Genomic DNA, 137,516 nt, shown 5'->3' with positions numbered 1-137,516 from the left:
GTGCCCTGCAACAATGCCTCTGAACCCCATTGATCAGCTGTCAATCACAAAGAGACTACTAAAGAAGATAGTGGCCTGATGCTCTGCCTGCAGCAAAGTCCAGATCCAAGAACAGGCGTTAAAGGATCAAAACTGGGAGACTGCCAGTATAATGGCCTTAGGAGTAGCCATAAGCCAAATCTGTTGGTTGACATAGTGGTTCTACATGCACCACCATAACACCTTGCTTATGTTCTACAATATCACATATCTTGTCTACACAATGAGTGTGGCCATTTTGCTGAAAGAACCTCTTAGGTATCTCAAAAGTATGAAATAAATACAGTGCCAACAATAGTACCAGTAGTAGTACGCACAGTAGCATCGGCCAGCTTTACCTCACTGAATCACAAGGCATTTTTGTAGCAGAAGAAATCTTACTGATTGCTTATTCAGTGACCCCATGCAATAGGGGCGTTTGGGTCGGCAGCCCCGGGCCCATTGACTCTATGGGGCCCATCGCGGCCCGAAACGCCCCTTATTGGTTTGCAGTCACACAGTATAAAGCGCAGCACTGCCATGAGCCGCAGTGCCGCGCCGTGCTAACAACTTACAGCTAGGCCCAGAGTGGATAACGTCCTGACACTTGAGTCAGGATGTTCTGTGTGGGACTTAAAGACAGCACCACCTCCTGGCCAGCTGAAAGAGCAGGAGCATTGCGGCAAGAAGAGAAGACGGAGGTGGCGGGTCACAGCTTCTTTGAGGGTGAACACAATGTTCAGAGCACCACACAGAACACAGAGCACTTGTGGGCAACTTTAGCAGTCAGGCACTGCCCTAACACAGTACTGCTTCAAGCCTTCAGTTCATCAGTGCTGGCTGCAGCTTCAAGTGTGAGCTGTGTAGTATGGGGCAATGTGGGGCTGGGAGTTACAGACTGGGAGGGACATTTTGAATGCCAGTCAGCCATATGTGTAATTCTGCAGTTATATTTACCATATGTAGACTGAGTATATATAAAATTTAACTTTTACTATGATTTCACTTAAAATACGTTGGTGGTAGCAGTGAGACAAAAACAATAGACTTACATACATATAAACACTTACTATGCCACCTAATAAGACCACGATATGATAGTACTAGGTGGGTCTTACCCCGTCCTGTAGATACACGGTCAGGGTTAGTAGGTGGCGGTAGAGCTCCAGTGTGGTCGCAGGCACTGGTGTCCAGTTGTTAGAAACAATATGGCAGTCTGGAAACTTCTGTTATGCCCTGGTCTAGAGCCCTCCCTATATAGATGGTCAGGGGCTATCCTCATAGACCTGCCTCAACGACACGGAGCACTCGCCCCGACAGGGGCGACCCCATACGGAACCTGTCCCTATCTGGGACCTATTCCCTAAATGGTCCCTTACTGAATGGCCCTACATGCCATGTTTCGTTCCATAAAATGGAGCTCATCAGGGGCTCATTGAAATCAGAAGGTTTCTACAAAATACACAAAGAGAGATATGCATGGCGTAGTTACTACCAAGCGTCTATTATAATACAAATTTAAACAGCATTAGGTATATGGTCTCCAACTTACTGTTTCAGTAGAGAATTGCTTGTAAATACAAGATGGTAAGAACGATCGATAGTACACGTCCCTGCCGGGGTATGGAGAAGTGTCCCCAATAATACCCACTGGAGTGGGTATTATTGGGGACACTTCTCCATACCCCGGCAGGGACGTGTACTATCGATCGTTCTTACCATCTTGTATTTACAAGCAATTCTCTACTGAAACAGTAAGTTGGAGACCATATACCTAATGCTGTTTAAATTTGTATTATAATAGACGCTTGGTAGTAACTACGCCATGCATATCTCTCTTTGTGTATTTTGTAGAAACCTTCTGATTTCAATGAGCCCCTGATGAGCTCCATTTTATGGAACGAAACATGGCATGTAGGGCCATTCAGTAAGGGACCATTTAGGGAATAGGTCCCAGATAGGGACAGGTTCCGTATGGGGTCGCCCCTGTCGGGGCGAGTGCTCCGTGTCGTTGAGGCAGGTCTATGAGGATAGCCCCTGACCATCTATATAGGGAGGGCTCTAGACCAGGGCATAACAGGAGTTTCCAGACTGCCATATTGTTTCTAACAACTGGACACCAGTGCCTGCGACCACACTGGAGCTCTACCGCCACCTACTAACCCTGACCGTGTATCTACAGGACGGGGTAAGACCCACCTAGTACTATCATATCGTGGTCTTATTAGGTGGCATAGTAAGTGTTTATATGTATGTAAGTCTATTGTTTTTGTCTCACTGCTACCACCAACGTATTTTAAGTGAAATCATAGTAAAAGTTAAATTTTATATATACTCAGTCTACATATGGTAAATATATTTATAGGAGGTACGACATATCTCTGCACACACACACCTGGTGCATTGAGGTATAATATTTTTGTACATAAGTAATTCTGCAGTTACATAACCACTGAATTTAGTGACCTTTTAAGAAACAGCTTGGCCAAAGGGCTCTTCTGATCTTCTCTCATGTTAGTCATGCAGTTTCTTGGGGGGCAGATAAGTGGCCATGCAAAATGGCCACGAAATTCACTGTTTATGTAATAGCAGAAAAATGGTGGATTGGCGTGCAAAATTGTCTCCAAATGATAATGACACTGCTGCACTTGTATGTGAAGATGCTGCAGAATAAAAAGATACCTTTATGTGCAGTATTATACATGTATACCCCTGTTTAATCATCTTCCCAATAGTAACCCTTAATTAGCATGATTATCCACCACCCTACCACCACACGACTCTGTATGCCAGCGATATAGTCTTTAAAAACAGCAGACACCCCACTAATATGCGTTTTTTAATGTCTTTTCATCTGCCTAAAAAAATGAATAAAAATGTCATACACAGCAAATTGGTAACAAATGCGGTGTCGCTATAATCGGACTGACCTGGAGAATGATAGTAACAGGTCATTTTTACCACACAGGGAAGGCTGTACAAACAAAACCCATGCAACCTATGCAACCCATGCAACCAGTGGCGTAGGGATCGCCATAGCAGCCATAGCAATGGCTATGGGGCCCTACGCCACTGGGGGCCCGCCGCCGATGGAGGATTAAAAAAAATAATAATAATTCATGTGGCGAGTGGGTAGAGCCCGGGCGTGGCGCTGTGATGGGGGGCGGTCGGACTTGGAGCCGGAGGCAGAGAGGCAGTCTGGGCGGCGGTTCGCAGGAAGTGGAGGAGGCGGAAGTGGCACGTACAAGGAAGCTACGAGACGAGCTGCTGGAGTGTGGGTGGCTGGCTTGGCGGCGCGCGCAGTACAGTATGGTTCGGCTTCACCGTGTCGATCGGTTCCAGTGGCTGAGGTGAGGGCTGGCTGGGGAGTGGGACTGAGTCTGTCCCTGTTGTGATGTGTGTCCGACCGAAGCGGCAGGCGGCAGCGTCAGTCAGTGAGTGGAGTCAGACGTGGAGTACTGTAACTGGAGACTAGAGTGGACAAGTATTACAGATCCCTCAGATAGGATTAGGTGGCTGTGTCTTCGCCAAAATGCCATTAACCATTACCACACCACAGACCACACTATTAAATAATGCAGCTGCGCCTGCCAGGCTTGAGCAGGTATATGTGTGAATAGGGAAGATGCTGAGATCCGGCTGTACCTCACTGTGAGCACAGCATCTTCCCTAATCCCTATTCACACATATACCTGCTCAAGCCTGGCAGGCGCAGCTGCATTATTTAATAGTGTGGTCTGTGGTGTGGTAATGGTTAATGGAATTTTGGCGAAGACACAGCCACCTAATCCTATCTGAGAGGTCTGTAACACAAGAAGGTGAAAGAACATATCGTGGGGTGTGTATGTGTAAGCCGTGTACCGGGGTGGGCTCCCCAGGATACAGCGAAGTCACAGACAAGGAAGGCGACACTGACACCAGCAAAATATGCAAGAACAGAAACTTTACTTATGCAAAAAGTAATATCACAAACATAACCAAAACAATGCAAACATGCATAGAAAAATGCTATATCCCGGACTCACAGTCAATGTCCCTGCCCACTGTACAGGCCTAGCCGATGGCGGACACAGCAGAGCCTGCAAGTCGTGCTGTGCCGCTACAGAGGACTGACCTAGTCGATGGCGGACACAGCAGAGCCTGCAACGTCAATACTGCGCCGCAGAACAGTCCCGAACAACCTGGCAATAACACAACCCTAACTAGCTATCTAGTTTCAGGCCTAGGCTTAGTCTCTGTTTTTCAGGCCCCACTAGTGTAAAGCATGGAGTAAACGGGTGTACTGACCTTCGTCCGTTCTGGGCCCTAGGATGCCGCTTACCCGGGATGGCCACCAAGCTCTCAGCAACCGTGCGGCCTTGCTTGATGATGAGGCTTTCTGTCCACACACTGAAACTGGTCTTCCTGGGACAACCTCTCTTTCAAAGAGCTGGATTCAGTAAGGAGACGACAGCTACTCTCCTTCCTTTGAGTGTCCATTCACTTCCGGACATCTGCAAGCCAGGATGGAATCGGATTCAGTCCCTCACAGCACACCAAGTCAGATCATCACTTCCTGGTTCACTCACAAGCAGCATGAGTCATCACCTACTTTACATATGCAAATCCCAGAGCGTGCTGGTTGTAGCTGCAAAACAGTGGCCTCTACTACCCAGAATGCCAAATGACAGTTTAAGTACACTTTAAACTTAAACTTAAACTTAAACCTTATACAGGCAGAGCTTATTCACAATCTCACATGCCACCCCACTAGAAGTTGTCATCCTCGGCAACTCTCCCCATACAAACTCATCCTGGGCATAGCGCTGTGGAGGCACACCCGCATTAGGCCTCGCTGACCTTCTCAGATTGGGGGTTTCAGAAACACTGGGGACATCAGGCATATTTGACAAGAGAGGAGCTGTTGATTGCTCAGCATTGCATCTGGGTGGCAAACCTGCCACGCCCGGAACCTCTGTGGACACTTGGGCAGGGACGACCCACCATTCCTCCTCTTTCTCATCTGAGGGACTTTCCTCCATACCCTGAGCGTGAGGAGGCACCCCCTCTACGCACACTGGTTCATCAAAATTGCAACGTCTCAACATATTACGGTGTAAGTTCCGTGAGGGTCCCTACTGGCTCTAACTCATAGACCGGAATAGTGGGGTCTACACTTCTCTTCACCGTGTATGGAACTGCCTCCCACCGTCCATCCAACTTCCCTGACGGCTGTTTGGCTTTGACCATCACCCGATCACCAGGGACATACCCATTTTTCTGCACTGGTCTTGCGTTAGGGTGTACCACCTGTCCCAGGCGCTCCCCCACAACCTTGTGGACCGCTCTCAGCCGGCGGCGGTGCTCCTGCACCCAAGCGGTGGTACTTCTCGGTGGGGGCTCCATCGGGTTAGGCATGTGGAGATCTTCAATCTCCCGTCCGGCTCGTCCAAACATGAGCATGTGTGGAGAGTATCCGGTGGTACTGTGTACTCTGTTGTTATAGGTCCACATCAACTCAGGTAGGTACACGGGCCACTGGGCTTTCTGACTGTCTTCCAGAGTCCGCAGCATCTGAAGCAAGGTGCGATTGAAGCGTTCACATGCCCCGTTTTCTTGTGGGTGATATGGAGTGGTTCGGGAGCGTTCAATCCCATACAGTTGGTACAGTTCATTCATTAGAGTACCCTGAAAGCATGCTCCCTGGTCAGAATGTATCCTCCGTGGACACCCGAACACCTGTATAAAGTGTTTACAGACAGCTTCGGCAGCCGACTCTGCGGTTTGGTCTCTGGTGGGCACAGCCACCGCATACTTGGTAAAGTGATCTGTCATGACTAGACAGTATGAGTGTCCCGAGGTAGAATATCCAATCTGTACATAATCGATCATCAGAAGTTCTAGGGGCGCTGAGGTGCGGATGGTCTGCACAGGAGCCCGCTGCTCAGTACTTTTACTCAACCCACAGGATCGACACTTAAGACATGCCGCGGCCACCATGTCGGCCAGATCTGGACAGTATACCAGCCGTTGGAGCCACTTGAACATTTTGTCGCTCCCAAAATGAGCTCTGTTGTCGGTACTGCAGCTCTGACTGTAAGTATATGATCCGGCACAGGAGGCCCTGGGCAATTGTCAGCTTGTCCCACTGCCTTAACAACTTTTGACCCTCTGGGGTCAGAAGGGCTCGTTCTTCTGGCCGAGGCCAGATCTTGCTCCGAACCCATTCTTTCACTTTTCACAAATCTTGGCAGCTATCCTGGACTCTCTCCCAATCAGTCAACGTTTTCCCCAGCACCAGCGTCATTCCAGACGCCACCCCACTTGAATGTGCCACATCCGGGAACAGAGGTAAGCGACCAAGGTCAGAAGTTTCAGTATCCTCTAACTCCTCATCGGCTCTCTGAGTCGACTGTCCTACTGGAACGCGAGAGAGTGCATCGGCGTTGCCGTTCTCCCTGCCGGACCGGAACTTGATGCGGTATTGGTACTTAGAGAGGCGGGCCAACCATCTTTGCTCGAGTGCGCCGAGCTTAGCATTCTCCAGGTGTGCCAATGGGTTGTTGTCCGTCATCATGGTCACTTCTGCACCAGTCAGGTATTCTGCAAACCTTTCGGTCATGGCCCACACCAGTGCCAGTAGTTCCAGTTTAAAGGAGCTATAGTTATCAGGGTTGCGTTCTGACTCTCTTAGGGACCGGCTCCCATAGGCGATGACTCTCTCCCGTCCATCCTGGACTTGGGACAATACGGCCCCCAGACCATGTAGGCTTCCATCAGTATACAGCAGGAATGGGGTATCAAACCGTGCGTAAGCCAAGATCGGGGCATTGGTCAGCGCCTCTTTCACCGCTTCAAAGGCCTCTTGTTGCCGGGGCCCCCAGTTGACGGGGCGTTTCTTCGGGCCCCCAGCAGTGCTTCTTAGCAACTCGTTTAATGGGCCCACCAGATGAGCGAATTTGGGTATAAACCTTCTGCAGTAGCCGGCCAGCCCCACAAACGCCCGTACCTCCCGTAGCGTACTTGGCCGGGGCCACTTCTGAACGGCCTCCACCTTGCTGGGGGGTGGTTTTACCCCCTTCTGGGTGACCACATGTCCGAAGTACTCTATCTGCTGTCGGAACAGCTGGCCTTTTTTTGGCTTGATCTTAAGCCCATGGTCTCGTAGCTGTCCCAAGACTTGTCGCAGCTTTTGGAGGTGATCTTCAAATGAAGCCCCGAACACTACTATGTCATCCAGGTATATCAATACTGATTCGAAGTTGAGGTCCCCCAGACAGTGTTCCATCAATCGCTGGAATGTCCCCGGAGCATTGGAGAGGCCGAAGGGCATCCGGTTGAACTCGTAGAGTCCTATAGGTAGAATGAAGGCCGTCTTGGCTTTGTCCTTCTTGGCCACCGGCACCTGCCAGTACCCACTAGCCAGGTCAAGAGTTGAGAAGAACTTTGCTTGACTTAGGGCTGATAATGACTCCTCAATCCGCTGAAGGGGGTAGGCATCCCGGACGGTCTGAGCATTCAGCTTCCGATAATCCACGCAGAACCGGAGACTCCCGTCTTTCTTCCGCACCAAGACTACCGGAGCAGCCCACGGACTTTGACTCTCCTGGATCACCCGGTTCTCCAACATACTGGGCACCATATCTTTCACCTCCTGATACATCTTAGGTGGGATCTGCCGGTAGCGTTCCCTGATCGGCGCAGCATCGCCGGTTGGGATTTCATGTTCGATGGCAGTAGCACACCCAAAGTCCTCATCATGTCTTGAGAAGGCCTCCGGAAATTCCCAGAGGGTGTCTTCCAGCAGCTTTTGTTCCCCCGGGGTCAGGGTTCTGCAGTCCACTCCCATACGGGCCATGATCACTCGACCATTCCACTCCGCTGTCGGGGTTTCCCTTGAATGGATCTCCACAGCATAGGTCCAGGCTGATCTCCTATCCGGCTGCAGCATGAAGCCCCTTCCTCGAGCGATACCCCCTTCGGACACATAAACTTTGGCCAGCAGGGTGTTTGCGGGGACGGTTAACTCGCAATCCTCAACAATACAGCAGCGTATAGGCACACATCCGTCCTTCACAATGGCGAGGGCCCGGGCAACCAGTGGGCGAACCTGCGTTTCTTCTTGATAAGCATGTTCAACTAGGACCTCCAGTCCATTCAATCGTCGTCCAGCCCTCACTGGCAGCATCAATATTCGCTCTTGTCGAGGTGGGATCTTCAGCGGGGTCCTCCGGAGCACCCTCACATCTCCAATGGCCCGACCGGACAGGTTACTCTTTTGCAGGCTACAGCTCCTCACCATCTGTTGTAAGACCTTCTGGGTAGGCCGGTGTGCGGTGGCCCGTTGCCAGTACTTCGGCCCTTCCTTGGCATAGAGTTGATGGTCTAGGTCTCTCAGTATATTCATGCCCAGGGTCACGTCCATTCCTTTCCGGGAAGAATGGTCCACCAGCACGACCCCTTTCTTGCCGATGTCTTGCCCAAACAGTCGGACCCGCATCCAGACTATCCCTCGGACATCCATCTCTCTATTATCGACAGCCGTCAGCCTGATGACGCTCCCGTCCCCGGGCTCCATCATATGCCCGAAGTGCCTCTCGAAGAACTCCAGAGGCATTAGGATACACTCTGACCCTGTATCAACTAGGCAACAGACCTTTCGGCCTTCCAACTCGGCTCCTAATACGGGGCTGCTGGCATACAAGTCACGTTCTTCACGCAGAGGGCATAACTTCGGGTGCACCGCCGCAGGACGCCCGGCTACTGCAGCGGTCGGAAGTTTAACGTCGGCTCAGACGCTACCTGTTCTGGGCACTCTCTGGCCATATGGCCGTACTTTCGGCAAACCCAACAGAGGGGCCCTCTTCTGCCCGGCCCCCTCACCGGGGTTGTTCTGGGTGGAGTGGCACGAGGTGCAGGAACAGGTTCCGGAGGCCGGGACGGTTCTGCCTTCATCTGGGACACTTCCAGCCGAAGCTCTTTCAATTCCGCCCGCAGGGCCTGGACCACATCCTTTAAAGGGAACCTGTCACCAGTTTTATGGTGTCCTAACTAAGGGCAACATAAATAAGTGATTGATTCTCTTAGCACAATGCTGGGTCACTTTCTTTAATTGACCCAGTCAATCTGCCAACATCTTGTATTGAAAAGCTCCAGCTGATAATGATGAGTCATAAATATTCATGAGCTCCTGACTCTCCCCGCCCACCTGCTGCTGAATGACAGTTTGTTTCCATATGAACCAGCAGCAGGTGGGCAGGGGAGTGGCTATGGCTCTGAATTAAATATACGCAGGACTCAATGACATCACGCTGGACTCCAATCAGCTCATTAGCATGCGGCATGCGGCATCTTTGTGTGTATATTATGAGATAACCATCTGTCACACCAGTAAGTGAATACATCTAAGGTACTTTTTAGTAGTTAATGATTGTATATAATTAGTTAGATTATAATCAAATATCCACATGACAGGTTCCCTTTAAGGACTCTGATTCTTCAGATCCGGACCGGTCCCTTGTCACATGCGTGCTATTCACCAGTCTCGTTGCCGTAGGTATGGGCTCTTCCTCTCTCTCTACGGCGGCTAAGTAAACGCTGTAGAATGTCATATCGGCCATTGTTCGGGTCATCTCTTGTAATTTATCTTGTAGGAATTTATTGGAGAGCCCCACTATGAACTGATCTCGTAGAAGCCGGTCCACCTCCCGGAAGGTACCCATAGACTCAGGGTCTCGTCGTTGTATCTCATTCAGTGTCTCCTGTAGAGCATTGGAATATTGCATCAGGGTCTCGCCCTCTCGCTGGGGTCGGTTAAAGAAGTGACTCCGTAACTGTACCACTTTGGTCCGTCCCCCTTGGGCTCTCTCTAGCAGGGAGAATATCTTCTCTAGGGTATCTCTCTCAGAGTCAGGTCTTACCATCACTGTCCGCCTGACGTCACCCTCTAGGGCTCCCAATGCAACCTCGGCGGAGTTCCGGGGTCAGGTTACACATTTTAACCGCACTTTGCACCCTTTCAGTCCAGTCCTGCAATGTCATGTTGTTGCTGTCATACTTTGGCAGATGACGCAGCAGTGCCCCTACAGGGATGTATCCTACTGGGTTAGCCATATTGTTGGGGGCAAGCTGGACTTGCGCCTGTGCACCCTGAGCTGGGTCCTGATCCGGCACCACTAGCGCCAGGGGACGATTTCCAGCCACGTTCCCGTCCATAACGGTCGCTGTATCCTGTTGACTACGCCAAGTTGTAAGCCGTGTACCGGGGTGGGCTCCCCAGGATACAGCAAAGTCACAAACAAGGAAGGTGACACTGACACCAGCAAAATATGCAAGAACAGAAACTTTACTTATGCAAAAAGTAATATCACAAACATAACCAAAACAATGCAAACATGCATAGAAAAACGCTATATCCCGGACCCACAGTCAATGTCCCTGCCCACTGGACAGGCCTAGCCGATGGCGGACACAGCAGAGCCTGCAAGTCGTGCTGTGCCGCTACAGAGGACTGACCTAGCCGATGGCGGACACAGCAGAGCCTGCAACGTCAATACTGCGCCGCAGAACAGTCCCGAACAACCTGGCAATAACACAACCCTAACTAGCTATCTAGTTTCAGGCCTAGGCTTAGTCTCTGTTTTTCAGGCCCCACTAGTGTAAAGCATGGAGTAAACGCATGTACTGACCTTCGTCCGTTCTGGGCCCTAGGATGCCGCTTACCCGGGATGGCCACCAAGCTCTCAGCAACCGTGCGGCCTTGCTTGATGATGAGGCTTTCTGTCCACACACTGAAACTGGTCTTCCTGGGACAACCTCTCTTTCAAAGAGCTGGATTCAGTAAGGAGACGACAGCTACTCTCCTTCCTTTGAGTGTCCATTCACTTCCGGACATCTGCAAGCCAGGATGGAATGGGATTCAGTCCCTCACAGCACAATCCTTCCACCAAGTCAGATCAACACTTCCTGGTTCACTCACAAGCAGCATGTGTCATCACCTACTTTACATATGCAAATCCCAGAGCGTGCTGGTTGTAGCTGCAAAACAGTGGCCTCTAGTGCCCGGAATGCCAAATGACAGTTTAAAAGGGTTATCCGAGTTAATAAAAAAAAAAAAAAAAAACTCTTAAAACCCATCTGGATATACATATAATTTGGTTAAGCTAGATTTCACCAAGTTAAAACCCATATTTACACCTTTTCATGGTTCTGTCATTGTTTGTTTACATGCTGAAGTACACAGACAGATCATTCTGTCACATTGCAGAAACACAGGCTCTATGTATCTAAGCTCTATGGCAGCTCTGTGTATCTAAACTCTATGGCAGCTATGTGTATCTAAGCTCTATGTATCTAATCTATATGGCAGCTTTATGTATCTAAGCTATATGGCAGCTCTGTGTATCTAAGCTCCATGGCAGCTCTGTGTATCTAAGCTCTATGGCAGCTCTGTGTATCTAAGCTCTATGGCAGCTTTGTGTATCTAAGCTCTATGGCAGCTCTGTGTATCTAAGCTCTATGGCAGCTCTGTGTATCTAAACTCTATGGCAGCTCTGTGTATCTAAGCTCTATGGCAGCTCTGTGTATCTAAGCTCTATGGCAGCTCTGTGTATCTAAGCTCCATGGCAGCTCTGTGTATCTAAGCTCTATGGCAGCTCTGTGTATCTAAGCTCTATGGCAGCTCTGTGTATCTAAGCTCTATGGCAGCTCTGTGTATCTAAGCTCTATGGCAGCTATGTGTATCTAAGCTCTATGTATCTAATCTATATGGCAGCTCTATGTATCTAAGCTATATGGCAGTTCTGTGTATCTAAGCTCTATGTATCTAAGCTCTATGGCAGCTCTGTGTATCTAAGCTCCATGGCAGCTCTGTATATCTAAGCTCTATGTATCTAATCTATATGGCAGCTCTATGTATCTAAGTTATATGGCAGTTCTGTGTATCTAAGCTCTATGGCAGCTCTGTGTATCTAAGCTCTATGGCAGCTCTGTGTATCTAAGCTCTATGGCAGCTCTGTGTATCTAAACTCTATGGCAGCTCTGTGTATCTAAGCTCTATGGCAGCTCTGTGTATCTAAGCTCTGAGGCAGCTTTGTGTATCTAAGCTCTGAGGCAGCTCTATGTATCTAAGCTCTTAGGCAGCTCTGTGTATCTAAGCTGTATGTATCTAATATAGCTTAGATAGATATAGGTGTCATATATGACACCTATATCTATCTAAGCTATATTACAGCCATATCTATGTTGACTATATACTATGTAGTCACTGTCCCCCCTCCCCCCATACACAATGCAGTGTCCCCCACCCCTCCATACACACAATATACACAATGCAGTGTCCCGCACCCCTCTATACACACACAATATACACAATGCAGTGTCCCCCACCCCTCCATACACACAATGCAGTGTCCCGCACCCCTCTATACACACAATGCAGTGTCCCCCACCCCTCCATACACACAATACACACAATGCAGTGTCCCCCTCCCCCACCCCATACACACAATGCAGTGTCCCCCACCCCTCCATACACACGATATACACAATGCAGTGTCCCCCTCCCCCACCCCATACACACAATGCAGTGTCCCCCACCCCTCCATACACACAATGCAGTGTCCCCCACCCCTCCATACACACAATGCAGTGTCCCCCACCCCTCCATACACACAATACACACAATGCAGTGTCCCCCTCCCCCACCCCATACACACAACGCAGTGTCCCCCACCCCTCCATACACACAATACACACAATGCAGTGTCCCCCACCCCTCCATACACACAATGCAGTGTGCCCCACCTTCCTCTCCCCTGGAAACCTCAGAGCCCAGGCAGAAGCACATGTCTTTACTCTCCAGTGTAAACAGCAGGGAGGGCGGGTCTTTCATCTGATTGGCTGTCCTGACTTGCCTTCTCCCTTTTATTGGCTGAGCTGCTTGTCCTTCATTCCTGCTCCTGGATCACAGCAATACAGCGACTGGCAGCACCTGGGTAACCCTTTCCTAATCAGAGCTCCCCTGTACACTCTTTCAGTGCAACACAGGAGCTTCTGTTTTGCACAGTACTATTAGCCTTGTGTATGGTAATGCCAGCCCTGCTGCTCTATTGATATGCTAATGAGATCGCGTCAGCCAGGGAGAGAGGGGGCGGGCACCAAAGGCTCTGACGTCTCGTTTACAGAGCTGGGCCACTCCCTCAAGCAGGGAGAAGCTTGTAAACGAGACGTCAGCACCAGAGAAGGGTTGATGACGTCGGGGGTCACATGACCCAAATCAGCAGTGTGGAAACAGCGCAAAATCAATAAAGTGAGTACATTAGAAATGTATCTTTAATGATGTATAAAGCAGCCCTAACACATATTTTTTTAAGTCGGATAACCCCTAAACACTTTAAACTTAAACCTTATACAGGCAGAGCTTATTCACAATCTCACATATGTGTATTAGACAGAAGGTAGGGATATGTATCTTGTGTAGTTTGGGTATTAGGGAGAGTAAGGGGTATATATCTAGTGCTGATACACGTGTAGGTGAAAAGCGGCTCTGTATCAGCACTAGATATATACCCCTTACTCTCCCTAATACCCAAACTACACAAGATACATATCCCTACCTTCTGTCTAATACACATACAGTTGCAAGAAAAAGTATGTGAACCCTTTGGAATGATATGGATTTCTGCACAAATTGGTCATAAAATGTGATCAGATCTTCATCTAAGTCACAACAATAGACAATCACAGTCTTACTTAAACTAATAACACACAAAGAATTAAATGTTACCATGTTTTTATTGAACACACCATGTAAACATTCGCAGTGCAGGTGGAAAAAGTATGTGAACCCTTGGATTTAATAACTGGTTGAACCTCCTTTGGAAGCAATAACTTCTACCAATCGTTTCCTGTAGTTGCAGATCAGACGTGCACAACGGTCAGGAGTAATTCTTGACCATTCCTCTTTACAGAACTGTTTCAGTTCAGCAATATTCTTGGGATGTCTGGTGTGAATCGCTTTCTTGAGGTCATGCCACAGCATCTCAATCGGGTAGAGGTCAGGACTCTGACTGGGCCACTCTAGAAGGCGTATTTTCGTATGTTTAAGCCATTTTGTTGTTGATTTACTTCTATGCTTTGGGTCGTTGTCCTGTTGCAACACCCATCTTCTGTTGAGCTTCCACTGGTGGACAGATGGCCTTAAGTTCTCCTGCAAAATGTCTTGATAAACTTGGGAATTCATTTTTTCTTTGAATATAGCAATCCGTCCAGTCCCTGATGCAGCAAAGCAGCCCCAAACCATGATGCCCCCACCACCATACTTCACAGTTGGGATGAGGTTTTCATGTTGGTGTGCTATGTCTCTTTTTATCCACACATAGTGTTGTGCGTTTCTTCCAAACAGCTCAACTTGAGTTTCATCTGTCCACAGAGGATTTTGCCAGTACTGCTGTGGAACATCCAGGTGCTCTTGTGCAAACTGTAAACGTGCAGCAATGGTTTTTTTTGGACAGCAGTGGCTTCCTCTGTGGTATCCTCCCATGAAATCCATTCTGGTTTAGTGTTTTACGTATCGTAGATTCGCTAACAGGGATGTTAGCATATGCCAGAGACTTTTGAAAGTCTTTAGCTGGCACTCTAGGATTCTTCTTCACCTCTTTGAGCAGTCTGCGCTGTGCTCTTGCAGTCATCTTTACAGGACGGCAACTCCTAGGGAGGGTAGGAGCAGTGCTGAACTTTCTCCATTTATAGACAATTTGTCTTACCGTGGACTGATGAACAGCAAGGCTTTTGGAGATACTTTTATAACCCTTTCCAGCTTTATGCAAGTCAACAATTCTTAATCGCAGGTCTTCTGAGAGCTCTTTTGTGCGAGGCATCATTCACATCAGGCAATGCTTCTGGTGAAAAGCAAACCCAGAACTGGTGTGTGTTTTTTATAGTGCAGGGCAGCTGCAACCAACACCTCCAATCTCATCTCATTGATTAGACTCCAGTTGGCTAACACTTCACTCCAATTAGCTCTTGGAGATGTCATTAGTCTAGGGGTTCACATAGTTTTTCCACCTGCACTGTGAATGTTTACATGGTGTGTTCAATAAAAACATGGTAACATTTAATTCTTTGTGTGTTATTAGTTTAAGCAGACTGTGATTGTATATTGTTGTGACTTAGATGAAGATCAGATCACATTTTATGACCAATTTGTGCAGAAATCAATATCATTCCAAAGGGTTCACATACTTTTTCTTGCAACTGTACACACCCCACGATATGTACTTTCACCTTCTTGTGTTACAGACCCCTGTACAATTTAACAATCTTCTGTAATACACAGACATTTAGATTCATACATTTCCTACACTGGCACAAATGCGTTGCCGGTGACCAACTGTCTGTGCTCAGTCCTACGCGTAACCGTCGCAAGTGCATGAGGATCTGCGGATGTGGGGGTGGGAGATCCGGGGGGAGCCCATAATTTTTTTTTGCTATGGGGCCCAGTCATTTCTAGCTACGCCCCTGCATGCAACTAAGGCACAATTGCGTTTTTTTCACATTCTCGTCCCATTTGCAAGCTTTTTCCAGTTTTCACCTAAATTGTATGCCATATTAAATAGTGCCATTAGAAAGTTCAATTTATCCCGCAACAAACAAGTTATTGTTATGTGAACGGGGAAATAGGCACTATTGGGGAACATCTAACTACTGGGAGCACATACCTAGTGGAGGAGCTATAGGGGGTAGTGTAACCACTGGGGTTGCTATAGGGGGCATTATAACTTCTGAGAGTACTTTAGGGGGTAAATGATAATAACTGAGGAAAGTAAGATGTTTTAAACTCTGCACAGACCAGACATGGCTAAGGCTACTGTCACACTCGTGTTTGGTGCGGATACATGGATCTGCACAGACGGATCCGCACCGATAATACAACCGCATGCATCCGTTCAGAACGGATCCTTATGTATTATCTTTAACATAGCCAAAACTGATCCGTTTTCTATTGTGCCATATTGTGTCCGTGAAAACGGATCCGTCACAATTGACTTACATTGTGTGTCAGGACGGATCCATTTGCCTCTGCATCGTCAGGTGGACACCAAAACGCTGCAAGCAGCATTTTGGTGTCCACCTCCAGAGCGGAACGGAGGCAAACTGATGTATTCTGAGCGGATCCTTATCCATTCAGAATGCATTAGGGCAAAACTGATCCGTTTTGGACCGCTTGTGGGAGCCCTGAATGGATCTCACAAACGGAAAGCCAAAACGCCAGTGTGAAAGTAGCGTAAAATAACATGGCGTTCTGCTTCCAGTGAAGAAGATGAAGAAAGAAAACATCTACATCAGAGGAGACACCATAATAACATCAATGACCACAAGGGTGGCCCTCACTGGACAGATGGTAAAAGCCAGGAACAGCGAACCGCCAGCATACACCAAGGCTGGAGGAACACAGAGCTTCAGGCATCCAGCAGAGGCTAAATAGCCCAAGCAGCCACACCCACACAAACATAAACCCAGTGTTCACAAAACACTAGGAAGGGAGTTAACCCTTCCAACACCAGACAGAGGAAGGAAGCCACTTAAAGGGGAAGTGCACACACAAGCATACCAAACAACACGTTACCACCGGCAACAGCATGCGTGACAACCAAGTCACGGCAATCACCCAGAAGGCCAAGACACTGCCACAGCATGCTCTCACAGCAACACGTTGCCGCGGGCAACCGCAAGTGTGGCAACAGTGTCACAGCACAGACCAAAGGCCGTGACAGGTACCTTGCTCAGATACCTCCCGGTCCGCCTTGACCAGCTGCCTTATGTGCCAATCCTCCTCAAGAGGTAGCGACCTGGTGTTCCCCTCGGGAAAGTCTATCCCCACCTTCAGGTGTACTGTGAAGATCGAGGGGTTCACTTAGACAATGCCGTTAGAGAGGGTAGGACACAGTGGGTTCACACCCGCTGGTTTGTGACATAATAGGGGTTGCTAAATGTCAAATCTAGCTCAATAAAACCCCATTCTCACTCCAAAGTTGTGTGTCATATTTTCCCATATTTTACTTTCTGGATCCCTGGACAGCTGGGTAATTGTCACGGTCCCTCAGGTGACTGATGTCAGGAAATGAAGATGATTGGCTGAGCGTGGAGGAATCTAACAGCCTCCTTGATTTCTCTTGATTCAGTGTTGATAGGGTTAATGACCACTTCCCTTTTCTCAGCTGTTGCTCAGTGGTCATCACTTCTACCCTTTATAGTCTGACCCCACCCTTCTGACTATGCGGTAGATAGCTTCATTTGGGTTTGGCTGAGCTGGTGTGAGGTCATCTCTGGTGTTCCTGTTCTTTCATCTCTACAGAAGTTAAGTGTCGCGTTTGTTTGTATTTGTTATATTCCCTGTTGTTGTATCTGGGCCTGAGACAGAGACTTCCATTCGTCCATCTGGGGAGGAATGGGTTGTCTCTGGTCATAAACCTATTCCAGGGCCTCATAGGGAAATCAGGGCCTAGATATACTGCATATGAATATTCCTACCTTCAAGGTCTATTCATATTGATAGGTACTGTAGTCAGGGCCCGGATTAGGGTTGTCTAGGAGGTGACCTGTTTCTTCCCTAGTTTCCCCTTCCCTCCTGTGTTCAGTGTAGAGTTTCCCCCCACACTGATCGTGACATTATCTACCAACATAAAAACCGCCATTTCGTTCAGGTCAGTGCAGCTATGGATCCTATGTCTGTACTGGTCGAACAGCTGCAGGGACTGTCTTTGGAGGTAGCTGACCTCCGCGCAACAGTCTTACGGATTCAGAGACCACAGGCAGACCACTGGTTCTGATGGTGGGTACCAGGCCTGCCCTGAACCTAAGGTTGCCCTCCCGGACAGATTTTCTGGGAGTAGTGACAATTTCATTCGGTTCAGGGGGATCATGTAAATTGTACTTTAAGCTGCGTCCATACTCTTCTGGGGATCAACGTTTGTCAACGTGTGGGTATGATCATTTCTATGCTTAAGGATGATCTTGGGATTTTTCTCTGACGACCAGATCACCATCCCTCCAGTCGGTAAATTCATTTTTTAGCGCCTTGGGTATTATTTATGATGACCCGGATCGGATCTCTCAGGCTGAGACCAAGTTACGTGGTTTATGGCAGCGAGAACGCTCAACGGAAATCTATTGCTCTTAATTTAGGAGATGGGCTACGGATACGGAGTGGAATGATCCTGCTCTCCGTAGCCAGTTCTGTCAGGGTCTATCAGAGAGGCTGCAGGACATGTTGGCCTTTCAAGAAAAACCTGAGTCATTGGAAGCAGCTATGTACCTTGCTGTATGTCTTGATACATGCCTGTGGGGGAGATCTAAGGGTTCTCACCCTCAGGACATACTGTCAAATAAGGTGGCGGCTTCCTTTGACACTTATAGTAAAGAGACACCCGTGGTTACGCCTTGCGAGAAGCCTATGCAGTTGGAGGGAGCTACTCCTGGGACTGCTGGTAAGAGCTCCTGTCATATGAAGGGAGTCTGTTTTTGTTATGGGAAGAAGGGACATTTTGTGAATATTTGTCCGTACATTCAGCGTCAAGGTGTGAACAAAACAAAAAAAAACGCTTAATCCCCAAACTACTATTGGTGGTGTGGGTGGGGAGCAAGAAAACTTACTTTTGTCATTTACTGGTAGTACCCGATTTCTGCCGAGGTGGCGCTAGAGTCCAAAACTGTGGAAATCAAGGTATTTATCGACAGAGGGGCTGGGGTTAACCTGATTGATGGGCAGTTTGTTCGTATTCATGGGTTGACTACTAGTGCACTAGAGAAAAGCATTTCTGTCGTTGCAATTGATTCTGCACCTCTTACCCCAAAATGCCTGTCGCAGGTGGTAAATGACATCCATTTAAAAGTGGGTGATTTCCATCAGGAATCTGTCTTGTGTTATGTGTTGGAGGGTCTGCCTGCTCCGATGGTTTTGGGCTTACCATGGTTAAGCAGACATAACCCTACCATTGACTGACAGGCGTCTTAATGCGTCTTTCTCTGTGGTCACCACTAAAACTGTTCCCTCATTCATTTCCAAATTTTCTGATGTGTTTTATGAGAGTGGTAACCAGGAGTTACCCCCTCATCGGGAGTATGATTGTCCCGTCAATCTTATTCCTGGAGCTAAACTGCCCAAATCTCGGTTGTATAATCTTTCGGAGCTCGAAAGAAAGGCTATGCGAGAGTATATCACCAAGAGCTTGGTAAAGGGTCATATCAGACCATCCAAATCCCCAGTGGCTGCTGGGTTTTTCTTTGTAAAAAAAAAGGATGGTACCTATAGACCATGTCTGGACTTCCGTGAGCTCAACTGTATTTCCATCCGTGATCCTTACCCCCTTCCTTTGATTCCGGATTGGTTTAGTCAGATTGTCGGTGCCAAGATATTCTCTAAATTGGATCTGAGGGGGCATATTATCTGGTAAGGGTCAGGGAGGGGGATGAGTGGAAGACCGCATTTAATTCCCCTGAGGGTCATTTTGAAAACCTGGTTATGCCCTTTGGGTTAAACAACGCTACAGCGGTTTTTCAACACTTTATCAATGACATCTTTCATCATCTGGTGGGGAGATTTATTTTTGTATATTTGGATGACATACTAATTTATTCTCCAGATATGGAGACTCATAAGGATCATGTGAGACAGATGTTACAGATCCTAAGAGAAAATAAATTGTATGCAAAGATGTAAAAATGTGTTTTTGCTGTTCAGGAAGTGCAATTCCTGGGTTACCTGCTCTCATCCTCAGGTTTTCATATGGATCCCGAGAAAGTCTGTGCGGTGTTGGACTGGGATCGACCCGAAAATCTGAAAGAGCTTATGTGGTGTGGGGATTTGCTCTGGTAGACAGGCTTGCGGACACAGTACAGAGGCAATGACAATGTCTTTAACTTAAACAGTGCAGTGTTTTATTCACACATACGTAAAGTGACAAAAAAAACTGTTTCAAGGAAAAACAGTCACCTTGAGTCTGGTGTTTGTTCACACCAGGCTGCAGCACATAAGTCCTTGGATGAAGAAGTAGTCCACGTGCTTTTCCCCCAAACAATATAGCAGGCCTAGTACCGGCCCAAACGCTCAGGCTCCAACACCGAGACTGACAGAGCTCCACTAACAGATGGAGGATAATCCACACAGCTGAGAATGCTGGCTGGGTTTTTATCCCAAACCAAAACCCGGCCTGGAACCATGGGGAACAGCCACCCACCCTGCTCTTTGCCTGCTCTCAATAAGAACCGGCCCGGATCAGCTTTAAAGCCATACTTACAGCTGAAGTGTCAGCCTGCAACTGAAAAACTGACACTTCAGGGAAAAAATCCGGTTCTTACCTCACCGAGGCCAGGAACCTCAGTGACACGTATCTTTCGTCAATTATGGCTCCTTGTTCCTTCCTACATACCTCCCCCTTTGTTCAACCCTGAGGGGGTGAACACTTGCCAGACAGTGGACCCGGGACAGGGCATCCTCGTTTCCCTGTAACCTGCCTGCCCTATGTTCCACGGAAAACGTAAAGTTTTGCAAAGATAAGAACCATCTAGTGACCCGAGCATTCCTCTCTTTGGCCTGGCTCATCCATTTGAGAGGGGAGTGGTCAGTCACCAGACGGAACCTTCTCCCCAAAAGATAATAGCGGAGAGACACGAGGGCCCACTTGATGGCCAGGCACTCTCTCTCCACTATACTGTACCTAGTCTCGACTGGGGTGAGCTTCCGGCTGAGGAAGACAACGGGATGCTCCTCCCCATCAACATCTTGAGACAGTACAGCACTGAGACCTACCTCGGAGGCATCAGTCTGCACTATAAACTCCCTTTTGAAGTCGGGCATCACCAAATTCGGGGACCCACACAGGGCCAACTTCAAAGCGGAGAATGCCTTTTCCGACTGCTCATTCCAGTGGACCGTTACTGACTTGCGTCCCTTCAAAAGGCCTGTCAATGGTGCGGCAACTGTAGCAAAATTGGGGACAAACCTCATATAGTACCCCACCATACCCAGGAACGACTTTACTTGCCGAGTAGTGACAGGTCGGGGCCAATTACTAATTGCCTCAACTTTGTTCACCTGAGGTTTGATCATTCCGCGCCCAATTACATACCCCAGGTACTTGGTCTCTTCTAACCCTATCACGCACTTTTTTGGCTTAGTGGTTAAGCCAGCCTTCCTAAGGGAGTCCACTACAGCCTGTACTTTAGGTACAGTAGGTGACTTTCCCAGTCGGTGCGTATCGACGATGTGGACGGAGTACAATATCCATTAGCCTTTGAAACGTGGCGGGAGCGCCAAGTAGACCAAAGGGTAATACCTTGTACTGATACAGCCCCTCTGGCGTGACGAAATCCGTTTTTTCATTAGCAGCCTCCGTCAAGGGTACCTGCCAGTACCCGTGAGGTCCAACACAGAAAAATACCGGGCTTGTCCCAACTTTTCAATAAGCTCATCTAGTCGGAGCATGGGATACACGTCAAACTTGGACACCTCTTTAAGTTTGCAGAAGTCATTACAGAATCGCAATGTCCCGTCTGGCTTGGGTATTAATACTATCGGACTGGCCCACTCACTTTTTGACTCCTCGATGACACCCAGCTGGAGCATTAGCCTCGGGTGCCTGGTACGGTTTTAACCGGACTTTTGCCTAAGGCTCAGTGATAATGTCATGCCGGATTATGGACGTGCGTCCAAGGAGGTCTGAGAACACATCAGTGTTCCGACTAATGAACTCCCTGGCTTCCTGAGCCTATTTAGAGGAGAGGCTGTCAGCAATTTTCACTGTGGCAGCGCTTCCCCTGCTTCAGACCGAGGGGCCGAAACCGCTTCCCCTAGGAACCCTGGTCATGGGCTGTCTTCCGTACAGGTTTCCCTTTCCTTCCATGGCTTCAGCAGATTCACATGGTACACCTGCTGCGGCTTTCGCCTCCCTGGCTGGTGTACTTTGTAATTTACCTCTCCAATTTTTTCAAGTACTTCGTAGGGCCCCTGCCACCTAGCTAGGAACTTACTGTCTACAGTCGGTACCAGAACCAACACCCGATCACCCGGGTTAAAGTTTCGGACCCAGGCCTGCCGATTATAGACCCTACTCTGGGCTCGGTGCGCTGCCTCCATATGCTCCCCAACCAGAGGTAACACTGTTTCTATCCGTCCCTGCATCTGGGTGACATACTCAACAACACTTTTGTGCGGTGTGGTTTGTTGTTCCCACGCCTCTTTGGCGACGTCCAATAAACCGTGAGGGTGTCTGTCGTATAGCAGTTCGAAGGGCGAGAACCCGGTAGAGGCCTGGGGCACTTCTCGCACTGCGAACATGAGATAGGGCAGAAGAAGGTCCCAGTCCCTCCTTTCCTTAGACACCACTCTTTTCAACATATTTTTTAATGTCTGGTTAAACCTTTCTACCAGGCCATCCATTTGCGGATGATGCACGGATGTCCGTAACTGTTTTATGTGGAGCAACTTACAGAGTTCCCTCATGACCTTGGACATAAACGGGGTCCCTTGGTCAGTTAGAACCTCCTTAGGCAGACCCACTCTAGAAAACATCTCCATTAACTTCTTAGCTATGAGTTTGGCTGACGTATGACGCAGTGGAACCGCCTCCGGGTACCGAGTGGCGTAGTCAAGGATGACCAGGATGTGCTGGTGCCCTCTAGCTGACTTCGGTACTGGGCCTATGAGATCCATAGCGATCCGCTAGAATGAAACCTCAATAATCGGGAGAGGGACCAGAGGACTACGGAAATGTGGCTGGCGGCTGGATATCTGGCAGGTTGGGCAAGTCTTGCAATACTCTTCTACCTCTCTGAACACACTGGGCCAGTAGAACCGCTGTAAAATCTGGTCCTGCGTTTTCTGCTGGCCCAGGCGTCCCCCAAGAACATGTTGGTGGGCTAACTCCAACACGAGCTTGCGATATATGCCTTGGGCACCACCAGTTGTTCAATATGCTCACCCCATAGTTTATTTACCCGATACAGCATCTCCTGTTGAACCACAAAACGGGGGAACATAGACTCGGCCCCCGGTTGTTGCGGCTCACCCTCAACTACTACCACATTCTCCCAGGCTCGGGATAGAGTCGGATCCTGGTGTTGTGCTGTACCAAAATTATCCCCAGAGACATTGAGGTCTGCCAGCTCAGGACCCGGCGACAAGTCCTCCACGTCTCCCACCATCACACTTAGCAGGTTTGTCTCCCCCTCTTCCACCGAAGTGGCGGTCACCCCTACTGCTGGCCCTTCTGACTCAGGTTCCCAAGGTTCTGCCCCCCCCCCTGAGCCAGGCCACTCTGCTAGGGTTACATCTGTCACCCGAGTATTGGTAAGTTTCGTATCCGGCCAGAGTGCCGAAGTCTCTCCCAATTATCAATTCATACGGTAACTTTGTGGCGACGGTCACCTCATGCATACACCTGCCGGCAACCATTGACAGAGAGACCAGGGCGGTGGGATACTCCTTTAAGTCCCCATGAATGCAGATAACGCCGACTCTTCGGCCAGTATATTCGGCCGGCCGCACCAGGGCAGCTCTTACCAGGGACACCAGGCTCCCTGAATCCAACAGTGACACCGCTAGAGTGTCCCCCACTTCCACCTGGCACAGGTGACTATTGTCTACAGTCTCGGAGGTACCTGTGGCACATAGCTTCCTGGCATACAATGAGTGACGGTAGCCATAGTTGGTATCCATGGGTTCACCCTGATGGGGACAGTCAGCTCTTATATGTCCAGGTTCGTGACATTGCCAGCAGATCACCGGGGCTGGGTCTGCAGGGGGTACGTCCCGGGCGGGTTTGGCTGGCACCAGCCGCTGGGTTTGGAGTGGAGATTTACAGGGTTTAACTGGCCAGATAGGTCTCGACCTCATCTGAGGGGGTCATCTTCGGAATCGCCGCGCGGACAGCCTTCCAGGCATCGTGGACATTCTGGGACGCTCCTGCCGCCTGCAACGCCATTACATGTTGCAATAGCAGCTGGTTAGTCGCTTGTTGCTGCTTGTTAGCCTCCCACTGCTGCAAGCTAGCCTCCATGAGGGCCTTCCCGACCGCCTCCATTTTGTCAGGGGATACGGGTCGTAACCTTGCCGGCTTAATATAGGACATGCACTTGTGCCGGGGAAAAACTAAAACTTTTCGGCCTCACTGCGTTTGCCCACATCCGACACCAATTGTGGGGATTTGCTCTGGTAGACAGGCTTGCGGACGCAGTACAGAGGCAATTACAACATCTTTAGCTTAAACAGTGCAGTGTTTTATTCACACATATGTAAAGTGACAAAAAAAACTGTTTCAATGAAAAACAGTCACCTTGAGTCTGGTGTTTGTTCACACCAGGCTGCAGCACATAAGTCCTTGGATGCAGCAGTAGTCCACGTGCTTTTTCCCCAAACAATATAGCAGGCCTAGTACTGGCCCAAATGCTCAGGCTCCAACACCGAGACTGACAGAGCTCCATTAACAGATGGAGGATAATCCACACAGCTGAGACTGCTGGCTGGGTTTTTATCCCAAACCAAAACCCGATGTAACGTTACATTACCCTACTTCGTGAGATTTCCCTACCTCGTAACTCCCGGTCGCACCGGAAATGACGTGAGGAGACGTGCTGGAGTTGTGCCGATCTGGCATGCGCAAAACGACGGTTTAGTAAAATCTCACAGCGGAGTTCAGCTGGACACCGGGACACTGCGCATGCACCGGAGAGCCTCACCAGCCTTAGAGTAGGGACAAATTACGGCCCAGTGCGCAAGCGCGGCTAACTACAGAACATCCATCCGATCTCCGCGACTGGCGCAGTGTGGGGGTAGGGAGATCTGATGGCCATTTTTTCTGTTAAATAAATATATAAGGGGGGCACTGTCACGGTCCCTCAGGTAACTGATGTCAGGAAATCAGGAAATCAAGTAGATTGGCTGAGCATGGAGGAATCTAACAGCCTCCTTGATTTCTCTTGATTCAGTGTTGATAGGGTTAATGACCACTTCCCTTTTCTCAGCTGTTGCTCAGTGGTCATCACTTCTACCCTTTATAGTCTGACCCCACCCTTCTGACTATGCGGTAGATAGCTTCATTTGAGTTTGGCTGAGCTGGTGTGAGGTCGTCTCTGGTGTTCCTGTTCTTTCATCTCTACAGAAGTTAAGTGTCGCGTTTGTTGTATTTGTTATATTCCCTGTTGTTGTATCTGGGCCTGAGACAGAGACTTCTATTCGTCCATCTGGGGAGGAATGGGTTGTCTCTGGTCCTAAACCTATTCCAGGGCCTTCAAGGTCTATTCATATTGATAGGTAGTCAGGGCCTGGATTAGGGTTGTCTAGGAGGTGACCTGTTTCTTCCCTAGTTTCCAGGCCCAGTTACTGTTCCCCTTCCCTCCTGTGTTCAGTGTGGAGTCCCCCCTTCCCCCCACACTGATTGTGACAGTAATATGGCATGTGGAACTGTAATGGGGACTGGTGGATTTTAAATATACCTAACTAAATCCCCAATTTTTGGTCCCAAAATAAATTCCTTTCAGGATCCTGAGAAAGCTGGGTGACATATTAACCAAAGCTGAATTAGGGACTGTGAATGTGCTAAATGTGCCTAAATAAATCCCCATTTATGCTCCCATATTATGCAATATTTGCCTTTCAGGATCCCAAGAAGGTTGGGTAGCATGACTTAATGTACCTAAATAAATCCACCTTCTAGCTGCCAAATTTTGACACAGCTAGTCATATTTGCCCATCAGGATCTTGAAAAAGCTGGGTAAGTTGCACAAAGTAAAGGTAATACTATTGGAGCATGCCACTGCAATGCAGCAGTACACTACAAAAAGGTTCAAATGCAATATTATATGGTAAATTAATTTCCTGTACTTTTGTATGCGAGGTTTTAATAGGCTGTTGTCACCCTCTCTATATGGAGAGGAGGAAGGAGTTAGACCACTCTAGTTTTTAAGTGAGTCTAAGTGTAGATAAAGGACTAAGCACATGCCAAGTGTGAGAGCTGAGAGAAAAGTCTGCCCTGGATTAGGTACCGACCAAAACAAGGCCAGAAGAGAGCTTTGTATACTTGGAAAAGCATGCCAGATGTAAAGAGGGGTTGTAGAGAGATATTCTGTGGAGAATTGCTGTCTAAACAGGGACATTTTTTATATGTGTATTTAATTGTTTTATGTTTAGAGGTTTAATGTCTCTTTAAACACAATTCCAGTATACCATACATGTTTACAAAAAAAGTTCCACTGCAGGATGCAGGAGGCACTGGTATACGCTCAAAGGTCACAGTGCCAACTAAACTGTTTCTATAGTTGTTTGTTCACTTTATTTCATCATGCATCATCTCACTAACCCTGTAGACGCCTGTTATGTTCCTGTAAATATTCAATTACATTCCTCAATAGGACTGGCGCATTTCTACATGTAGGCACTTAGAAAGAAAGGAGACATTTGTGGGACTGTACACAAAGACATGGGACTGCTCATCTTTCAGCTTTCAGCAAAACATAGGAAATCCAGGGACGAACAGGGCTGCCTGTGGCGCTGCAGGGATGGAGAACTCAGAAGTAGCATACCAGGAGCTAGTAAACAACACTTAGTTTGAATAGAAATATTGACTTATCTGTAAATCTAGGTACATCATTTATTTAGTCGAGTGTGCATGTCGTCTACAATACGTTTGCTGCACCACGCAGAAACTACACGACAGGCTGAACCAAAATTTGCACAATATAAGGTAAAGATTTTCGAAACACAGCCTTTTTAAAAATTTCACTGACTATCCCAATGGAAATTCAAATTGAACACATATTGATTAAATACTGGAAGGAAATGTGAAATCTTCTGGATTTACAAGCTGCGAACGATCTGTCCATATGGCCCAAATTAAATCACAGAAAATATTTTATAATATATTCGCTCCTTAATTACATCCTGGATGGAAAAGTTTTTCAGTATATTAGGACAGCTGGTTCAGTTTCTTATTTTGTTCTATATAATTAATGTATTCCTCTCTTTATAGGTAGTCTCTACTGCCCTCTAGTGGCCACAGTCTCAAATCCCACTCCTGAGCTGATTATTTACTAAAAATAGTCTGGTCTAGTAAGTAAAAATATAAATATTTTTTAGGTCAATTAATTACTAATTAGAAAATCCCCACTAACAGCTCATCATGTTTTTATTAACTTTATAATTTCTATTAATACAGTCTTAAAAACTATCTGTTACCACTTTAAATCTATCCTTACCTTAATCCCATATTTGTTCAGCCTTACTGTCTGTGCATGGATTATTATCATTATCAGTATTATTATTAGTAGTAGTATTAATTTCATTAATTTGTCTGTTACATTGTCGGGTGAAATTCACAAATTTTTGGCTGTGATATACCCCTGCTCTACCTAATGGACAGGGAAATACATTTCACTAATTCGTCTGTTACATTGTTGGGTGACATATCCCAAATTTTGGGCTGTGATGTACCCCTGCTCTACATAGTTGACAGGGTAATACATTTCACTAAGTTGTCTGTTACATTGTCGGGTGAAATTCACCAATTTTTGGCTGTGATATACCCCTGCTTTACCTAGTGGACAGGGAAATACATTTCACTAATTCGTCTGTTACATTGTTGGGTGACAAATGCTCATCTTTTGCGCTAGAAAGTACATTTGTGGCCTACACTGCATTTTGGACAGTACGAATGGTGAAGCCAGTACAGACTATAGTAGATTGGGGGCTGACAGTGCCTACAGTTCCTTTGCATTGTCTCCCACCCAGTCCCCTGCTGAAAGATCAGAGTTGGCACCTACAGCCCATGGCCATCTGTCTTTTAGCTCACCCCCTTGCAAATCAGGCAAGCAGTCTGAGCCCCAAGTCATGCAGCAGTCTGTTATGCTTTTTGATGACTCTGCTGGCAGGGTTTCCGTGAGCCACCCACATAGCCCTGCACCAGAAGTGGAAGAGATGATGCAAGTGCCTAACCACTTATGTTTCAGGATGAGGACATGGGAAGACCACCGCAGCACGTCTCTGATGATGACAAAACACAGGTGCCAACTGCTGCGGCTTTCTGCAGTCTGCAGACCGACAAGGAGGGCAGGGGTAAAGAGTGGGTGGAAGATGATGTGGAGGATGATGAGATACTAGACCCCACATGGAATCAAGGTCATGCGAGTGACGTATGTAGTTTGGACGAAGAGGCGGTGGTCGCACAGAGGCACCAGCACAGCAAGAGGGAGCAGGGTGCAAAAGCGTCTGTTACATTCTTGGGTGACATTTTACAATTTTTGCCGTGAATAAACCCCTGCTCTGCATAGGTGACAGGGACCTAAATTTCAAAAAATCGTCTGTTACATTGTCAGGTGCCATTTTACCAATTTTGCCATATACAAACCCCTGCTCTGCATAGGTGACAGGGACCTAGTTTTTGTAAAATCGTCTTTTCAATTGGTAGGTGACATAAACAAAGTTTTGCTGTGAATAAACCCCTGCTCTGCATAGTTGACAGGGACCGACATTTTTAAAAATCGTCTGTTCCATTGGTGGGTTACATTAACCCATTTTTGCCGATGAAAAATCCCTGCTCTGCATAGGTGATAGGAACTTAAATTTCTAAAATTCATCTTTAATTGACGCGCGCCCCCTCCTTTCATTCGATCCTTCCACTTTAATAACTTGTCCCACATTTCCGCTCAATCACATTTCAGCCATTGGATGTGGTATCCCTTTCTCTACCTCTCCGGCGTGGAACCCTGATTCCCCGCTACTAGAGATGGCCTTGCGGTTCGCCTAGCGGCCGTTTCACAACGAACTTTGCGTTTTTCGCGATTCGCCGAACATGCGAACATATGGAGAAATTCGCGCCCGCTATATTCTTTTACATTGTGAAGAACTTTGACCCATGACACATCCATCAGGTGGTACAGGACAGCCAATTGAGACGTTTCAGCACATGGCCATACCCCCTACCTTATAAATAAACCTGATCTGGCCGCCATTTTACATTCAATGTTTTGCCAGTGTAGGGAGAGGTTGCTGTGTGGAGCAGGGACAGGCTGTTAGGGACACCAAACGCTAACTAATAGGGCCACAAAAGTCATTTTAAGGACTGGTATAGGTGTGCTATCGATAGGTGTGATACACAGAGGGGTGCGATATACTTATAATATACTTTTATAATGAGTCAAAAACACATAGATCTATATAGCGATCACCTGGCAGTCAGGGGCCTAGGGGCCAGGGGCTTGCTAGGGCCATTTTTATATAGGGTAAGGTTCCGGTCGGGGTCGCTCTTATCAGGGCGGGTGGTCTGTAGGTCAATATCAGAATAGCACCCCCCTGTAGGGCAATATCAGAGACAGTTCTTTTCCCACCCTGTCCTTCAATACCACATCATCATCTAGCCCAGGGATGGATGTTTTTTTGCTTTCCCTCCTGGATTCATGGATGTGCACTGGATCCCCCCGGATCGTGGTAGGACATATGGTTTCTGATTTAGTGCCGCCGAGCACTTGTTATTGCCTAACACATCTATGTTTTTTGGTTAAATTTCATTTATTTTCATTTTGAGGGATCTCTTTTCCATTTACACGTCCGCAAAATGGGTCCGCATCGGTTCCGCAATTTTGCGGAACAGGTACAGACCCATTCATTTTCAATGGGGCCGGAATGTGCTGTCCGCATCCGCGGATCCGCACTTCCGCATCTGTGCTTCAGTTTCCGCAAAAAAATAGAACATGTCCTATTCTTGTCCGCAATTGCAGACAAGATTAGGCATTTTCTATTATAGTGCCGGCACAAATTGCGGAATGCACATTGCAGGTGTCCGTGTTTTGCGGATCCGCAAAACACTTACGGACGTGTGAATGGACCCTCATAGTAAAATTATTAAAGGTTACGTTTTATCTTCATGTATATTCTAATGGATTACCTTCCTTGTACAATGTTATAATATACTTTCTATGTTAGAAAGTATATTATAGTGCATTTGTATTGTGTGGCAGTTGTGTGCGGTTCTGCTGCGATACTGCAGGTATATAAAGGGACAAGCGTTATTGGAACGAATAATTTCTACTGGTGTGATATACCAGTCATCCCCCAAAAAAACTGATTGAAGCGGGGTGTTATATACCAATATACTTTCTTTATAGTGCATTTGTGTACTGTATAGTGCATTTGCGCATGCGCGTACGCGAAAATTATATTGCCTTTCACATTGAAAAAAATTATGAATGGAGATCGCAAATTCGAATAATACATCTGGTATGTCACTGTCCATGTTGTGGGACTATTTGTGCACTTCTAGTAATTATTTCTTGGCTGCAAATATGAGCTGAAGATTTTTCAGGTTCGCCTGCCATTAAAATGAATGGGACCCGCCGCGAACTTGCGGTTCGCGAACATTTGATCGCGTTCGCAAACCACCCCGGCAGATGTTTGTCCATCACTACCCGCTACCCGTGATCACCATGGTAGGCGCAGAAAAGAACATTGAAACTTGATAGAGAAGATATCCAATTGGATCGTGGACGTCACAGGGACGTGCGATCAGGCAGAAGTTATCTAGAGTCAACAAAGCGGCAGCAGGGCCAAATCGAAAATATCCCAGTGACATTCCCTGTAATTTTTTATTAATCATTCCAATAACAGGGCATCTTAAGAGTCCTGTATTGTTATTTATCGTCACTACCTCCCCGAGTCGGGAGTGGGTAATTTCCGCCCGCCCCTCCTTTACTTGGAAGCTTCTGCTTCAATAATTTGTCCCACATTTCCGCTCGATGATTTAATTTCATCCATTGACCTCCCTTGGATGTGGTATCCCTTTCTAAGGCTCCCTCTCCAGCCTGGAACCCTGATTCCCCGCTACCCGTGATCACCATGGTAGGCGCAGAAAAGAACATTGAAAGTTGATAGAGAAGATATCCAATTGGATCGTGGACGTCACGGGGACGTGCGACATGGTTGAGCAGTATGTGTGCACACGCCTACAAGTACTGAATGAACTGGTCTGCCCCCTTCAACTTCTGGGTCTCCAAATTGGGCACATGGCCTGAGCTTGCCCTTTATGCTTTGAGGTGCTGGCCTGCCCTGCAGCCAGTGTATTGTCTGAACGTTTGTTTAGCACGGCAGGAGGGGGTTATCACAGGTTATATTTCCCAATGTTTTCGGGTGTACCCTAATTTAAACAAAATAAAAAAATTAAAAGCAGTGTAGGCTACCTCCTCCCCCTCCGCTGCCGCTTCCACCTACACCGCCACATCCACTGCCTCCTCAACCTCCTACTCCATATAGACCTCCTCCTCCTAGATCAAGATTATTATTTTTACGTATTTTGTGTTATTTGAAGTCATTTCACTATCCACATTTGTTTGCAGAGCACTTGCCATGCTCGTAACCACATTTTGCTGCCATTTGCAGCCCTCTAGCCCTTTCCATGATTTTTTTAGAGCCACTTTAGTGCTCAAAAGTTCGGGTCCCCATTTACTTCAATGGGGTTCGGGTTCGGGGTCAAGTTCAGGTTCCCAACTCGAACTTTTTTGTGAAGTTCGGCCAAACCCGTCGAACCCGAACATCCAGGTGTCCGCTCAACTCTAGTTTCGGGGATTCCCGGGGAGGGGTTTAAATGCCACAAATTTACCAACAAGACGGTTGGTAGGTATACAGAACCCTACAGAGCTGACTAGAGCTGAGTACACAGGGGCAGATTTATGACACTTTCTTAAAGAAAAACTGTCTTTGTTGCCAATAGCAATCAATCACAGTGTAGCTTTCATTTTCCAAGAGCACTACTACAAGTGAAAGCTGTGGTGTGATTGGTTCCTATGGGCAACACATACAGTTTTTATTATAGACAGTTTCCTAACCTCTTCTTCTAGTATGCTCTAGTGCAGGGGTACTCAACTGGCGGACCGCGGTCCAAATACGGACCGCGGCCGCCAGTTGTCCGGACCCCGGCCATCGTTCAGAGCGCTCCTCCTCTCCTGCACACTGTGTCGTGCAGGAGGAGGAGCTTACCGGCGCACTTCCGCCTGTCCCACAGCGCAGTGAGACAGGGCTTCCTCCACATGTAGCGCTCCTCCTCCTGCACACTCTGGCAGCTCTGCTCAATACAGCGGCGGGCACAGGAGCTGATGATAGTTCTCAGCAGCGCAGGAGGAGTCTCTCCCTCCCCCCTGTGCTGCTGCTGCCCCCGCCGCTGCCAATAAGAAGAGGCAGGAGGAGGAGGGGAGGGGCTGTGGCCACTGCGCCACCAATGAAGAAAACTGACCTGTAATACAAATACAGGAGGCGGGTGCTGGAATCAAATAGCCGGCACCCGACCTCTGTGACAGGGAGCTGCGATCAGCTGCAGTTGAGTTAACCCTTCAGGTGCGGTACCTGAGGGGTTAATTGTAGCTGATCGCAGCTCCCTGTCACAAAGGTCGGGTGTCGGCTATTTGATTCCGGCACCCGCCTCCTGTATTTGTATAAGAAACGTTGGTGGCACAGTGCGCCCCCCCCCCAGTATAATAAACATTGGTGGCGCAGTGCGCCCCCCCCCCCCCCCCAGTATAATAAACATTGGTGGCACAGTGGGAAGTGCCAATGAGGGTTAAAAATAATAAAAGAAAATTAACTCACCTCCTCCAGTTGATCGCGTAGCTGCCGGTCTCCTGTTCTTACTTCTTTCTTCAGGACCTGTGGTGACATCACATGGCCCATTACCATGGTGATGGATCATGTGATGAGCACAGTGATGTCACCACAGGTCCTGAAGAAAGAAGTAAGAACAGGAGACCGGCAGCTACGCGATCAACTGGAGGAGGTGAGTAAATTATTTTTTAACCCTCATTGGCACTGCCCACTGCGCCACCAATGTTTATTATATTGAGGGGGGGGCGCACTGCACCACCAATGTTTATTATACTGGGGTGATGGGGGGGCGCACTGCGCCACCAATGTTTATTATTTTGAGGGGGGGCGCACTGCGCCACCAATGTTTATTATATTGGGGGGCACACTGCGCCACCAATGTTTATTATATTGGGGGGGCACACTGCGCCACCAATGTTTATTATATTGAGGGGGGGCGCACTGCGCCACCAATGTTTATTATACTGGGGTGATGGGGGGCGCACTGCGCCACCAATGTTTATTATACTGGGGTGATTGGGGGGCGCACTGTGCCACCAATGTTTATTATTTTGAGGGGGGCGCACTGCGCCACCAATATTTATTATATTGAGGGGGGGCGCACTGCGCCACCAATGTTTATTATATTGAGGGGGGCGCACTGCGCCACCAATGTTTATTATATCGGGGTGATGGGGGGGCGCACTGCGCCACCAATGTTTATTATTTTGAGGGGGGGCGCACTGCGCCACCAATGTTTATTATATTGAGGGGGCCGCCAGACGAAAAAGTCGGACATGTAGTACTTTTAGTCTTGCGGCCTCTCACCGTGCTGCGCCGTAACTCTGCCCCCATCCCCATTATAGTCGATGGGCACAGAGCAGCGGCACGGCGAAGTAGTGGCAAGATGGATCTGACAGGGAGAGAAGCCTGTCGGATCCATCCTGCTGCAAGTGTGAAAGTACCCTTAATAATGAGTGCTTCCATCATGGAACGCCCATTAGTACAGCCGTTACCTCCACCGCTACTTGTGCTAGTAAAAAAAATATATATATTACGGCAGTGTTTCCCAACCAGTGTGCCTCCAGCTGTTGCAAAACTACAACTCCCAGAATGCCTGGACAGCCTTTGGCTGTGCGGGCATGCTGGGAGTTGTAGTTTTGCAACAGCTGGAGGCACACTGGTTGGGAAACACTGTATTACGGTACCTCCACCTCCATTTGCTCACGCTGTGGAGAACACTCCCTGCTGACTAGAAGCTCAGGACAGGACCTACAAGACGCCATCACGTTAGAGCACCGGTCCTGAGCTTGCAGTCAGCAGCGAATGTTCACCGCAGCCAGGTGAATGCTAATTTTTAATTTTTTTTTGCAAAAGCAGAGAAGGGGGGCACTAATGGGGACATTATTCTTACTGGGGCACTAATGTGGCCATTACTAATTCTGGGACTTACCCGGGGCGCTCCACTATAACGTCAGAGCGCCCCACGCGCATGTATCACATGATCGCATGGCATCTTTACTGTTGGCGTTCAGCTCGGACCTTCACCTGACTGCAGACCCTGGTATGTGGACCTTTAATAAAACTAGTTGAGTACCCCTGCTCTAGTGCATGAGTTGGCTGAAGAGTAGATTCTGTTGTGACACGTTTGTAAGGATCTGTTCACAATTCTGAACCTTTGTCTGCATTCTTAGCAGATTTTCCAGAAAGAATAGTACCACATTTAGCATTATTCTCTCCATCAGAATGGTGGAAATCACAACAGAACTTGATAGAGCTTATTATTGGTCAATGAGGTCTGTTGGTTACCGGTGTTTTTCGTTATCTGACAGATCTTGCACATCGTTTTGACTTCCAATTTATAAATGGACATTAAAGTGCTCGGGTGTTAAGGTGCTCGGGTCGAACACCTCGGGATGCTTGGGTGCTCTACCGAGCTCCCGAGCACAATGGAAGTCAATGGGAGAACCCGAGCATTAAACCAGGCACCCCCTGCTCTGAAGAAGGGAGGGTGTCTGGTTCATAGGAAAAGGTCAGAAATTGATGGAAACACCACCGAAATAGTTCGGGAACAGCATGGGGAGGATGTCTGGATGCATATTGGACTCCCAGGTCGCTGCTGGGAATGATGTTGTCCAAGTACTTTGCCACTTTTACAGACTGACACTAATACGCACAAAACCGAAGATAAAATCGATTTTAGAGGAAAAATTGTTAGGAAACATTCTTTCCTATATATTTACTTGTATATAAAAATTACAAGGAAGAGGCACTCCGATACAACCTGTATATCACAAAATGGAGGGCCTCCTTCATATTGTGGTACAATTGTTCACGTAGTGGGACTCCTACACTCATAAAGCCTATGCACTAAGTGAAAGGGCTTCCAAAATTACAAGGAACCGGCACTCCAATACACCCTTTATTAGACATAAAGGAGGGCATCATTTACCCTTGAAAAATTATGATTGATGGCCTGCTGTGACCCTCAAAAACATTAGGAGAAAGGGCCTGCTGGTGACCCTCTAAAACATTACGGGCGAGGGCCTGCTGCTGAGCTGACCATCTAAAACATTAGGGGTGAGGGTCTGCTGCAAAGTTGACTCTCTAAAACATTAGGAGCCAGTGCCTGCTGCTAATCTGAGCAACCAAAAAATTATGGGCGAGTGCCTGCTGCTGAGCTGACCATTGAAACAATTATGGGCAAGGGCCTGCTGGTGAGATGACCCTCAAAAACATTATATACGAGGGCCTTCTGGTGAGCTGACCCTTTAAAAGATTGTAGGTGAGGGCCTGCTGGTGAGCTGACCCTGTAAAACATTATGGTTGAGGGCCTGCTGGTGAGCTGACCCTCTAAAAGATTGTAGGTAAGGGCCTGCAAGTGGACTGACCCTCTAAAACATTATATGCGAGAGCCTGCAGATGAGCTGACCCTCTAAAAGATTGTAGGTGAGGGCCTGCTGGTGAGCTGACCCTCTAAAACATTACATGTGAGGGCCTGCAGCAGAGCTGACCCTCTAAAAGGTTGTAGGTGAGGGCCTGCTGGTGAGCTGACCCTCTAAAAAAAATACATGCGAGGGCCTGCAGGTGAGCTGACCCTCTAAAAGATTGTAGGTGAGGGCCTGCTGATGAGCTGACCCTCTAAAACATTACAAGCAAGGAGCTGCAGGTGAGCTGACCCTCTAAAAGATTGTAGGTGAGAGCCTGCTGTTGAGCTGACCCTCTAAAACATTACATGCGGGGGCCTGCAGCTGAGCTGACCCTCTAAAAGATTGTAGGTGAGGGACTGCTGGTGAGCTGACCCTGTAAAACATTATGGTTGATGGCCTGCTGGTGAGCTGACACTCTAAAACATTACATGTGAGGGCCTGCAGGTGAGCTGACCCTCTAAAAGATTGTAGGTGAGGGCCTGCTGACGAGCTGACCCTCTAAAACATTACAAGCAAGGAGCTGCAGGTGAGCTGACCCTCTAAAAGATTGTAGGTGAGGGTCTGATGGTGAGCTGACCCTCTAAAACATTACATGCGGGGGCCTGCAGCTAAGCTGACCCTCTAAAAGATTGTAGGTGAGGGCCTGCAAGTGAGATGACCCTCTAAAACATTATATGTAAATCATGTTGATATGATGGAAGAAGAGGAGGAGGAGGATGAGAAAAGGAAGATTGAACCATATACTCTTTTTTGTGGTGGAAGGGGTGCATGGGAATTCAGTGTATTCAGTACATTATAAAAAACACATTTTAAAGTGCCTTTATGTTCAGCCGCTTTCCTCTGGTGGAGTAGAGAAGTCAGGGGCAATCCAAGCCTTGATGATTTTTATAAGAGTCAACCTGTCAGCATTTTCAGTTGACAGGTGGATGCGCTTATCAGTTATTATGCCCCCAGCAGCACTAAATACCTGCTCTGACAAAACGCTGGCGGCAGGGCAGGCCAGCACCTCCAAGGCGTAGAGCGCCAGTTCATGCCACTTGTCCAGCTTGGACACCCAGTAGTTGTAAGGCACAGAGGGATCATTGAGGACGCTGACACGGTCTGCTACGTACTCCTTCACCATCTCCAAAACTTTTCTCTCCTTGTGACACTAGGCCATGCATCAGGGTAAGGGTGCTGGCTGTCATGAAACTGTCCCAGGCCTTGGAGAATGTTGCCTTGCCTCTGTTAGAACTGCTGTGTGTTCCCCTTGTCTCCCCCTCCTCAGATGCCCAAGGAATTACGTACTCTGCTGCCAGCATTGTCAACTGGAAATTTTTTGAGCAATTTTTTCACAAGGACCTTCTGGTATTGCACCATTTTGCTTGTCGTCTCCACCACAAGAATGAGAGATGAGAAGTTCTCTTTGTAGCGGGGGTCTAGAAGGGTGAACAACCAGTAATCTGTGTTGTCCAAAATGCGTAAAACGCCTGTGTCAAGGGAAAGGCAGCCTAACATGAAGTCAGCCATGTGTGCCAGAGCCCCAACAGGCAAGACTTTGCTGTCGTCATCAGGAGGATGACTGTCAATCTCCTCATCCTCTTCCTCCTCTTCTGCCCATCCACGCTGAACATATGGAATTCAACTTTCATGGGTACTACCCTCTGTAGCGGAGGCAACCGTCTCCTGCTCCTCCTCCTTATCCAATTTGTGCTGAGAAGACGAACTGAGGGTGGTCTGGCTATCACCCTGTCTAATATCTTCTCCCATTTCCACCTCTTCCACATGCAAAGCGTCGGCCTTAATTGTGAGCAGCGAGCGTTTGAGTAGACACAGAAGTGGGATGGTGATGCTGATAATAGCGTTATCGCCGCTCACCATCTGTGTTGATTCCTCAAAGTTTCTTAAATCCTCACAGAGGTCAGACATCCAGGCCCACTAGCTTGTGAAGAGAGGAAGCTGACTGGAAAGGCGACGACCATGTTTCAGCTGATGTTCCACTACTGCCCTCTGCTGCTCACAAAGCTTGGCCAACATGTGGAACGTGGAGTTCCAGCGCATGCTCATGTCGCACAACAGTCGGTGAGCTGGCAATTGTAAGTGCTGCTGCAGCATTGACAGACCAGCGGAAGCTGTCGATGACTTGCGGAAATGGGCACACACGTGGTGCACCTTGACCACTAGCTCAGGCGAATTGGGGTAGGTTTTGAGAAACCGCTGAACCACTAAGTTGAACACGTGGGCTAGGCATGGGATGTGTGTGAGCTTCCCGAGCTCCAAAGCCGCCACCAAGTTACGGCCATTATCAGACACAACCATGCCTGGTTCCAGGTTGAGTGTCGAGAGCCACAGCTCAGTCTGGTCTCTTATCCCCTGCCACAGCTCTGCGGAGGTGTGCTGTTTGTCACCTAAGCAGATCAGCTTAAGCACGGCCTGTTGACGCTTCCCTACTGCACTGCTACACTGCTTCCAGCTACCGACTGATGGATGACTGGTGCTGCAAGAGGATAATTCTGAGGTGAAAGTGGAGGAGGAGGCAGAGGAGGAGAAGTGGGGGTTGGAGCCACTAACGTAGGTGCTGGCGGAAACCCTGATGGAATTAGGGCCCGCAATCTTTGGTGTCGGTAGCACCTGTGCCATCCCAGTGTACGACTCGCTCCCAGCCTCCACAACGTTCACCCAGGGAAATGTAGCGTCCCTGGCCACAAGCACTTGTCCATGTGTCAGTTGTTAAGTGGACCTTCCCAGTAACTGCGTTTGTCAGGGAACGGTTGATGTTACGGGACACATGCTGGTGTAAGGCGGGCACGGCACACCGTGAAAAATAGCGGTGGCTGGAGACTGCGTAACGAGGGACGGCCGCCGACATCAGGCTGCGGAAGGCCTAAGTGTCCACAAGCCTAAATGGCAACATTTCCAGGGCCAGTAATTTGGAAAGTTGCACATTTAGTGCTATGGCCTGTGGTTGGGTGGCTGGGTATTTGCGCTTGCGTTCAAATGCCTGGGGTAAGGACATTTGGACACTGCGCTGGGACACGGAAGTGAATGTGGTCGCTGATGGTGCTTGCGAAGGTGCAGGGCGGGAGGCATCCGGGCCTGCGCCTTCGACAGGGAATTGGCCAGCACGTAACACAGGGGAAGAGGAGGCAGTGATGTGACCTGTAGACACAGATTGTGGACCCAGGCTTTCGGCGCACCTATTATGGTGCTTTTATGCTATGTGGTGGATCATGCTGGTGGTGGTGAGGTTGCTAGTGTTCACGCCCCTGCTCATTTTTGTATGGCACAGTTTGCAAATTACAACTCTTTTGTAGTCCGCACATTACTCAAAAAAGCGCCAGACTGCGGAACACCTATCCCTTGGCAAGGGAGATTTCCGCAACGGCGTGCTCCGGGGAACAGTTGCGGGTCTGTTTGGTGTGGCCCGCCTTCTCCCTTTTGGCACCCCACGGCCTCTTCCAGCCTGTTGCGGTGCTGTGGATCCCTCCCCCTCTGAACTGCTGTCCTCGCTCGGCTTGCCACCTTCCCCGGTTGGGTCAGTGACTTCATCGACTACCACCTCCTCTTCCACTTCCTCACTCTGCTCATCCTCCTGACTTGTTGACCTAACAACAACCTCAGTTATTGCCAACTGTGTCCTCATCATCAACCTCTAATTGCCGTTGACTTATTGGCAACTGTGTCTCATCATCATCATCATCCACCTCGTGAAACACTAATTGCCATTCCCCACCGTCATCTTCTTGTGACTGTAGACGCTCAAGAGTTTGGGAATCAGGGCACAAGATCTCATGTCACTCTTCAAGCGGGCTTGTCGAGAGGCCCAAATGAAGGAATGGCGCTGAAAAGAGCTCCTCAGAATATCCGAGTGTGTGATCACTTGTTTGGCAAGACTCTCCATGGTGGGAGGAAGGAGGATCAGGGTGAGAATTGTGTTGACCAGACTCTTGGCTACTGAGACTGGACCTGGTGGAAGACAGGGTGGTGCTTAACCGACTGGAAGCATTATCTGCAGCAATCCAACCGACCACCTGGTCGCAGTGGTCTGACTTCGAGAGCGTTGTCCTGCGCCACCCTGCAAACTGGGACATGAAGCTAGGTATCGTGGATAATTTTTTTTCTTGTGCTCTGGCAGCAGGCACAGTTTTAACAAGCCCAGGGCCACGGCCTCTGCGTGCACCATCAGCATCACGGCCACTTCCCTGTCCCTTACTGCTTGCCTTTTTCCTATTAAATGTTATATATGCTTGAAAGTATGTCACACGTACAATAGCGTAGGATTTGTAAGTGCATGCGCAAAAAAATAAAAAAAGGTATTTGGGATGCGCACACTTTACACAGGAGAAATACCGCAGATAATTTCGCTGATCTTAGCAGCGGCTAATATAAAATTACAGGGAATGTTACAGGTATTTTGGATGTGGAAACGTTACACAGTAGAAATACCGCAGATAATGTCACTGTCCGCAGCGGACACCGTCTACGGAAAAAGTACACTGGATGTCACTGATATTTTTGGGATGTGCACATGTTACACAGGAGATGTAGCGCAGATAATGTCGCTGTCTGCAGCGGCCTAACTATTGCACGCTATTTAGCAGATGCGCTAAAAATAGATATTGCTGCCACACACAATAGTCCTTGAAGGGACTTTTACATCTGTAAATTTTTAGCAATTTAGCGCAGGTTGCGCTAAAGATATATATTGCTGCTGCCACATACAACAATAGTCCTTAAAAGGACTTTTGGGTCTGTAAAGTTTTATCAATTTAGCGCAGGTTGCGCTAAAAATGTATATTGCTGCTGCCACACACAACAATAGTCCCTAAAAGGACTTTTGGGTCCCTGACAAGTTTTTCTACACAAAAAAACTAATTTCACTCCCTACTCTCTTTCCCTTCCTCAGCACAGCTCTCCCTGACTAACACTTAGCCGAACACGTGTCATCGGGTGCTATATAGCACCCGATGACGCGTTCCGGCCAGCCAATCACTGTAATGCCAGTAACTAACATTGCTACGGCATTACAGTGAAGGGCATTACTTACCTGCACGTTTATTGGCTGCGTAGAAGCCAACAAACGTGCGGGGAGGAGACTCGAGCATTGCTCTCGAGCACATGCGGTATTCAGCTGAATACCGCCATGTGCCGAGCATCGAGATGCTCGAGCCGAACTGGTGTTCTGCTCGATCAACACTAACGGACATCTAAAATAATGTTAAAGGGTGGACAAACCCTTAAAATTAGGAGCATTTCCAAGGTTCACGGAAAGGTCAGTGGCGGATCCAGGGGGGAGGAGCAACCGGGCAATTGCCCGTCCCCCACCCCACCCCCAGAGGAGATTCCCGCTGATTTTCATTTCCCCTTTAAGCCGCCGCACCGCAGTGCCGCACTGTAATTACAATACGTGTCCTACAGTCCTGCGGGCTGTGGCTAAGTTCACATAGGGGGGCGGAGGCAGAAGAGCAGCCAGGAGAGGGAGTGGTCCCGTCTGGGCGACCAGCGGCAAAGTTGGAAGGAAGATTCTGAGCTGCTTGCCCGGCCCGCGCGCCTAGTGCTATTGAGGTGAAGGCGTCGGCGGCATGATAGTGTTCGTGCCCAGCTGCTGATGCTGCTCCCTTACAGGATACAAGAAGAACACTGCTGCCCTGGCTGAGACCCATGAGTCTGTGACCCTACCCTACCTCTCTGTATAATTAAATGTTTTTTATATATATACAGGGAGTGCAGAATTATTAGGCAAGTTGTATTTTTGAGGATTAATTTTATTATTGAACAACAACCATGTTCTCAATGAACCCAAAAAACTCATTAATATCAAAGCTGAATATTTTTGGAAGTAGTTTTTAGTTTGTTTTGAGTTTTAGCTATTTTAGGGGGATATCTGTGTGTGCAGGTGACTATTACTGTGCATAATTATTAAGCAACTTAACAAAAAACAAATATATACCCATTTCAATTATTTATTTTTACCAGTGAAACCAATATATCATCTCAACATTCACAAATATATATTTCTGACATTCAAAAACAAAACAAAAACAAATCAGTGACCAATATAGCAACCTTTCTTTGCAAGGACACTCAAAAGCCTGCCATCCATGGATTCTGTCAGTGTTTTGATCTGTTCACCATCAACATTGCGTGCAGCAGCAACCACAGCCTCCCAGACACTGTTCAGAGAGGTGTACTGTTTTCCCTCCTTGTAAATCTCACATTTGATGATGGACCACAGGTTCTCAATGGGGTTCAGATCAGGTGAACAAGGAGGCCATGTCATTAGATTTTCTTCTTTTATACCCTTTCTTGCCAGCCACGCTGTGGAGTACTTGGACGCGTGTGATGGAGCATTGTCCTACATGAAAATCATGTTTTTCTTGAAGGATGCAGACTTCTTCCTGTACCACTGCTTGAAGAAGGTGTCTTCCAGAAACTGGCAGTAGGACTGGGAGTTGAGCTTGACTCCATCCTCAACCCGAAAAGGCCCCACAAGCTCATCTTTGATGATACCAGCCCAAACCAGTACTCCACCTCCACCTTGCTGGCGTCTGAGTCGGACTGGAGCTCTCTGCCCTTTACCAATCCAGCCACGGGCCCATCCATCTGGCCCATCAAGACTCACTCTCATTTCATCAGTCCATAAAACCTTAGAAAAATCAGTCTTGAGATATTTCTTGGCCCAGTCTTGACGTTTCAGCTTGTGTGTCTTGTTCAGTGGTGGTCGTCTTTCAGCCTTTCTTACCTTGGCCATGTCTCTGAGTATTGCACACCTTGTGCTTTTGGGCACTCCAGTGATGTTGCAGCTCTGAAATATGGCCAAACTGGTGACAAGTGCATCTTGGCAGCTGCACGCTTGACTTTTCTCAGTTCATGGGCAGTTATTTTGCGCCTTGGTTTTTCCACACGCTTCTTGCGACCCTGTTGACTATTTTGAATGAAACGCTTGATTGTTCGATGATCACGCTTCAGAAGCTTTGCAATTTTAAGAGTGCTGCATCCCTCTGCAAGATATCTCACTATTTTTGACTTTTCTGAGCCTGTCAAGTCCTTCTTTTGACCCATTTTGCCAAAGGAAAGGAAGTTGCCTAATAATTATGCACACCTGATATAGGGTGTTGATGTCATTAGACCACACCCCTTCTCATTACAGAGATGCACATCACCTAATATGCTTAATTGGTAGTAGGCTTTCGAGCCTATACAGCTTGGAGTAAGACAACATGCATAAAGAGGATGATGTGGTCAAAATACTCATTTGCCTAATAATTCTGCACACAGTGTATATATATATATATATATATATATATATATATACACAGTAACAGTATATAAAGCATATGTACCCTACCCTGCTACCCCTCCTCAGTTATATTACCTCCTGTATATAATGTACCCTGCCTGATACCCCTCAGTTATATAACTGAGGGATATCAGGGTAGATTATACAGGGGATAATATAACTAATATAACTAAGGGGTATCATGGTACATTATACAGGGTAATATAACTGAGGAGGGCTATCAGGGTACATTATACAGGGGTAATATAACTGCTGAGGAGGGCCATTCGACATTATACAGTGGTAATATAAGTTATATTACCCATGTATAATGTCCCCTGATAGCCCTCCTCAGTTATATTACCACGGTATAATAGAAATATAGAATGTGTCGGCAGATAAAAACCATTTGGCCCACCTAGTCTGCCCAATATAATGTACCCTGATACTCCTCCTCAGTTATATTACCCCTGTATTATCTCCCCTGATAGCCCTCCTCGGTTATGTTACCCCTGTATAATGTACCCTGATAGCCCTCCTCAGTTATATTACCCCTGTATAATTTACCCTAATACCCCTCCTCAGTTATATTACCCCTGTATAATGTCCCCTGATAGCCCTCCTCAGTTATATTACCTCTGTATAATGTACCCTGAAAGCCCTCCTCAGTTATATTACCCAGCACTTTGGTGGTGCAAAATGATGAGAGTGGTTGTAGTATTGAGATAGAAGAATGAGGCAGGGTTGAATCCAACTAAGAACTTTACTGTAACCAGGATCTTGACAGCAATTTACATCCAATTATAAAACAGTCTCTTATGAACATGCAGGTTGGATGTGGCAAATCCCAGTAACAGGCTGTACATGTGGTTATATCTCAGGCTATTGTAGGAGGTTGTGTACTCACTGATATTCAGATCTTTGCCTCGCTTCAGTCTCAGTAAAGGTAGTTCAAGTCCTTGTCTTCTACACACAAGTGATGTAACAGATGTCCTATCTGTCCTTGAAGTAACGGTGAGGCTGCCGGAAGCTAATAAACCTTCACCTCATTACAAAGGCGCCTAAAGCCTAAAATAATGGCTGTTGTCCTTCCTTTGTCTTTCCACAATAAACTTAGTAAAAATCCACTTGACACTCCGGAAGAGTAGACGGTAGAATACAGACTTCACCTCTGCCTATTTTCCTGACTTGACACTAAGACCATGAATTGGCTCCTCTGGGCCATGGACCCCAAGAGAGAGCTGAGAGGAGAGGGGTCCTCTCCTTCCCCCTTCCCCCTTGCTCCTCACTCCATCTCCTCCTTCCTCCAAACTCTAACTCCCAACTCCCTCACTAGGCCTGAACTGCAGTATATATACTGTGGTGCTACCCCCATCTTGTGGTTGAATGTGTTTAGGGCACCTAACAGCCTGGTAACAGGGATTCCACATAAGAATGAAATACTGCATGATATAACATATGACATAACAAGCTTTTGCAGTGCCCACATACACTAGTGGGACGCTGCATATTACCCCTGTATAATGTATCTGGATACCCCTCCTCAGTTATATTACCCCTGTATAATGTACCCTGATACCCCTACTCAGTAATATTACCCCTGTATAATGTACCCTGATACCGCTCCTCAGTTATATTACCCCTGTATAATGTACCCTGATACCCCTCCTCAGCAGTTATATTACCCCTGTATAATGTACCCTGATACCCCTCCTCAGTTATATTACCCCTGTATAATGTACCCTGATACCCCTCCTCAGTTATATTACCCCTGTATAATGTACCCTGATACCCCTCCTCAGTTATATTACCCCTGTATAATATACCCTGATACTCCTTAGTTATAGACAGAGCATTTCTTCTGCTCACACTGTCACTGACAGCCTGACGGGGACATCGCTGCCTGTCTATCTCTTCGTGCCTCGGGAGCCTGCGTATGTGTGAGCGCCTGCAGCAGGGTGTTGTGCGTGAGTCTGCGGTAAGGTGTGGGGGTCCTGTGTTGTCTCTGCGGTGCGGGGGGAATGCTGCGATCTGTCTACTCAGTGCAGAGTGTGATCAGACTGGCCCTGAGCGGAACGACCCCCAGGAAGACCTGCAGAAGACCAGTGTGTGTAACTGATCAGATCTGAGGGCCCCAATGAAAACAAATCATTTACTGCCCCGTGTGGTCAAAGACTATTACCAGGGACTCTGTATCCACAAGGGCGCACCGCCATCTTTATAGAAGACCGTACCAGTACTTCAGACAGTCTATTAGATTATATGTAATGTGATCAACTAGCCATGGGAACTGAGACATTTCAGTTCGTCCCTCAGTTTGGCGGGACAGGCATCTGGCATCTGTCCACCGCCACAAAACAATCTGGAAGTGCCCCTCCTGAGACCAGGCTCTGGATCCGCCACTTGGAAAGGTACACACCTAAAATATGGTAAACCCCTTTCCAGTCAGAGGTTAGTTTTTTATAAAATGTTACAAACTGAAAAGCTGTGAAACAAAGGTAGAAGCCATCATGACGACAGATCCAGACATAACCAGAGATTTCTGCTTCCTCCAGGGCACGTAGGGAAAGAAGAAGTCTGAATCTACCTCCAGAGCCTGTGCCAATGCCAAAAATTAGATGGAGCAAGCAGACCAGCAACAAGTGCTAACTGACAATTAACCACAGAACTAGGTGTTACGTTTCTCTCTTAGCACTCCAACATTGCTCCTCTGCACCACATTGATATGTATTGTTATGATACCATCAGCCTGAGCGTATGGCATTCATATGTTAACCATTTATAGGGCCTCTGAGCCTTTGTCTTAGTATCATTTCCCATTTCCTGGATGCTGGCTCTAAGTTGTATGGATTCTTTAGTCTTACTGTGTTTTGAACCTGGACTATTCCTCTCTCTTCTTGGATGTATTCTGTCCCTCAGCTTGTACTTCTAATTTATTGTTCCTCTGATCCCCCAGTTCTGATGCATGGCTGCCTGACTACCCTTCTGAGCCTTAATACTAACAAACCTTGTTGCCAACAAATGACTATTCTGAGGACCATGGGATCCAAGCGGTGAGGAACAGGACTCTGCACCTTATTTTAGTCACTGCCAGACCTGTTGCTGTGTAAGGGTCCACTGTTTCAAGGTATGTCGAGAACAGAGAGAACAAGATCACAGGGTCAAACAGCTTTGTTTCCTGGTTCCTATATCTCCAAAAAATTGCAACTATCCAATCTTTGCTCAACAATTTCTCCAGTATGTAAAGCAACTAATAAACTAAGTTTATCCAAGTAATTTCCTCATAGGCACTTGATCTTGTCCATGACTAATAGCTTTTATTGTGCATTCTAGGGGTTACAATATCTAACAAGTAGCAAAGTTCATTTGATAAGACAGTTGTATACCAAAGCTTTCAAGAATTGTGTTTTATTTCCCGGATGAGCAAGAGGCAAGATGGTTCACCGTAATCTGCTTGTATTACTATTAATATCTCAGTTGTTTAATGCAAGTAAAGGGTCCCAGGTAAAAGTTATCGATGGAGGATATGAAGATATTGTGTTTGCAATCCATCCAGATGTGAAAGAAGATAACAAAATGATTCATAAGATACAGGTAGGACGATGGTGCTACAGTAGCTGTGTGTGAAAAGGTAGTAAAACATACCGAACATCTTGTCATGTTAATAGACACTAGACACACTGGTAATGCGTAAACTACCTTTACTAAAGAAAAGTGTGTATATGGGTGGTATCATAGCTTATGAATGTTGGATTTAATTAATTAAGCAGAGGCACAGTTAGCAGGAGGGCTAGGATATGCCACTCAGCAATCATCAGGGTATTTAGATACAAGACTAGGGATACCTAGCTGTGATGTCAAATTAAAATTATAACTGTATACATAAATTACAAATAAACTAAAACCAAAACCATAAAGATATTCATATTTTGATGTTGCATCACAGAATGAATCCTTATATAGTTAAAATCAGCTTTATTAGATATAGTTTCAAAATTCTACCATTATTTTTATTGTTTTTCTAATGCTTTTAGAAAGTGCAACAAAGGCATGAAAAATGATGATAAAATAAAAAGTTTAATGCAAAGTTTTAGCTTTGTTTATATCGTATGATAAGAATTATGGCAGCATTTACTCTCACAGATTACAGAGGTATTCCAGTTACATCCAGTTATCCGCTATAGAGGATAACTATTAAATCAGTGGGACCCCAGCAATTATGATACTGGAGCTGTGAGGACAGTGCTGTAATGTCTGCAGGGCACACTTCTGTCTGTGGAGATCTGTCACGGCTGAGGATGGGGGGAAATCCTCAGCCATGCGATGCCAGTTGATGTTTTGGCTACTCGGCCAGGACAACAGGATTAGGGAGCAGGTCACCTCCTACAGCATCCCTAACCTGACCCTGTCTCCTACCTGCATGGGCCGACCTTAAAGGTAGGAGGACCCATGCGCAGGAACCTAGGAGCCCTGACTTACCCTCCGTCCGGTCCCTGGGCTAAGGAGCAGGGTAAGACAACCCACTCCTCCTAGGCACGGAGGAGAAGGAGTCTCAATGGCCAAGCTGCTGGAAAAAGGGGAACATAAACAGCTCTATGGATATGGCAGGTGAACAAGGAGTTCCACCTACCTGCCACAGCCTTGCTGACTGGATCCCTGTGCTGGCAGGGTGCAGATCACAACGCATCCCCACACAGGGACCCAGATCCATAGCTGCACAAAATCACAAGGAAACATCAAATAGACATCACACATAACTAGACATAAACTTAAATGTGACATTATGGTTGACATTATGGTTATGACCACAGGGGTGGCTCTCACTGGCAGGTATAAAACACAGGAGGCTGCTACAGCTAAGCATGGCTGCAGCAACCTGCAGCCCTGGGAAAACAGAGAGGCTATATAGGCCAAGAAGCCACACCCCACAGTCGGACACACCCAGTGAAACACAAACACACTGGGAAGGGAGTTAACCCTTCCAGCACCAAAGAAGGGAAACACACACTTAAAAGGGGAAGTGTCCAAACAACACACACACTGTGGCTGTTGCCGCAGGCAACGACATGGGTGGCACTCATGTCCAGGGAGTCAGCCCGAAGGCCGGGACACTGCCACCACATGTACACACCACGACCAAACGTTGCCACGGGCAACCACAGTGAGGGGAAGATGTAAGTGCACACCACACATAACACAGAGTGTACACAGACATACATACACACACACCTAACAGAAAGATTGCTAGGTGCAACCGCATGCATAACATAGCAAGCTGCCACATACATACCGTTGCCAGCGGCAACCACAGGTGAGGCAAATACCACAGCCTTCACCTGTGATTGACAATCAAACTAAACCGCTGACAACCGCATGCGGTTGAGGAGTCACGGTCATAGCCATGGCCGTGACAAGATCTCGCAGTCTCTTCATCTCCAGCCCATGCTCCTGTCTTTAAGATGGCAGTCATTTATTTTCCTTCCTTAGCCTTTTTCCCGGGTCCCCCTGCTATTGTCTGCAGAGAGGAGCAAGCGCTGATGGGATTTGTAGTCCACTTCACCTCAGAAGAATCAACACTAATGCCTGCTACTGTGAGTTCCTGCTTGTAACTGGCAGCAGCAGCATCCACTAGAAGACCCACTGCATTCTCTGCAGGGGCGACACAAAAATTAGATGAAAATTTTGAAATTACGGTTTTTAAAAACTATTGCTAGGAAACTGAAAATTCAAAAAGTGTAAAAATAAGAAGCAAAATGTAAATTAATATTTTAAAATGTCACCGTTTCTACAAAATACATATCAATGATCACCACACTCCTGGACTTTTGTAACCCTTGTGAGGTTTTGCTCTGGTAGGAAGGATTAGCGGACGCAGTATAGAGGCAACAACAAGTTCTTTGGATTAAACAGTTCAGTGTTTATTCACACTTTAGGCAAGTGACAAAACAAGCAGTCATAATCAAACAAAAAGTCACCTTGCGGTGTTGGTGGTAATTCACACCATGCAGAAATTCTGCCTCAGAGTCCTTGACCATAGCAGCACCAACCTCTTTTCACGCCAAACAGGTAGCAAGCCTTCATACAGACACAAGGCTCCCAGATACCAACACAGAGACACGGCTTCTGAGCCCAGCTGCCTATTTAAGGACAGCCAGGTGCTGCCAAAACCCGGACCGGCACTTAAAACCCAGTCCGGTATTTGACCTCACCTGGCTGTAAATCGGACCAGTAGCACATGCTGGGAGGAAAATACCTGTTTTCCCAGACAAAACCTCTCACTGTGTCACACCATTCACTTGCATTGTACTGCACTTTTTGTGGACTTTCTGTGTGAAGTCTGCACAGAGATTTTATAATAAATCCACCATTTCTAACCGCAACTATGCAGTCGCTGTTACTAATAGAACACTGCTGTGAGTTACCATTAGGGTATATTCATAGGAAGGGGATAACTAATTTGTGGGGGTCTGACTGCCTGAAAATGGGGGTTCCATTTTCCTATCCTTAATCACTGGCAGGTCGAGCATTCGTCCTGGTGCTCCATTCATTCTTTATGGGACTACCATGGCAGGACCAACATTCTTGGGATCAGTAGAGAACCCAGCAGTTAGGCCCCACCGATCAATTAGTTAACTTCAATGCTTGGCAGCAAAACCTCTCTAAGGACCTACCAAAGTTTTTAGCACTGAGCCACCGTGCTAATCTTCCAAGGTATGGGGACGGTTAGCATACACTTTTTGTTTTAAATTTTCCCACAGATAGAAATCACATGTGGACAAGTCTGGGGAACGTGGTGGCCATAACCACTTGCTCACAGTTCGCTCCTCCATAAACAGTTCATGAACCCATGCCAGTGAGTTCCATGAGGTGAGGCATGTTGCCCCATCTTGTTGGAAAAAGCAGGCCATTTTTTCTTCTGGTGTTATTTAGTTGTAAAACTGTTCAAAGATGTCCAAGTAAATTGCGGTATTCACAGTTAATTTGAAGAAAATTGGGCCCACTATTCGTGTTCCTGACACTGCGCACCAAACGCCAATTTCCTGGTCGTGAAGGGGTGTTTCGTAAGTCAAATCAAGGATTTTCAGGGGACCAGTTCCTCGTATTCTGGGAATTTACATGATCTGATAAATGAAACCAAGCCTCGTCCGTCATGAATCACAACAATGCAAACTCAGCAGCCGAGACCAGTAATTTAGGCGTTTAGCTTTGTCAGACCCTTTCAGTTCCTGTACTCACGTTATTCAGTACAGTTTCAGGATCAGAGATTTCAGCACTCACTGACACACCATTCGTGATACACCAACTTGCTGAGACAGTCTTTGAGTTGATTTTTGGGGGATACTTTCAATCTGCTGCTGAATTTCATGCACAACTTCAGTTTCTTCATGCTTATAACAGAGACTTCAGTTTCTTCATGCTTATAACAGAGCCAGTTTGATGCCGTTTCTGGACCAGACTCTGAATACAACATTTAGCTGGTGTTTTTTTCCTGTCAGTCAAGGTGTCTTATATTTCCTTAATAGATCTGCTTCGCACATAGCCTCCCACAATCACTATTCACTGTTCCAGGGAGAACACCATCTCCCCGACTCAATAGGTGACTTTTATCAAACTAAATAATAAATCAATCTTTGTAGTTGCCCATAGCGACCAATCAGAGCTCAGCTTTCAGTTCCTACATGGCACGGAAAAAATTAAAGCTGAGCTCTGATTGGTTGCTATGGACAACTAAGACAGATTTACTATTAGGCAGTTTGATTTGGAGATATTGGAGGCAGGCTACTGTTTCATGGGCCGCTCTGTACTTTTTGTGGTGCTCTTTGTTTCTTTTAACCTTTTTAGAATGAAAGCAAGTTTTCACCGCACAATGTCACATCTGATTGGAAGTGTTCGTTCAGTTAGAGGCTTGTTCAGTGAAGGAGACCACTGCATTTACATGCAGCGATCTCCTTCACAGTCTGAGGGCCCCATACAGAATCATTTTTTCTGGGCACCAGATCGCTGTTTAGACAGCACAATCTGCTGCCCAAAAAATGATTGGTGTGCCTGCACAAATGACAGGATCACCAGATGATAAGCAGCACATTTAGATGAGCAGATTGTTGGCAAAGAGCTTCATTCCTGATAATCTGTCGGAAAATCGGGCCGTTTCTGATTGAGCTAAATTTTTTGTCCAGCCTTCTGCCAATTTGGACTCACCTACAACATGGTGTCAACTGTTTATTCAGGGACAATCTAATTTCCCAATCCACTCCTGTGCGGCGCAAATGAAGCTACGCTTACTAAAGTTGATGGACACAGACTCGAGAGAGCTGCACGTGTCCTGCAATCACATGGCGCATCTTCAGTGCCCCAGAGGCCACTATTAATTATGAGATTTGTATAACTGGCACTAATGATGATAGAGTCTGATACATGCTATGTTCTCTAATGTGTGATCAGAGTTTAGTATTGTGTTCTTGCTATGCTATGTAACACCTGACTGAAGAGAAAGGGGCAGATTTATTAAGACCAGCATTTTAGACGCCAGTCTTAATAAACCCCTGCGCTGGCGGTGGATCCGCCAGAGTTATGAAGAGGATCCTCCGCCACTTCTAAATGTAAGACATCTTCAGAGCTGTCTTACATTTAGACCATTATCTACGCCTGAAAGAGGCATGGAAAGCGATGAATAAGATGGGCCTACCAGTCCGTCCTCTTCTCAACCCACGCCCACAATTTTAAACCTGGCGTGAATGGGGAGAAGTTGCAGATTGTGGCGTATTTCAGCAGTGTTTATATTAGAGATGACCAAATCAATTCAAAGGAATTGATTTGCCTCTTCAGTAGGGCATCTTCACTTGTGGGGGAGCTGTCCCCCAGCCACTAGATCGATAGGGCCAGACATTTAGTCCAGTTCTTATAACTTTATGCCTGCGCCGCTCATCTGATTAGCAGAGCGAGAGCATAGGCTCTGCTTCGGCTATTTGCACAGGCGCATTTATTCATGCACCTGCAATATGCAACATATGATAAACAATGTTTTTTTTTTGTTCTAGGAAATGGTAAAGGAAGCATCAAGTTATTTATTCCAGGCCACCAAAAAAAGACTTTTCATAAGAAGTGTTAAAATCCTCATCCCATCTACATGGACACCAGGAAATGATTATACAAAACCAGCGACAGAAACCTACAACACAGTAAGACATAGCTACAGCTTCAAACGTGTCCTCATCCTGATCATGTTCTATGACCTCAGTATTCTCACCTGTGTTTTATATGACTGATTTGCTGCCCAAGATTGCACTGGACAAAACCCTGATACTTTTGCAATTAGCATCAATGCTCCTTCATCCAGCCTCCCTTCCGTGTTCGGCCATTCCGTGAATTGGGGGCCTCAATTTGCGTTCTCCAATGCACTGGCACTATCTGTGCGGCTGCCGCAACGGATCCAGACCCATTCAACTTGAATGCGGTGCGGAGGCACGGAGAGAAACCCCACGGAAGCACTCTGTACTACTTCCATCGAGTTCCGTGCCTCTGTTCCGCACCGACCTTCCGGATTGCGGACCCATTCAAGCTCTTTACGGAACGCAATACGGGCATAGCCGAACAATGGCCGTGTGAATGAGCCCTAGTGGTAGAGGTCAGCCATAGCCAATTTAGATTTTTTTCATTTCTGTTTTGAAAATACCTGCGTTACGTCTGAAACAACATATAATAACACTATGCATATTCAGAAAACATTTCCCAGCAGTATGATCAACCCACAGTTATAAAGCTAGCAAACCAAGAGACGCATACATGTTTAAGTAATAATAGTAAAAGTTCTCATATGTTATGGTTCTTATTCTTGAAATGGATAATGGCCCCTTACACTGCCCAATATTCAGGCCAATAATCGCTAACAAACGTTCTGTCACGGCTGTATGTGAGCAACAAGAGCATACACAGTGAATTAGCTACTGACCGGACCCAAACTAGGGAGGATAAAGGGTGACCCCTGTCAGACCCTAAAAGCTCTCCCTATGCTGCTAAGCACATGTCCAGATCCAGATGGTGGATCGAGACATGCCTGCATACCTAAGGCTGATGACCACTGTAACCCCTACAATAGTGGAAGGGGCACGGCCACCGGTGCCCTGCTCAGAATATGGACGGAACCGGGGTCGCCTCGGATCCAGTCAGCAAACAAACAGAAACACACAATGTCTGCACACTTAACTGAAGGGGCTGCAGCAGCAGTGAAAACAGATCAAAAGTCAGCAGACAATATCCGAAGTACTTGCTTCAGCAGAACTCAGGTCCATTGAAAGATATCACACAAGTGAAGATACTCAAGCGAGAGATACAGCTCGAATGAAAAGTATAATCCGCACCCTACCAAGGAGGAGGGGTGATTTAAAGGCAGAGAAATCAAACACAGGAGGGACAGCTGGGAGGAAGGAAACAGAAAGTAAAGACCTCAACACAGGGGCGGAGAAACAGAGCAGAGAGAACTCCTCCAAGCTCTAGTAGTGACATCATCATAGGGGTGGAGAAACAGAGCTGTGAGAACGTCTCAAAGTTCTGGTAGTGACAGTACCCCCCCTCTACGGGTGGACTCTGGACACCCAGGACCCACCTTCTCAGGATGAGCCCTATGAAATGCCCTGATGAGGCGAGTGGCTTTAATGTCCGACACTGGGACCCACATCCTCTCCTCAGGACCATAACCCTTCCAATGAACGAGGTACTGAAGAGAACCGCGGACAATGCGAGAGTCCACAATTCTGGAAACCTCAAACTCCAGATTGCCATCAACCAAAATCGGAGGAGGAGGCAAAGAGGAGGGAACCGTGGGCTGGACATATGGTTTTAAGAGAGATCTGTGAAATACATTATGTATCTTCCAAACCCGTGGAAGATCAAGACGGAAGGCAACAGGATTGATGACTGACAAGATTTTATAAGGCCCAATAAACTTGGGACCCAATTTCCAGGAGGGAACCTTCAGTTTAATATTTCTTGTAGACAACCACACCAGATCACCCACATTCAGGTCCGGACAAGGCACACGTCTCTTATCAGCCACACGCTTATATTTCTCACTCATCTTTCTAAGATTACTCTGAATCTTTTGCCAAATGGTAGACAAAGACGAGGAAAATCTCTCCTCCTCAGGCAAACCAGAAGGAGCCCCTCCCGAGAATGTCCCAAACTGCGGCTGGAACCCATATGCACCAAAGAATGGTGACTTATCAGAAGATTCCTGATGACGGTTGTTCAGAGCAAACTCAGCCAGAGGGAGAAACGAACACCAATCCTCCTGGTTCTCTGCCACAAAACAGCGCAAATATGTCTCCAGATTCTGATTGACACGTTCAGTCTGACCATTCGACTGCGGGTGAAAAGCAGAAGAGAAGGACAGCCGAACCCCCAGGCGAGAACAGAAAGCCTTCCAGAATCTGGACACAAACTGCGTGCCTCTATCGGAAACAATATCAGAGGGAATGCCATGCAATTTAACAATATGATTGACAAAAGCTTGCGCCAACGTTTTAGCATTGGGTAAACCAGGGAAGGGTACGAAATGAGCCATCTTGCTAAAACGGTCCACCACCACCAGGATCACCGACTTCCCTGAGGAACGAGGAAGATCCGTGATAAAGTCCATGGACAGGTGTGTCCAAGGACGGGAAGGTATGGGTAACGGGAGAAGGGGACCTGAAAGCCGTGAACGAGAGACCTTAGCGCGAGCGCACGTCTCACAAGCAGCCACAAAACCCTCCACCGACTTATGAAGAGTCGGCCACCAAAATCTCCGAGCAATGAGATCTACCGTGGCTCTACTCCCGGGGTGACCAGCAAAAACAGTATCATGATGCTCCTTGAAGAGTTTGTGACGTAACTCAGGAGGCACGAACAACTTCCCAGAAGGACAACGGGCAGGTGCCTCAGTCTGGGCAGCCTGGACCTCGGCCTCCAAATCAGAATACAGAGCAGAAACAACTACCCCCTCCGCCAAAATGGGACCCGGGTCCTCTGAGTTTCCTCCTCCCGGAAAACAGCGAGAGGGAGCATCAGCCTTCACATTTTTGATCCCAGGGCGGAATGTAACGTCAAAATTGAATCTGGAGAAGAACAGAGACCATCTGGCCTGTCTCGGATTCATACGCTTGGCCGACTCCAAGTATGCCAGATTCTTATGGTCGGTAAAAATGGTGATAGGGTGCCTGCCCCCCTCCAACCAATGGCGCCATTCCTCGAAAGCCAACTTGATGGCCAACAACTCCCTATCTCCCACATCATAGTTTTTCTCTGCCGGGGAGAGTTTTTTTGAGAAAAAGGCACAGGGTCGCCATTTGGCAGGAGAAGGGCCCTGGGACAAAACCGCACCCACACCCACCTCGGAAGCATCCACCTCAACAATAAAAGGTAAGGAAACATCGGGATGCACCAAGATGGGAGCAGACGCAAAACTCTCTTTAATCTTAGAAAAAGCTGCAAGCGCCTCCTCCGACCAAGAGGAAAAATCCGCCCCCTTTTTTGTCATGTCAGTGAGGGCTTTGACAACAGAGGAATAATTCAAAATGAACTTTCTGTAATAGTTCGCAAAACCCAGAAAGTGCATCAAAGCCTTCTGATTCTCAGGAAGCTCCCACTTAAGCACAGCACGGACCCTCTCCGGATCCATGCGAAAACCAGAAGCAGAGAGGAGAAAACCCAGAAATAGAATCTCCGATACCATAAAAACACATTTCTCCAGCTTGGCGTACAATTTATTTTCCCGCAGAACCTGAAAAAGATGATCCTGATGGGTCTGAACATCAGGGGAAAAAATCAAAATATCCTCAAGATACCAATACAAATTTCCCCATTAAATGGTAGAAAATACTGTTAACAAAATGCTGAAAGACGGCCGGAGCATTCATCAGGCCGAAAGGCATAACGAGATTCTCGAAATGCCCGTTAGGGGTATTAAAGGCCGTTTTCCATTCATCCCCCTCTCTGACCCTGACCAGGTTGTACGCGCCTCTCAAATCCAATTTGGAAAAAACCTTGGCCCCAACAATTTGGTTGAAGAGGTCCGGGATCAGAGGAAGGGGATAGGGATCGCGAATCGTGATACGCTTCAGCTCCCTAAAATCTAGGCAAGGTCTCAGAGAGCCATCTTTTTTTTTAACAAAAAAAAAAACAGCGGCAACAGGTGATTTTGAGGGACGAATATGCCCCTTATCGAGACTCTCAGAGATATAGGTTCGCATTGCGATTCTTTCCGGTTGTGAGAGATTGTAGAGGCGTGCTTTTGGCAGCTTGGCGCCGGGAATGAGGTTAATGGGACAGTCAAACTCCCGGTGAGGAGGTAGCTCCTGAACTCCGCTCTCGGAAAACACGTCCGAGAAATCAGAGAGAAATGATGGTACAATTTTAGTAGACACCTCTGCAAAAGTCGCTGTGAGACAATTCTCTCTACAAAACTCACTCCACTCATTTATTTGCCTTCCTTGCCAATCAATAGTGGGGTTATGTCTAGTGAGCCAGGGTAACCCCAAAACTAGAGGAGAAGGCAATCCGTTAAGGACAAAACAAGATATATCCTCCACATGAGTGTCACCTACAGCTAACCGGATATTGTGAACAATGCCCTTCAGGGATCTCTGTGAGAGTGGAGCAGAGTCAATAGCAAAAACAGGTATATCCTTTTCTAATGTGCAAACCTGAAAACCATGCATGGCTACAAATTAAGTGTCAATAAGATTGACGGCCGCTCCACTATCGACAAAAATTTCACAAGAAATGACTTTGCTCTCTAGCGCCACCTTGGCAGAAAGGATAAAACGGGAACTGCAGGTCAGAGGAAAAGCATCAATTCCTACATCAACTTTGCCCAAAGTAGCAGATGAAGCAGAGTTTGATGATTTACCTTTTGAGGTTTTTCTCTTATTATCACTCTTAGTACAGTTCATGAATTTCCTAGACGGACAAACATTTGCCAAATGACCTATGCCCCCACAACAAAAACACACCATTCTCTGAGGATTAAATCCTCCTTTATCAGGGGCAAGTCGACCTAGCTGCATGGGCTCCTCCTCAGAGGGGACCGAGACAGGATGAGGCCCCTGCACACTGAATGAGTCCGCACCACTGCCCCTAGACTGACAATGGCTGGACAGAGAGGTCTCGTTTCTTTCTCTTAGACGCCTGTCAAGGCGTACCGCCAATGACATGGCAGACTCTAAGGACGTTGGTCTCTCATGGAAAGCAAACGCATCTTTCAATCTCTCTGAGAGACCATGACAGAACTGACTCCGGAGTGCAGCATCATTCCAACCTGAATCAGCTGCCCATCTCCGAAATTCAGAACAATAAAGCTCCGCAGACAGTTTGTTCTGGCATAAAAAACGTAAGTTAGATTCAGCCAGAGCAACACGATCCGGGTCATCATATATCTGCCCCAGGGCCACAAAAAATCTTTCCACGGATCGAAGGGAGGGATCCCCCGATGGCAGCGAAAAAGCCCAAGTCTGAGCATTACCCCTGAGCAGGGAGATGACAATCCTCACCCTCTGCTCCTCATTACCAGAGGAATGGGGACACAAGCAAAAATGGAGTTTGCATGCCTCTCTGAAGCGAACAAAATTCTCACTGCCCCCGGAGAACGTTTCCGGAAGTGAGACCTTTGGCTCGCAACAGACTCCATGGGCCGGAGCAGAGCCCAATGCATGAAGCTGAGTCATAGATTGACGGAGATCCGCTACCTCCAAAGAAAGACCCTGCATGCGGTCAACCAGGTTAGAAAGCGGATCCATGTCAAAAGGACGGTTTAGGCGGATTATAATGTCACGGCTGTATGTGAACAACAAGAGCATACACAGTGAATTAGCTACTGACCGGACCCAAACTAAGGAGGATAAAGGGTGACCCCTGTCAGACCCTAAAAGCTCTCCCTATGCTGCTAAGCACATGTCCAGATCCAGATGGTGGATCGAGACATGCCCGCGTACCTAAGGCTGATGACCACTGTAACCCCTACAATAGTGGAAGGGGCACGGCCACCGGTGCCCTGCTCAAAATATGGACGGAACCGGGGTCGCCTCGGATCCAGTCAGCAAACAAACAGAAACACACAATGTCAGCACACTTAACTGAAGGAGCTGCAGCAGCAGTGAAAACAGATCCAAAGTCAGCAGACAATATCCGAAGTACTTGCTTCAGCAGAACTCAGGTCCATTGAAAGATATCACACAAGTGAAGATACTCAAGCGAGAGATACAGCTCGAATGAAAAGTATAATCCGCACCCTACCAAGGAGGAGGGGTGATTTAAAGGCAGAGAAATCAAACACAGGAGGGACAGCTGGGAGGAAGGAAACAGAAAGTAAAGACCTCAACACAGGGGCGGAGAAACAGAGCAGAGAGAACTCCTCCAAGCTCTAGTAGTGACATCATCACAGGGGTGGAGAAACAGAGCTGTGAGAACGTCTCAAAGCTCTGGTAGTGACACGTTCATAATGACATTGTTAGTGATAATCAGGCCTATTAAAGGTGTCGCCGATCGAGCGAAAAAATTCATTCATCGGATAATACAGTCGGTGCGTTCATCTAAATTATTATTTAGGGCACTCTGCTGCCCAGAAACAATGCAGCTGTATGAGGACGAGCAATGGCATTAGTGATTGCTCCTCCTTATACTATGGAAGGGATCGCTGAAGGTAAATGCAGCATTCTCCTCATCGACGAGCAGGCGATTGTTGAAAAAAGAACACTTCCATCCCAACAATCGCCTGCTCCATGGGGCAGTGTAAAGGGGCCCTTAAATATAATTCTGCCTTTAGTGGTGTGATCTGCTGGTTTTGTATGTTAAATAGGAAGTAGCTGCTGTTACCTCTTGCTATAATTAAAGGGGTTGTCCGTTTTTTTTAAATATTGATGAGCTATCCTGAGCTAACATTGAGAACCTTAATAAGCTTTCCTTGTACTTATTTCTGTACTGAGCCTGATTTGGTGTAGATGAAGTTTTTTTCTTTGTTCATGTCTAATGCTAGAAGATGAAACTACTGAAAACAAATATACATCATGCATACTTACAGTATACCAATGCTATGCATTTCAGGCAGATATAATTATTTCACACCCATACCTGAAATATGGAGATGATCCATATACTTTGCAGTATGGACGTTGTGGAGAGCCAGGAAGATATATCCATCTGACTCCAAACTTCCTACAGGATGACAACCTACTCTCAGTGTATGGACCAAGAGGTGAATTTCTTAATAGCTTGAATCCTGCAACAACATGAACAAAACCATGTAGCTCTTTTTTTTATTCTGTTTTTATTACAATAAAACTATACGTTGTAACTAATTGTGGTCCAACATGCAGTGGTGCTTGTTTGTGAACCCTTCATAATTTTTGTATTTCTGCATAACTTTGACCTAATACTACATCAGATTTTCCTAAAAGTAGTTAAAGATAACCAAATCAAACAAATGAGTCACAAATTTTAGACTGTCATTTATTTATTGAGGAAAAAATGGGTTATGCAGCTAAACAACAAGTTGTTTTACTTAAGGATGGTTAAAGAAGAATAAAGTTAAAATTTTGGAATGGCCAAAATGTTGTGGAAGGACCTGAAATGAGCAGTTCAGGTTGAATCCCTTAGTGACCACTAATACGTCTTTTTACTGATGTAAACAAAGGGGGTTTTAGCTAAACAGCTTGCTTTAATCAATCATTACGTGTACTTAAAATGGTGCATTTAAAACTACAACTTGTCCTGCAAAAAAAAAGAGATCATACAAGTACATTGATGGAAAAAAAAAAGAGTTATAGCTCTTGGAATGCAATTTAAAAAAAAATGGGTGTGGTCACTAAGGGGTTAATATTTTTGATTCCTTTGGTTATCTTTATATATATTTAGATATTGTGTGAAAATCAGATTTAATTTTAGGTCAAACTTATGCAGAAAAATAGAAAATTCTGAAGGATATCAAGCACCACTGTGTGTGTTAGACCTTAAACTTGTTGAACATTTAAGCAAAAGTTTATGTTTGTTGAACCTCTATTGTGGAGTAGGAATTATCAGCTCCCTGCTCCGTTCATCCCCGATTTCGACATCTCCCCATACGTTACATTAAAGGAGTTTCCAAGGGAGCAAATAGTTTGCATGCAGTAAAATCTATGAGTTACTAATGTATTGTTTGCAGCTGAAATTCTTCGGTAGGCAAGTCCCACATGCAGGCAAATATAAATAGAAGCAATATCTGTAACAGGTAAAAGGAATCGTAGTAACTGTAGTTCTTTACGTGATAATTAGTGTTGAGCAAAATGAACCCGACGAAGTGGAATTCGATCCAAATTTCAGGATAAATTCGATTCACTGCAAAGCCGAATTTCCTCGTGCTTCGTGGTAGTGAATCGATTTTACCTGAAATAGTGTAAAAAACAAAAATACTAATACTTACCTCCTTCATTTGCTCTCGGGCCGGCCACCGCCATCCTAATTGAAAATCTTGCATGAAATCCCTTGCGCGGTGACATTATCACGCGAGATCTTGCACCAGATTTTCAATCAAGATGGCAATGGCTGGCCCGTCGCGAGCAAATGGAGGAGGTAATTAAGATTCAATTTATTGTTCTATTAATTTTACACTGAGTTTTTATATAGGATCGCAGCATCTGAGGGGTAATTACGCCGCTCCCTGTTATTGCTCCCCCTACTTACAAAGAAATGCGCTTCGTGATGAACTAGTTCATTACAAAGCAAATTTTGTTTTTTAATTCGGTGAAGCAGCCAAATCGAATTTTCTAATACTTCACTCATCTCTAGTAATAATTCTGCCCACAGCAAGCCCTGAAAGCATCAAAACAAAAGTGCAACGCGATGTGAGGCAAGGTAATGCCTCACAATGATAATGTCACAGTAGGGAGGGAAGAGTGCAGCCCTGAAATCCACCCGCACCTTTATCCCTACCTACTTGCACAATTCATCCTAGCTGATGGCGTACAACTTGGCGGCGGTCCCTAAATTATATGCGTGCAGGGGCCTAAAGGAGATATAGGAAAAAAAACGTGAACAGAGTCAAGGAAGCAAAAGACAAAGCCAGGAGGTCATGCAGGAACACAGGGAAAAATACAACAACCAGGTCAATACAATCCAAAGTCAGAAGCCAAGAGGTCACGTCAAATCCAAGAAGGTCACAAGGTCGAGGTCAAACACAGAGGCGAGGTCAAAACACACAGTACAGGATATACACAATGCTGGTGAGGGTAGCAAGACCAATCATAGGCAACCTGTGGCCAGCAGGCTGCCTGTTTAAATAACCCCTACAGGTGAGTCACGTGACGTGGCCAGCGTCATGTGACTCTGATTGATCATAACACAGCTGAGCGCCGATTCAATAACATCGGCGCTCAGATCCCCTGCTGCTCGTTGTGTAGGGGACGGAGGACGCCGGCCACGCTGAGGAGGCATGCGCGGCCGGGTCCTCCCCGCCCCCTGGTCCCCATGGAGACGAGGACGTTGACCGCATCCTCGCTCCACTGTATGCGTGGGATGCCGGCAGCGCTGCGAATGAAGAGCGCGCCGCCGTCTCCCCGTGACAGATAAATAACTACTTCTGATCTATGGTGACATCATCTGGTGAGCACTCAAACATATATAGGTAGTTTTCTATATTTTTATATGCTCAGAACACCAGTAATACCATATTAAGGGAGAGCAGCTCACACCTGCTCTCCATTCACTTACGAATAAGAGGCATCTCAGGTTCAAGAAATGGAATGCATTCATTATATAGTGAAAAATGCAACTTATTATTTTTTTTTTTGGGTGGATTTCATAGAAATGATCTGATCATAGATAGACTTGATATAAATGTAATGTTTTTTTTTTACCTCTAGAGATTACATATATCTAAGGAAATTTTAATTTGTGTAAATAAAGATATTTATGTCTTGTACATTTCTTTTGATTTCTAGGAAGAGTGTTTGTCCATGAGTGGGCACATCTTCGATGGGGTGTATATGATGAGTACAATGAAGATAAACCTTATTATGTTTCCGGAAGCAGCAAAGTGGAAGCAACAAGGTATGCATCCTAGGATGTGCAAATGGTAGACCAGTACTCAAAATATTAGGGGCGGTGCTATGATTGAATAATTTCACCTTATGAAGACTCTTTTGCCTCAGTTCCTCCGTATTAATTGAATCTGCGGTTATAAATTCATTGTGTAGTACCTTACTGACAAAGGGTGCAGTACACACAGCATGGAAAAGGAGAGAACAGATGGAAATATAGTTGCACCATACCTATCCTCAGGTTGTATGTGGTATTGCAGCACAGTAACATTCACATTAATGGAGCCTAGCTGCAATGCCAGAAACATTCTGTAGACAGATGTGGCACTATTTTTGGAAGAGAGTAGTCATGGTTTTCTAATCCTGTAAACCCCATTAACCTCTCCCACACCACCGTTGTATATGTATGACAGAAGTCGGGACAGGAGCTGATGTCGCACCATAGCTACAATTCATGTAATTTTAACCCCTCAGAAGCCATAGTCAATTGCAACGATGACACCTGAGAGGTCTTTTCATGGCAGTACTGCTCTTCCATGGTCTGAACGGCTCCTCCACACCAGTTGCTATAGCAGCTCGTGCTCCTCTCCTTTGGTCCTCAAACCCTCTGAAGGATCTGATGCTGTGGCAGGGCTCCATAGGAACATAGCAAATTCATTGCAGTCTATAGGAGAAGGAATCAGATGCTCACATAAGCAATCTCCCTTGGGACTTAAAAAAAGGGGAAAAAAAATGTTTAGAAATATAAAAGTAAAAGTAAAAAGTAAAGTAAAATAAATAGTAAAATATAAATTTTTGCAGACAATACTAAACTGTGTAAAGTAATTAACATGGAAGGGGAAAGTATTCTGCTACAGATGGATCTGGATAGATTTGAGGCTTACCCAAGAAGTGGCAGATGAGGTTTAACACTGACAAATGTAAGGCTATGCACATGAAAAGGGAAAATAAAAGTCCCCCTAACATACTAAGTGGTAAAACACTGGGTAACACTGGCATGGAAAAGGACTTAGGAAGCTTTGCAAGATAAGGCTACACTCACACAACCGTGGTGTTTGCAGATACCGGCCCATGTGTGCTCCGCAATTTGTGGACCACACATACCACCACCATCATAGAAAATGCCTAGGACATGTTCAATTTTTTTTGTGGGCCCGCAGAACGGAACTACAGATGCGGACAGCAAATCAACGGATGCGGACTCATTCATACAGTTGCGTGAACAGGCTGAACTGGGTTACTATAAAAAAAAAAAAAAAAAAAAAAATCGAATCCCTCTTTCCCCATATTAAAACAAAAATAAATAAAAAAATAAAGATTATAGGCATCGTCACACCCCAAAAATATTTATTCCATGTGGTGAACACTGTAACGGAAAAAATAATCAAAATGGATGATTTGCAGTTTTTTCATCACTTTAGCTCCCAAAAAATTGAATAAATAGTGATCAAGAAGTCACACACACACACACACCACACTGAATACTAACTACAGTTTGCCTCACAAAAAATAAGTCCTATCCCAACTCCACAGATGTAAATATGAAAAAGTTATGGGGGTCAGAATATAACAATGCATATAAAAAAAATCCTTTTTTTGAAAGTTTTTATTTAAAGTATTAAAACACAAGAAAAACTATAAATATGTGGTATCGATGACACAGAGAATGAAGGTCAGTTTTACCGCATTTGGAACACTGTAAAAATGAAACCGATAAAACATGGTGGGAATAGGAAAAAAAAAAAAAGTTACCGTATGTCCCTGGGAAGGCAGGTAATAAAAAAACAAAAACATAAAAAAAACACAAAAATGGAAATCTCTGTCAGGAAGGAATTAAGCTACCAAAAGTGAAGGATGTCAAAAGCATGCAAGGCTCGATCTAATAGCAATTTCAGAATTTTTGCTGTTGGTTTTGGTATGTTAGGGTACGGCCACATGGTCAGGTTTCTGCATGCAGCTTTGGAGCCAAAACCAGGAATGAATTAAAAAAGAGGAGAAGTCTTATCTGTTCTTTTTACTTTCTTGGGGACAGACAGTAAAACAACCAAGGTCATTTTTGGTTAGTAGGATTCACAATTTGGGCAACCTATATTCAGAAGCAATTAGACAGTAGATTATCAGTAATACTTTTAATCATTGAATTAAAGAAAAAAAATGCCCAAAAGATAAATAACAGAAACAAGACGCAACAAGTGGTGCATTTTAAACCAGTGCACAAATTAGAAAAGGAACGGTCTTACCTCTTAATAGAGCATTGGTCACAGGGGGTACCCAACTGCCGAGCCGGGTATCTTGCCCTAAAATGCCCCTACTTGGCCTAAGTTACGCTTTACGCTCAGGTAGCAGAGTACTCGCCCTGATAAGGGCCACCCCTCTGAGCCTTCTAAGTCCACTACTGATGTAATAGCACTGTGCTACTAACAGTGCTGTCTATTCAATCCTGATAGCAAAAAAGAAGCGACACAACAGATAGTTTTAATTTTCTTTATTTAATGGTGCGATTGAGACTTTCTAAATATCTGATTTTAAAAATTAAGTTTTAGGAACACTGTTATTAGACATATGATAAAATAAGGCAAATACTAGTCTACATGACTAATTGTAAATATTTACCCTAAAGCGCCTTAACATATGCCTGGCGTCTATGTTCTATAGTACACAACCCCTCTAAGCCATCCATCAAATCTAGCTAGGGCACCCTGCTGCACCTTAAATGGAAGGATTTCCCGGCTGTCACGAGTTGGAGGTCCCAGGAGAGACCACCGCGTCGTCAAGCAATAAACGGAAATCAGGTACAGACACATAAGAGTTTATTGCACAAACATACATGGATGGCAGCACAGACAAAACATGAGCTCTATGTACCGTCAGCACAGTGGGAGAAAACCCCCACTGCGCCACTGTCTAGTAATACTCCAGAGGGGCGTAACTAAGCAACTCCTGGTTTTCACTAGAGCCCTAGATGGTAGGGTTAGACTTAGCCGCAGAAAGTTGCCAGGGTCCACTCTGGAGCGTGACCTAGACAGTGACAGCAGGAGCGAATGGACAACAGGTACCAGAAGGTACCGACGGCACATAGGCAAACATAACAGACAGGTAAATACAAAACAGGGCAAATAATAACACAAGCAGGAGTTCATGCAAGGGAGCAGGAGTGGCAATGAGCAGAGAAGGACTTGCTCCACCAGTAGTAAACTGCATGGCCTTGTCATGCCACTCAGCTGCAAAGGCTTGCTGAACACAGACATCAGAATAAACACAAAGTAACTAAAACACAACTGGCAGAACAGAAAGACAGGAAAAAGGACGCAAATGAACAAGTAGGGAAACTCACAGAGCACAGACAGACAGACACAGATCCCATGGGTCAGCAGCATGGGAGAGAGTACACACCAGGAGCAAAGCAGGACAAGACAACACACACCAGGAGAGCTGACACAGAACTGAGGAAAGCTCAGCCTTATATACAGGTTCCATGGGTGCAGCAGAGAGACCACACCCATGGAGCAGACAGAGGATTAACTCCTAATAGGAATACAGGGGAGTTAACCCATACAGAACCACAAATAATACAAAGGAACAGAACTTCAGTGAGGAGCGCCAAACAAGCAAGAACGGAAGGTCACAGCCAGAGATAGTGGCTGTGACACCGGCTCTGTGGAAGGAAGAAGCTGGGGGTTCCCAGGTAATCAGTCAGAATGTTCCAAAGCATTTCATTGGCAAAATTCCAAGGGACTGGTATATATTAAAGGGTTAGGATATGAATGTGACCTAAACCTAACTGTTCTACACCCGTCTACTGATACTGAGTGCCGGTATGGACATGAACAGTAGCGCGTGTTTTTACTTCCTTTCCTTTTATGATCCACTCCTGATTTTGGCTTTTGAAACTGCATGCAGAAACCTGACCATTTGGCCGTACCTTTGTAGTGGATGTAAAACGTAACATTTTGTGGACATTCCCCTGAAAACATAATCCAGACCAGATACACGTGTTAGCTGGTTATAAACGTTGATTTTGTTATCATACATTTTTTTTAGGTGCTCCCCGGATATTTGGGGTATTAATGTAATGAAAACAAGTGAATGTTTTGGAGAAAGCTGTCCGACAAAGGCTTGTCTCTTTGATTCAGCAATTGGTCTTTATGAAGAAGGCTGTGTATTTCTGCCATATACAAGCACATCCCAATTTTCCCAGGAATCTATAATGTATACACCGGCATTCTCCACAGTGAGTATTAAGCCAATAAATTCACTTTTCCAGGAGACAGTGGCCAACATTTACTAATGTGAGTGTGCCTAGTGGCACATCCAGGTTTAGAGAAAGTTTCTGCACTTAGTCCAAAAAAAGGCATGGCTTACAGGAAAAGGGTGTGGCCTCATGGGAATGGGGACATGACCTAGGATGTGACCTTCTGTTGCAAAATTGCTTCACAATTCTAGCATATATTCTGTCTCAAAATAAGCCAACCAATAGTTGGTATGGAGTTAGACAAAAGTGTCTGTCCCTGCACCAGATCACTATCATCCAGCCTGAGCCAGTTTTTGCAACGGCAATTATTATTATTATGGTTATTGTGTAATAACCTGAAGAAGGGATTGGTCCAGCTACGACATTTTCACACATTGCAATAGAAGACTCTCTTATCTATGGTATTGACAGCACTGGCAAAGTACACTTTTATTGAATTTTAAAGGACAGTGTCACATTACAAAAAAAAACTCCTAAGTCAGTGACACATATTAGGAAATTGCACTGCTGGGATCACTGAGCCATAAATTCAGTCTTTTCAGGAAATAGCTACATCTTTTGAAAGAACAAGCTTCTGTCAGAAGCAGTAAATCGTTTACTGCAAACAAGATGGCAGCACTGGCATCCATGGCCTCCATACTCCATGATAATTAGCTCATATGCTATAGGGTACTATCAGTCTTCCAACCAGCAATGCTCAGTGCCTCAGGTAGCACTCTTTTGAGCTGACTACTGTGGTCCCAGAATTGGCCATCACAACACCAGTCACAACACTCAAATACGCAGTTATTCAGCAAATATACCAATATAGTACCCCAGACCTGGGGGGTAGCACAAATTGTATATTGTTGTGCATTTTGTATTTTACTGTTTGCTTCTGGCATAGTCCCAGCAAATAATGGTTGGCAAAGGTTGACAAGGAACAGGGATTACCACTCTTCTTGGTAGTAGTGGGATACTACAAATTGTATATCGTTGTGTATTATGTATTTTACTGTTTGTTTCTGGTCATAGTTCCAACACAAAAACGGTTGGCAAAGGTTGACAAGTAACATGGCTAATCACTCTGTTCTTCCGATCTGGTAGAAGTGAGCTGGTCTTGTCCCCTGCCAAAAGGGGGAGTTCCTGTGTAGCTACAGAGAGAAGAAGAAGCTGACTGACAAGCTCCTGCTTCTGATACAGGATTCTTAAGTGAGAACTACTCCAATTGTCCTCAAGTTAAGCCTTGAGATTACAGACAGCAGTGTGAACTGCTACCATCAGCATTGAAGACATTGCTGCTAGGTGTAGGATTACAGCCTAGCCATCCATCACAAAACAACCACTAGGCCAGTATCACTTAAGAGTGGAATTGCCACCAACCAACCTGCCTCCATATCCTTACTGGTGCCAGAGAGGAACTGCACTTGAAGCCTGCTGCTGCTGTATATACTTCAAGTTCTATGTTAGTGAAGAAAAAAAAAAAGACTTTGTAACATTTAATTCTGGCCACATTTTTCAGTACTACATTTCCACTGCAATGATCCTCAGGGAGCAATGGCCCGAGGGAGTTCACTGTGACACAGCACTTCATCAGATCAACTACCACTCCTATCCTTTAAGCTGGCACCTCAAGGGGTTGCTGCACCAAGGCTTGACTTTGGAGGGAAACTCTGATCTATTTTAGGGTGCACCCTAACCTAGAGATGAGTGAATTTCTCAAAAATCTGATTCGGCCGGTTCACCGAATTTTTCGAAAAAGATCTGTTTCGATCTGAATTAATTTGTGACGAATCACGTTAAAAAACATCTATTTCCTGGCTGCAGAGAGATTGTATAGTGGCGTAGAACACTGTGCCTTGCAGTAACACGCATAGGGAGTCTGCTTTGGTAATGAAACAATACTGTGAGTCAGTATGAAATGCAGATGACAGGAGTCACTCTTAGAATAACTGCACACTTCACTTATTTGGGCAGTCACAGGGCCAAAACTGACCAAATAACTCAAGTATGAACTCAGCCTTACAGGTCGATGTTAGCGCCAAGAAGAAGAGCACTCCTTTTACACCGTCGTCAGCGGATTCCACATAGATGTCTACAGAACCTGTTCTATTAAATGCTTATACAAGTAGAGCCCCCCTGACAGAATGGAGAGGATGTCAGCAGTAAGTTTGTGTTGACGTCACTGATTATTTTGCCCTTCCTCTGATCCGTCAGAACAATAACCCCCAAAAAACGGATCCTGTCTGTTGAGCATCCGCCTTTACTCGGACAGCATTTGGTCAGTAATCCATCAATATTGCTAAAGCCAAAGAAAGCAGTGGATCCAAAACAGAGATGACATGTGAATGTAATATTTGCACGTCTTCTGTGTTTTGTACCCACTCCTGCTTTTGGCTACCAAATCATAAGCCAAGTGTGATGCAAAATATGGACCATGTCATACAGGCCTTAAAGCTGTTACATAGACAGGATCCGTTGTGTGTCTCATTTTTCCTTCCTTCTGACAGATCAGAAGAGTGGGGAGGGTGGGAACAGCATGAGAAGTCCACAGAGTGGCCCGATGACAGAGTGGTGAGGTTGCAGCAGCATGAGGAGAACACAGTGTTGCCTAGTGACAGAGTGGTGAGGTGGCAGCAACATGAGGAGACCACAGAGTGGTGAAGTGTCAGCAGCATGAGGAGACCACAGAGTGGCCCAGTGGCATAGTGTTGAGGTAGCAGCAGCATGAGGAGACCACAGAGTAGTGATGTGGCAGCAGCATGAGGAGACCACAGAGTGATAAAGTGTCAGCAGCATGAGGAGACCACAGAGTGGCCCAGTGACATAGTGTTGAGGTAGCAGTAGCATGAGGAGACCACAGAGCAGTGATGTGGCAGCAGCATGAGGAGACCACAAAGTGGCCCAGTGACTTAGCGTTGAGGTAGCAGCAGCATGAGGAGACCACAGTGTAGTTATGTGGCAGCAGCATGAGGAGACCACAGAGTGGTGAAGTGGCAGCAGCATGAGGAGACAACAAAGTGGCCCAGTGACATAGTGTTTAGGTGGCAGCAACATGAGGAGACCACAGAGTGGTGATGTGTCAGCAGCATGAGGAGTCCACAGTGTAGTGATGTGGCAGCAGCATGAGGATACCACAGCATGGTGAAGTGGCAGCAGCATGAGGAGACCACAAAGTGACCCAGTGACATAGTTTTGAAGTGGCAGCAGCATGAGTAGACCACAGAGTGGCCCAGTGACATAGTGTTGAGGTAGCAGCAGAAGGAGGAGACCACATTGTGGCTAAAATCAAATTTACACAGGAGAGTACCTCTGTTCGCCTGTATCATCAAGAAATCGTTTAAGGCTTTTCTCTTTTCATATAATCGGTCCAACATATGGAGGGTAGAATTCCAACGGGTGGAAAGGTCGCATATGAGCCTATGTTGGGGGACGCCGTTCTGCCGCTGCAGCTCAAGGAGGGGGTGCTTTGTGGTGTACGAGTGGCTGAAATTCATGCAAAGTTTCCTGGCCATTTTCAGGATGTCTTGCAGATGGGGTAAAAATTTCAGGAACCGCTTTACAACCAGATTGAACATGTATACCATGCAGGTGAATGGCTCAGCCCTTCGTGACGCAACACCGAAACCATGTTCTTCCCATTGTCAGTCACCATGGTTCCGATTTTGAGTTGTTGAGGAGAAAGCCAGGATTTGATTTCTTGATGAAGGACGCGGAGCAGTTCCTCCTCTGTGTGACCTAGGCAAACTAGGTGAGAACAGCATGACACCGCCATGCCCTGCACATGTGGTATGCTGGAGGGGCACTGTGAATTGTACCTGCAGTGGAGGCTGAGGACATGGTGTAGGATGAGGAGGCAGAGGCAGACATTGTCGCAGGACCAACAGTGTGAGAACGTGGAGGAGGAAGCGGCGTCACCCGGCCAAGTTGCTGGTGTGGCTGGGCAGAAACCACATTTACACAGTGGGCCATAAAGGACATATAATGTCCTTGACCATAGTTACAGCTCCACACGTTGGTGATGCTGTGCACTTTGGCAGACACTGACAGGCTCAAGGACTGGCCCACGTTCTGTTCTACATATGTGTGCAGGGCTGGTACTGCCTTTTTGGCAAAGAAATGATGGCTTAGGACTCTCCACCTCGGCTCGGCCCAAGCCATCAATTCTCTGAAAGGTGCAGAGTCCATCACTTGGAAAGGGAGGGACTAAAGCACCAGCAACTTGGCCAGGAGCACATCCAGCTTCTGCGCTGTTGGATGAGTGCACGCATACTGTTGTCTCTTAGCAATTGCTTCGGTGATCGATTGCTGGTGGAATGACTGACGAGGAATAGGAGGAGGAGAATCAGGAGCATCAGGACCAGCAGATGATGGGAAGGACAGACAGCTCACTTTGGTTGAGGTAGTGGATCCTTGACTGCATGAAATTGGGTGCGTGCCACTGGGTGATGCAGCGGTTCCTGTGGCAGGCTGGACCACCACATCGAAGCCAAGGTTCTCCCAGGCCACTTTATGGTGACGCTGCATGTGTTGACGCAGATCCGACTTCACCTTCTGCACACAAATTCGGCAAATGGCCATGTTCACCTCCTCCGGCAGCCTAACAAAAAATTGCCACACCGCCGAGTATGGCATATTCCCCGCAACACTCTGCGCTGACTGCCTGCTACCACTGCCTCCGTGAACCCCTGCCTCACTACTTTCCGGACCAGTAGGCTCCTGCAAAGCGGGTGGTCTACCCCGGCGCGTTTGGCTCCTGACCTCCCACTGCTGCCACCCTGCTGACTCACTGCCACGCTGCCACCCTGCTGTCTCAAACACTGCCTCAAGCGCAAGCTGCCACCCTCTTCTCCTGATGATGATGATGAAGCCCCTTCTTCACCCAGCTCCCAAGTGCGATCAGCTACATCATCATCTGCTACTGTCTGCACATCACTGATGTCCCCCTCAAAGGTCTCAAGGCCAAGAGGCGGACCGCTCACAATACCTGCTATCACACAACTCTCATCATCACTACTTTGCTGGCTACCAGAGGAAGCGGCAGATGTCTCTTCCAGATCTTGGCTGGGCAGTAGTTGTTGACTGTCCTCTAGTAGCTTTTCCTCACTGAAAAGTGGAGCAGAGCCTACGGCATATAATACTTTTCGCACTGAGGAACTGAAAATGACAGAGGAAGGTTCAGGACAGGTGGGGGCACAGGGCCTGCTTCGGGCCATGCCAACTAAGCGTCGTGTCAGAGGAACCCACCGACTCTTGGCTGGGGATGTCTGATGTCACTTGCGATGAAGTCAAAGACTGAGTCAACCATTCAAGCACCGCTAAGTTGCTGATCAAGACACGACCACTAGATGACACCGGGAGCTCAGGCCTCTTCTCACTGCGACTCCAGCTGCCACCCCACCCCCCCTTCTTCTGCTGCCTGTGACAGAAACATTTTGACCACTCCCGTTCCATTTGAAGGGCCCGTCTGTCTGACATACTGTATAATAAAAGAATTAGATTAAAATAATACCCAAAAAAGGCTGTAGTACAATGTTACTTCACTGCTGAACGACAATTAAGATTTTTTTTTTTCCTGATTAATCACAATTCAGGTCAATTAAGACATATTATTTTTCCTATTTCTACACCCCAAAATAAGAATAATAACAATCTCAATTCACTGCAGAACAGCTAATGGGATGTACGTATGTTTCCTTTTTCTACACCACGTAAATGGCTGTAGTACAATGTAACTTCACTGCTGAATGCCAATCATGACATATATTTTTTCCTTTTTTTTCCTATTTCTACACCCCAAATATAGAAATATAACAATCACAATTCACCACAAAACATCTAATAGGATGTACGTATCTTTCCTATTAATACACCTCGTAAATGGCTGTAGTACAATGTTACTTCACCGCTGAATAGCAATTAAGACATATATGCAGTATATATGTATATATATTTTTTTATAATCAATAAACTCCCCCCCCAAAAAAAATTTATCACAATTCACAGCAGAACGGCAAATGAGATATATTCCTGTTCCTATTTCTACACCCCAAAAAAAGAAATATAACAATTACAATTCACCACCAAACAGCTAATGGGACGTATGTATATTTCCTTTTTCTACACCACATAAATGGCTGTAGTACATTGTTACTTCACCACTGAACAGCAATTAGGACATACGGTATATATATATATTTTTTCTGATTAATAAACTCCCCCCCCAAAAAAAATCACAATTCAATGCAGAAGGTCAATTAAGGCTACTTTCACACTGCCGTTCGGGTGTCCGCTTGTGAGCTCCGTTTGAAGGGGCTCACAAGCGGCCCCGAACACATCCGTACTGCCCTAATGCATTCTGAGTGGACGCGGATCCGCTCAGAATGCATCAGTCTGGCAGCGTTCAGCCTCCGCTCCGCTCAGCAAGCGGACACCTGAACGCTGCTTGCAGCGTTCGGGTGTCCGCCTGGCCGTGCGGAGGCAAGCGGATCCGTCCAGACTTACAATGGAAGTTAATGGGGACGGATCCGCTTGAAGATGACACCATATGGCTCAATCTTCAAGCGGATCCGTCCCCCATTGACTTTCAATGTAAAGTCTGGACGGATCCGTTCAGGCTACTTTCATACTTAGAATTTTTTTTAAACTATAATGCAGACGGATCCGTTCTGAACGGATCCAAACGTCTGCATTATAGGAGCGGATCCGTCTGAGCAGACATCATACGGACCCGCTGTGAACGGCAGTGTGAAAGTAGCCTAAGATGTATTCTTTTTCCTATAATTACACCCCAAAAAAAGAAATATAACAATCAGAATTCACTGCAGGACAGCTAATGGGACGTAAATATATTTCCTTTTCCTACACCACGTAAATAACTGTAGTACAATGTAAATTTCCTGCTGAATGCCAATTGTGACATATATTTTTTCCTTTTTTTTCCTATTTCTACACACTAAAAAAAGAAATCTAACAATCACAATTCACCGCAGAATGGCTAATGAGACATAAGTATCTTTCCTATTAATACACCCCGTAAATGGCTGTAGTACAATGTAACTTCACCGCCTAACAGCACTTACGACATACATTTTTTCTTTTTTGTTCCTCTTAATACACCCTTCCAAAAAAAGTAAAACAATGTAAAATCAATGCAGGACGGTTAATAGGACGTACTTATCTATCCTAATAATACACCCCGTAAATGGCTGTATCACACAGATCTTGCACCCCAATCACAATAAAGGTTTGCTGGAATTAGTGACGTATCATATAGTGCAAACAACCTAAAAGCAGCAGTATAACTACAATTTGGATCCCCAATTAGTGCAGCAAGGTGTAATTTAATAGCTACTATTACACAGGCTGTACACTCTCCTATTGCACCCTGTTCTCCTTTTATGGTGTAGATCAGGGGTGGGGAACCTCCGGCCCGAGGGCCGTATGCGGCCCACGGTATCATTTCATGTGGCCCCCGGCCCCCTGCCAGAACATAATGTGAAAATGCTTATGACCCCTTCCATTATGGAAGCGGTCATTAGCATACGGGAGGCACAGGAAGGTGAGAACAGCACTGCACTGGCTGTCCTCACCTTCCCATGTCTTCTTTCAGCCCCACACTGTGTCCTGACACATCCAGCGTCAGGACGCAGTGCACGTAGACGTGCACTATGACCTGACGCTGTGCGGTGTGAGGTGACAATATAGTGCGGCAGGAAGAAGAACAGGGAGGGTAAGTGAATCTGCCAAGAGGCAGCGCCGTACGGAGCTGGAGAGGTAAGTTTATTTGTTTATCTTAAATACAGTATCTGATCTGATGTCTGATTGGGGCTGATCTGAGGCTAAAGGAGGGTGGGGAGGGTCTGATGGGGGTCTGATCTGAGGCTTGGGAGGGTCTGATCTGAGGCTGGGGGTGTCTGATCTGAGGCTGGGGTTTGATAGGGGTCTGATCTGAGACTAGGGGGGCTGATGGGGGCTGATCTGAGGCTGGGGAGGGTCTGATGGGGGCTGATCTGAGGCTAGGGAGGGTATTATGAAGGTCTGATCTGAGGCTGGGGGGTCTTATAGGGGCTGATCTGACCCTGGGGGGTCTGATGGGGGCTGATCTGAGGCTGGGCGTCTGATCCGGGTCTGGTCTGAGGCTGGGGGTCTGATGGGAGTCTGATCTGAAGCTAGGAAGGGTCTGATTGGGGTCTAATCTGAGGCTTAGAGGTCTGATGGGAGTCTGATCTGAGGCTGATGTAGGCCTGGGGGGTCTGATAGGAGGCTGATTTCAGGCTGATGGAGGTGGGGGCAGATATTTCGCTGAGAAAGGGACAAAGGCAGGGACAGTTGCGAAGAAAGAGGCAGGGAGAGTGAAAGCTGGGTGAACCCCTCTCTGGACCCCCTGGGTTTAGCTTCCTGCCATTAATGTCAAATAAGTAACATTCTGAACTTAAAAATTAGACTGCTATGTGTGGTCAATATGGCGCCTGTATTGTATGTAATATACTGTATATATATAGTGCAGGCGCTATTTTGTGCTGCAAAAATACAGCCCTCTAGATTATTTTAATTGAAGTGCAATTTCTGTAACTTATCCCTAAGTCAATTATATGTTTGACCAAATACAGCAGTAAAAAAATTTTATTGAGAATTTTGTATGGCCCCCGAATGATGTTACAAATATCCAAATGGCCCTTGGCAGCAAAATGGTTCCCCACCGCTGGTGTAGATGATGTCTCCCTATCCATTTCCTACACCTTGACTAATCTTTCCCTGAACTTGTAAAATGTTTTTTCAGCACAACAAAGTCTTTCCTATCACTGTCCCTAGCGTCTGCTGACGTCTCTCCCTGCACTAAGCACACTGGAAAATGGCAGAATCCAAAATGACTGAGGTTATTTATAGGGCTGTAACATCACAGGGCTGGCTGGCTGCTGATCGGCTGCATGCATGGCATTGTGTGTGATCCCTCGTTCCCAGAGTTCTTTGCTCCATGTCCTCACACGTGCAGCAGCCATTTTAGGAAAAAATTTGATTTGTTGCCACAAAGCGTGAGGAAATTCGGATTCGGTGCAAATCAAATTTTTCCTGAAATTCGGATTGAATTCCACTTCGTCAACTTCAATTCGCTCATCTCTACCCTAGCCCATGTGAGCAACATGACACGACACATGAACATCCCTGTGTATTCACTGTGGCAACTGGAGCAGCCACAGAGGTCTTTACAATGCACTAGTGATGAGTGAATTTCTTGATATTCCATCTGGATTCAATTCATCCAGATCGGTCAGGCAATTTAATCTGTGTCTGAATAAATGCAATCCAAATTGAAAGTTCTCCAATTGCCCTGACAAGTTGTATATTACATTCTGAGGTCTCTTATGTCTATATGTAACTCATTTTCAGCTAAAAAAAATATTTTTCAGTTTGTCTTTGACTTTATTAAAAATTTTGAGCCCCTTTTCTCTGTATAGCCCTGAGTTTTTCTAGTAGCAGGATCTGAATTTTCACTCTGTTACGTCAGGCAGCTCAGCTGACGGCTCCTTATCCTGATCTTATAAACACTCATTATAGCTCAATTCTTATCTTACTTATAAGAATGTGTCTTAAATAGGTGTTTAAGATCTTTAAATAATTTAGAAATAAGGTTTATTAGATGATCGGCACAAAGTGAAAGTAAAAAGTACAATTTACATAGCTAGACAAACAGTAAACCCTTTGTGACAGAATCGCTCAATATTTTTAATAAAGACCAACTTAAAAAATTATTTTTAGATGTCATCATAAAAAATGCCCTTGAAGTTGCATATAGCCTTTAATGTCAGGATATCATGAGTAATTTTAAAGTGACAGTGACGTATAAGGCTATGAGCAAAAGCATGGCTGCTGGTAGCAACAAACAGCCTGTTCAAAATCACACTGCATTGTAGGATTTTTTAAATTAAAGAAAAACAAAAATAAAAATGATTGCTTCTTGGCCCCAAATGCTGGTTTGTATACACACTGCTTGGGGTTTAGGCCGAATTTAACTTCTTTAGAATTCATTCGCTCATCTCTACCTAGCACCATGAATGGTCTTGGTTGATTGGCAACTGGAGACCCACCCAACTCATCTGGGTTTGAGTATACAGGTGTGTGATACAGCACTCACAGAAACCCCAGGGCAATACTGTACTTCCACGTTCTTCCAATTTCATATAGAGGTTTTTCCTCATGTAATTACATTGGTAATTGCTTCTAGGAGGTGACTACAGTGCTGTATAGAGGTACCATATGGCAACACCATACAGCAGAACACAGGGTAACTCCAGACCAAAAGCAACTGTGTACCACTGTACAGGTTCTCACAAACAGTTCTATTGTGTATGAGATGAGACCTAATGTTCACAGCTACATCTTATAGTGAGTGGACATAGACATTACTCGTAGCTGATAAAGTTCTAAATTAGAAATGAGCAAATCAATTTACAATTTGACCTGAATTTGTTGTGATTTGTTTTGGGAGATTTACACAAAGATAGATCTTCACATAATGCTTCACTAGAAACGAGATATGCAATATAGCTCTCCTTTTAAAAGGACAAGCATACCTACATATCTGAGTGGAGCACATTTCATGTGGGTACAATTGATTTAGGTCTGAATTGATTTCATTTAAAATAAAAATTCAGTAAATTCGACAGAAAACGAATCTAAAAAAATCTGCTTATCTCTATTTTAAATCACAAAATAGGCTTGACTCATATTAGTGATTCAAGGCTTCAGGAAATTATGGACGTGTCCCAGTAGACCAGTAAGTGATAAACACTATACAATGCGTCTGAGAATATTGACAATGTTGACAATGGCTATAGAACTGAATTCCTACTAAAGTTTTTAGTACTTGCGTTAGTACAAGTCATACTTTCCGCTATACTGTACATTGTATTAATGTATTAGTTTTGATATTAAAGTCCATACAAGAATATTTTTCCTAATTATCAATTCATTTTTCAGGTCACTGATTTCTGTGACTCCAATACCCACAACACCGAGGCTCCAAATCTACAAAACAGAATGTGCAATTTCCGCAGTACATGGGATGTTATCAAGGACTCAACAGATATAAGTTTCAGTCCTCCAAGACCTGACTTCAGTCCTCCAGTCCCATCCTTTACTCTGATGCAGTATAGGGACAGAGGGATTACTGTAGTCCGTGATGCATCTGGAAGCATGATAATGGTGGGTTCTAGGATAATCCAGCCCTTGTAGGGAGGCAACAAGACACCGATCTTGAAGCAGTTTACTCCCATACACAATCGGGAGAGCTGAGAACCACCGGTCAGACTCCTCTTGTGGCCACTTCTCTTCCCTGAAAACAAAAGGATTGGGTAATCCAAGGTGCCCAATACTTATTTCCCTTGCTGTTTGCTATGGGGGTAGACAGGAGGCTCCCACACATTACATGGCTGGTGCCACCAAAATTGGTGTTTTCGGCTTACGTTAATCTAGTGTCATTAATCCAGCCATAGGATAGACTTTGAGATTTCATGGTAGTGGGGATTCACCCCAATAACTAGACTTAAATATTACAAGACTTAAATATGTATGCTAATTCTAGAATTCTAGAAATGGGTGCAAATGTTCTATATGCTATTTAAAAATGTTTTCATAATATGGGAACTGCTTACCAGGATTCCAGCTCTCTGGGCGCAGATTAGGAACATACCACCAATGGAGCCATCTAGTGACAAGTTCCCAAGTGGCTCGGGTAGGTTATACTTGACATATACATTTACTCCAGTGCAGAATCTACATATAGGTGGTAGCACCCGGTTTTGAGTGGTTTTGCAGTGATAGTTTTGGTAGATAGTGAGGATAACATTCTGTTTTATTACATATTTGTGTCTATCAGCCAGATGCAGTACTGGCTAGTTTTATCCCGCACCATAATCAACTTTGCTATTTGTTTCATAATAAACACCCAAGTAATGGTCAGAATGCAGCTGATCAATTGGTGGATGAGACAGACGACATGCTAGATAATTCAATCAACATGCCAGAATTAGGCTAGTTTCACATTTACGGTACAGCATTCCAGCAGGCTGTTCCGCCAGAGATCCGTCATTGCAGGATGTTACCGGAATGCCCGCTGGCCCCATTAACTATAGTGGGGTCTGGTGGAGATTCGGCCGCAACCTAGCAAATATGCCGGGATTCGGACAGAAAAAAAAAATACTACACTCAACAGTTTTTCTCTGGCCAATTCTTAGAAGGCCAGAAGGCTGTATAGCAAATGTGAATGAAGTCTTAACCACCTCCGGACCGCCTAACGCAGGATCGCGTTCCGGAGGTGGCAGCGCTGCGCACAGTCACGCATATACGCGTCATCTCGCGATGGCCGAGATTTCCTGTGAACGCGCGCACACAGGCGCGCGCGCTCACAGGAACGGAAGGTAAGAGAGTTGATCTCCAGCCTGCCAGCGGCGATCGTTCGCTGGCAGGCTGGAGATGTGTTTTTTTTAACCCCTAACAGGTATATTAGACGCTGTTTTGATAACAGCGTCTAATATACCTGCTACCTGGTCCTCTGGTGGTCCCCTTTGTTTGGATCGACCACCAGAGGACACAGGTAGCTCAGTAAAGTAGCACCAAGCACCACTACACTACACTACACCCCCCCCCCCCCGTCACTTATTAACCCCTTATTAGCCCCTGATCACCCCATATAGACTCCCTGATCACCCCCCTGTCATTGATTACCCCCCTGTCATTGATCACCCCCCTGTAAAGCTCCATTCAGATGTCCGCATGATTTTTACGGATCCACTGATAGATGGATCGGATCCGCAAAACGCATCCGGACGTCTGAATGAAGCCTTACAGGGGCGTGATCAATGACTGTGGTGATCACCCCATATAGACTCCCTGATCACCCCCCTGTCATTGATTACCCCCCTGTCATTGATTACCCCCCTGTAAAGCTCCATTCAGACGTCCGCATGATTTTTACGGATCCACTGATAGATGGATCGGATCCGCAAAACGCATCCGGACGTCTGAATGAAGCCTTACAGGGGCATGATCAATGACTGTGGTGATCACCCCATATAGACTCCCTGATCACCCCCCTGTAAAGCTCCATTCAGATGTCCGCATGATTTTTACGGATGCACTGATAGATGGATCCGATCCGCAAAACGCATCCGGACGTCTGAATGAAGCCTTACAGGGGCATGATCAATGACTGTGGTGATCACCCCATATAGACTCCCTGATCACCCCCCTGTAAAGCTCCATTCAGATGTCCGCATGATTTTTACGGATGCACTGATAGATGGATCCGATCCGCAAAACGCATCCGGACGTCTGAATGAAGCCTTACAGGGGCATGATCAATGACTGTGGTGATCACCCCCCTGTCATTGATTACCCCCCTGTAAAGCTCCATTCAGATGTCCGCATGATTTTTACGGATGCACTGATAGATGGATCGGATCCGCAAAACGCATCCGGACGTCTGAATGAAGCCTTACAGGGGCATGATCAATGACTGTGGTGATCACCCCATATAGACTCCCTGATCACCCCCCTGTCATTGATTACCCCCCTGTCATTGATCACCCCCCTGTAAAGCTCCATTCAGATGTCCGCATGATTTTTACGGATGCACTGATAGATGGATCCGATCCGCAAAACGCATCCGGACGTCTGAATGAAGCCTTCCAGGGGCATGATCAATGACTGTGGTGATCACCCCCCTGTCATTGATTACCCCCCTGTAAAGCTCCATTCAGATGTCCGCATGATTTTTACGGATGCACTGATAGATGGATCGGATCCGCAAAACGCATCCGGACGTCTGAATGAAGCCTTACAGGGGCATGATCAATGACTGTGGTGATCACCCCATATAGACTCCCTGATCACCCCCCTGTCATTGATCACCCCCCTGTAAAGCTCCATTCAGATGTCCGCATGATTTTTACGGATGCACTGATAGATGGATCCGATCCGCAAAACGCATCCGGACGTCTGAATGAAGCCTTACAGGGGCGTGATCAATGACTGTGGTGATCACCCCATATAGACTCCCTGATCACCCCCCTGTAAAGCTCCATTCAGATGTCCGCATGATTTTTACGGATGCACTGATAGATGGATCGGATCCGCAAAACGCATCCGGACGTCTGAATGAAGCCTTACAGGGGCGTGATCAATGACTGTGGTGATCAACCCATATAGACTCCCTGATCACCCCCCTGTCATTGATTACCCCCCTGTCATTGATTACCCCCCTGTAAAGCTCCATTCAGATGTCCGCATGATTTTTACGGATGCACTGATAGATGGATCCGATCCGCAAAACGCATCCGGACGTCTGAATGAAGCCTTACAGGGGCATGATCAATGACTGTGGTGATCACCCCATATAGACTCCCTGATCACCCCCCTGTAAAGCTCCATTCAGATGTCCGCATGATTTTTACAGATGCACTGATAGATGGATCCGATCCGCAAAACGCATCCGGACGTCTAAATGAAGCCTTACAGGGGCATGATCAATGACTGTGGTGATCACCCCCCTGTCATTGATTACCCCCCTGTAAAGCTCCATTCAGATGTCCGCATGATTTTTACGGATGCACTGATAGATGGATCGGATCCGCAAAACGCATCCGGACGTCTGAATGAAGCCTTACAGGGGCATGATCAATGACTGTGGTGATCACCCCATATAGACTCCCTGATCACCCCCCTGTCATTGATTACCCCCCTGTCATTGATTACCCCCCTGTAAAGCTCCATTCAGACGTCCGCATGATTTTTACGGATCCACTGATAGATGGATCGGATCCGCAAAACGCATACGGACGTCTGAATGAAGCCTTACACGGGCGTGATCAATGACTGTGGTTATCACCCCATATAGACTCCCTGATCACCCCCCTGTCATTGATCACCCCCCTGTCATTGATCACCCCCCCTGTCATTGATCACCCCTCTGTAAGGCTCCATTCAGACATTTTTTTGGCCCAAGTTAGCGGAATTTTTTTATTTTTTTCTTACAAAGTCTCATATTCCACTAACTTGTGTCAAAAAATTAAATCTCACATGAACTCACCATACCCCTCACGGAAACCAAATGCGTAAAATTTTTTAGACATTTATATTCCAGACTTCTTCTCACGCTTTAGGGCCCCTAGAATGCCAGGGCAGTATAAATACCCCACATGTGACCCCATTACGGAAAGAAGACACCCCCAGGTATTCCGTGAGGGGCATATTGAGTCCATGAAAGATTGAAATTTTTGTCCCAAGTTAGCGGAACGGGAGACTTTGTGAGAAAAAAATTAAAAATATCAATTTCCGCTAACTTGTGCCAAAAAAATTTTTTTTCTATGAACTCGCCATGACCCTCATTGAATACCTTGGGGTGTCTTCTTTCCAAAATGGGGTCACATGTGGGGTATTTATACTGCCCTGGCATTCTAGGGGCCCCAAAGCGTGAGAAGAAGTCTGGTATCCAAATGTCTAAAAATGCCCTCCTAAAAGGAATTTGGGCACCTTTGCGCATCTAGGCTGCAAAAAAGTGTCACACATCTGGTATCGCCGTACTCAGGAGAAGGTGGGGAATGTGTTTTGGGGTGTCATTTTACATATACCCATGCTGGGTGAGAGAAATATCTTGGTCAAATGCCAACTTTGTATAAAAAAATGGGAAAAGTTGTCTTTTGCCAAGATATTTCTCTCACCCAGCAAGGGTATATGTAAAATGACACCCCAAAACACATTCCCCAACTTCTCCTGAATACGGCGATACCACATGTGTGACACTTTTTTGCAGCCTAGGTGGGCAAAGGGGCCCACATTCCAAAGAGCACCTTTAGGATTTCACAGGTCATTTACCTACTTACCACACATTAGGGCCCCTGGAAAATGCCAGGGCAGTATAACTACCCCACAAGTGACCCCATTTTGGAAAGAAGACACCCCAAGGTATTCCGTGAGGGGCATGGCAAGTTCCTAGAATTTTTTATTTTTTGTCACAAGTTAGTGGAAAATGATGATTTTTTTTTTTTTTTTTTTTTTCATACAAAGTCTCATATTCCACTAACTTGTGACAAAAAATAAAAATTTCCATGAACTCACTATGCCCATCAGCGAATACCTTGGGGTCTCTTCTTTCCAAAATGGGGTCACTTGTGGGGTAGTTATACTGCCCTGGCATTCTAGGGGCCCAAATGTGTGGTAAGGAGTTTGAAATCAAATTCTGTAAAAAATGACCAGTGAAATCCGAAAGGTGCTCTTTGGAATATGGGCCCCTTTGCCCACCTAGGCTGCAAAAAAGTGTCACACATCTGGTATCTCCGTACTCAGGAGAAGGTGGGGAATGTGTTTTGGGGTGTCATTTTACATATACCCATGCTGGGTGAGAGAAATATCTTGGCAAAAGACAACTTTTCCCATTTTTTTATACAAAGTTGGCATTTGACCAAGATATTTATCTCACCCAGCATGGGTATATGTAAAAAGACACCCCAAAACACATTCCTCAACTTCTCCTGAGTACGGGGATACCAGATGTGTGACACTTTTTTGCAGCCTAGGTGGGCAAAGGGGCCCACATTCCAAAGAGCACCTTTTGGATTTCATAGGTCATTTTTTACTGAATTTGATTTCAAACTCCTTACCACACATTTGGGCCCCTAGAATGCCAGGGCAGTATAACTACCCCACAAGTGACCCCATTTTGGAAAGAAGAGACCCCAAGGTATTCGCTGATGGGCATAGTGAGTTCATGGAAGTTTTTATTTTTTGTCACAAGTTAGTGGAATATGAGACTTTGTATGAAAAAAAAAAAAAAAAATCATCATTTTCCACTAACTTGTGACAAAAAATAAAAAATTCTAGGAACTCGCCATGCCCCTCACGGAATACCTTGGGGTGTCTTCTTTCCAAAATGGGGTCACTTGTGGGGTAGTTATACTGCCCTGGCATTCTAGGGGCCCAAATGTGTGGTAAGGAGTTTGAAATCAAATTCTGAAAAAAATGACCTGTCAAATCCGAAAGGTGCTCTTTGGAATATGGGCCCCTTTGCCCACCTAGGCTGCAAAAAAGTGTCACACATCTGGTATCTCCGTACTCAGGAGAAGTTGGGGAATGTGTTTTGGGGTGTCATTTTATATATACCCATGCTGGGTGAGATAAATATCTTGGTCAAATGCCAACTTTGTATAAAAAAATGGGAAAAGTTGTCTTTTGCCAAGATATTTCTCTCACCCAGCATGGGTATATATAAAATGACACCCCAAAACACATTCCCCACCTTCTCCTGAGTACGGAGATACCAGATGTGTGACACTTTTTTGCAGCCTAGGTGGGCAAAGGGGCCCATATTCCAAAGAGCACCTTTCGGATTTGACAGGTCATTTTTTTCAGAATTTGATTTCAAACTCCTTACCACACATTTGGGCCCCTAGAATGCCAGGGCAGTATAACTACCCCACAAGTGACCCCATTTTGGAAAGAAGAGACCCCAAGGTATTTCGTGATGGGCATAGTGAGTTCATAGAAGTTTTTATTTTTTGTCACAAGTTAGTGGAATATGAGACTTTGTAAGAAAAAAAAAAAAAAAAAAAAAATCATCATTTTCCGCTAACTTGTGACAAAAAATAAAAAGTTCTATGAACTCACTATGCCCATCAGCGAATACCTTAGGGTGTGTACTTTCCGAAATGGGGTCATTTGTGGGGTGTTTGTACTGTCTGGCCATTGTAGAACCTCAGGAAACATGACAGGTGCTCAGAAAGTCAGAGCTGCTTCAAAAAGCGGAAATTCACATTTTTGTACCATAGTTTGTAAACGCTATAACTTTTACCCAAACCATTTTTTTTTTACCCAAACATTTTTTTTTTATCAAAGACATGTAGAACTATAAATTTAGAGCAAAATTTCTATATGGATCTCGTTTTTTTTGCTAAATTTTACAACTGAAAGTGAAAAATGTCATTTTTTTGCAAAAAAATCGTTAAATTTCGATTAATAACAAAAAAAGTAAAAATGTCAGCAGCAATGAAATACCACCAAATGAAAGCTCTATTAGTGAGAAGAAAAGGAGGTAAAATTCATTTGGGTGGTAAGTTGCATGACCGAGCAATAAACGGTGAAAGTAGTGTAGGTCAGAAGTGTAAAAAGTGGCCTGGTCTTTCAGGGTGTTTAAGCACTGGGGGCTGAGGTGGTTAAAGGGCTTCTGTCACCCCACTAAAGTCATATTTTTTTTCTTGGCTACTTAAATTCCTTATACTGCGATATATTAATATATAATGCTCTTACTCATTTTCGTTCAGTAGTTTAATCAAAAAATGGACTTTTATAATATGTAAATTACCTCTCTACCAGCAAGTAGGGCGGCTACTTGCTGGTAGCAGCCGCATCCTCCTCTCATAAAGACGCCCCCTCCTCATGTTGATTGACAGGGCCAGCGAACGCGCTCGTCCTCTGACTGGCCCTGTCTGCAATTCAAATCCCGTGCCTGTCTTCATTCGGCGCAGGCACTCTGAGAGAAGGAGGCTCGCCTCCTCAGCACTCCCTCATTGCGCCTGCGCCGATGACGTCTTCTCTTTCGGTGATGTCATCGGTGCAGGCGCACTGAGGGAGTGCAGAGGAGGCGAGCCTCCTTCTCTCAGAACGCCTGCGCCTGTAAACACGAATATGAACTTTGCACCACGATAGCTCTTTTGTAGAACCCCCATTGTTCATATTATCATAGTGTTTTCCCAACCAGGATGCCTCCAACTGTTGCAAAACTACAACTCTCAGCATGCTCAGACAGTGTTTTACCACGCCCTTTGACCCGCCCCTTTTTTGTTGGCCACCTATTTAATGATTGTTGCATGCAAAATTTTACTTGATCAGCTATTTTAGATATTCTACGGCAGTCCTGTTACAATCCCCCCAATAAAAATATTTATAAAATCTCACCCATATGCTGCAAAAAAAAATAAAAAATCTGCAATGTAGAATCGATAATAAAGATCAACTACAAACATAAACATATTTCACATAAAAACTTACAGTTATTTGGCTTGGCCCTTGGGGATCTCGGACACCACTTCAACACTTGGCCGGGGGCTCGGCGGAGTTGATGTTGTGTTTTATCCTAATGAGAAATATTTCATAATAAGGATTTGGAGAAGGGGCAGAGGGGTCACAGAGCAGGGAGAGGCTGGTGCTGCTACTAGGGGGTCATACCATGGGGGAGTAATAAAGCCCACCATAATGCCCCCCCAGTAGTAATAATTCTCCTTATAATGTGCAAAACATACCCCTTTGTAATGCCCCCAGTTGAGCTAATGTTTCCATAATGTGCCAATATAAAATACCCCTTCTCAGTGCCCCTGTAGATGACCCCATAGTGCTCCCCCCTTCACCATAGTACCCACCATAATGTGTCCCAGTATAAAATGCCCCTATACAGAGCCCACCATATAAAACACCCCTTCTTTTTAGCCTCAGTAGATGCCCCTATAGTGCCACCCAATAATCTGCCAGTAATAAGTGCCCCAATAGATGCCCCCAATCATGTGCCAGTAAGATGTGCCCCCATAGATGCCCCCAATCAAGTGCCAGTAATAAGAGCCCCCCCACCATCATGTGCCAGTAGCCAGAGCCCCCCCCATATAATGTGCCAGTAGCCAGAGTGCCCCCCCTATCATATGCCAGTAACCCCCCTTATGTGCCAGTAGCCCCCCCTTATGTGCCAGTAGCCACCCCTTATCATGTGCCAGTAGCCGCCCCCCTTATGTGCCAGTAGCCGCCCTTATGTGCCAGTAGCCACCCCCTTATGTGCCAGTAGCCGCCCCCTTTATGTGCCAGTAGCCGCCCCCCTTATGTGCCAGTAGCCGCCCCCCTTATGTGCCAGTAGCCGCCCCCCTTATGTGCCAGTAGCTGCCCCCCTTATGTGCCAGTAGCTGCCCCCCTTATGTGCCAGTAGCCACCCTTATCATGTTCCAGTAGCCCCCCTTACCATGTGCCAGTAGCCCCCCTTATCATGTGCCAGTAGCCTCCCCTTTTCATGTGCCAGTAGTCGTGCTTATGTGCCAGTAGCCCCCCCTTATCATGTGCCAGTAGTCCCCCTTATGTGCCAGTAGCCGCCCCTTATTTGCCAGTAGCCCCCCTTATGTGCCAGTAGCCCCCTTATCATGTGCCAGTAGCCCCCCTTATCATGTGCCAGTAGCTCCCCTTATCATGTGTCAGTAGCCCCCCTTATCATGTGCCAGTAGCCCCCCTTATCATGTGCCAGTAGCCCCCCTTATCATGTGCCAGTAGCCCCCCTTATCATGTGCCAGTAGCCTCCCCTTATCATGTGCCAGTAGTCCCCCCATCATGTGCCAGTAGTCGTCCTTATGTGTCATTAGCCCCCCTTATCATGTGCCAGTAGCCGCCCCTTATGTGCCAGTAGCCCCCCTTATCATGTGCCAGTAGCCCCCCTTATCATGTGCCAGTAGTCCCCTTATGTGCCAATAGCCCCCTTATGTGCCAGTAGCCCCCCTTATGTGCCAGTAGCCCCCTTATGTGCCAGTAGCTCCCCATCATGTGCCAGTAGCCCCCCTTATGTACCAGTAGCCCCCTTATCATGTGCCAGCCCAGTAGTCCCCCCTTATCATGTGCCAGCCCAGTAGTCCCCCCTTATCATGTGCCAGCCCAGTAGTCCCCCCTTATCATGTGCCAGCCCAGTAGTCCCCCCTTATCATGTGCCAGTATATATTGTACCTATATAAAAAAAAAAAAAACACTTATACTTACCTCCAGCGATGCGATGCAGGCCTCTTCCGGCCTGTGTCCCTCGCTATACGGCTCAGGCGGCGTGATGAGGTCATCGTGCCGCCTGCACCGGCCTCTGATAGGCTAATAGATCAGTAGCGGGTGGGAAACAAGGGGAGGTCACCCGCCCCGGGTGTCACACCAGTCACTGTAAAAATGTAGGAAATTGAGCGCCAATCTCACAAATGACAAAGTAAAAAGTAAATGGTGGGGATAAAAATAAAAATAAAAATACTAATATTAATCGGTGAAGTTATAAAGTGGCACCATCCACCGCCTTGTCCCACCGACTAGTCCCTAGCGCCTGTGGATGGTGCCACTTTATAACTTCACCGATTAATATTAGTATTTTTATTTTTATCCCCACCATTTACTTTTTACTTTGTCATTTGTGAGATTGGCGCTCAATTTCCTACATTTTTACAGTGACTGATGTGACACCCGGGGCGGGTGACCGCCCCTCGTTTCCCACCCACTACTGATCTATTACTACTTCTCTGTGGTGTTTAGCTTTGTTCTACACCAGAGCAGCCTCTCCACCACACTATTTGTTCTACACCAGAGCAGCCTCTCCACCACACTAGGCCGGCAGCCTATCAGAGAAACAGGAGGGGACACACCTCTCCCTCCCCTGCTGCAGCATAGACATCTGTATCGCCGCCCTGAGGACGGCGATACAGATGACTATGGAGATGAGCGCTTCCACAATGGAAGCGCTCATCTCCTGCTGCTGTGCCCTGCCGCCCTGGCCGCCCCCACTTGTCACCAGGGCCGCGGCCTTGCGGCACTCAGGCCTGCCAGCCTACCTGGAAATTTCCCGGTATCCCGGCAGGCCAGTCCGGCCCTGAATTCAAGTAGTTACTAAAATAGACAATCCTTTCTGCTGAAGCTGTCTTCCTATGACAGCTCAGAGTACGTGCCCTTACTGCTGTGGCTCTGAGGTAGCTCTTACCCTGTAATTGCGACAGCTTCTAACAGAAGATATGGCTGGTGGCAGTTGAAGGGTGAAACTGAGCATGTAGGCCTCCTCAACAAGGTGGACAGAGAAATAAATAAAAAAAAACAGCAGATGGCGCTATTCAGATATATTTTATTGAATAACTCAGTGGCTATACTACATTTTAACTACATGCAATTACAAAAAGTATTCAGATCCAGATGCTGGTTTGAAAAATGTAGAATATCTAGGACAACCCCTTTAACCAGCTTTGCATGGCTCCTACCTAGCGCTCTTAGTAGTTTTTCTGAGTCAAATCTCTTGTCAGACCCCTTAAAGGGGTTTCAATTGTCTGGTTTTGCTGTTATTTATTGTATGTGCCTCTAAAGCCTTAGAACAGTGGTTACCCAATGTTTTTGGTCAATACAGTTATTTAATATAAATTGATTAAAGTTTAGACCGTTAGACATGTGAATCAAGTTATATTAAATAACTGTATTCTGGGTATTTTCTCAGATCTCTCTCACCAAATCCACTGATATTATTTCTACTTTTCCAATATTTAATAATAGTTTCTCCTTATTGTACTAGCTGGAGAGCACGGATCTAGACCTGAAACCAAGAGCATGTTTGAATGGTACCATCTTCATTGACAGAACAGTGGGGAACGACACCTCATTTATGGTCACCTGGCAGACAGCTATACCAGATATTCATTTACAAGATCCAGAGGGAATCATTTATACTCAAGTACAATTCAGCAGCACTGCCACTTCAAAACTGTCTACACTTCAGCTGTCAGGAACAGCAAAGGTAATGGATGATGTATAAATCAGTGAATGTCAAAGTTGTGAGAAGGTGCATCTAGGGAGGCATTTATGGCTGAGATGTTCATAGGCTGCACAAGCCTTTCTAAGGTTGCACTATTCTCTGGTTTACAACATACATAATGTACTCCTTTTTTTAACAATTTTAGCTTCTTTCACATGTGCGGCTGTCCTCTCCAGCAGGCTTTTCCAGCATAGAATACTGGGAATCAGGCAGACAAAAACCATTGCTTGCAGTGGTTTTTGTCTGGTCGAATCCAGGCACATTTACCGGGTAGCGGCTGGATCTCCGCTGGACCTCCATATAGTGAATGGGACCAGCGGGCATTGCGGTAATATCTGCCAATGCCAGATCTGGAGAACGCAGGTGTTGGTGTTTACTTCGATTTGGCTGGTCAGTTCCCAGTAGAAAAAGACTGAAAAGTCCTAGTATACTGTATATGACATAGCCACAAGAAAGATACCTGATTTACAGTTAAAAGGGTTGTCAGTCTTAGGCTACTTTCACACTAGCGTTTTTTGCTGGATCTGGAAGGGTTCAGCAAAACGCTTCCGTTACTCATAATACAACCATCTGCATCCATTATGAACGGATCCGGTTGTATTATCTTTAACATAGCCAAGACACATCCGTCATGAACACCATTGAAAGTCAATGGAGGACGAGTCAGTTTTCTATTGTGTCAGAGAAAACGGATCCGTCCCCATTGACTTGCATTAGAAAACCCATTTCAAAGTGCACCGTTATGCATTTTGAAGGAGATCCCTCATTTCAGATCCCATCAATTAAGAGGTGCAGAGAGAACTCACAAAGAGAGTCTCCGTCTCTGGAGGACCCATCATGTCTATGCATTTCATTGACAGTGCATTCATTGCAATAGGCATCAAGTAATGTTTCAATTCCCTGTTGTGATATTGTAAAGGAAAGAAATACTTGCCATATTATCTCGGGATTCCAGCTATCTGAAAACATGTAATTAATGTGCATTTGGGGGCCCTTCTCATAAAAAGGATCTGTATTTCTCTATTAAAATCCACAATTCTTCCTAAAGGTCATTTAATCTATAAATTTCCTATAGACCGGGCCATAAATGTTGTAACCACAAAACTATTTACTTTTTTTTAAAGATAAAGGTATGGGAAAGGACAAGATATCATCAGTTTGGCTTACTCATACCTATACACAGGTTCAGATAAGGTATTTCCTGCTATAATTAAGACTCAATGACGTGCTAGGGCTTGTCTAGATGGATCTCACTTCAATCAATAAATTATAGGGTTTGCTGTTACTCTCCTTTAGAATATTTAACCAATTCAACACCTGTCTATTTTCCCTATCTGAAAACTGTTGAATTATCTTTAGTATATAGACGGCACTTTATGTTCTATGTTTAGTTGTAAGTCTTGTTTTGTTTTTTCTTTTTGTATAAAATGACATCTGTCAGCAGATTTGTACCTATGACACCGGCTGACCTGTTACATGTGCGCTTGGCAGCTGAAGGCATCTGGGTTGGTCGCATGTTCATATGTGCCCGCATTGTTCAGAAATGTGAAGTTTTAATATATGCAAATGGATCTTTAGGAGCAACGGGGGCGTTGCCATTACACCTAGAGGCTCTGCTCTCTCTGTAACTGCTGTGCTCTTTCTACTTTGATTGACAGGGCCAGGCAGTATACATGTGATCACACCTGGCCCTGACTTGTCCTTACGTCAATCAAAGTGGAAAGGGCGCGGCACTTTCGGAGATAGTGGAGCCTCTAGATTTAATGGCAACGACGACCCCATTGCTCCTGGAGGGTCATTTGCATATATTAAAACTTCATATTTCTCAGGAATGCAGGAATGCTACATCAGAAAATGACCTCTTGTTTAAATCACGTTTTTATGTTTAACATATCTTTTAAAGAATTCTTGATATTTTTAATTTTCCGTGTCAAGATCTATATTTAGACAAAAAACATAAAATTCTGACGTTTTTGCACTTTGCCACTAAGCCAAATAATAGGCACCACTTCTCTGTCTGTACAGATCACTTTACTGCAGTTAGGCCTCATGCACACGACCGTATTTTTTTGCGGTCCGCAAAACGGGGTTCCGTTTTCCCGTGATCCGTGACCGTTTTTTCGTCCGTGGGTCTTCCTTCATTTTTGGAGGATCCACGGACATGAAAAAAAAGTCGTTTTGGTGTCCGCCTGGCCGTGCAGAGCCAAACGGATCCGTCCTGAATTACAATGCAAGTCAATGGGGACGGATCCGTTTGACGTTGACACAATATGGTGCCATTTCAAACGGATCCGTCCCCACTGACTTTCAATGTAAAGTCTGGAGTCCCATTTATACCATCGGATCGGAGTTTTCTCCAATCCGATGGTATATTTTAACTTGAAGCGTCCCCATCACCATGGGAACGCCTCTATGTTAGAATATACTGTCGGATATGAGTTAGATCGTGAAACCTCATTTCCGACAGTATATTCTAACACAGAGGCGTTCCCATGGTGATGGGGACGCTTCTAGTTAGAATATACTACAAACTGTGTACATGACTGCCCCCTGCTGCCTAGCAGCATCCGATCTCTTACAGGGGGCCGTGATCAGCACAATTAACCCCTCAGGTGCCCCCCCCCCCCGATCATTGGTGGCAGCGGGTTACTAGCAATAGTACAATAGTAAAAGATTCATACTTACCTGGGAGCTGCGATGTCTGTGTCCGGCCTGGAGCTCCTCCTACTGGTAAGTGACAGTTCATTTAGCAATGCGCCGCACAGACCTGTCACTTAACAGTAGGTGGAGCTCCCGGCCGGACACGAACATCGCAGCAGCCGGTAAGTATGAATCTTCTACTATTGTACTATTGCTAAGTAACCATGGCAACCAGGACTGTAGTAGCGTCCTGGTTGCCATGGTTACCGATCGGAGCCCCAGCGATTAAACTGGGACTCCGATCGGAACTCCGCTGCCACCAATGATGGGGGGGGGGAGGAGATGGGAGGCCGCACACTGGCCACCAATGTTGTTAATGCTATAGAGGGAGGGGGGGCCGATGGGGGGCGCACACTGTGCCACCAACGAATCATTACAATAGAGGGAGGGAGGAGGGGGGGCGCACACTGTGCCACCAACGAATCATTACAATAGAGGGAGGGAGGGGGGGGCGCGCACACTGTGCCACCAACGAATTATTACAATAGAGGGAGGGGGGGGCCGCACTGGCCACCAACCTATTATTACAATAGAGGGGGGGGGCGCACTGGCCACCAATGATATTCAAACTGGGGAGGGGGGGAGAGGGTCTGCCCCCTGCTGCCTGGCAGCCCTGATCTCTTACAGGGGGCCGTGATCAGCACAATTAACCCCTTCAGGTGCCGCACCTGAAGGGGTTAATTGTGCTGATCACGGCCCCCTGTAAGAGATCGGGTGCTGCCAGGCAGCAGGGGGCAGTCTTGTACACAGTTTGCAGTGTATTCTAACTAGAAGCGTCCCCATCACCATGGGAACGCTTCTGTGTTAGAATATACTGTCGGTTCTGAGTTTTCACGAAGTGAAAACTCAGCTTTGAAAAAGCTTTTATGCAGACGGATCTTCGGATCCGTCTGTATAAAAACTAACCTACGGCCACGGATCACGGACACGGATACCAATCTTGTGTGCATCCATGTTCTTTCACGGACCCATTGACTTGAATGGGTCCGTGAACCGTTGGCCGTGAAAAAAATAGGACAGGTCTTATTTTTTTCACGGCCAGGAAACACGGATCACGGATGCGGCTGCAAAACGGTGCATTTTCCGATTTTTCCACGGACCCATTGAAAGTCAATGGGTCAGCGAAAAAAAACGGAAAACGGCACAACGGCCACGGGTACACACAACGGTCGTGTGCATGAGGCCTTACCTGCTTATCTGTCATTCTAATCCTACCTGTACTGATATCACCTCTGTGTATAGATAAAACAGGATTCACTGTTCACAATAGGTGATATCACAGCTTATCTCCTCCCTCTTGGCCTCTGCACAGGTCACAGAGCATGCCTAGAAAACTCTCCCATAGAAGTCAATTAAGTCACCTCCTGTCCATTGTGCCATAAAGCAATTTTCTTAAAGCTTTCTAAATGCTGTTAAGAACAGCCGAGACAATATGGCCGCCCCCATAATCATGTTCAGAAAATAGAATTAAAAAAATCTGTAATCAGAAAATAAAAACAAATTAGAAGAAAAGGACATGTGTCACTTTTTGGTTTTAAATGGCAGATACAATTTTTGGTGACACATTTCCTTTAAGCTGGCTGTGTACATTATATGTGTGTTGTCCGAAACCACAGATTTCAGAGGATTGGCTGGCCATCTAATGTGTGTGGCGGACTCTTCCACAATGGTTGTGTGGGGAGATTAGAATTGGGCATGTTGGCTTCAATTATCCCCATCCTTTTATTAGTGGGAGGGAAAGCTGCTGCCAGACTCTCCCATTCACTATATATCAGGGATCAGCAACCTCCGGCACTCCAGCTGTTCTGAAATACAACTCCCAGAATCCTACTTTCACTTCTATGGCAGTTGCAAGATTAGCCAAGTAAGTGTACATGCTGGGAGTTGTAGTTTCCCAGCAGCTGGAGTGCCGCTGATCCCTGCTACATATGCTCGATCTGTATGGGAGGATCGGGAGAGATAGATGTCTCATGTGTACAGACAGATTTTAGTGTTGAGTGAATCGAAGTATCCGAAGTTGCCTTTGATCCGAATCTCCCGAAAAATTTAATTCCCCATGAAGCCGAAATTCCTCGCACTTCATGGTACCTAATCAATTTTTCATAATATGGTGGCTGAAAATGGAAAATAAAAAAGGATCACCCGGAAGACGTCACAGCGCACGGCCAGCATGATCACGTGGTGACGTGTTCACGCTCGCCGCAGGTCCTTTGGCAGGTTTTCTTCAATCAAGATGGGAGCATTCGGCCTCTCCACGATCAAGTGGATGAGGTGAGTATAATTTTGCTTTTTTAACACCGGATTAACCCCTAAAGAAAGAAATATGGGTCTCAGATGCCGCGATCAGTGTTGAATGCGGCATCTAAGGGGTGAAATGACGAGGGGCAGCGCGACCGCTGTTCCCCATAATTGCGTCCGCTCCATACAATGAAAAGCGATTAGTGACAAAGCAATTCATCGAAAATCAGATTTCTTGACGAAGTTCTAATTTTTTTAAAACTTCGCTCATCTCTATCAGATTTATCGTACAGAGCCTGAGCTATACATACCTAAATGCAAATTGCCAGACGTGGGGTTAAAGTTTTGAAGCCCACGCCTGCTGAATAGTGGATGCAGCTTTGGGCTACAATACAGACTCTAACAAGTACATGGTAAATGATGCAATACTTTTTGCAAAGTTAATCATCTGTTCCCGTATTGTAGAGGACGTCTATAAATGTACTATAAAATGCTGTTCAAAGCTAAACATATGCTTTAAGGCTCATATAAAATAGGGTCTGGTATCGAGCAAGCTGAAGCAAGTGAGCGCCATGGGGAATGCTGTAACTGATTTGACCTATGTTACAAAAAAATATTCAAAGTGAATATAAATAGCCCTAAACATGCTGATACACATTGCTGTATGGAATGTAGACATCATGATCCTTCATGATCCACACCACCAAGACGACTTAGCCTGGTACTGAAAACAAGGTGCGCTGTCTTCTGCTATGCACCAAAATTCCACAGATATTCGGCTGTTCTCATGAACTAACCGTGGTCATAGAGGAAGATTGTGCTCATTTATAGACACAAGGCTTCCTCAGTAAAATTCCTGAAGATGGAGCTAATACAGGCCAAGCGAGGTCCAGTCTCAAAATGAACTGAAGGAGAAAGGTCTATTGTTTCCCTGCATTTCAAACATAATTGAATAATTTGCAGCTTTATAGGAAGGCCTCACCCAAAATGTGGGGTATTCATCCTGCTGCTCCATAGATAGTTCTCAGAAATATGGTGCTGCAAGGCTGCTAACAAATATGCACCACAATTTAATCCACACCCTGATTCTACGTACCTTAACCCCTTAATAACTCAGCGATTTTCCTTCTCCCCCCCCCCCCCTTTTACTTTTTACCTTCTGTTCACACAGCAATATGAGGCTTGCTTTTTGAGGGACAAGTTGTACTTCTTAGGCCTCTTTCACACTACCGGTTTTCTTTTCAGTTTTGCGGGCCGTTTTTTGCGTTCATTTCAATGGTTCCGCAAAAAAAACTGAATGTACTCCGTATGTATTCCGTTTCCGCATTTCCGTTTTTCCGTTCCGTTGAAAGATAGAACATGTCCTATTATTGCCTGAAAATCACGTTCCATGGCTCCATTCAAGTCAATGGGTCCACAAAAAAAACGGAACACATACGGAAATGCATCCGTATGTCTTCCGTATCCGTTCCGTTTAGCAACATTGAATATTGCATACAATGTAGTTTTAACCTGGAAAAAACTTCCAAATGGGGTGGTAGCATTCTCTATGTGATAAAACTAATCTGCTATCTTCATTTTCCAGGTCAGTTTTTTTCTTTGCATGCCATATTCTGACCTTTTTTATATTTAGGTCTACAGAGCTGCTTATTATTTGCAGGGCAATCTGTAGTTTTTACTGATACCATTTTGGAGTGTGTATGAATTTTTCATCACTTTTTATTCAATTTTTTGGAGGTGAAGCAATGAAAAAAAAACGTGAATCATCCATTTAGATATTTTTTTTTTATAACATCCTTCATTAAGCAGAATAAATGCATATATATTTTAATAGTATGGGCATCCTGGGACGTGGTGTTGTCTATAATCTTTATTTTTTCATAGTTTATTTATATTTTTATCAGCAGCGGTCCGACATCTGGCACCCTTGCCGATCAGCTGTTTGAAGAGGAGGCGGCACTCCATGCGAGTGCTACTTCCTCTTTATTACACTGCCGATCAGCTGTTTGAAGAGGAGGCGGCACTCCATGCCAGTGCTACTTCCTCTTTATTACACTGCCTGTCATCTCAGAAGTGAGTATAATTACAAGTACTCGCTAAATTTACTTAAATGTATTGAGTACTTGTAATTACACTATCCCACTGCTGAAAAGGAGATGATGTGCAGTGTAATAAAGAGGAAACAGTGCTTGCATGGAGAGCTGCCTCCTCTTCAAAAGCTGATGGACAGGGGTTTGATACCCTGCACCTCTACCAGTCAGGAGTCCGGAGAGGCTGATTATATTAAGGGCACTGGCCGGAAGACAAATTAACTCTTTGCATTACATAAAATTTTTATATTTTTAATTAGGGTACTTTGCAAAAATGTATAGTTCAACAATTAATATTTGACTTCACTGGACAACCGAGTTAAATACACTAAAAATGAATACACTGTGTGAAGGCGTCCCAATGCTTTGGAATACTATTACTATGTATTACAAAACATGATAAACCTTTATAAATTATACAGTAATAAACCCCCTATTAGAACTAGTAAAATATATTAGTTTTCATTTAACAAAAATAAATAGTCTCCCAAGACATGACACTTTTCTGTGTAGAGCTTTAACTGTTACCGTTACTGAGTTACACCGCATGGCGAATAAAGTTTTAGAACACAAACTATGGTAGAATTGCTGTAGTGGGAGTCATAGGTTTTCCAAAATTGTGCCTCTGAAAAATACAAACTGATTTGTGGGGGGAAAAAAATCCCTTTGCACAGATTTTAATTTTTTCTTCCTAAATGCAAAATTAAGCAACTTTCTATATAGTCTTCATTAAAAATGCCCTCTCATCTAGCTGCTGTACAGTCCACAGCACACTGTTTCTATCTCCTGTGGGCTCAGGTTTGAGGTTAATTGACTATGGCATCTGAGGAGTTAAATGTGTGTGATTGGCACTATTGCCGATTATGGACAATGCCTCCAGGTGTTTGCTGTGTAAAACTGCAGGCACACAGCGGCTATGGCATCCACTCAGCTCCATCTAGCTGCCCTCTCATCTAGCTGCTGTACAGTCTGTGCAACTTCTTCGCTGTGCTGCTGCCTCTGACATGCAGTAGAGTCCACAGTCTGTGCAACTCCTTCACTGTGCTGCTGCCTCTGACATGCAGTAGAGTCCACAGCACACTGTTTCTATCTCCTGTGGGCTCAGGTTTGAGGTTAATTGACTATGGCATCTGAGGAGTTAAATGTGTGTGATTGGCACTATTGCCGATTATGGACAATGCCTCCAGGTGTCTGCTGTGTAAAACTGCAGGCACCCAGCGGCTATGGCATCCACTCAGCTCCAGAGTTAACAACATGCACACAAGGCGCAAGTTGTTAAGGGCTTAACCTCCTCAGGACCGCCGTACGCAGGATTGCGTCTTTGCGGCGGTCCTGTTGCTCTGGGTGGACGCGAGATTTCGGGCATTGCCGGCCCGCGCATGCGCATCGCGGGCCGGCAAAAGTTAAAGAAGTATTTCGTCACCAGCCTGCCAGCCAATGATCGTGGCTGGCAGGCTGGCGATTTTCAAAAAATCAAATCAAAAGCCAGATAACACATCATATTAGTAAATATGATGTGTTAAATGGCTTGTCTGCTCCTCTGCTGGTCCTTTTCGTCGGTTGGTTCCAGCAGAGGAGCAGACATCACTGTTAGTACCCACCAAACACTACCCTTAGCCCCAGATCACCCTCCATCACCCCCATCATCCAAATTAACCCCTTGATTGCCCCCTGTCAATCACTTAGTGAAAGACAAAAAGTGATCAGTGTAAACTGTCACTTTTTTTTTCACTAGTACTGGCGGTTTTAGGATAGTTTAGGCCCCTTGGTTAGGTAGTTAGCGATCGGTTAGCGCCCAGCCCACCGCACCGCAGTCACTGATTCGATGATTAGCGTAACGCTAATCAGCATTTGTACTTTTATAGTATCTGTAAGTGATCAAAACTGATCACAGTCAGATCTATAATAGTATTAGTGTCACCTTAGCTCGCCCTCCACCCAAAATGCAGTGTTTGCCCGATCAGGCCTGATCGGTCGCCCACACGTGCGTTCACCCACGCCCGCCCCACCGCAGTGACAAAAAATATATATTTTTTTGATCACTGCACATTCACTTTACATGCTCTGCGGCGATAAAAAAAATCAGTTTTGATATTTTTTATCAACCGCAGCGTCCTCCGGTACTTCGCTAGCCTCCCCTTTGTAAGACAGGCTTGCTTTTTTTCTTGGGTAGTCTCAGGGAATACCCCTAAATTTAGTAGTCCAAATGTCAAACAGGGGGTATTCTTCTGAAGAGGCCTACAGGATTCTGACCCAGTCGGATGAGGAATGGGAACCCTCATCTGACGAATCTAGCGGGTCAGAATATGAACCTGTTGAAAGCAGTGGCTCTCTGACCCAAAGTTCGGACGAGGAGGTGGAGGTCCCTGATAGAACCAGGCGTACCCGGCCCCGTGTCGCTAGACCACAGGTTGCGCAGGATCCGCTTCAAGAGCAGCAGAGTGGGGCTGGCGCTGCCGGATCACGTGGTGAGGCATACACCAGCAGCGCAGCCCTCCCTGGACCTAGTACCAGCACTGCCGTACAACATGGTGACGTGGCGAGCACCAGAAGGGCAGTTGAAGCTGGTACGGTGGCACGTGCAGTAGTTACCCCGTCGCAGCCACCGCACAGACAGGCCCGTAGAGCCCCTAGAATCCCTGAGGTGCTGGCAAACCCTGATTGGCAGTCACCAACTTCAGCCGCACCATTAGTTCCCCCTTTCACCGCCCAGTCTGGAGTTCGGGTTGAGACGGCTCAAATCGGTTCGGCCCTGGGATTTTTTGAGCTGTTCTTGACTGCGGAGCTCTTGGACTTAGTTGTGGCAGAGACAAACCGGTATGCCACACAATTTATATCCGCCAACCCGGGAAGCTTTTATGCCCAGCCTTTCCGGTGGAAACCAGTCCAAGTTTCCGAATTTTAAATTTTTTTGGGCCTTCTCCTCAACATGGGTCTAACTAAAAAGCATGAATTGCGGTCATATTGGTCCACGAACCCGATTCATCACATGCCCATGTTCTCTGCTGCTATGTCCAGGGCACGATTTGAAGCCATCCTCCGTTTCCTGCATTTTAGCGACAACACCACCTCCCGTCCCAGAGGCCACCCAGCTTTTGACCGGCTCCACAAAATTCGGCCCCTCATAGACCACTTCAACCAGAAATTTGCAGATTTGTATACCCCAGAGCAAAACATCTGCGTAGACGAGTCCCTAATACATTTTACCGGGCGCCTTGGCTTCAAACAATACATCCCAAGTAAGCGTGCCCGGTATGGGGTCAAATTGTATAAGCTCTGTGAAAGGGCCACAGGCTATACCCACAAATTTCGGATCTATGAGGGAAAAGATCAGACCCTGAAGCCGGTCGGTTGCCCTGACTACCTGGGGAGCAGTGGGAAGACAGTCTGGGACTTGGTGTCACCCTTATTTGGCAAGGGGTACCATCTTTATGTGGACAATTTCTACACAAGTGTGGCCCTCTTTAGGCATTTGTTTCTAGAACGGATTTGCGCCTGTGGCACCGCACGAACTAGTCGCGTGGGCTTCCCCCAACGGCTCGTTACCACCCGTCTTGCAAGGGGGGAGAGGGCTGCCTTGTGTAACGAAAAACTGCTCGCGGTGAAATGGAGAGACAAGCGTGACGTTTACATGCTCTCCTCCATTCACGCAGACACGACAATCCAAATTGAGCGAGCAACCCGTGTCATTGAAAAGCCCCTCTCAGTCCACGACTATAATTTGCTCATGGGAGGGGTGGACTTCAATGACCAGATGTTGTCTCCGTATTTAGTTTCCCGCAGAACCAGACGCTGGTATAAGAAGGTGTCTGTATATTTAATTCAATTGGCTCTGTACAATAGTTTTGTTCTCTACAGTAAGGCTGGGAGAACACGATCCTTCCTCAAATTCCAGGAAGAGATCATCGAGAACCTCCTGTATCCAGAAGGTTCCGTGGCCCCATCCACCAGTGTAGTTAGCCGTCTACACGAGCGACATTTCCCCAGTGTCGTTCCTGGTACCTCAACCCAACCGTCACCCCGAAAAAGATGTCGTGTCTGTAGCAGGAGTGGAATAAGGCGTGACACCCGCTATTTCTGTCCTGACTGTCCTGACCACCCTGCCCTATGCTTTGGAGAGTGTTTCCGGAAGTACCACACACAGGTACACCTAGCATAGGGATTGCATCTCACAGGACAGGCACACAGGGCTATTAGGGCCCTTTTACTCACAGCTGCTGCAAACCTCTCCTTTCACCTGGGATAAAGTGCATAACGTACTTCGCCACATCTTTGGGCGATTTGCGCTTTGCACATTGTCCCATGGGGAAGGAGAGGTTTGTTCTATAAAGGTAAAAAAAACTAAACAATAAAAAAATACCGGTAAGTAAAAAAGTTAACGTTTAGTTAAAAAAGTTAAAAAAAAGTTTATATGTTCTGTTCAAAAGTTAATAAATTTATTGCGTTGCGGCCTGGTTTTTTCTTTTTTGTTTTGTTTTTTTTACCTTCCAGGTGGACCAACCGATCAACTAGCTGCAGCACTGATGTGCATTCTGACAGAAGCATTGCGCTGCTGTCAGATTACACGCAAGTCGGTGTATGCGGCGCTGCAAGACGAGATTTCTCCTCTGCAGTAAAAGATACGTTTGCCGAGGCATATGAGCTGAGGAGGTGGCGGTGTTCATATACTTTGGCAAACACTTTGTATATATAAAAAAAAAAATCCCGGCAAGAATTTATTCATCCACATCGATTGATGTGAATGGAGAAATCTGTTTTGCCAGGGCATACGAGCTAAGTGGGTATGGATGTTGGGCGGAGCTCCTATGTCCTGGCAGACGCCTTTCCCCTCCTTTTTCTTTTTTTGGCAGAGATTTTTTCATCCACATTGATCGATGCGAATGAAGAAATCTGTGCCGTTCATTTTTTTCTTTCAGCCCAGAGGCTGAACGGAAAAAAAAAATCTCATTACCCGTATGCTCAATATAAGGAGAATAGCAGAAACTCCTAATGCTGGCCATACATGTAATGATTGCGGAGACCCTCAAATGCCAGGGCAGTACAAACACCCCACAAATAACACCATTTTGGAAAGAAGACACCCCAAGGTATTCGCTGAGGGGCATATTGAGACCATGAAAGATTGAAATTTTTGTCCCAAGTTAGCGGAAAGGGAGACTTTGTGAGAAAAAAATCAAAAAAATCTATTTCCGCTAACTTGTGGCAAAAAAATTATTTTTCTATGAACTCGCCATGCCCCTCATTGAATACCTTGGGGTGTCTTCTTTACAAAATGGGGTCACATGTGGGGTATTTATATTGCCCTGGCATTTTAGGGGCCCCAAAGCGTGAGAAGAAGTCTGGTATCCAAATGTCTAAAAATGCCCTCCTAAAAGGAATTTGGGCCCTTTTGTCCACCTAGGCTGCAAAAAAGTGTCACACATGTGGTATCTCCGTATTCAGGAGAAGTTGGGGAATGTGTTTTGGGGTGTCATTTTACATATACCCATGCTGGGTAAGAGAAATATCTTGGCAAAAGACAACTTTGTATAAAAAAATGGGAAAAGTTGTCTTTTGCCAAGATATTTCTCTCACCCAGCATGGGTATATGTAAAATGACACCCCAAAACACATTCCCCAACTTCTCCTGAATACGGAGATACCACATGTGTGACACTTTTTTGCAGCCTAGGTGGGCAAAGGGGCCCACATTCCAAAGAGCACCTTTCGGATTTCACCGGTCATTTTTTACAGAATTAGATTTCAAACTCCTTACCACACATTTTGGCCCCTAGAATTCCAGGGCAGTATAACTACCCAACAAGTGACCCCATTTTGGAAAGAAGACACCCCAAGGTATTCCGTGAGGGGCATGGCGAGTTCCTAGAATTTTTTATTTTTTGTCACAAGTTAGTGGAAAATGATGATTTTTTATTTTTTTTTTTTCTTACAAAGTCTCATATTCCACTAACTTGTGACAAAAAATAAAAACTTCCATGAACTCACTATGCCCATCAGCGAATACCTTGGGGTGTCTTCTTTCCAAAATGGGGTCACTTGTGGGGTAGTTATACTGCCCTGGCATTCTAGGGGCCCAAATGTGTGGTAAGGAGTTTGAAATCAAATTCTGTAAAAAATGACCGGTGAAATCCGAAAGGTGCTCTTTGGAATGTGGGCCCCTTTGCCCACCTAGGCTGCAAAAAAGTGTCACACATGTGGTATCTCCGTATTCAGGAGAAGTTGGGGAATGTGTTTTGGGGTGTCATTTTACATATACCCATGCTGGGTGAGAGAAATATCTTGGCAAAAGACAACTTTTCCCATTTTATACAAAGTTGTCTTTTGCCAAGATATTTCTCTCACCCAGCATGGGTATATGTAAAATGACACCCCAAAACACATTCCCCAACTTCTCCTGAATACGGAGATACCACATGTGTGACACTTTTTTGCAGCCTAGGTGGGCAAAGGGGCCCACATTCCAAAGAGCACCTTTCGGATTTCACCGGCCATTTTTTACAGAATTTGATTTCAAACTCCTTACCACACATTTGGGCCCCTAGAATGCCAGGGCAGTATAACTACCCCACAAGTGACCCTATTTTGGAAAGAAGACACCCCAAGGTATTCGCTGATGGGCATAGTGAGTTCATGGAAGTTTTTATTTTTTGTCACAAGTTAGTGGAATATGAGACTTTGTAAGAAAAAAAAATTAAAAAAAATCATCATTTTCCACTAACTTGTGACAAAAAATAAAAAGTTCTATGAACTCACTATGCCCATCAGTGAATACCTTAGGGTGTCTACTTTCCGAAATGGGGTCATTTGTGGGGTGTTTGTACTGTCTGGCCATTGTAGAACCTCAGGAAACATGACAGGTGCTCAGAAAGTCAGAGCTGCTTCAAAAAGCGGAAATTCACATTTTTGTACCATAGTTTGTAAACGCTATAACTTTTACCCAAACCATTTTTTTTTTTACCCAAACATTTTTTTTTTTATCAAAGACATGTAGAACAATAAATTTAGAGCAAAATTTATATATGGATGTCGTTTTTTTTGCAAAATTTTACAACTGAAAGTGAAAAATGTCATTTTTTTGCAAAAAAATCTTTAAATTAAAAATTAATAACAAAAAAAGTTAAAATGTCAGCAGCAATGAAATACCACCAAATGAAAGCTCTATTAGTGAGAAGAAAAGGAGGTAAAATTCATTTGGGTGGTAAGTTGCATGACCGAGCAATAAACGGTGAAAGTAGGGTAGGTCAGAAGTGTAAAAAGTGGCCTGGTCTTTCAGGGTGTTTAAGCACTGGGGGCTGAGGTGGTTAATGATGCACATATTTTGGCGCAATATGTGCAACTTCACATTTTAGCAGGTCTGACTACATATTACTGATTGGTGCACTAAGTATTGTTGTGAACTTGTGACATCACAGCACTATGTCTGTAGAATGTATGTATGGACAGCAGAACCTATCAGCTACACTATATCACTGTCTAACCTACACTGACTATCTCCCACTAACTATCTAACTAACTGTTTAATGTAATGACACAGCAAAGCACAGAGCACAGCAATGACACTGCTCTCTCTCTCAGAACTCTATAAAACTACAGAAAATGGCTGCTGGGGAGGTTCTTATATAGTAAGGGGTAGGCAGCTTTCCTATTGGTTGCTAGGGATGTTGCTAAGCTCAGAAAAAGACATTGCAGCCTTCTCATTGGCCCACAAGCAAAAAGCAGGGAGGGATCATGGGTTCAGATGAAAAACAATCTAGAATATTCGCGAATACGAATATATAGCGCTATATTCTAAATCTTCGCGAATTCTCTAAGTGGCGATATTCGCGATTAAAATTCGCAATTCGAATATTCGCTCCCAACACTACTTGGCAGTAACCTAACTATTTCTCGAGTGGTCTTTCCCAAATATATATATAATTGGTTTTTTTGTTTGTTTTTTTTAATTTCCCCATTGACCAAAAATGACCAAAAATGACTTTTTGGTCAAAAATGACCAAAAATTGACCAAAAATGACTTTTTTAATTTCCCCATTGACCTCAAACTGATGATAAAATTCAGAGATTAGTCAACATATCCCACTAGGAGGACATGTCTGAGCCCGAGCACCACGCCAGGGTTTCTCAAGTAGCTCGGGTCCTAACAGTAAGTCCGCAGTGTGCACCTGTCTTCCCACAATTGTTTTCCCACAATTGATGGAAGCTCCCTATTTCTAAACCTGGTACAAACAAGTGATTACCAAATATACTCATAGCAATGGATACTTCTTCTATAATACTATATTTTTATTTATTTTTTACAAAAAATCTAAAGAAATCTCAAAAAAGGTGCCTCAGCCAAGTGTTTACTTGAAGGTTTTACTCTACACCACATCAATGCCTCCCAACTGTAAGGTCACTCACCTCCTGTTCATAATAAATTAAAGGGGTTATCCCATCATAATGATCACTGTTAAATCAGTTAATGATTTGACAGTGATCATTTTTGTAAATATACTTGATTAACAAATTCCCACCGTTTAGGAGAAAATTCATCCCCACTTACCTTATTGTTGTGACTGGTTACGGCCACTGCTCTTCTCCAGAATCCCGATGGTCGCGCTTGCTCAGAAGACTCCTTCTTTTCTCCCGGCCGGGCTGCGCGACGGTGACTTCTTCCCGGCCAGAATAGTACAGAGCTGCGAACGCGCACGCCGGCTCTGTACTATATTGGCCAGAAATAAGTCACATGGCGCATGCGCGTCAGCGTGCGCGTTCAGTCCAGCGCGCGGCCCGGCCGGGAGAAGACTTTAATCAAGATGAAGCCCGCTCCCAGCCAGAATCCAGGAAGTGAACGGCGCGGTGGCAGCAGGTAAGTATGAAAAGGCGAAGTGGGATAACCCCTTTAAGTATGGTGGAATAACTTTTTTATGCATTCCACAATTAAAAAACAACAACATATATCGTAAATGCTAACAGAAGATTAGCAAATTTCCTGCAGTTCTTCGCATGAGAATGGATTGGTCGTTATTGGGTTAGAAGAACAATTATATAGATATGAAGCTTTTCAGGTCTCCTTAGACAATGTTCTCATGAACTTTCTTGAATCATACCTAATACCTTTAGAATAGAAGGAACCTGCTTTAACATGATGTAATGGCTGTTTGCTTTCAGAGAGGACGCTGGGATTACGGACTTTGTAACCCTCTTACATCAAACCAAGTTGTTGGCATTACCGCAGAGTCCAAAGCAGCAGACAACAATGTGCCACCGATTATCGCCAGTTGCCATATGAACAGTAATACAAATGATTACCCAAAACCCATGGTTATCTATGCATCTCTAAGCCAAGGTCTGGTACCTGTGACTGGAGCAAAAGTCACTGCTATGATCGAATCAGAGAGTGGAACGTTGGTGACTACAGAGCTTTTGGATAATGGAGCAGGTACAAAATGACATTTAAATGAATTATTAATGGCCATATTACAGCTCTGTACACTGAACTGAGCTGTATGGAATCATAAAACGGCACCTATAGACCTCATTACTAGGAAAGCCTCAATGTGAGCATCCTAGAAATGAATGCAAAAACTGACTTATTCTCCATTCTGCAGATGCTATGGGATCTAGTGAATCTAATTGGGGTGATATGATCTAACTGCCAACAGTGGTGGAAGCTGATGGGGGGCACATTTTATTTTCAGGGAGTGGCTCTTTAATTGTCAGAAAAGTGCAGATTGACTAGAACAGTCTTTATGATTTGATGCATTGCAGCCTCAACAGACTAGTTGGTGGCAGGGGAGCAGTTTACAAAGTCTTATCTATGTATACAAGGTATAGCAGGGGTACTATACAACCTGGGGTCTGGGAGACAAATATGACCCGCAATGCTATTTTGTTTGGCCCCAACTATCTCGTCGCACACATTTGTCTGTGTCTGGTGGCTGCTCACATGTATTTTCCAAGATCCGAAGTTTAGAATTCGATCCGAAGTTTAGGAAAAATTCAGTTTGCAACGAATTTGAATTTCTTTGCGCTTCTTGGAAAAGAATCATTTTTTTTCCTAAAATGGTGGCTACACTTGTTAAAAAGTGAAAGCAAGAAGTCTGGGAACACGAGATCACCCATAATCCATGCAGACAGCCAATCAGCAGCTAGCCAGCCCCTGTGATCTCACAGCCCTATAAAAGCCTCACCCCATGCAGTGTCAGCCATTTTACTGTGAGCTGTTCATAGGGAGAGATGTGAGAAGGGCTAGAGACAGTGTTCAAGAAGCCTTTAATTGTGGACTATTGGATAGGGAGACTGCAGGGACAATGCACGGACAGTGTAGGGAGATGGTAGGGAGAGCTTTTACACACTGTAGGGTGAGCATAGGGAGATTGCAGGGACAGTGCAGGCTCTGTAATCTGAAGCAGAAGGGATCCATAGGAGACAGTCCACTTTGCATCAATCATTGTGTAGGCTATTTAATTGAAGTGTGTTCTCCTTGTTTAATAGATAAGCAATTCCATTAGGCCTTGATTCTCAAATTGGGGTGAATGACCTGTTTAATTTAACTGTTATTAGGGTGAATGACCTGTCTAATTTAACTGTTATTGGGTTGCCCACCTTGTTTAATATATAAGCAATTCTATTAAGCCTTGATTCTCAAATTGGGGTCAATTAGCTGTCTAATTTAACTGTTATTGGGGTGCCCACATAGGTAAGCAATTCTATTATGCCTTGATTCTCAAATTGAGGTGAATAAGCTGTGTAATATTACTGTTATTGGGGTGTCCACCTTGTTTAATAGATAAGCAATTCCATTAGGCCTTGATTCTCCAATAGAGGTGAATAAGATGTATACCGTAATACTACTGTTATTGAGGTGTCTACCTTGTTTCATAGATAAGCAATTCCATTAGGCCTTGATTCTCAAATTGGGGTGATACTCTTGTCTCATTCTCTTGTTTGTGGTGTCCACATTGGTATTTAACCATTTCTGTTAGTCAAACAGTTACTGTTATTTAGTATTACAGAGCGTTTTTATTTAACACCCTGTGGGCAGTGCAAATAAATTGATTCTTCACACAGCAGAATTGCCCACAAGTTGATCATTGTTTTTTTTCGGAAAAATTATTCTTTTATCTAAAAAGTAATTCTTTTAGGGAAAAAATCAGTCTTTTACCAAATAAATTAGTCTGCTCCAGTATTACAATCTGCGATCCATATGAGCAGGTAACCCACACCTGTCAGCAAAGGGTAGTCCCAAAGAGATCCCTTCAGTGCAGTGGGTGTGCATCCCCAGACATGTAAGAGCATCACAGAACGGTTAGTGCTGAACACCACTTAGCCCTCCAGCAAATTGGAAATGATACGGCTGGGGTCAAATAACTTCTTGTATTAGTGTTAAAACGAGATGGGCCAAACTTGCTTGATGGATCAAACATGGCAGCTGGATTTTTGCCATACGGGAGATTTGCCGTTGGTTATCGGAATGAACCAGACAAATTTCTCCACCCACTCAACCATAATTCATCATAGCTAATATGTTTGATTAGCAAAAAATGCAATCTTCTATGGTTGGAACCTACAACGGCATTACCAGACAAATCGCTCCACCCAAATTCACAATTTCTTGCTACTACCTTCTGTTATGGAAAATTTTATTCAGTGTCACTCAACTTTTTTATTTATTGCGATTCATGATGAATTAATTCGGAACTAATCAAATTTCTAAGAGAACCTAGTATAGTATTCTTTTCCTGTCTTATGTATGCTACCAGGAGATATTTATATTGTCAAGCCAATTAAAGCACATCCGGGTAAAGAGTAATAAAATATATCTTTATTAATACATAATTACTAAAATTTCAACATTGAAATGGTTGGTGATACAGACACATGCAAAGCTAACAATGCCCTAGCAGGGGGTATAGGCTCATGGCTAAGTAGAGGCAAATAGCTGCACAATACATCAAGATATGCATAACATCACATAGTATATTGTTGAGGCCAACATAAGGTGCAAAGTGCCAGGACTCAACTCACATTTACATCATATAAAAGCCCAGACGGAATCAAATAATATGCATAGTAACCATACTAAAGAGCCGTCACTCCTGCAACCCGACGCGCGTTTCACTAATGCTTCATCAGGGAATAACTGACAGCTACTCCCCCCTGCACACTCAGATTAAGCGAGTATAGATGTTTTGTCAATGAGAAAAGGAGAATACACTGCTCTTAGACATCTTTGGCGGTGTTAGCTAAATAGCCCCTTCTATGTACCCCCAGTCTCGGAGAATCAAACACAGTACACAACAGGAAGTGTGGTCCAGATTTATTCTAGCTTTTACTGTAGACACAGTTTATATAGTTACATAGGTACGGTTGGGAGGTCATGTGTAAGAGGGGTGATGGTCAAACATGTGTAAGACCTTATTTTACATAAGTCCTTAACCTTTATGGTAGCTGGCAAGGAGCCTGAAGCATGAGTATAATTACATACACACATTCCAAAGGAAATGAGTGTGAACACGTTTCTTTGAAGACCCTTATACAACCCAAAAACAAATAAAATCATAATGAATTCTCTAACGCAGCTTATCTTCCTTGGCCAATTCTCCTTTTCCGCAATATCTGCCATTGACAGAGAATTGGGACACATCTATACACATTTTATAGTCACCCAGTCCTGCCAAAAATGCAGGGTACAGCCAAAATCCATCTAATATATACAGGCAACTTTAGTCTGCAGTTCCCCATGAAATATGAATGCTTTGGTCTATTGTTCCCTTTTTATTCTTCCTGAAAAAGTAAAAGTATAATTAATTATTATTATAATAAATGTATAATGCCCAACACTTCTGGCCAACTTCCTCTATCATTGTACATGCAAACCCAGCATGTGATTGCTGAGGCCATGGATTAGCCAGCAGTGGTGACATGCGGGAAGATGGCATATCACACTTAAAGCCAGGCCGGGATTTGAAGAGTGGTAACAGAGATGCATTACAGAAACCAGGACAACCAGAGTAGATGAGTACTTTTTTCTACTTATACACCACACCGGCTATACCCAATTTTTTTCAGGGCTCGGACAACTCCTTTAAGACGTTTATTTTTTTAACAGTTTATCTTTATAATTCTTTGATATTTTCGTCACTTTTATAAGGTGTCGACATAGCAATAAATGATGGAATCTACTCAAGATACTTCACTTCTTTTACTGAAAATGGAAAATACAGCTTGAAAGTGAGAGTTATCAGTGAAGACAACCAAAGTCGATTAACTTTACCAAGGAGTCGTGCTCTTTATATACCTGGCTATATTGACAATGGTAAGAATCTTATTAATATAGGACATATTGAAAAAGAGACCAATATACCAATAGTATAATGGGCCAGGCCAATGATTACCCCTATGTGTAGGAAGTGATGGTGAAATTTAGATATATTGGTATCAGTCATCCTACTGGAAGTCCAGTGTGATAACAGTGAGAACAACAGCATTAACCATATATAGGCCATACAGTGCCTTAAAAAATTGTTCACAACCCTTGAACTTTTTCACATCTTTTTACATTACACCCACAAGCTTAAATGTATTTTATTGGGATTTTATGTGATATACCAACACAAAGTAACAAGTATCTGTGAAGTGAAAAGAAAATGATACGTGGTTTTCAAAATCTGAAAAGTGTGGCATGGATTTACATTCAGCCCCCTGTACTCTGATACCCCTAAATAAAATCCAGTGTGACCAATTGCCTTCAGAAATCACCTAATTAGTAAATAGAGCCCACCTGTGTGTCATTTATTCTCAGTATAACTACAGCTGTTCTGTGAAGGCCTCAGAGATTTGTTAGAGAACGATCAAACAGCATCATGAAAACCAAGGAACACATAAGACAGGTCAGCTATAAGGTTGTGGAGAAGTGTAAAGCAGGGTTAGGTTATAAAAAAATATTCCAAGCTCTGAACATCTCAAGGAGCACTGTTCTATCCATCATCTGAAAATGGAAGGAGTATGGCACAACTGCAAACCTTCCAAGACATGGCCGTCCACTTAAACTGACAGCCCAAGCAAGGAGAGCCTTAATTAGAAAAATAGCCAAGAGGTCCATGGTCACTCTGGAGGAGCTGCAGAGATCCACAGCTCAGGTTGAAGAATCTGTCCACAAGACAACTATTAGTTGTATACTCCACAATATTAGCCTTCATGGAAGAGTGACAAGAAGAAAGCCATTTTTGAAAGCAAGCCATAAGAAGTCCTGTTTGCAGTTTGCCACAAGCCATGCAGGGGACATAGCACATCACCCTTAACACACCATCCTCACCGTGAAACATAGTGGTGGCAGCATCATGTGTAACACCCCAGAGTGGTGTTACCACTCTTGCACCCTGCTACTATCTTTAATGGTCTAACACAAATGTCATCAGTGTGTTTCTGTCCAGGTCCTCTACATAGTGCAATGATATAATCTTTCTATTTAACTGTTATTACATATAATATGCCTGGTTCACCAGCAGGTGGCAGTGTAAATGGCAGAGTTATAATTAGATAGATTGGAACTCACCATTCCATTCTCCCCCCTCTGGGCAGAAGTGGGCTAGTCCTGCTTCCTACCAGTAGGAAGGCGCAGCAGTTTCCAGTTAGTTCTAGTTTGATTTCTAGTCGAGTTTGGATAGGGGGAGTGTGAGTAGGGGCACGGTCGCGTTCTTACGTGCTCATGCCAGCCAGAGTACCCTAAGTTCTGCTGGCTATGGAAGCAGATGTCTGGAAGCCATAGGGGCCAGAGGAATAGTTCTTCGGCCACCGCTAGAGAAATCAGCAAGAGGGATAATTCTTCAGCTGAAGATATGTTTTTTTACTGAGGGGAATAACAGTTGACGGCACCACATCCAAGGATACCAGAACAGACCTAAAGTACAGAAACCAGACCTAAGCAGAGTTTAGTGCAGAACAGAGAAAGAAAGCAAAGTATTTGAGCAAGCCTGTAAGTATAGCAGAGAAAGAGAGAAAGCAAAGTTATTGAGTTTGCCTGTCAGTTTATGCCAAAGCCTGCTGGAACCAAGACAAAGCCTAAAAAAATCATTTGGATGAAAGTTTATTCAAGTAAAGCTGCCATTGAATTTCTCATCAAGGTTGGGACTCAAGTTATTTTCCCTTCATCCCTCATGTATTCCTCTTTTTAATGCTACAGAGCCTAAGCCTGGGGTCCTGCTGTATCCAGGTAGGAGCACCATGACACTTAAAGACACATATAGGCCGCACCACACCACTCAGCATTTCCCGCTAAACCTGCAATGCGATAGAGCCCTGGGGGAGGCTTGTTGCACATGCTGTGGCAATGCTTTTCTTCAGAAAGGACAGGGAAGCTGGTTAGAGTTGATGGAAAGATGGGCAATCCTGGTGGAAAACTGGGGGAGGGTGCAAATGACTTGAGACTGGATCAGAGGTTCACCTTCCAGCACGACAACGATCTAAACAGCCAGAGCTACAATGGAATGGTTTAGATCAAAACATATTCAAGTGTTAGAATGGCCCAGACCTAAATCCCTTCGAGAATCTGTGGCAAGACTTGAAAATTGCTATTCACAGATGCTCTTTGTCCAATCTCACTGAGCTTGGGCTATTTTCCAAAGAAGAATGGGCAAAAACTTCAGCCTCTAGATGTGCAAAGCTGGTAGAGACATACCGCAAAGGACTTGCAGTTGTAATTGCAGCGAAAGGTGGTCCTACAAAGTATGCACGCCACACTTTCCAGATTTTTATTTATTAAAGAGTTTGAAAACCATGTATCATTTTCTTTTCACTACACACATACTTGTTACTTTGCGTTGGTCTATCACATAAAATCTCAATAAAATACAAAAATACATTTAAGTTTGTGGGTGTAACATGAAAAAATGTGGAAAAGTTTAAGGGGTATGAACAGTGGCATACGTAGAGAAGTAAGGGCCCCATAGCAAAGATCAAATCAGGCCCCCCACACAGGACAGAAGGGTTTCTGCCTAAACCCTTTTCAATGACCCTTGGGTCATTTTTCCACTGTCTCATTTTCTAAAAGTTGTTCCTTTAGAGGCTAGAGTCCTGACCAAGTTTTGAGAAGAAGAGGAGATAATCCCAACTAAGACTGGGCCCCCTCTTGCCCTGGGCCCCACAGCAGTCGCATGGTCTGCCGCTATGGTAGTTACGCCCCTGGGTATGAATGCTTTTTCAAAGCACTGTATATGTTCCCTTTTTACCAAACAATCAAATAATATTGACATCACTAGTGTGGCCATATTGAATGACTAACGGCTATTAGCTCATATTGCAGCTGCTTTTAACTGAGCCTACAATCACCAACTAAATACACAATTTTATTTATGCAACTTTAAAGGCTATGGATACATTTAGGATTTTTTTTATAATTGATTTAGATGTATATTGAGCTACAGTAAATGTTTTTTTGCAATGGTTTTTTATTACAAATTTAGATTTGTTTGGCTTCTGCTGCTTCTATGTTTCACTGTAGACTGGCTGTCTTCTCCATTCCCTTTCTCTCTTTTCCTGAAGTAAATTTGAACTTTAAATTGATCATAAATCAGCTTAGAAGATCATTTGAATGTGGAGAGAGGGCCTAAAGAATATACTGTCAGACAGCCAATTTGACGGATTCATAGTGAACAGCATTGGTGTACACTTTGATGTATTCAAAAGAGGATACCAGCAAATTGAATTCATCAAAGTGTACACAGTTTTTTAGGTTTTCTCCATTTAAAATTAGTGGCAGACTCTTGCTTCTTTATAATTTTATGTAGGCTTGAGAAAGGCTCACACATTGAGCCGAAACGTCGCCTGTCCCATATGGGTAATTAAAGTTTTTTCTTCTTTTACTTTCTGGAGTGCTGCCCTTTTTTGCAATTTTATTTATTTGGATTGGCTTTATCCACACTGGGCCAGTTGCACCCATAGCTTCTCCTCTGACGGTGCTGCCATTGAACTTTTTTGTTTTTTTATATATATATATATATATATATATATATATATATGTAGATAGATATACACTGCTCAAAAAAATAAAGGGAACACTTAAACAACACAATGTAACTCCAAGTCAATCACACTTCTGTGAAATCAAACTGTCCACTTAGGAAGCAACACTGAGTGACAATCAATTTCACATGCTGTTGTGCAAATGGGATAGACAACAGGTGGAAATTATAGGCAATTAGCAAGACCCCCCCAATAAAGGAGTGGTTCTGCAGGTGGTAACCACAGACCACTTCTCAGTTCCTATGCTTCCTGGCTGATTTTTTGGTCACTTTTGAATGCTGGCGGTGCTTTCACTCTAGTGGTAGCATGAGACGGAGTCTACAAACCACACAAGTGACTCAGGTAGTGCAGATTATCCAGGATGGCACATCAATGCGAGCTGTGGCAAGAAGATTTTCTGTGTCTGTCAGCGTAGTGTCCAGAGCATAGAGGCGCTACCAGGAGACAGGCCAGTACATCAGGAGATGTGGAGGAGGCCGTAGGAGGGCAACAACCCAGCAGCAGGACCGCTAACTCCGCCTTTGTGCAAGGAGGAACAGGAGGAGCACTGCCAAAAATGACCTCCAGCAGGCCACAAATGTGCATGTGTCTGCTCAAACGGTCAGAAACAGACTCCATGAGGGTGATATGAGGGCCCGACGTCCACAGGTGGGGGTTGTGCTTACAGCCCAACACTGTGCAGGACGTTTGGCATTTGCCAGAGAACACCAAGATTGGCAAATTCGCCACTGGCACCCTGTGCTCTTCACAGATGAAAGCAGGTTCACACTGAGCACATGTGACAGATGTGACAGAGTCTGGAGATGCCGTGGAGAACGTTCTGCTGCCTGCAACATCCTCCAGCATGACCGGTTTGGCATTGGGTCAGTAATGGTGTGGGGTGGCATTTCTTTGGAGGGCCGCACAGCCCTCCATGTGCTCACCAGAGGTAGCCTGACTGCCATTAGGTACCGAGATGAGATCCTCAGATCCCTTGTGAGACCATATGCTGGTGCGGTTGGCCCTGGGTTCCTCCTAATGCAAGACAATGCTAGACCTCATGTGGCTGAAGTGTGTCAGCAGTTCCTGCAAGACGAAGGCATTGATGCTATGGACTGGCCCGCCCGTTCACCAGACCTGAATCCAATTGAGCACATCTGGGACATCATGTCTCGCTCTATCCACCAACGTCACGTTGCACCACAGACTGTCCAGGAGTTGGCAGATGCTTTAGTCCAGGTCTGGGAGGAGATCCCTCAGGAGACCGTCCACCACCTCATCAGGAGCATGCACAGGCGTTGTAGGGATGTCATACAGGCACGTGGAGGCCACACACACTACTGAGCCTCATTTTGACTTGTTTTAAGGACATTACATCAAAGTTGGATCAGCCTGTAGTGTGTTTTTCCACTTTAATTTTGAGTGTGACTCCAAATCCAGACCTCCATGGGTTGAAAATTTTGATTTCCATTTTTTTATTTTTGTGTGATTTTGTTGCCAGCACATTCAACTATGTAAAGAACAAAGTATTTCAGAAGAATATTTAATTAAATCAGATCTAGGATGTGTTATTTTTGTGTTCCCTTTATTTTTTTGAGCAGTGTATATTAGTTGCTGGGCCCCGAGCACGAATACATACACATTTCTGGACTGCAAATTTTTTTAAATTTTTTTTTATATTTGTTTTTAAACTGTTGCTCCGCCATATTGTGGTTATGTATTTATTGTATTTTATAAATAAATATTCTTAATATATTCCTTGAGGCACTCACCCCTTACATTCATCACGAGCTAGAGAAATGATTTATAAAGTTGATAAACTAGATGTATGAAGGCACACTCACATTTGGTGTTGCGCGGAATAAAAATAGATGTAAACCGATTGTAAAAATATATATATATGGGGCAGAGAGATGGACAATGTATTGTAAAAGGATAAACTTTTATTTCACGATAGTAGTACTAAAATACCTTTTGATCAAAAATATAATATAATAAAATATACAATTAAAAGTATGCATGCAATTAAGATATGGAGGGCCCTCCTTTGATTGTATGCAGTATGTGTACATGCACTAGATGCTAAACCCTGTATGCTATGTACAAGCTAAATGCATAAAGTGCCTGGTGCCAGCTGATTACATGAAAGTGCTAGGTGCAAGCTGAGTACACAATGGTATATTGCATGCTGAGTACACAGGAGGTAATAATTTAATATTGCATATATCAATACATCAAATGCTGGATATGAGCTGAGTACATAAAGTGCCAGGTGCTTGCTGAATACATAAAAGTGCTGAGTGCAAGCTGGATACAAGCTGAATATGCAAAAGTTGAGTGCACGCTGAGTACACAAAAATTGATGTTGAGTACACAAAAATTGATGTTTCAATATGAAAGCTCTACACTGCGTGCAGAATTATTAGGCAAATGAGTATTTTGACCACATCATCCTCTTTATGCATGTTGTCTTACTCCAAGCTGTATAGGCTCGAAAGCCTACTACCAATTAAGCATATTAGGTGATGTGCATCTCTGTAATGAGAAGGGGTGTGGTCTAATGACATCAACACCCTATATTAGGTGTGCATAATTATTAGGCAACTTCCTTTCCTTTGGCAAAATGGGTCAAAAGAAGGACTTGACAGGCTCAGAAAAGTCAAAAATAGTGAGATATCTTGCAGAGGGATGCAGCACTCTTAAAATTGCAAAGCTTCTGAAGCGTGATCATCGAACAATCAAGCGTTTCATTCAAAATAGTCAACAGGGTCGCAAGAAGCGTGTGGAAAAACCAAGACGCAAAATAACTGCCCATGAACTGAGAAAAGTCAAGCGTGCAGCTGCCAAGATGCCACTTGCCACAAGTTTGGCCATATTTCAGAGCTGCAACATCACTGGAGTGCCCAAAAGCACAAGGTGTGCAATACTCAGAGACATGGTCAAGGTAAGAAAGGCTGAAAGACGACCACCACTGAACAAGACACAAAAGCTGAAACGTCAAGACTGGGCCAAGAAATATCTCAAGACTGATTTTTCTAAGGTTTTATGGACTGATGAAATGAGAGTGAGTCTTGATGGGCCAGATGGATGGGCCCGTGGCTGGATTGGTAAAGGGCAGAGAGCTCCAGTCTGACTCAGACGCCAGCAAGGTGGAGGTGGAGTACTGGTTTGGGCTGGTATCATCAAAGATGAGCTTGTGGGGCCTTTTCGGGTTGAGGATGGAGTCAAGCTCAACTCCCAGTCCTACTGCCAGTTTCTGGAAGACACCTTCTTCAAGCAGTGGTACAGGAAGAAGTCTGCATCCTTCAAGAAAAACATGATTTTCATGCAGGACAATGCTCCATCACATGCGTCCAAGTACTCCACAGCGTGGCTGGCAAGAAAGGGTATAAAAGAAGAAAATCTAATGACATGGCCTCCTTGTTCACCTGATCTGAACCCCATTGAGAACCTGTGGTCCATCATCAAATGTGAGATTTACAAGGAGGGAAAACAGTACACCTCTCTGAACAGTGTCTGAGAGGCTGTGGTTGCTGCTGCACGCAATGTTGATGGTGAACAGATCAAAACACTGACAGAATCCATGGATGGCAGGCTTTTGAGTGTCCTTGCAAAGAAAGGTGGCTATATTGGTCACTGATTTGTTTTTGTTTTGTTTTTGAATGTCAGAAATGTATATTTGTGAATGTTGAGATGTTATATTGGTTTCACTGGTAAAAATAAATAATTGAAATGGGTATATATTTGTTTTTTGTTAAGTTGCCTAATAATTATGCACAGTAATAGTCACCTGCACACACAGATATCCCCCTAAAATAGCTAAAACTAAAAACAAACTAAAAACTACTTCCAAAAATATTCAGCTTTAATATTAATGAGTTTTTTGGGTTCATTGAGAACATGGTTGTTGTTCAATAATAAAATTAATCCTCAAAAATACAACTTGCCTAATAATTCTGCACTCCCTGTATTGTTCTTTTGATAGGTTTATAACACAACCAAACTGAGCATTAATCACTGCCTAGCAGAAGAACGGACCCATAGAGTTTTACAAAATATACAATACTGGATAGATACCTTAAAGAGGACCTTTCACCAGAATAAAACCTCTAAACTGACTATAGAGACGTGTAGAGCGGCGCCCAGGGATCTCCCTGCACTTACTGTTATCCCGGGCGCCGCTACGTTCGCCCGGTATAGCCTCCGGTATCTTCATAGTTAGGCTCCACCCAGGGGAATCTGCCGGGGTCTCTTTCTCCTATGCTGGATTGCTGGCCAATCGCAGTGCTCAGCTCATAGCCTGAGAGAAAAAAAAAACTCTCAGGCTATGAGCTGAGCACTGTGATTGGCCAGCGCTACAGCATAGGAGAAAGAGACGCTGTCAGGTTCCCCTGGGTGGAGCCTAACTATGAAGATACCGGAGGCTATAACCGGAGAACGGAGCGGCGCCCGGGGATAACAGTAAGTGCAGGGGGATCCCTGGGCGCCGCTCTACAAGTCTGTATAGTCAGTTTAGAGGTTTTATTCTCGTGAAAGGTCCTCTTTAAAACTTAAATTAAATCCCTAATTGTATATGATAAACACCATTCGCTGCGCCATCGGTAACCAGGAGCTTGGGATGTGGGGAGACTAATACTGTGTCTCTCACAACTAGTCTCTCCCTACAATGGATGTAGCTTAAAGCGACAGTCGCACCATCCACAGGATTATCCCACAGTTGCCCGTGGACACCTATTAAGCCCTCCCTGTCCCTGCGCAGCAATGGAGACTGCCCAGCTTCGTCACACTGTGGTGGAGGGCCCGGTTACCAATATGTCATTCTTTTGGTCCTAGTCAATGTCCCAAAAATTTTCATTCTTTTAGTCCTAGTAAAGTCCCAACGCGTTTCGTTGGTTATTAGTCCAACTCATCAGGGGACCTGTTGGTAATGATCCCAGTTTCTGAGGTGGTAGTCCCTTTGCTGGGCTGTGCTGGTGACCGCACACCCAAACCCCCTCTTCCCACTGGGTCACAGTATATACAACAATCGGATGCAATGGGGAAAGTGAATCTCAGTAAAATGATCCATTCAATTACATAAGTGTCAGTACTTATCTTAGACCCCCACGTCTCGGTCCACAAGGATGCGACTGTATTCTGGCTTGTGGCAGTAACCCTTTTGATAGGTGTAGAGAATGATGTCCACCTAGTAACATTGCTCTTATCAGTGTAATGTTTAATGTTCTAATTGAGTCACTCCCTAATCCCCTTCCCTCTCTGGTCGCAGTGAGGGTCTGAATGAGAAAATAAAGTCTTTTTTGCCATGCTAAAAATGCAAAATTAGGAGGTTATAAGCCAAAATCAGTGTTATCAACATAGAACAACCAATCTGCCAGTCAGGTTACCTCTTAAAGTCAAGAAGATCCGGTTAGAAAAGACCCATAAGCTTCTCTTTTTTTACGCTGGGAATTAAAACAGCCTCTGTGACCAAAATGATAAACAGCGTCCTAATGTTGAATTAGACCAACAATAAGTGCTCTGCAGAGTAGAGTTTACAAATTTACATATTATTATAGAAATTAATACAATATGGAGCAATTGATTTATATATTTTTCTTCATTTATCTTTCAGACAAGATCTTTTTAAATCCACCGAAACCTAATATTACTGATGAGGACCTACAGCATAACTGTGGAGCATTTAGTAGGGCAGCATCTGGTGGTTCTTTTGTTGTGTCCAATATACCTTCAGGGGTACTGCCAGATATTCACACACCGGAAAAAATATCTGACTTGGAAGCAAAATTAGTTCAATTCAGGACTATATTGTCTTGGACAGCAACTGGGGATGATCTGGACCAAGGACAAGGTACTGTACCAGATGTGAGACTGTGAAGAACATCTTAAAATAAGGTTATTAAAGAGGTTGGCTACAGATAGTGCTTCATGATAAAACTGTATTGCTACCATCACTTGAATTGATCCATTCATTTTGCTAATAACGCTATCTAGCAGCTCCAGTGTGGGCTATGCACTCGACTGTGCTGAAAATACTGCCCACACTTGGGAGTCCTCATATTCATGACCATATAGGAAGAAAGATGTCAATCGTCTACTCCATCACCAGCCCAACCACACAAACTCTTCCACTGTGACCCACCTCAACAGCATCCAGACACATACCAAATAGTGGGGAGCAAATCAAAGGGATGGTGCAGGTAAGCAGCTGTGGCATTATAAATGGGTTTCAGTGAAGTAACCTGCAGTGACATCACAAATGAGCTTCAGTGAGGAAATCAGCTGTGACATCACAATTAGGTTTCAGCGAGGAAAACTGCAGTGACATCACAAGTGGATTTCAATGGAGGAAGCAGCAGTTACATTATAAGTGAATTTCAGTGAGGTAACATGCACTGACATCACAAGTGGGTTTTAGTCAGGAAAGCAGCTGTGACATCACAAGTGGGTTACAGGGAGGGAAGCTGCAGTGAAATCACAAGTGGGTTTCAGTCAGGAAAGCAGCTGTGACATCACAAGTGGGTTTCAGGGAGGGAAGCTGCAGTGACATCACAAGTGGGTTTCAGTCAGACATGCCGCTTTGATTTCACTTAAAGGGGTTGTCCGGGAATTATTTAAAATGGCCTCCAGCAACCTGCCCTAGAATGTGAGGAGGACTGGTTGCCTCCATTTGCAGAGATGATTAAAGGGTTCTGGCACTTGAATATGACTAAATATTGTTGAGTTTTCCTGTTAGGCTGCTCAGCTATGATGTTACATAATAGGTGGGATTACAACCATCTATTGTAGAGCAGTGTAGCGTGTAATAAGGCCTCGCCCTCTCACACCCCTAGGCAGCTCTGCAAGTGGAGACAACCAGTCTTGCTCAGATTCTAGGACAGTTTTCTGACGGCAATTTTAAGTCATTCCTAGAGAACCCTTTTAAGGAAGCTGTTTTAACACTGCAGGTGAGTTTCAACCAGGTAAGCTATTGTGATATTGTCATGTTGGTGGCCTGTGCCTGCCACTGTCCTGCTCCTCTGGGCGGACATGGGCAACGCTTCACTTACCTAGTTGGGTCATGTTGTGTTTTCTCCTATATGTGACCCATTTTAGTCCCTCCCACAAATAATTTGTGTTATCATAAACATGTATAGCATCATGGGCTGACTAAGAAGTTAAAGTGGCCCTGGAAAAAGCTAAAAGAGGTCCCATGTTGTAGACGGGTTCAAATTGACAGAAGGCAAGGCCAACACAAGTAGGCAGGGGCAACAGATGTCGTCAGAGCAGCAATACTGTAGTGTAGCACAAAATACAGCTCCAGAAGAACCAAACACCACAGTGCAGCCTTCCTGAAGATGGCGATACAGTTGACTTCACGAGGGCACCTGTGGCTGCTGACCAGGTGCATATGCACCTGAACTTCCTAGCATTAATTAATACTGAGACCATCAGGTTGCTATGTACCAAGTCTGCGGCCGCAAGACTGGTGGCAAGACTGGTGGCTCTCAGTGGGTGGGCATCAGTTCACTGAAAAATTTCCCTATAGGGTCTATGACCAGTCCGCCCCTGTATAGTATACTCCTAAATATTAATGCTATAATACTGGCAAAACATGACTAGTTATTACCACCATAATATAGGCGTAAAAATACAGTACTGACCAAGAATAAACAGCCAATAAAGTACAACGACAATCAATCACTTTCCCTGTCTATTCTATTCGGCCGAGAACATCAAGGCTTCTTCCAGGCATGATGCTCATCTACGATACAAACTTCGTGTTTTTATACCACATCCCCTTATTACAGCCACAGATTGCCCTCCATGACAGACAAGATTTGTTATCCAGGCAAGCCACAATATCCAACATCAAGAGCCACAATGCCCCCATGACAGCTAAAATGCCCCTTATGCCAGCTACAATGGGATCAGTTCTGCAGCATTTAGCTCAGTCCACTACACAATGGATAGAGGGTAGTTCCAGCTCCTATTTCTAGTGCAGAGCAGCTGATCATTGGAAGTGCCCCCGCTAATCTGATACTGAGGATCTATCCTAGGGAATGGTCATCAATTGTTAAATCCTGGAGAACTCATTTAAAAGAGTTGACTTGTCTCAAACTTTGATGGCATATTAAAGGGATGGCCAACCTGTGGCTCTCAAGCTGTTGCAAAACTACAACTCTGAGCTTGCCCAGACTGCCTACAGCTATCAGCTTACAGCAGGGCATGGTGGGAATTGTAGTTTTACAACAGCTGGAGAGCCGCAGGTTGGCCATCCCTGGCATATTGCTAGGATAGGTGCAGGACCCACCTCTGGTCCATCAAGTGAAGGAGAGTACACCACATATGTGCTGGTACTCTCCATTCACCGCTATGGAAATTCCAAAAATAGCCAAGCGAGTGCACTCAGTTATTTTAGGAAGTCCAATAGCAATGAATGGAGAGTGCGCCATGCATGCACAGCCACCTTTCCATTCACCTTCATGAGAAAAAAAAAACCTAACCAGCGCTTGACTATTTTTGGAATTCCCATAGTGGTGAATGGAGGGTGACCATGCTCCTCAACATCAGGGGGCCCATTCTGAAGATAGGTGGGACCCACACCTATCTGACACTGATGGCATAGTGCCATCAATACCTAGATTACACAACCTCTGTAAGACTCTGAATATTTAGAAAATTGTTTTATTTATTTATTCTATGCATTTACATAGCGCTACTATATTCCACAGCGCTTTACATACATTAAGCATCACGCTGTCCCCAATGGGGCTCACAATCTAAGGTCCCTATCAGTATGTCCTTGGAGTGTGGGAGGAAACCGGAGAACCCAGAGGAAACCCACGCAAACACGGGGAGAACATACAAACTCCATGCACATGTTGTCCTTGGTCGGATTTGAACGCAGGACTAATATGCTAACCACTGAGCCACCGTGCTGTTTCTTATATTTTGTAAATTGGTTTCCTTAAATCAGTCCAGATCTTTGTTAACTCTTCAGGAGTTACCATTATGCTAATTATTTTGATCTCGCTACAAAGAAGCTATCAGTATATTTAATGTTGATTTATTGAGGCCTGTTTTGGTTTTGTATCAGTATATTTGGTTTGCAAATTTTAGAGATTGGTTGGAAATGATAATTTAATTGCCATACGAATACAAATTATGTACATCTATCTGTTGCATTGTAAGAAAGTTCTTAAAAGTTCAGACGCATGTTTAGTATGCTTGTGGTGTCACAAAAAGCACCAACTCAGAGGTTAACACAGCGTCCGGTGCTCAAATTCTTAGATTTACTCTGGCTCTGGCTCATCTTGTGCAGCCTTTTATGCCGTCTTCATATTTACATGGTGTTTCCTCCAGGTGCTCCAGTTTCCTCCAACAGCTTAGAACATGTTCTGGTGGAATAAATGGTTTATGATAGAATTGTACTAAGCTGGGTTACCGAAACAAAGCCACAGTGTCTCTTAAACATACAAAATTTGGAATGAAACATAATGCTGAATATCTTAACTCACAGTACCTTTAATGCATGTAATTCTGTCTTTTTCAGCGTCAAAATATGAACTGAGAATGAACACTGACCCACAGAGAATCAGAGACCATTTTGAAACCAGCACACTGGTGAACACTGACAGTTTCATCCCACAGCCAGCTGGATTTAAGGAAAACTTTTTATTTGTACCTGAAAGTATCACCATAGCAAACGGCACTACCCTTTACTTTGCAATAGTTGCTATAGACAAAATGGGGCAGAAATCAGACAGGTCTAACATTGCCCAATCTGTTTTCTATAATGTCCCACTGCCACCCCCTACTACTTCTATACCAAATGCAGATACAACTAGACAAGAGCTCACTACTGCACACAAACTAACTCTAATAACATCTGTATTAAATACACCCTCTAAAGATTCCAATGGGAAAATTAGCACATTAGCAATAACTGCTATAGTATGTTCTGCAGTAGTCCTAATATGTCTAATTGTATGCATAGTTATTTGTGTTGAAGCCTGCAAAAAAAATAAAGGACACCATGTATAGAATTTATATGGACTTATAACATTATTTGGCCTCATTTATCATAACTGAGCGTAATGTTTCTCCTTTTGAGACCACACCACCAGTTGGAATTAGGAGTCTTATAGGTGTTATGACAGCAGTCCATGCCCCCCACTTCTCTCCTTATGGTGGGCACAGCCATCGCCTTGCTTATCCGCTCCATGGCTCCAGTGGTCTGCTCACACCAGCATTCCTCTCTTCCTTTCCGGTGGTCCCGACTGCCAGAGTAACCCCATCTGCTTCTTCCTGGCAATGCCTCTCATAGCCCGTAGGATGCACTCGCTAATGTTCACCAGCCAATGGGTGGCCACCCATATGGGAAGGTGTCTGAGTAATCTGCTCTACTACACTATTTTTTTGCAAAGATTGGCTTGTTTGCCAGTTTCATGTACTGACTTCTGCCTGACTTTTGGATTTGACCTTTTGCTGCCTAATCTGACCTTGAGATGCCCACCCTGACTTCTGACTGTTTATCAAATTGCACGTACTCTGCTTACCCTGACCTTGGCCTGCCCCTGACTATGGTTTTGTCTGATCCCTTGGTGTAACACAATAATTCTTCTTGACCCCAGTGGGTCAGCAGTCACTTGAACAGAAAATACTGAAAGAGGTAGCGGCCTGCTATTTCTTCTACGGCAGTATACAGGGGTTAAAGAGTGAAACCAGGAACACCACTTAGATAACACCTTTTGGAGTAGCCCCAGGCCAAATCTGTTCAAGTGACACAACAGATCCACATCTGCCTCGTTATAATAGGCCTTACAGTGGGAAAAGGAAATGTAACTCAGCACTCATGAGGAGGTGGAAAGCTACTTCATTTTGCACCACCTATTGGAGGTAGCTACCCTATTAGTCAATAGATGGCACTAAGGGGGCAACTTCCTCTTCCTGGATGTGATCTAATTTACATTTACTTAGTTCCAGAGAGCATTACAGGGCCTATAAGACTCCCTAGGCCCGTCTCTACAAATTATGACCTACATTAAAGGCATCTAACCTAGTCAACCAATACCCTGCTCTGCACTGATAAGGGGAAAGAACCCCCATACAGCTGTTTTAGGGTTTGCTGGGTGCTGATGCCAGAACTAGGTGGAGCAAAGGTCTCACACCCCTTAGCACTGAAGGCTTCTATAGGAAGACTGAGTGTGAGGGGGTGTCAATCAGGTAGCTTTAGGCCACGCTGGTGATGAATCATGCTAAGGTGAAGGGTATGTCCTGTCTCACTGGACATGTCGGCCACTGTTCTAGCATTTGACTGATTTAGCCTTCACCACACTAAATAGCCAAGGAGTGAGTGGCTTCTTTGCAGTCCGAATTGTTGGCAGATGAAGGTTGGGGGTAAGTAGTTTGTTCACAGTAGTGACTGGAAGGACGACATAGACAAAGGGCTCAGCAGATGAATGGACATGTAGGTAACATCTCTGTCGGGCCCTGCTCTGGGCATCAGCAAGTACAGGGTGCTCAATTGGGTATTTAATCTTTGAAGGGCAAGGGCAGGAGAGCAGCAGCTGGTCTTCTATGGTGGCAAGATAAAGTAGGGTACAGGGCAGGCAGATAAAGCCCTGAGGTGGAGCTTTTTTCACTGACTGTGTCCCCTTCCAATCCTGTCTGGCCATTCTGGAGAACTATAGAGACTTAGGCATAGAGAATTTTTAGCTAGTCGTAAAAAGCATAAATTTAAATTTTTTTAGAGTGGAGCAATGGCCAAAAGGTTATAAAACTGGTGTGGATAAAGAAACAAACACCAGATCCTACTGTCCTGGGTGAGACTGTATGGGGGACCAGAGTTTAATCATTGCCATTGAATCTCCCTTTTGTATGCAACTTATGCACCACTTGTGAGTTGTGAGATAAGAGATCATCAAACGATATTTAGAAGGGTGTAACTCATCTGCCTTGCTCATGCATTCCAACCCGGTAATCACCCTTCAATCGGTTTATATGACAAGTAAATTATTGGAAAAACAAATATATAAGTCTTCATTTCTTTTTGTTTTCTGTTTTCATTCTGATTAAGGCTTTGGGCATCTTGGCTGAGTTACAGTATCTGCTCTATTGTCCTCTCTGCTGGATAATACATTACATTAATTAAACTTGTCAAATGCCAGTTTTTGCTCAGTTTGCAGTTAAAAAGGCTTGCAAATCCAGTGTGTATTGAACGGGTTATGCTATGTTTGAAAGTTATCCACTGTCCACAGCATAGATGTCACAATGTAGGGGGAGGGGAGGTACATAGAATGACAACAGAAGTAAAATGACCAGAAACTAGGCCTCACGGCTAGGGAAAGGGAAACGGTCACTACCTAGGAAACCCTAAACTTAGCCCTGACTCCTGTTAGTATGAATAGACCCTGAAGGTGGGAATATTCATACAACATAAACCTAGGCCCTAGTAACCCTGAATAGCCCTAGGAGTAGTGACAGGGTCTGAGACCACTGATTCCTTCCCAGATTAACGAACCAGCATCTCCCTGTGGCCTAGTAAACAACAAGCAAATGCGAACAACAAAATACAAAGGGAAGTACACTTATCTTCAATACACCTTTCTTTTTAAAGGGGAACTAAAACCTGAAAAAACATAAATCACACAAATGCATGTAATCAATAGTACTCACACGGCTATGTCTACAAAGTGCTCTCCAAACTGCTGCCATAGCAGTTTAGGAGAGATCTTCGAGACAAAGAACCTTGTCTTCACCATAGTCCACCTCCATCTTCGGCTACAGAATGGCTAAGTGAACTAGCCTGATGCAACACAGGCAGATCATGTGCCTACAGTGCTATAGGAATCACTGCCCTTGGTCCCCACAGACACTTTCTCTCCCATTCCATTGAGATCTATCATCTGCCTCCCTGCTTTTCTCACTCTTCTTCAGCCAATTTCATTTCACTCCATTTACGCACCAAGACAGAGTTCAGCAGTGCATAGAAGTGGTGATGCACCTGAGTAATGTCACCATGTGGGAGGAACTCCTGGCCCCCAGCTATGGACCATTATAACATCCTAGAAATGCTGGGAATTGTAGTTCTCTCCCATTATTTTTCTCTCCATGTAATGACCGATGATGCCCCATAACTATAGACAGAGAGAGGCAATGAGGGCAGCAGTCAATGTGGAGCATGTCTCCACAGTTAACTAAACAGAAGACAGGGGGCATTGCTACTGAACAAAAAGGACTACTTTATAGCTATTTTTATAATGGAAATGTACAATTTCAGTAATAAAAATATATTACAAAAATGGTCATTATCATTGCCCCTATATATTACAAAAAAAGAATGACAGTCACACTTTAAATGAGTTGTATTTGCTGAAACTGGAATTACCATTAAAGGCTGCAGTAGCACTAAACTGTTCCAGCAGGCTGTTCCAGTAGAGGAAAAACCTGCCCAAATTCATAGCATCTGACATAGCCAGATACTACTTTCCCCGATGGAGCCCATTGACTATATTGTGACCCGGTTGGGGATCTGGCTTGTTTCCAGCATTAGTGCCGGAATTGCTTGCAGCGGTATTTGTCAGACCGAATCTCGGCACTAATGCCGGAAACAGACCGGTGGTGCTCCGGCAGTTTCTGGCTAAGCTGTCTTTCCACTTAAAAACCGCCACTGATTTATTTTAAACACAATTGGCTATACCCAGCCAGAGCTATCTGAACCTTTACTGTTCCTGGACTACTGAATATTTTGAGCACTTTTTATATCAATGTTAGACGTTTTAAATAATTAAAGGGATTCTGTCATGAGATTTGAGCCCTATAAGCTAAACATATGGCCAGGTCCGTACTAATAACATGAATCCTAAACTGCCCTTATTAAACCTGCTTGTGGCTCTATCAGCCCAAAAAACTGGTTTTTATAAGCTGTCACACACCTACCTAAGGTGCCCAAGGGGTTTTACGTTAACCCAGGGTGCCCGCCCGCACCGCTCGCCGTCTGGTGCCCAGCGCCGCCTTCCTCACCTCAGCCCCGCCTCGGCAATCCTCCCGTCTCTCTGCTAGATCCGGCGCCTGCAGACTAGGCTCAGCCTGATGTGCCGCGGACTCCTGGCAGCGGCTTCGTTGAGCGAAGTGCGCATGCGCCGGCCTGATGCATGTCCTTGTGAATGCATAGTATTAAATACAAACAGACCAGGTCACCATCATACACTGCGTGCAGAATTATTAGGCAAATGAGTATTTTGACCACATCATCCTCTTTATGCATGTTGTCTTACTCCAAGCTGTATAGGCTCGAAAGCCTACTACCAATTAAGCATATTAGGTGATGTGCATCTCTGTAATGAGAAGGGGTGTGGTCTAATGACATCAACACCCTATATCAGGTGTGCATAATTATTAGGCAACTTCCTTTCCTTTGGCAAAATGGGTCAAAAGAAGGACTTGACAGGCTCAGAAAAGTCAAAAATAGTGAGATATCTTGCAGAGGGATGCAGCACTCTTAAAATTGCAAAGCTTCTGAAGCGTGATCATCGAACAATCAAGCGTTTCATTCAAAATAGTCAACAGGGTCGCAAGAAGCGTGTGGAAAAACCAAGGCGCAAAATAACTGCCCATGAACTGAGAAAAGTCAAGCGTGCAGCTGCCAAGATGCCACTTGCCACCAGTTTGGCCATATTTCAGAGCTGCAACATCAGTGGAGTGCCCAAAAGCACAAGGTGTGCAATACTCAGAGACATGGCCAAGGTAAGAAAGGCTGAAAGACGACCACCACTGAACAAGACACACAAGCTGAAACGTCAAGACTGGGCCAAGAAATATCTCAAGACTGATTTTTCTAAGGTTTTATGGACTGATGAAATGAGAGTGAGTCTTGATGGGCCAGATGGATGGGCCCGTGGCTGGATTGGTAAAGGGCAGAGAGCTCCAGTCCGACTCAGACGCCAGCAAGGTGGAGGTGGAGTACTGGTTTGGGCTGGTATCATCAAAGATGAGCTTGTGGGGCCTTTTCGGGTTGAGGATGGAGTCAAGCTCAACTCCCAGTCCTACTGCCAGTTTCTGGAAGACCCTTCTTCAAGCAGTGGTACAGGAAGAAGTCTGCATCCTTCAAAAAAAACATGATTTTCATGCAGGACAATGCTCCATCACATGCGTCCAAGTACTCCACAGCGTGGCTGGCAAGAAAGGGTATAAAAGAAGAAAATCTAATGACATGGCCTCCTTGTTCACCTGATCTGAACCCCATTGAGAACCTGTGGTCCATCATCAAATGTGAGATTTACAAGGAGGGAAAACAGTACACCTCTCTGAACAGTGTCTGAGAGGCTGTGGTTGCTGCTGCACGCAATGTTGATGGTGAACAGATCAAAACACTGACAGAATCCATGGATGGCAGGCTTTTGAGTGTCCTTGCAAAGAAAGGTGGCTATATTGGTCACTGATTTGTTTTTGTTTTGTTTTTGAATGTCAGAAATGTATATTTGTGAATGTTGAGATGTTATATTGGTTTCACTGGTAAAAATAAATAATTGAAATGGGTATATATTTGTTTTTTGTTAAGTTGCCTAATAATTATGCACAGTAATAGTCACCTGCACACACAGATATCCCCCTAAAATAGCTAAAACTAAAAACAAACTAAAAACTACTTCCAAAAATATTCAGCTTTGATATTAATGAGTTTTTTGGGTTCATTGAGAACATGGTTGTTGTTCAATAATAAAATTAATCCTCAAAAATACAACTTGCCTAATAATTCTGCACTCCCTGTATTAACTGTGTTTGGTTATCTTCTGACAAACATACAGACTTGCTAGGATTGGTTTCATCTCCTCAGGATTAAAAAAGGTAAATTTCTAGTAGTTTGGATAATTCTTGTTTCACCAAGCTGTACTTTTTTCACAGATGTAGTTTGCCACTCATAATACAGGTTTTCTATTATGCTGCAATATTGGCATTTATAGCTTTCAGAATGTCGATCTTTCAACATTTTAGGTGCAACATTAATTTCTTAATATTTCTTTATAGCGACCAAAGCTGAGTTTTCCCGATCCAGAGCTGTAAATTACCTGTATACACAATGGAGCTAGATAATAGTTTTCTGTATGCTTTACTATAAACATGCAGTAAACTCCTGAAATCCCTCTAGTGGTGGCTGAAGGCAAACAATTTTAGAATTTAACTCTATGCATATGCAAGGGATCCAAAAACCTGCTTTGCTACTTGTATAAATGTATTGTGAAATTAATCAGCACCTAATTTGTGGAAATATTTAAACTGGAAGAACAAAGCGAAGTTGACGAATATGGAGCTAAAACGAAGATGGAGAATACTTTGTTATCTTCGTTTTGAGGAATATGACGAATACATTCGTCATATTCGTCATCTTCGCTAATTCTAGATATCAAACCAATAGGAAAGTTACCTTAAATTAAAATCGCAATAAGCGATTTTTTAAATCGCATATTAAATCGCAATACCTAGAATAATGACGAATATTCGATTTCGACAAATATGAGACGAATATTCAAGCGAATATTCGCGAATTTCGTCGAAATCTAATATGACACCTCCCACTCATCACTAATGAATACTCTATTTTCTATTTGGTCCCCTAAGGAACCTGACAGCGTTGGGACTTTTTTAGGGTGTAAAGTGGGATTTTGACTCATAGGGAGTCACTTCCACAATGTGGTTCTAGTGAGATGGTTCTCTTTCCTTGGAAGACAACTCTTTGCATATTTGTATTTTACACAGCGTGCCCCCCATATTGTCCTGCAAGACCTTTAGGGGCGACTTAGCAATACAATATTTTTGTATTGCTGATTTGCTGACAAATTAGCCTCTAAAATTTGTGAAGGACAAGGATTTTCAGAAAATAAGGAATAGTCTCCTAACCTAGGTAACATATGAATGCAGCACCCTACCACAAAATATCATTTTCCAATTTAACAATCATGCATTTTTTTTATTTTTTATGGAAAGGCTTCTTCCCATAAGGCCTCATGGATCTGCAAAGTACGGATGCAGCACTTGTTGCATCTGCATTTTTTGCAGACTCATTAGGATATGTCCTATCTTTTGCAGAAGGGGCATCATCCGTGTGCTTTCTGCATCCATATGTCGGTTTCACAAAAAGATAGATTATGTCCACAAAATGCGGACCACGGACCCATTGAAAGCAGACAGCAAATGGACCACATCCGTATTTTGCAGATCCGCGATTTGAGGACTGCAAAACAGATATAGTTTATGTGCACGAGGCCTAAAGCTTGCACAGTATATACAGTATGTAAAGTTTTAGATTTCAGCAATTCTCAAAAATATTGGGATTACTCATATGGTATTAATTATAATAAAAATGAAATACATGCAGACTCCTTCAGCATATCTAAAGATAAATTCACACACGGCAGATTTGTTGGAGCATTATTTTGTGACCGAAAACTCGTTCCAGACATATGAATGCGGTGGTTTCTGCTGAATGTGCATCGATTTCTGCAAGTTCCATTCTGGGTAATGAGTCAGAAATTTCTGCTGCAAATCAGCAGCATGTGAACACTCCCTAAAGGTATTGCGGCCAAAGCCAACTATGTCTCAGTTCGACACTACTTTTTGTTTTTCTACTTTGTGTTCACAAGCCAGTATGAACTGTTTCTGTCAAAACAAAGCTGAATGTTTCTTATCAAAACAGACCCAAAAGGGGGTATTAAAATTAGTATGTTAAAAATTTCTTTCATTTTTTGAATCTTCCTTTTCTAAACTGTAGCCATTTACTTGTAACCAGCTTCATTAATGCTTGCACAATTGGAGGTTGAATTAATAAATGGAGCTACCCGTCTACCTTATTCAATTCCTATTTAGAGATTTCCCATTTTTTTAGCTGATTTCATTTTATTTTTGTGAGAATTACTTTCCTGGTTCATTCTGAATGTCTTCTCCCTCAAGAATGGAACTACTGTTCTCTATAGACTAGAGGGCATTCTGCCATGCTGTTGCCAACCACAGGTTTATGTGATCTATTACACCTCATAAGGTATGATGCCAGCTCAAAAAGTGTGCAAATAAACATCTAAAATTAGCCTGGAGAAAAACACTTCCATAAAACATTATTTCAGCAAATTTAAAGGGAATCAGTCACCAGTGACCTCCCCGTCAAACTGTTTGCATAGACACATACCTGTAGCTCACCTCATTAAAATAGTGTTTTTCTTTTGTGGATTCGAGTCCGAATAATAATACTTTTTCTTAAAGGGATTGTCTTACAGAAAAAATAATAGTACTTTTGTAATTGCATGTAATTAAAAATTTTGTATAGCCACTGAATTATTCAATGAAATGTATCTGTATAGCGCCACCTACTGTTTGCTTTTTTCTTATTTCTTTGTCCGACTCATTGAGAAGGCCGCACATGCTCAGTTCCATCCTTCAACTGCTTCCTGAGCTGTGATAGGGAGAGGTGAGACACACCCCCTGAGCTGCAGCAGAAAAGACACTCCCCTTGAGCTGTCAGCTTGATATAGGTCTAGCAGAGCAATGAATGGGGAGATCTCTGGATCCATGTGAGGTACAGGGCTGGATCTAGCTTTGTTAGAAAGAGATTGTCATGTACTATATGATGCCTAATGTTCATTTTTTACATTAATCATGGGATTACCCTTTAACCCCTTAAGGACTTAGGACGTACCGGTACGGCATGGGTCCCGAATCCTTAAGGACCCATGACGTACCGGTACGTCATGGCTTTAATTCCCGATTACGGCGCCGCGGGGGTTAATCGGAACAGGATGCCGGCTGAAATCATTCAGCCGGCATCCCGTAACAACGCAGGGGGGGGCATTTGACCCCCCCCCCCGTATCGACGATCGCAGAAAACCGCAGGTCAATTCAGACCTGCGGTTTTCTGCGCTTTTAGCCGATTCTGATCCCCGCGGATAAAACTTTTAAATGCCTGAAATAAAGTTTTATTTGCACCCCTGAATGATATTATGTGGGCGGGTGGTGCAGGGGGGGTGTCGTAGGCGGTGCGGGAGGTGCTGGAGGCGGGCGGCAGGCGGGATCGCGATCCCCCGCCCGCCTCCCCTTGAATATTCGTTGGCGTCTAGTGGATATACCAGGGTGCCAGCACATTGCTGGCACCCTGGTATAAACGGCTGACATCGGTGATGCGATGCCAGCCGTTCAACCCTTTCCATACAGCGGTCCGTACGGACCGCTGTATGGAAAAGGTTAACAGCTCAGGGAGCTCACTCCCTCTCCCATCGGGGGGCTGCTGTGCCTTTGCAGCCCCCCGATGGGAGAGGGAGAGAGCCCCCAGACAGCCCCCCGACAGCCCCGTCCTTACCCTTCCCCGTCTGCGAAGTTCTGACAACTACTGAGCAGACGGGGAAGGTTCCCATGGCAACAGGACGCCGTCTCAGGCGTCCTGCTGTTCATGGTGCTGAACAGATCTGTGCTAAAGGCAGAGATCTGTTCAGACAAAGTGTAAGTAAAATACAGTACAGTACAATATATAGTTCTGTACTGTATTATACAGACATCAGACCCACTGGATCTTCAAGAACCAAGTGGGTCTGGGTCAAAAAAATGTAAAAAAAAAAGTGAAAAAAGTTAAGATTAAAAAAAACACATTTATCACTGAATAAAAAAAATAAATAAATACACTACACATATTAGGTATCGCCGAGTCCGTAACGACCTGATCTATAAAACGGTCATGTTACTTCCCCACACGGTGAATGCCATAAAAATAAAAAAATAAAAACTATGAGAAAATTGAAATTTTGCACACCTTACTTCCCAAAAAAGGTAATAAAAGTGATCAAAAAAGTCGCATGTACGCCAAAATAGTACCAATCAAACCGTCATCTCATCCCGCAAAAATCATACCCTACCCAAGATAATCGCCCAAAAACTGAAAAAACTATGGCTCTTAGACTATGGAAACACTAAAACATGATTTTTTTTGTTTAAAAAATGAAATCATTGTGTAAAACTTAAATAAATAAAAAAAAAGTATACATATTAGGTATCGACGCATCCGTATCGACCGGCTCTATAAAAATATCACATGATCTAACCCCTCAGGTGACCACCGTAAAAAATAAAAAATAAAAACGGTGTAAAAAAAGCCATTTTTTGTCATCTTACGTCACAAAAACTGTAATAGCAAGCGATCAAAAAGTCATATGCACCCCAAAATAGTGCCAATCAAACCCTCATCTCATCCCGCAAAAAATGAGACCCTACTTAAGATAATCGCCCAAAAACTGAAAAAACTATGGCTCTTAGACTATGGAGACACTAAAACTTTTTTTTTGTTTTAAAAATGAAATCATTGTGTAAAACTTACATAAATAAAAAAAATGGTATACATATTAGGTATCGCCACGTCCGTGACAACCTGCTCTATAAAATTACCACATGATCTAACCTGTCAGATGAATGTTGTAAATAACAAAAAAAAAACGTGCTAAAAAATCTATTTCTTGTTACCTTGCCGCACAAAAAAGTGTAATAAAGAGCAACTAAAAATCATATGTACCCTAAACTAGTACCAACAAAACTGCCACCCTATCCCGTAGTTTCCAAAATGGGGTCACTTTTTTGAAGTTTCTACTCTAAGGGTGCATCAGGGGGGCTTCAAATGGGACATGGTGTCAAAAAACCAGTCCAGCAAAATCTGCCTTTCAAAAACCGTATGGCATTCCTTTCCTTCTGCGCCCTACCGTGTGCCCGTACAGCGGTTTTTTGACCACATATGGGGTGTTTCTGTAAACTACAGAATCAGGGCCATAAATAATGAGTTTTGTTTGGCTGTTAACCCTTGCTTTGTAACTGGAAAAAAATTCTTAAAATGGAAAATCTGCCAAAAAAGTGAAATTTTGAAATTGTATCTCTATTTTCCATTAAATCTTGTGCAACACCTAAAGGGTTAACAAAGTTTGTAAAATCAGTTTTGAATACCTTGAGGGGTGTAGTTTCTTAGATGGGGTCACTTTTATGGAGTTTCTACTCTAGGGGTGCATCAGGGGGGGCTTCAAATGGGACATGGTGTCAAAAAAACAGTCCAGCAAAATCTGCCTTCCAAAAACCGTATGGCATTCCTTTCCTTCTGCGCCCTGCCGTGTGCCCGTACAGCGGTTTATGACCACATATGGGGTGTTTCTGTAAACTACAGAATCAGGGCCATAAATAATGAGTTTTGTTCGGCTGTTAACCCTTGCCTGGTAACTGGAAAAAAATTATTAAAATGGAAAATCTGCCAAAAAAGTGAAATTTTGAAATTGTATCTCTATATTCCATTAAATCTTGTGCAACACCTAAAGGGTTAACAAAGTTTGTAAAATCAGTTTTGAATACCTTGAGGGGTGTAGTTTCTTAGATGGGGTCACTTTTATGGAGTTTCTACTCTAGGGGTGCATCAGGGGGGCTTCAAATGGGACATGGGGTCAAAAAAACAGTCCAGCAAAATCTGGCTTCCAAAAACCATTCCCACTACGCCCTACTGTGTGCCCGTACAGTAGTTTACAGCCACATATGGGGTGTTTCTGTAAACGGCAGAGTCAGGGCAATAAAGATACAGTCTTGTTTGGCTGTTAACCCTTGCTTTGTTAGTGGAAAAAATGGGTTAAGATGGAAAATTAGGCAAAAAAATGAAATTCTCAAATTTCATCCCCATTTGCCAATAACTCTTGTGCAACACCTAAAGGGTTAACGAAGTTTGTAAAATCAGTTTTGAATACCTTGAGGGGTGTAGTTTATAGAATGGGGTCATTTTTGGGTGGTTTCTATTATGTAAGCCTCGCAAAGTGACTTCAGACCTGTAGTGGTCCCTAAAAATTGGGTTTTTGTAAATTTCTGAAAAATTTCAAGATTTGCTTCCAAACTTCTAAGCCTTGTAACATCCCCAAAAAATAAAATATCATTCCCAAAATGCTACAAACATGAAGTAGACATATGGGGAATGTAAATTCATCACAATTTTTGGGGGTATTACTATGTATTACAGAAGTAGAGAAACTGAAACTTTGAAATTTGCTAATTTTTCTAAATTTTTGGTAAATATGGTATTTTTTTATGCAAAAAATTCATTTTTGACCCAATTTTAGCAGTGTCATGAAGTACAATATGTGACGAAAAAACAATCTCAGAACGGCCTGGATAAGTCAAAGCGTTTTAAAGTTATCAGCACTTAAAGTGACACTAGTCAGATTTGCAAAAAATGGCCAAGTCCTTAAGGTGAAATAGGGCTGAGTCCTTAAGGGGTTAATATGCAAATGTGGTATTTCGTGCAATTAGGGTGTCACCATTGCTCTTGTTTCACCGAAGCTCCAATTCTTTCTGTGGTAAGCCCCTCCCTTGCTGCTTTGTTAATGCCTTGCCCTTTAACTTAATACTTAATGTTCATTCCTAATGCCTTTGGTTTACTATTAAGCAGCTGAACAGGAAGAAAATGTCACTTATTCGGTCAGGACCCAAGTGGAAGAGCCCGCAGCCTGTGTGAGTGCAGCAGAAATGGTGGCATTGGCTGTGCGATGGAGGGGTAAGTACTAACTAAACAGTTTTTCTTCCACAGGACAGAAGAAAAGGTTGATTATCTAAAAAGCGAAGAGAACCCCTTTAAATATCAAATATTAAATATCTCAACATCTCTAGAAAGCATTCATTTCTTGATACTTTATATTTATTACTGTATAGTAATGTGCATGTCCACCGTACTGAGGTGGTCGCACATGCTCAGTTCCATCCTTCATGTACCACCAGCCACATCTACAGTTAGAAGGTGTGGTAAGGTGTGGTGCGCCCCAATGGGAAATAAGTCCAGAGAGTCTGGGTCTGCAGTTAACCAGTGTGCTTCTTTACTGGAGGAAGTCAGGTGCAAATCAATACAGGCGAGGCACGGGGCTGGCTTCTCTAGTCTCCTCCCTGGCAGACAAAGGGTTTGATGCTGAGGAAAGGCCTGAGCTAGCTGTCCCTATCTCTCTTCAGAAGGCTGGTACCCTGGTCAATGGCCCACGTTCTGTAGCTTAGTATTCCAGGTGGTTCCTTGGTCACAGAGGCAAAAAAAAATAATATAATGCAACAGCACTCTGCAAACCAAATAAAGTATTCTGGTGCAAATGCTACGCTAATAAATTTGAGATGCTTGGCAAATCATTTTATACAAAATTATTTGGACCTGTCTACCAAACGTCAAGGCGATCTCAATAAGACGGGAACCTAACTTTAAATACCACATTAACTGGTGCCATACTAGCCTCCATTACATTCAGGGAATGCAGGTTCCACATGCATGCCGAGCCCACATTATATTACGCCTCTTATGGTGCCAATATGGCCTCCATTATATTCAGGGGATGCAGGCTCCTCATGCATGCCGAACCCACACTATATAATACCTCTTTGGTGCCGGCCTCCATTTTGTTCAAAGAATGCAGGTTCCACTAGCATGCTGAGCTCACTCTGTATTCCATCTTACCTGGTGCCAATACATACAGGGAGAGTAGGCTACAGATTTATAGATATACTAATTAAAATCAGCCTATAGGGCAGACAGGTTAATCAGGAGTTCACGACCAACAGAGTCAGCCACACCTCCAATACAAACTGCAAAGAAAAATTGGGGGTCAGTCAGTAGCCCTTGGTCACAAGGCTGGTGACCCATGGTTTGTGGCTCCGGGTCCCCATCTCAGCGTCTTCTTCTAGTCACTCAATAGTCTGGCATGAGTCTCCCTCTCCAAGCACTGGTCGGTCCCTAACTTCAGAACACTAGGGGCTCTGACTGCTCTCCTTATATACTGTTTCCAGCTAGACTGGAACCTTCTAGTGGGAGGGGTGGAATGGAGAAGCCCACCACAGACAGATACATTGTAACACTTTCTGTCTCTCATAGACTTACATTAGAGCTTCAATGATACTCACACAGCAGTTTTTCCAGACAAGACATAACAACATAGCTAAACCAGACAGGATTTTAGTGTTTGCATTACAGCCTCAATCCCCACAGTTCCATTGAACCTAACTTAGGCAAGTTTCATACTGGTGCTAAAATCTTCTGTCAGGCTGTCCCAGCAGAGGAACAGCCTGCCGGAGATCATCATATCTGGCATAGACGGATACTACCTTTCCCCGTCAGAGCCTATTGACTATAATGGGACCGGAAAAGGATCCAGCCTGTTTCTGGCATTAGTGCCAGGATTTGGCCAGATAAAAAACACTGCAAGCACTGTTCTTTGTCTGGACGAATCCCGGCACTCATGCCGGAAACTGTCCAGCTCCCTGCCGGATTCCATTATAAAGAGAAGTACGCTGAACCTTAAGTGGAGCGTGTGGACTGCTGGGGGCGTACGAAACAACCGATCAAAGACAGTGTTTTAGTTTCAGCAATGTTCCATTTATTCGTAAGACAACGCGTTTCGGGGTGCTAAAGTCCCCTTTATCAAGTCTGAGCCGGGAGACTAGGAGAGTGTCACTGCTCGTCTGGAGAGGCGTGGCTCCTGCCCAAGGTGTTAGGACGAATCTTGGCTGCACCAACCAACTCTTATCTACACTCGATCTCCATTGCAGTTGCATCCAATTGATGCAACCGCAATAGGTGAGCAAACCATTTATTTTATTAGAAATTCGTTTTGTTGAATTTACTTACCCTATGAGCGCCTTCTCTATCCCATTGGCCATTATCTGCTGGATTCCATTATAGTCAATGGGGCCTGGTGATGCTCCAGCCTCTTCTGGCTATGCAAGATACAATGAACTCTGGTATGTTGTTCCTCTGTCAAAACAGCCTTAGATCACCATTGCGTTCTTACTTTGATTCTTTTGAACCATGGTGGGTATACGGGAACTTTGCCAATAAGACTAGGGCTACAATCCAACTTTTTCTTGAGCTACT

General features: G+C 44.9%; 1 protein-coding gene across 1 annotated transcript; it reads left to right on the top strand.

The window, feature by feature from the left end:
* The first annotated feature begins 46,234 nt into the window (after positions 1-46,234).
* On the top strand, positions 46,235-122,665 carry LOC120979789 (calcium-activated chloride channel regulator 1-like). Its single transcript, XM_040408746.1, has 12 exons — positions 46,235-46,393; positions 51,838-51,978; positions 58,874-59,024; positions 61,744-61,852; positions 65,884-66,073; positions 77,054-77,304; positions 77,952-78,024; positions 88,392-88,613; positions 104,810-105,080; positions 108,795-108,959; positions 118,254-118,490; positions 122,175-122,665. The coding sequence occupies exons 1-12, from the start codon at positions 46,235-46,237 to the stop codon at positions 122,663-122,665; spliced, it is 2,460 nt and encodes an 819-aa protein (XP_040264680.1).
* The last annotated feature ends 14,851 nt before the right edge of the window (positions 122,666-137,516 follow it).

Source organism: Bufo bufo, chromosome 9 (genome assembly GCF_905171765.1).
Source record: "Bufo bufo chromosome 9, aBufBuf1.1, whole genome shotgun sequence".
Classification (NCBI taxonomy): domain Eukaryota; kingdom Metazoa; phylum Chordata; class Amphibia; order Anura; family Bufonidae; genus Bufo; species Bufo bufo.
The sequence above is the reverse complement of the archived record's forward strand: the minus strand, read 5'-3'. Positions and strand labels throughout refer to the sequence as shown.

Coding starts and splice junctions, on each gene's coding strand:
- LOC120979789 (XM_040408746.1), top strand. CDS start 46,235: ATGGTTCACCGTAATCTGCTTGTATTACTATTAATATCTCAGTTGTTT. Junction 51,979..58,873: donor CGACAGAAACCTACAACACA/GTAAGACATAGC, acceptor TATGCATTTCAG/GCAGATATAATTATTTCACA. Junction 118,491..122,174: donor TGATCTGGACCAAGGACAAG/GTACTGTACCAG, acceptor TGTCTTTTTCAG/CGTCAAAATATGAACTGAGA.